The sequence below is a fragment of the Hakea prostrata genome, chromosome 7 (assembly GCF_041222555.1).
Source record: "Hakea prostrata isolate BN-2017 chromosome 7, UWA_Hpros_2, whole genome shotgun sequence".
Lineage (NCBI taxonomy): Eukaryota > Viridiplantae > Streptophyta > Magnoliopsida > Proteales > Proteaceae > Hakea > Hakea prostrata.
In genome coordinates this window covers 70,630,138-70,734,067 of record NC_142606.1, presented here as the reverse complement: position 1 = coordinate 70,734,067, position 103,930 = coordinate 70,630,138, and the positions used below count along the sequence as shown (strand labels likewise).

Below are 103,930 nucleotides of genomic sequence, written 5' to 3'. Positions count from 1 at the left end.
TTCTTTAATGAATGAAGTACTGGCTTACCAAAAAAAATAAAAAATAAAAGTGAGACTTATATTTTACATTTTTTTACAAAATCTATTTATTTTATTTTCCTCTTACTCTTATTGGAATTCACATGTTTATTTTTTCCACCTCACTAATGTAAATAACAACAGTTTATCTTATTCTTTGTCACCCCACTATTAGAAATAACAGTGGTTCATTTTACTTTTTCCACCCCACTACTACTCCAAACAGCAACATTTTTTTAATTTTTAATTTTTATATACTTTCCAAAACACAAAAAAGCTTTCTTTTTTTTTTTTTTTCTTCTCTTTTGGGTTAAAAAAAAGAAAAAATAATGAATCCGTCTGCGTCTCAGCGATTGCTATCAAATGAAGAAGCAATAACGAAATGGCTTAATTCTCTTTGTTTTTCCGTGTAAACAGAAAATGTCACACGATAGACACGGTTCGTCTGCAACCATTAGCCCGGAGGAAAATAGTTTGTAAGTCTCTGTCTTTTTCGTTTTTCTCTTGATCAATTGCTCCATCAATTCCCTTTTAGAGCTCAAAATTCGTAACCGGTACTTAAAACTCAATTTATTATCTTTTGAAGCCGTCTGGATTTATTCTGGAAGAACTGCGGAATTTGATCTTTGGTGATTTGTGAATTTCTGCACCACTTGTTCGCTTTTTTACATTTAAGCTACATTTTCCTGTTATCCTTTCTCCGGGTGCGATCTTTGTTGCAGCACAGTTACATTTCAGCCATGAAGTTGCGTGTTAGAAGAAACAGCAACTCTTAAGCCACATTTTCCTGTTTATCTTTCCGCTATAATGATTGTTTGATTGATCATTGCGTCTGAAAATTGTTGGTACATATGCCCCAAGTTGTTGCATTGGTTACTGATGAAGTGATGAGAATCTTTGTTTAGGTTTATTGATATAGTGCATGAAGCTCCTTTATATGGTCATAGGAAGCCTACAAGAATCATTGGGAGTATTTTATACTGGGTCTCTGTCTTTTTAATTTTTCACTTGATCAGTTGGTCCATCAATTCCCTTATTGAGCTCAAAATTGTAATGGATACTTAAAACTCATGTTATAGATCTATATTATTATCTCTTACAGCCGTCTAGATTTATTTTCAAAGAACTGTGGAGTTTGATTTTGGTGATGTGTTAATTTATGCATCACTTGTTCGCTTTTTTCAACATTGTGATTCTTTACATTAAGCTACATTTTCCTCTTATCTTCCCTCCTGGGTCTTATCTTTGTTGCATCACAGTTTGCATTTAAGCCATGAAGTTGCATGTTAGAAGAAACGGCAACTCTGATACTACATTTTCCTGTTATCTTTCCACTATAATGATAGTTTGATTCATTTCATCTGAAAATTTTGCTTTGTTGCATTGGTTACTGAAAAACTGATGAGAATCTTTGTTACCCTAGGTTCGTTGATATACTGCATGAAGCTCCTTTATATGGTCATAGGAAGCCTACAAGAATCCTTGGGAGTATTTTATACTGCGTTTTATTGGCAAGTACAAGTTGTTGTTTGAGAAACTACAATTTTTTGTGTGTCATTCATTCATCTCCAGTCCTTGTATTTCATTTTGATAGATATGTCAGATATTAGTTATTTTATTTGATTTTTGATTTGAAGGAAAAAATTAATTACTGACTTTTTCTTCTATCTCCAGTCAGGTTATGCTATCATTGCCATAGCAGCTCCATGGATATTTATCCCCATACGAAGATTGATTCCGTCATTGCTTTGCAGTTGCAATGCTCTTCTTTTGATAATTACAGGTTATTTTCTGGACCTTTGTATTTAGCATTCTTTTTGTTCTTGCATGTGGTTTAATTGCTCAAGGAAAAATCTACTCAGTTATATGGTTCTGTTCCATCATAGGTTTGTTTTTTGGGTGTCCGTGTTGTCTCCTATGTAAAATTTGTTGTTCCCATTTGTTCTGTGGAAAGCACAATCGAGAAAAACAAATTCCAGGAAGACTGGTCAAAATTAAATATGTTGTTCCTTTTATGGTTTTTTTTTCCTGAAATGACTATTTTGACTTTCCAAAAGTAAGAAATTTTGGTGAAAATCCTTTATACAAGGAGATTTTAACCCTGTGAAAACAGTAACTTTCCCATGAAATCTTCATTTTCCCAAAATGAGACATGCTGGCCACTAGAGCAACCCTCTTCATATCTTTGAATTAACCTAGGTTGTCCCCCCTTTGGTTCCCCCATTGTTCCTGTGAGACACCAACCACGCCACATTCCTTTCTCTGATCATAAACCCCTTGTTCCCTTTCTTTGTCTTTCATCCCTCACCAAGCAACGGATGAGCCCAATGGAGAGGTTGAGTAAATATTCACCCTTGGTGGTCGAGCTAATCGTAGACCACTTGCTATTGGTGGTCAAGAGACAGAATATTTCATGTTATCTTGACTTTGCCAAACCCTATTAATTTGGCACGGTAGATTTTTTGCCGATTGCAAGGTGACGCTCGCTATGATTTTGTTGTGAGCCCTATCTCTGCAACTTTTGGACCTGGCTTTCTGACACATGATAATTGGCTTTAGTACTTAGATATTACAAGGCCCCTAAGAACTAGGTAACACTATTATCTAACAAGAATACCATAAATAGTCACCTCAAGGTCTTAACCTCTAAATGTCAAAGGGATTCTAACCCGAAAGATGTGCTTCCATAGGTTTGAGGTATTGTGCCATATAATCTTAAGAAAAGTATTGGCATGGATTCAAGTCATGCACACATGTACTCTACTTTCTATATGTTTATTGTAGGGAGTCCATATGGTTAAATCTGTGCTTGAAATTTCCTTTCTTTATTAACTTTCATTTTTTATTTCTTTTCAGCTGTATTTCGGCAGCCCCCCCCCCCCCCACAAAAAAAAAAGAAAAAAAGAAGAAGCTGTCATTTGTGGGTATTGCATAACTTAGTTGTTACATTCACCTAGGGGGTCCTTTGTTTTGGATTATTATTTTCTCAGCATGGACATAAAAATTTCTTGCCATGTCTGAGCTAAAATATTTTTTGATAATTTTGTATTGTCTTATGGCAGCAACCTATGGCATACTTCTGATTCAAAAGTCACAGAATTGCTGCTGATTATATAAATTGTCTTATCCAGTTAAACGAAGTTGGCTATATGAATTGCATTTTGCTCTACTTAAATTCGTTCTTTCTTTAATCTGGAGCCATTTGCATCTTCTCTTGCCACTCATATGCATTCTTTTTCAGCATCTCATTTCTTCTTTTAATTCCTTTAATTCATCATGTCTATCTTTTTCATTTTAAATGACCTGTGTACTACATGTCCAGACTATCTCAAACCATTTTCCCTCAAGCTAACACTTGTTGGTGCCACTCATAATTTACCTCATTTATGCTATCAGTAGTGGTCAGAGTTTTTATTAATTAATTAGCAAACAAATACAATGGGGTCCCTATTGGGCAAACTAAGAGATTTAGTACCACAAATAGCTTCTGTGTGATTCTATGAGCATAACTTCTTTGTTGATTTATAATGCCTTCCACCCACTAAGTGGGGCTGCTGCTATTGGGTGAAATTTGTTCTTAGTATTATTCATGTTTGATTATGATTTCAGGCATCTTTCAACAGTATCTTGTGTACCAAGTCCAGAAAGTGCGCTTGCAGGTAATTTCCATTGCCTTATTCAACAACAACATGCTGGAGCTTCTCTCATTAAGACCAAAAAGGCAAACTTGCTGTTCCAAAACATGCGGTGGAGAATTCTAGGAACAACACCTTTTTAGATTGGATTAAATTCTCCAGCGAATTTTTTTTTGGGCTTATTGACTTTCATGACCAACATTGAATAGCACAATGCAAGTTAATAAGATATTGTGTATAATGAAAGATGACAATCTTCACATTGTAGTGCGGAGTGTATTAAGAAATCCTAAGATGTATTCTGGTGCACGCTGTATTAACCCTGAACTGGTTCATCATTTGGCAAACAATTCTGGTTTGGCTATTCAAGTCTAGGACTACATTAACTTTACAAAGGAGCATCCTACAGTAGGAATAGCAATAAGTTGCATCAGATTGTAGAAATAGGAACAAATCAGAATTAGTAACTTGGTGAATAAGAACCAAACGAGCCAAATGAATTTCACCAAACGTCAACTGAGTGGAGGTGCTGTGGAAGGAATCTAATGCTTCAAAAATCAGCTAGTTCTGATGGCTTTTAGTTGTGATATGGAGAAGGCTTGATGCTAGAAATCAACATTCAAAATAGAAGGTTACTGATTCTGAGATGGAGATCAATTAAATTCACCCTACTTCAATCCAACTTGACTGGTTTCAGCCATATTTCGGTAATGCCACGAGTTTCGACATCAATAGCCATATAAATTCACTTAACCCTATCAGAATTTGAGGAAATCTGGCTCAAAACTAGGAGAAACACTTCTTTTTGCCAATATATAGAAGTACTTATTTCAATCAAAACTTGAGGGAAGCTGGCTTAAAGCTGAGATAGGCACTTATTTATGCCAGATATCATTTAAGGTCTGATTTAGTATTAATTAAATTTCAATTTTGAGTTGGTTTCATGAAAATAATGTATTTATTGGTCAAGTAATTAAAATGTTGCTTCAATTTGAAATATTTCAACAATTAAAATTCCGTTAGCCAGTCCTTACAGATAAAGCTGGATATGGTAATAGAAAGATTTGATGACCTCTACATCTTAGATGAGATGTCATTACAGTTTCGAATAAAGTACTCGTTAAAGAGCAATCTATGCCAAGATTTTCAACCTTGCATTGGTATTGAAAATTTAATGGGGAATCTTAAAAAGGGTTTGAAGAACATCTCCTTCCAGAAAGAATTCCTTTTCCAGATTAGTCGAATTCATAATTCAATAGCAAAAGAAATATAGAGAAATCACAAAGGGTGTCTGGGTTCAACTCACCTGATGTAGCCTCAGATGAATGAGGCCAGGTACAAGATCTCTTAAGAGAATCAACTCAAATGGGTTCACGAAATGGTTTTTTTGAATTCTGGTATGGGTTTATGGGGGGATTTTTGTGATAAGGGCTATACTTCAAAGAAATCAATGGTAAAGGATGTAGCTAGTCTATGTGAAAGCTCCTATTAATCTCATATGGGGTGGCTAGGTTTGGTTTTAAGGGGAAAAGTTTAGGTTTCAAAGGGTTTGAGGCCAAGGGTTAGTTTGTGTGAGATGTGGGATGAATTCTTTGAGATGGGGAACTTGAGTCCATAGGTGTTAGAATGGGCTAAAACTTGGAGGAAATGTGGGCACTGATATAGGGATATGTCCTCCAGGCTTGACAGGTTTGGTTTAAATGGAAGTTATTGGGTTTCTTGTATTAGGGGGTCTCAGGAGTATGAAAATTCAAGAAAATATTTATTTCGTGAAATTGGCTACTCAGAGTGGGTCAATTAGAAGGTCACTTCAGTTGGTGGTTGATCTGCCTAAAGTTTTGGACACACTTGATGGTTGGATTGGGGTAGAAATTTGGGTGTCTTACGTAGTCCAAATTCAAATAAATAAAAGAAAAGATGATATGAGAAGGGCAATTGGGTTCTGGCTGCTCGAGACCTAGATGGGGAAGCTTCGTCTGATTTGTGGAGGAGATGGAATGGATTGTGTGGGGTTGAAATTCACAGAAAATGACTGAATGAGGGAGCCTTGCTTGACTTCACAAAAAACCTTTTGTCAAACACCTTGGTGATACCTTACCAAAGGTTGAGAACAGTAAAGAGACAGTAGAACTGGGCAGCAAAGTTGAAATTTCATATAGTTTTTAAGGGTGTTTAATCTTCCCTCAAGGGGGTATAAATAGGCTACAGCTTCACAACTTGTGGAATACTGAAGGAGTTTCTAAAAGAAAAGAACTTAAATACATATTAGACCTAGGACTTCTTATAGATTTGGGACTTGAACACATAAAACTGAAATTAAAAAATAATAAAAAGACTATTCTGTCCTTGTAACCTAAGTTGCACAGAGTTTACATAGTTCGATCATTTTTTTAATTAACTAAACTTATTTTTGTCCCTAACATAGATACTGTACTTTTAGACCACAGAATTGGCTCATGGCCATGTAAACCTATGGTACAAAGTGCCAATACCCACATCAATCAACCCTGGGTTGATTTCAAGGGAGAAAAGTCCAATTTGATGCTGGTTTTGTATCATCACCTACTGAATTTTTCATGTGGATTGCCAAAATTTTGTGTTCTGGGCCCCTCTTGGGAGATGATCAGAGGACCTTCCATTACTGGAGGAAAAAGGAGCTCCATGATACATTGACAGCTCTCTAGAGCAAAATTGCCCACTGAATCCCAGCAATTTAGATTCTAGAATTGAAAACTAAAAGTGACCCAGATTGTTATGCAAGTACCTAGCCCTGCTGAGCAGCAGAGTGAGGCATATCCATGTTTCTGAAAATTCCGTTACTGGTTGTTCCTCGTTTATTAGTAAAATCAGAAAATGTGGAGATGTAGATATATCCTCCCCACGGGGCCTTAGTTATGGTTGCGTCAGACATCCTGTTATCAAATTACATGTTGAATATTGAACCAGAAGAAAGGGAAATTGGGTAAAGCTCACCAACTTTTGAGAATTTTCATAGAGTAGCTTCACATCCATGGACATTGATGTGAAACCTGCTGGGTAGACTTCTAAACCAGAGGATGAAGAAAGACATAAGGGAAGTGGTGGTGGGGTTGTTGAAGTGGTAGTGGTAGGGTAGTGGTTGAAAATAAAGAAAGGAGGGACTGAAATGGTGGTGCATCGCAGTTTTTATGTTTGATAAATAAATATTATTTGGGGTAATTTGGTAGATAAATTCTATTAGTTAACGCAGATAAAAGATTAGGGACTGATTGACATGAAATACTATACAGTTTAATTTGGTGAAAACCACAAGCATTATTTTTGAGGTTTTGTGTGTGTGTGTGTGTGTATGCGTGGAAGTAGTTGATGCATTGTGTTTTGATATTGAAATAGGGTGTACGGAGAAAATCAAATAAAAAACAACCATTTCTGGGCCTTGAAACCACTACCTCGAATTGACTGAAAAAACTCCCTGGTTTCCACATTGGTTTTTTGGCTGGTTGAGTCTGGGTTTTTGAATCTTGAATCAATCTGGCTGGCAGTTTGGTAGACGAAGAATAGTTTAATGAAGAGCAGGATGCATCCTCAAGACCAGGGGAGGAGCCATGATCCAGTATTTTGGGGGGGGGGGGCAATGACAGTCCGGATTATTTTGTCATATTTGGATGTGGGTCCACAAATATTAAAAATACAGGTAAATTATTGATAATGACATTTTTACCCTTACCAAATATAGGTAAATTAAAGCATGACGATCATTAACCCCAAAAAAAATAAAAATGATATAGAATAACTCTTTATTTTTGATGAATGTTTTCTTTCAAGAAAAAAAATCTTACAAAATCAACATTACAGGAAAAAAATGCACATGATTTCAACAGTAAAGGCTACATGCAAACCAAACGAATGTGAGATACTCCATTCATAATATAAAGTAAAATAAAAAAATAACAGAAAAATTCGAGAAAGAGATACAATATAAAATCAAATAAAAAGAATAATGAAAAAAAAAGAGGAAGAGAGAGAAAAAAATCATAAATTCAGAAAGAGGGAGAATACCTGATTGTGGAGAAGATATAGGAATGAACTCTTAAAGTTGAGCTTTTTCAAGTTTTCCCTGAGCATGTGAAGGAAGAGAGAAAAAATCGGAAAGGAAAGAGGAGAGAATAAATAGGAAATATAGAGGAGAGAATAAATAGGAAGGAACTTTAGGGATTGAGGAGTTAGTTTCTAATGGAATTTCAACTGCTTCTTCCTCAAAAATAGGATTTTAATTTTAAATTATGGAGAATGACCTAATACCCATCATCTTAACATTTAAAAACTATATCCAACATTTTTTTTGTTGTTGGGGGGGGGGGGGGCAAATGATGATATTTCACATGTCGGAAGAGGAAAAAAGAAAAAAGAAAATTTTAAAAAAATTGGTTGGGAAGGGGGGTGCATAGGTCCACCCCTGCTCAAGACTCCCTGAATATGATCACAAAAGGGGTAACAGGTTGCTGAATTCTGGAGTTTTCTAAGTGCAGCAGCTTTTGATGGAGAAAGTGAGCATAGGAGCTTTAGGCACTCAGCTGTTGCTGTAACCGAAAGCAGCAGTATTTGTTGTTGATCAAGGTTGTCATCAGGTGTTTACTGGTATGGCAGGTTAGCAGCAGTAGCGGTACGCTCCCTTATAGAACCAGCAGGCAAGGCATTGACTGTAAGTAGAAGAAAATAAATAGATGGGAATTGGGTTTTGGTTCTCTTAGTGCTGCATCCTCTCACCCGGACAGTAGTAATGCTGAAGCAATATTCTAAGGGTGTCAATCAGTATGGTAATTCGGTATGGTATACCGTACCGAAATTCAATACCGAAAACCAAAATAAATATGGTACGATATGAAAAAGGGTATTTGCAAAAACGGTGCTGTATGGTTTCGGTCCGAAGTTTGTGCGAAAAAATGGTGTAAATACAATACATGGTATGGTATAATTTTGGTACAAAAGAACCCATTCTTCTCCATGTCTTGTCCTCCACCAGTAATCACCTTCCGAATCAACCCCTAAGCCATTGGATTCCTCGTTGTTGTGAATTAAGGTTAGAGCAAAAACCAGGTAAAACTTGGGAGATGAGTCCACAATATTAATCCCAAAAACAGATGCAAAAAAACCATAATTGTTGAGGTGGAATGAATATGTTCTTAATCCCTCAGACAATTATCTTGCAAAATACACCAGAGTCGAAGAAAAATGGAAGAAAATAACCAGAAGACTGAAATGATTGACCATAATAAGACAAAGAAGACCAAGTTAGTCACTGATATACATCAATGGATGAAACTGAAGATGAATATACCCGTTGGCTAATTGCAACTGGTAGTAGGGAGGAATGGATGATGGTGGGAATCGATGCTATCAATCTGGTGCTTCTGCTTCGGCCACCAAAGACAAAGAGTCGAAGAGAGTCAAGAGACGAAGGCAAAGTCACAAAGAAATAGGGTAAAACTTAGCGAATACAAAGTCATAGAGAAATAGGGTAAAACTTAGCCTTAGAGCTTGTAAGTTTTAACTGAGAAATTACAGAAATAACCCTAATTTGGTATAGTATTTGGTTTTGTTATGGTAGATACCGTCGGTACAGTTTTAGTACATACTGACGGTATGGTATTTGAAACGATACTGTATCGTACAGAATTGCTAAATTAAGTTTCAATGCATATCATACCAAATTTTGAACGGTGCAATTTGGTATAGTTTAAAATGGCTCGGTTTTGGTATCAGTAAATGGTTTCGGTACATAATTGACACCCTTAGTTCAGGCTTTGAAAAGTAGGTTTAAGTTCCTATGTTTAATTTGCCTCCCTTCTTTTGTAAAAATAGCATTGTCTATTACTTACAAGGCAAGCAATTCCTGCCTATAAATGTTTACAAGCTCTTAAGTTGCCCCCTAATGATGTATGTTCATAAATAGAATATTGTAAGGGTGTCAATTGTGTACTGAAACCATGCCGTTTAAACTGTACCGAACCTCACCGTTCAAAATTTGGTATGGTATGTACCGAAACTGAATTTAGCAATTCGGTATGGTAAGGTATGTATTGAAACCGTACCGAATTACCGTATCGACAATGTGTACCATAACAAAACCGAATACTGTACAAAATTGGGGTTATTTCTGTAATTTTCCAGTAAAAACTTATAAGACTTAAGGCTAAGTTTTACCCTATTTCTTTGTGACTTCGTCTTTGTCTTTTGACTCTCTTCGACTCTTCTTCTTTGGTGATTAAAGTAGAAGCACCAAATTGATAGTATCAATTCCCACCATCATCCATTCTTGTCAACTACCAGTTGCAATTAGCCAGCAGGTATATTTGTTTTCGTCTGTTTGGCTTTTCGTCTTCGATTTCAACTACTAATGTATATCAGTGACTAACTTGGTCTTCTTCCTTTTGGTCTAGTCAATCATTTTAGTCTTCTAATTATTTTCTTCCATTTTTCTTCAATTCTAGTTTCGTATCTTACAGGAAAATTGTCAGAGGGGTTGAAAACATATTCATTCCACCTCAATAGGTATGGTTTCTGTGCATCTGTTTTTGGGTTTGATATTTGTGGATTCATCTCCCAAGTTCTACTTGCTTTCTACTCTGACCTTAATTGATCGACAATGATGAATCCAACAACTAAAGGGCTGATTCGGGAGGCGATCACCTATGGAGGACGAGACATGGAAAAGAATGGGTTCTTTCTTACTGAAATTATACCGTACCATATGCTGTATTTCGCGCACAGATTTCGTACAAGAACATACTGTACCGTTTTTGCAAATATCATTTTCATAGCGTATTGTATAAATTTGGTATGGTACGTTTTCGGTATTGAAATTTGGTACGGTACTGATACTGTACCAAATTCTGATTCTGTACTAATAGACACCCTTAATCTGAATTTAGAAATTAAACTGAGCTACGATTGCTTAACAGATAACCACAAAATATCTAAGAGAATAATCTAAAATAGAAACAAAATGGAACTTTTAAAACCCCCGATACAATCTTGTCCTGGGTCCAACAAGTTCCCCTGGTATTATTCCCAGCTGGGCAAACAAGGGGTTGTGACACTTTTCACATGAACAATGTTTTGGCATTTTGGTTAAGCCTCAACTCAACAGCAAGGTGTCTAATGCTTCCCTTAAAACTTTCTTTCGTGAATCCACATGTGAAGTCTGTCTGTGTCACTCATGTATCCATATGTATTGTTTTTTAGGCACCATTCATTTTGAACCTATAGCCCGATCTGCTTTTGTTCAGACTAAACTCAAATTCTGCTGTCTTCATCTTTGTGTGGCCAAAACCCAAGTAGTTGGTAACTTGGGTTTAAGCTTAGAGCTTGAGCATCTGAAGGATAATAACAGGCTAATGTAGCTACTCTTGTTTATAACTGGTTCTTCCATGTGTTTTTATTACAAATTTTGTGTTGAAAAATGTGAATTTTAATATCTTTCTGTAGTAAAGGCTTTTCTTTTGTGTGGTGGTTGCCAAATATTTTATCCTTTGGTACAAACTCTTGTTTATCTTCTAGTTGTTGAAAATTGAAGCAAGTAATAAGTGAACCTTGGTTGAGTTTTGTGAATTTAAGCATGAAATGTGCATTTTTTACATGTAGGGTTACTACATTTTCAGCCAGAAGTTGAAGCACATTGTTCGTCTTCCTTTTGCCACAGTTTCTTATGGTGAGTTATTTTTTGTACTGTTCCGTGGTCCTTACTTAGACAACTCATTATTGCAAGCATGGGTTGATGGTATCAAACTTTTACAGGTGCAAATAGTAGAATTAAACTAACATGGAAGTCAGATATGTGGAAAGAGATTCAAGATTTGGGAGGATATTTTGGACATTAATTATGTTTTCAAATTTTCACACTTTCTTATTGAATATTTAAGCATTTACTGAAAGGAAAAGAACATTGAAGAAATCAGGATCAGTAATCACTGTTGAGCTATAGTTAATCTAGGTATCAATCACAATTGTTCTACAAAGGAATAGGCCACCATGCAGCTATACATGATCTAATATATTACCTGTTTAGCTAGGTCTTTAACTATAGTAGTAGTTGAGTCTGCTTGTAATTGGGTAGACATCCAGTGAAGTGATAGGCCAAGTTTCTCTGATGTTGCGTGATAAATCCAAGGGCTCTTAGGTGGTCTGGTAACTTCCAAGGACTCCTTAAATCTTTCTGATCCTTCCAATGAACAAATGACGAAACATGAAGAACTATAAATCTGCTCAGAAGTGTGATGAAACTCGAATGAGGAGAAAGGAAGAAGGCCCATCAAGCCAGCTAGGCCATTAGTATCGGAGCCAGCCTTTTGGGTGGAGTTTAGTACAGTTGCACGACTAACTTCCAGGTCATTAAGTCAGCAAGCTAGAGTCTTCTAACCTATTTTGAATTTATCTAGTTGCAATTTTGAGAAGTTATTAGATACTATTTATATTACAGTTATTTTTGTTGGAGGATGTAGTGCAGACCTTGTAGGTGATCTGCTATGGCGGGCTTCAAAGAGAAATGGTAGATGACTAGGAAGAAAATGGGGAAGGGAAAACTTAGCAACACTCTCCTACCTCCTTATTCTTTGCCATGTCTTAAAACTAGCTTTTTATTCCTAATGGCACCCCCCCCCCCCCCCCCCCCCCCCCCCCCCCCCCCCCCCCCCACAAAAGGGAAGGAAAACACACACTCTTGTAAGCTTCAACAGCGGCAAACTTCAATAATCTCACTTCAAAATTGAGTACCTGCTACAGTAACCAGATTAAATAGGCTGTAAGCCTTGCAATCTTGTATAAGATAGAAACTAGCTAGAATGGAAATAACTTTAAACAGGAACTAGCAATAATAGTCTATGCTTTTGAGAGAAGGAAACTACCTAAGAGACTAGATAATCTGCCCACAAATCCACAATATGGTTAACAAAATATTACAAATCCAGCTGTTCCCAGACCAGAAAACTGGTTTAGGAGCAGTCCTTTGTTTGGGTTTCCAAAGTAGGTCATGCTGGTCCAGCCAGGCTAAGGCTACTGCACCAGTGTGCCACAATAGCGTGGGTTGGTAGTGGGTTTTATTTCTCATCTGTACCTTTTCCTGTTACAGTTAGGTTTCAGCTTCTTATTGTGAGTGGGTTTTAGGCTTTAGCTAGGTTAGAGGTGTTAAGAGTCGTATTGCCTAATGAAGAATTTGTGTTTCTATTATTCTGATCAACCATAACATAGGGAAGACTTCATATTTCTGATCTAATCAATGGATTCCTGTCATGCTTATACTTTTGCAGAAGATTGGATCTGATTAGATTCTTTGAATCCATTGAAGAGCAGTTCCTCTACTGCATTCAATACCTTGTTTAGGGTAAGATTGGTGTTGGTTTTCCATGGATAGATTTTCCTATCAGCTCAGCACATCACGGTCGTTTGTTTTGGGATCTTATTTCTCCTTTTCAAGTGCATTGTCTGATCTGTTGAAGCTTGGACTTTAACCCCAAATTTTATATAAAATTTGACCTAGGGTGATATGCCCCAATTTTGGAGCTTCTTAAAGAACAAGCTATAATTATTCTCTTGGGTTTCAAAAACCTATGACTGGTCTTTAAAGGATCAGTTGCATTTCTACTCCTGATGATATTTTTTTCCTGTTGTATTAGTGATTAGTTATTTTATTGATATCCTGGTTGATCCTTAATCACCAATGGACGATGTTCAAGTTCAAATTACTAGTTTACTACTATGAAACTTTGTGGAGTTCCGAAATGCCTCTTATTTTTATTTTATTTGTATTTTATTAAAAGAAATGAACCCTTCTCACATGTATTAGATCTAATTCTGAAGCTTATGGAATGAGTTGAGTCTAGCACCTTAACCTATCCCATACTAGGCTGGCCCAATCTAGCGACCATACACCAGAGTGGGCCCCATTAAGCACATTATGGAATGTTGAATAACATCAATGTTGGTCTACATTTACAAACATTACTTATTGATTAGGTTTATATTTTGGCTAATCGTGCAAAATATATGGACTGCAATCTATTGAGATAATTTTTATGTAGACATGATATCCAAGAGAAGATAATGTTTTGATTCTTTAATTTGGACCTGTTTATTTGACTAGGAACTGCTGCAATGCTATTGGTCATGGTGTGGGAACCCCAAATCAATATCCTTTCTATTTCTACAGTGCTGAGGTAGTTAGTGCATTTTGTTATTTCTGAGTTCTCAATTATTATAGATTTTCATATTATATGCACCATACATTTGCTTTGAGCCTTAATTGAATTGTTCATTTTGTTGTTACTTTTGACGTCTTATTATTTCATTATTTATTTTCTAGACGCTCAAATTCCAGAAACAGCTAGAACAATGACTACTTACCTTATTCCAACTGAATGGGATTGGCTTATTGTAGGACAAGATTGAAGGCTTATCCTAGCCTAAAAGAGGGTCTGAAATCAGCAAGTAGGTTTAGAAATTCTGTCAATATATTGTACTGTATTAGGTCTGCTGGACAGAGTAGAGTTTACAAGAAGGGACAATTTTAGAAAGTTGAAAGTGTGATACAACTTAGGATGAAGGAGGGGAATAAAGGTATTTAGATGTAGGCTGAAATGGGTTAGGACTCTAATTGAAGAAAGTAATGAGAAACTAATAACACAAAGCAACACCTTGGCTTTACACTGCAAGGTGGATCCCTTGGACCAAAGACCACCTATCTTGATTAAACATAAGGGAATTCCACAGGAACAAGGTTCAAATGGCAACTTCAAGTTTCATCATGGGTGAGGTTATGAACCCTCTCAAGTAAGTTCCTTTACACAGTCACTCTAAAGACAAAAAACAATCAACTTACAACCAGCTAATCAACTCTTGACAAAGTAAAGCTTGTTTTGACCATGGAGTTATTTTCACATTACACTCCTTTTATTGACTTTGGGATGTGTGAACTAGACCAGTGCTTAAGCTTAGCCTATAAGACCATAACATATGGGCTTATTCTGCATCAACTCTCCCCAGCTAGGAAAAGTTCATCCTCAAATTTGATAGTGATGTAGAGGAAAGAACATGTGAGTAGCAGCTCTTTCTGACCATTCTCAAACAGAACTTGTAATGTAGACTTGTTAGGGATAAAATCTTCAACCCTGGGAGTCTTCTCTTAAGGTAGTGAGGTGAAATCACTAACCAAATAGGCTTTCCAATAGGATTAGCATCATGGGTGGTGACAACTCCATGTGCTTGGTTCTGAAAATCTTCTTTAATAATGACATCAGCAGTACTATTTCTTTAGTCATATTTTTAGAGCTTCTTTAGCACAATCATCAGCTTTAGTAACCTTCTCTTTGAAGATATGGAACACAAGCTCTACCTCTTCAAGAGCATCAACATGAATGTCGATTTTTGTGGTGTGGTCTCCACCATCACTTCATCTTCCATTGTTTCAGCTTTACCTACTTTGATCACTTCGAAGTTCAAAGTAACCTAGTCAAAGGGTGAGTCTCCTTGGGATAATGCTTTGTAATGGAATTGTTTACAACTTGCAACCCAGGGTCTGGCTTAGCTCTTCCAGGACCCTCTTTAATAAGAACTAGTACAGATTAGGGTTTGGGTTAGGGAGGGAGAGGCTTTGCTGTTCAGCAGTTCAGATCTAATGTGTGTGCTGTTCTGCAGTTTCAGATCCAGGTTTCAGTGTTTTAGAGGGTTTTAGGAGGTCTGAATTGTCTTGAACTTAGGGTTTCAGAGGTTCCAATATTCTGCAGAATTTTCTCAAGGAAGATGAATTGCATAATTTTAGAGGTGGTAGGACTTTAGGGTTTAGATGGTCCAATCAGGCTGAAGCTGAGAGGGTAGGTTACTAGGGTTAAGGGGAAGGGTACTCCTAAAGTTTGGGCTAGATCTAACGGTTAAATTGCTGTAGATCTGACCTCAAATTTTGGGTCCAGAACCGAAATTTCTGGAAAAATAAAATAAACTTGCGGGTGGCCTAAAAGAAGACGGAGGGGATTAGGAAAGGCTGTGATGGGTGGTGGGGATTGTCTGCTTACTGGCTGAAGGCTGGAACTAGTGCTTGAAGGCTGAGATTGCTGGAATTACTGAACTGAAGTTGAGAGCTTGAGGAAGATGAAGATGCTGCTGGATATCCTGAAATTCTGAGAATTACTCTCCAGCCCAGGCCACAAGGGTTTCTTTCCCCACGGCCCAAGCCTCTGTTTAACTCGAATAATCCAATCTACCTTGTTCAGAAATAATGAGGCTATTTATAGCCAATTACAAGACAATTTGACTCAAATTGGGATTCCCTATCTAATAGGAAACCAACAACTTCCAATGCTTACAGACACTTACTAAATTTGGATTCACTAGAACCCAACTTTAGGAGATAAGAGAATAACCCTGAATAAAACAAACTCTAAAGATTAGATCCCCTTTCTAGATAAGGAATCTTATCCACATAGCTAACTCAACATAATTTTTAAAGGACTATAACTCTCAAACAACTGACTCGAATAGAAAAATAAAAGTAGAGACTTGATCCTTGGATTGAGGGGATTCCATCAAGCCCCATATTCAGCCCTAAAAGGGGAATGGGTTAATGACCAAAATGTTCTGGTCTATTCACCAGCCTTAAGTGCCTTTTTTGGGTCTGGTTTTTGACCCATTGTTAGGGCGGCCAACCCTGGTTACATCAACTTGTGCTTAAGCTCTTTACAAGTACTAGGTTCATGCCTTCTAACTTTAAGCCTCTCTTCATGGACCATCCACCATTTTCTAGCACAATCAGCCAATTGCAAGTAAACAAACCGAAGCTTCCTACACTCGGTTGTTCCATACCAATCAAAATATTCATCTATAGAATCTGGCTAATCAAGGATTAAGTATGGATGTGGCAGTCCATCAAAGTCTTGGGCCTCACCTTCTCTGTAGTAACATTAGAATTTTCCAATGGACCTGTATTCATGAACCATTGAGTATACTTGTCTTTATCATTGGTGTGGCATAAGGGCAGGAACTCTGGCCTCCATTGTTGAGAGCGTCGTATCCATATGCTTATGGTTCTCAGTGACGTGGCTGCCTCAACTGTTTAGGCATCTCCATCATTGCGGCCATATGAACCGGTTTTGGAGTTCTTGAAGTATCCTCTGAGGTAGCTCTGATATCAAATAATATAGGACAAGAATGAGGCTCAACCTGTCCTAAGATCTGAAATGAAGGAAAATGTTAAGGAATGTTGCTGTTATACTGTAGGGTTGCTAAACAGATTAGTGATTACAGGAAGAGGCAGGTTTAGGAAGATGAAAGTGTAAGACAACTTAAGATGATGGAGGGGAATAAAGGCATGTAGAAATAAGTGTAGCTGAAATGTGGTTAAGGTCGATGAGTGGAAAAACTAAGAAACACATTAGAGGTGATTTAAGGGTGGCTTGATAACTGACATTCTTTTTTTTTTTTTTAAAGGTAAATTTGATAAATGGCAAGTTGACAGAGTAGCATGAAGGATAGAAGCTAGTGAATGCACCAGTAAGGAGCTAGAGTTTGCAGGTTATAGGAGCTAAAGATTGTGGGCCCAAGATTCCTGTGGGAGCCACAAAAGATATGGATACCTTAACTGTACATGTGGCTTTAAACAGGATCGAATCATGAAACAGGATTCATGTAGCTGACTTTATTAAACTGGGGAAGAAGGCTTAGTGGAGCTGGGTATTAAATGCACTTTTATTAGGTTTGCAACTCATGAATTGATTTTGATTATCTTTTGAACTATTTTTAGTTATTCCTGGGGGTTGTATTGAATAACTGTAGGCACACCACTTAGACTCTTTTATCTTTTGCTTATATTGTGATTGAAATCTTGTTTCTTAGGTGGCTAAACATCTTTTTTCTTTTGGCTGATGGCATGCTGCCTTATTTGTCTACGCAACAGGATTATAATGTTTGTTGAAGTTGTATGTGCTGGATCTTTTATAAGTATCTATATCGGTGAGTTTGCATTGTTTATACTTGGTCTACACATTGGGCCGCCTTTAATTGTACTTTTTTGTAGTTGAAATTAAATGAGCTGTTTTCTGTTCTATGTTAGTGTTTTTGTAGATTGTTATTCTATTTATATCTCCTGATGAAGTGGATCTGCCCTGTTGGTGTAGTTCGTATCATAGTTATCAAGCACCTACATGTCCAGGCTGATTTATGAGGACCTAAGTTGTTACTACCTTATTGTACGGCTCCTTGTGTTGCGTTGGCTTAACTGTTATCCATCTAGGTTTTGACACCTATATATCTCGTTTTATGCCAAACATCTTTAAAGTTTACTTAAGAAATTATTTATATATAAGCAATTACCTCCTCTCTTTTTTCCTAATAATTTAGCTTTGTATGAATAAACAGAATAGGTAGTCTCCTAAAACCCAGTAAAGACATGAAAGGATGAGACACACAGGTGAAAACCTCCCAATTACATTCTATACTAAACACATAATTCTTCATTCTTAATAAGTGAAATTATGACCTAGAGGTGGGCGTGAATAGGTCATATTGATCCCAATACAAAATACATCGCAGAGTAGATAACTCCTCCTGTGAGAGACCAACATCTGTAGAGGGTGTTGTGGAAACTGTCTTAGAAATATGAGCTTTCGGTTTTCCTCTTTTTTGTGCTCTTTTTTGGTCAAAATCAGCAGGCTTCCCATGGAGTTTCCAACAATTGGCCTTGGTATGATATGGTTTATGATAGTGCTCACACTTGACAATCTCCTTAGCCAGATCAGATTTAGTGTGAACAGATTGTAAGGCTGATTTTTCCACAATAGGAGTATAAAGCATGGCTAATCGACGACTTTCCTCACACTGAACAAGAGCATAAGACTGTTCTAGTGTAGGAAAGGGAGAACGACTTAAGACTTGTACTCTGATCTGATCGTACTCCACGTTCAAACCTGCCAAGAAGTCATATACTCAAATCTTATCAATGTACTTATACGTCGCCACATCATCTGGATTAGTGGGGTGATAATCCCCATAATGATCCAACTCTTGCTAAAGAGATCGCAACTCAGCATAATAGTGGGCCACAGTCAATTCCTTTTGGGTAGTCTTATGAAGCTTCTTTCGTAGCTCATAAACCTGTGCATCATTCCCCAACGAAAGAGGATGAAGAGTGGGATAATGTTCGGATCTAGTGGGAGTAGTAGTACCATCGGTGGTTGCCATGTTGACAGAATTGTCTGCAGTTTTTCAGTCTTCACCCCTTCAAAGTAACTGAAATGTCGCAGAATGCAACAGTCAAACCAAAAAAATTATAAATACCCCCTATCCTTTTTTTCTTTTTTTTTTCTTCTTTTTCAGTAATGACAATTATGTCCCTGAAAAATCTGAATTTGCAAATAAATCTCAGAACTTATACAAATTTACATATAAGTCCCTGCAATGCAAATTTACCAAAATAACCCTCAAACATCTATTTTGTTTGGGCTAATCGAAGTGATCAAATGAAGAATCGATCCTCAATCGCAGGCTTAAGAAGAACAACCCCAATCGAAGAACCTCAATCGCAGAATCCCAATCGAAGAACCTCAATCTCAGGCTTTAGATGAAGAACCAGGCTTCAGAATCGCAGGCTTCAGATGAAGAATAAGAGAAATCGGCAAAAAAAATGTTGCAGGAGCAGCGGTATTGCAGCTATAGTGCAGGCTTCTTCTTCTCTTCTTCTTTCCCTTTTTTTTTTTCTGTTCTTGGTGTTGTCGATTTGAATGCAGCAGTATTGAATATCAGCCAGAGAGGGCGATGAGTTTTGATGGTTACTCGATTGGTTTGAAGAACTGCTAGAAAAAAAACGATGGGTTTCGATCATTTTCTACGACATCGATTGGTTTGAAGAACTGCTTGAAAAAAAACGATGGGTTTCGATCCTTTTCTACGACAGAGACAGCAAAAGAGGCGAGGAGGGAAGTTCGACACTCTTCTCTTTTTTTCTTAATTCTCTAATCGAGATTAGGCTCTGATGCCATGTTGAGAAATATGAAATTGGTAGAATGGCTTATTGATCAATGATCTCAAGCCCTCTATTTATAATTAAGTGGAAAGTATACTATTACAAGGAGTAGAATTTTATATGAATACAAACTCTAATTTAACTCTTATACAAACTCTTATTAGACTCCTAATAGAATCCAACAGTAAGATATAATGTGATACCAAAATCTCAAAAAGAAAAAAGAAAAAGAGAATATACACATAGCCACACATCTTTTAAAAACATCTCTGTCCAAAAATCATACAGAACCTGTCCAGAAATGATATCATCATATCCAAGTCCAAAATATGTCTCACATAAAATATCATGTTGGGGGAAAAAATGCAGGCTGCTCCACTGCCTAAAAAGATGTCTCACATAAAATATCACTGATGCTGGAGAAGGTCATAAATCTGCTGCACTGTTCCCTTAAGTTCCATAAGCTCCCTAGGGATAGTAGTCTGATGATATGAGAGATCAGTATGAATGGTGCCAACATCTTTCTCCACCTGATCAACGTGGGATGTGAGTGGATTAGGAGGTGCTACCTGCTGCAAGCTACCACCCAACTCAAAATGTCTCTCAAAGTCTAGTGCTGGAATCTCTGCATCTTCATCCTGTGAAGGAGTGAAACAGCAGAAGCGATAAAATCAGGAGTAGGATTCCTTTGTCAAATAATGATGTTGGGCCTCGGACTGTCTGAGAGTGCTAAAACTAAAACCAAGACAGTGAGGTTAGTTGAATTTCCTCTCTACTGAGATCTATCCCAGAGCTTGTGAACAGACAAGTAAGAATACGTCTGTATGGAAGATGGATATTTGTGTTGGGGGCAATGGATTTTGGTGGTTTAGGAAAGCCCAGCATATGGTTCATGATGATTTAGGGAAGATGAATTGGGTCGCCCTGAGCAATGTGAAAGATAAGAAATTACTGGAAGTAATGGATTTCACTGATTGATCCTCCTTAATCTTTGCTACTGGAACCAACTCAGATAGAATTTCGTCAGTTTTTAGTTCTCCTCCACAGTGTGGTTTACCAACCAGAAAAGAAGCCATCTCAGTCTAGTTAAGAATTTGGGAGCATCAGAGTTCCTGTGTAGATTGTAAGGATTACACCTATACCAAGGATCTCAGCCAAAGTCCACTGACTAAACTGGATGGGATTATCTTTAACTATACTGCTAAAAGTCCAGACTTCTTGAGATGAGCTATGAGTCAAATTGATGTAAAATAATTTGGCAAGAAGATGATTGCAAGGATAGTCAAGGTTTAACATGGTGTCCCACTCATATCTTAGAAAATAGTTGGGGATTCCTCTTTCTGCAAAAACAATGAGGTCAACTGTCCTACTTTGTGCAATCTTCCTAGTGGAGTAGGACTTGTTCCAAACTTTCCTTAAGTTACTGTCAGCAAACTGGAACTTGGAATTCTTTGATTTTTGACAGAATCAGAGTGGGTTTGAGACTGAGAGGAGTCATCCTCTTCCTCAGAATGATCTGGAGATGGTTTGGAGGAGGTGTAATAGCTCTTTGAAGACGGCTAGGTCGTCTATTTTTTTGGCCCAGTTTGGGTTTGAAACTTTGTATAGATTCTATTCTTTCTTGGCTGTTTGAAGTTTGAACACAACAGCACTTAATCGTATCTTCTAGAAATAAAGTCTAAATACAAGTTTGACTTTGGAACATAGGCTGTAGATGCTATGATTCTAAAATATCCAATTGTACACATGTTTTAATAATATAAAGCAATCAAAGCATAATACTTTCTCAAACTGATTTAGCATATTAGAATAAAAATGCAACTAGATAAAAGATAATAAGTATCTTATCTTAACACAGCACTATGTTGTAAAACTTGTATATGCTGACTTGACCTCCACTTTGTAGTCTTATAATTGATATCTGATAGTGCAAATGGCAAAGAAACAAGTGACCAAAGGCCCATAGAGAACCCATCCATGATCCAAGATATGGTTTTTCTATACCTACTAGGGCATTTTGACTGCATCATAATATATGATTAAAAGCAACCTATTTATTAGATTTCAACTTGAACATGATTTATGTAAGAAATTTTAACTGGAAAATGAGAAATGCTCATTGTCAAAACTTTTATCCCCCTCCCCACACAACAGGCCTTATCCCAACTAAATCAGGTTGGCTTTGGATCCTTGCCTTCTAATGAGATCTAATTAAGGCCATACTAGATGCAAGGCCTAACCATACATATCTTTTCTCGAAACTTCTCATGAGGTTATCTTTGGTCCACCTTTAGCTCTTTTAGTTCCTTCAATCTGGACTCACTCATCTGTGTGAGGGCATTTAAAGGCCTCGATGGACGTGGTAGTGCCACCTCAAACTACTTTCTTCTAGCTTATCACTTGATAGAGCTACTCCTAAATTGCTCTAATATGGTTTTTTTTTCCTTACTTTATCCCTTCTATTTTTGTCACTCATCCATCTCAACATCCTCATTTTTGCGACACTGAGTTTACCTATATGATGGTTCTTAATAGTCCAACACGTTGTACCATACATCACAGCTGGTCATACGATGGCCCTATAAAATTATGCTTTGAGTTTTAAAGGAATGCATTGATTGAACAAAACTGCAAACACACCTCTCTGCTTCATCCATCTTATTTTAATTATTTGGCAATATCACCATCTTTATTTATTATTGCCAAGGTATTTTGGATAATTGCTTTGTGGAATCTTTGTCTCATGAAGTTGTAAAACCTCATTATCTGTCCAACCATGCTCATAGTTACACATTAGATGTTCCTCTTATTTCTACTTAGTTTAAAATCTTTCACTCCAAAGTTGATCTCCATATAATAACTTGGCATTAACCCTTGCTTGTGTCTCATCGACCGAAATAATATCATCAGCAAAAAACATGCACAGAAAAACCTCATCTTTACTGTCTCAATTTAAATCATCCATGTGGAGTGCAAATGAATAAGGTCTTGAGCTAATCATTGATGACTTGATGTAACCCAATTGTAATTGGCAATTCATCCCCCCTTCCATCGTCCCCACACTTGTCGTTGAAGCATTGTATGTGTGTGTCAACATATTTACTTGAAACATTTCCCTTCTCTAATACTTGCTAAATTAACTCTCTAAAGACTTTACAATATAGACTTTTCATGGGTCAATGAACTCCATATGAAGATCCTTTCTTTCAATCTCTATGCCTTTGCATAAGTCTCCTATTAAAGTGCTTACTTTGTAGTTTGTAGATCTTCCTGGTTATTGTAATAGTGGTTTCTTGTCTCAGATGGATTTTAATTGCCCTCTCTTTTTTTTGGGGTCAAGAATTACCCTCTCCCGTAAATTCGTAGTATGACTTATCAGTTTTATGTCTCTATAGTTATTGTAGCCCTAAGTATCTCCTTTATTTTGTAAATTGGTACCACGATGCTTCTCCATTCATCTAATATTGTAATTCTCCATGTATATTTATGTATGAGAATTGGTGCCATGGTGAATGGTGTGGTCTTCCGAAACCAACACTAGAAGTATCAAGTATGTTCATTTTGTAGGCTCGAGAAATAAACTTCCCATCTCTTCTTGATGTCCTCATTCCATACTTGTACTTTTATCCTCTCACACCCAAAACTAAAACACTGGAAAATGCTAGCATTTCAGTTGTGCAATGAGTTTGGTTCTTCCTAATAGAACTTATAGAAAGTAGTGTCCCATTTAACTGAGGTAGTGGTAATTGATTTGGAACAATGATTTCTTTACTTCGTAGGGTTTAAAAAACTTAAAGTTAGTTAGGACGTACAATGAGGTTATGTGATACATGATATGGTGTGGCTAGCTTTGGATCAATGTACTAAATCTCGGTCATCTTGAGCCTACTGAGATGGAACATTTACTGAAATGAAATTTAGTCAATTGACAGAATTTCAATGAAATTTCAGTATTTTGGTTTGAAAATTCTGAAAGAATTTCAAGGGGTTGTAATTATAAATCATAATTTGTAACTTGTAAATTGTAATTGAGATTTGACTACTTCTCAATATTTGTTCTTGCATCTTAATGAAAGTCTTAATGTTCTTCTGTATTTCCATGTTTACATTTGTGAAAATACATGATCTAGTTTCATCCGCATGCAGCCTGGTATGTGCAAATCTAGAATACCATTTTGTGGTAGGTTTTAGTCAAAAATAACATTGCTATTGTGTTTATTGGCCCAAAATTAGGCTGTACACAAAAAAGAAGACACAGAAACCACCTAAAACCTACCGAAACATGGTACAATGGTGTACCATGTTTAGCCAAAATCTCAATGCCTCTGTGTCTTGAGCTGGTCTGGACAAGACGGGATTTTAAACTTTGCTTGACCACCTACTTTGGCAAGAACTTCAATGATGAGAGAGTCTCATTCTTTAATGTTCTACTTGTTTGGAAATCCAAGTTGTTACACTTGTATGTTAGAATTAGCCCCAAAAATTTCCTTCTATTGCTATGACAAATATATTTACTGTTTCTTCAAATATCTCACATGCATATGTTGGTGTATGCAGGGAATGTACATCAGTACAACTCATTGAACTCTCAACCTGACGTTTTGAAGTCGTTATATTCTGCACTTGAACCATCAAGCTCTTTGGAAGAATTAAGGTATGGTTTTTGTTCCCCTTATATCAAATTTAGTCTCTTTTTTCCAATAAAAGTACAATAATTGCCGAAACTAATCACTGATGAGGGCTTATCATTTTAGCTATTGTTTGGGTAGACTTCATTGATCACTTTCTACAGTGTCCTATCGTACCTTTTTTTCGTGTTCTCTCCACTCTTGTTTTTTGGCAAATAAACAGCGTGTTTTGAACTCAATTTGAAAAGGTTTTGAAGTTAAAGACATTATGAATTGAGGATGGATGTTTGACTGGATAAGTGAAAATTACCATTTATTTCCTGTAAATCCATTTACTTGGCTTTGGTGATAAGTTAACCAAAAACAAGAAGTTACTATTACCTTCTGTCTTGTTCAAACAGGTATCATGATGGTGGCCGACTCTCTGATCAGCAAATGGCTTTGTTGCAGTATCAGCGGGAAAATCTTCATTACTTGAGTGAGGAGGTATCTATTTTGATCAAAAACAAAATTTTATTTTGCTGTACCATACCTACATCATTTATTCTGGTACCCACTTATAATTAAATTGGCCAAGAGGAGAGTTGTGTTGTGGGTTATGTATACATACCAATTTGATTAACATCTAGCACTGCTGGAAAAGTTTCCGAGATAGTTGTTCTAATTGATTGCAAACCATGTCTCTTCAGATTCTTCGGTTACAAGAATGCTTGAGCAAATATGAGCGCTCTGATGATGGAAGCACGCCCCAGGTAATCTTCCTGATAACAGAAAGTGGCCCTTTATGTATTGAACCCTTCAAAATTTGTAGGCCAGGTTATTAAATGAGCTCAAGTAGACATGTTACACTGGGGTGCTGTCAAAGTGTCAATTGAACCCAAGATATGAAAAAAAGAGTCATGAAACCCTAGTCGGGTTCATTATTGGCATATTGAAGCAGATAGTTCACAATTTTCATTGTATAGATAACACAATTTTCATTGTATAGATACTGGAAAAGGACAGTGTTTGGCATGCCTTCTGTTGACTTAACAAGTGTGCAATGGCTAAGTGTGAAAGAAATGATGGCAGTCCTAAAATATATAGAACAATCCAGGTCCTGAAAATTATGTAAACCAAATAGAGAATGCATAAGGAATTAATTTGAAAGGAAGAAAATAATTCTGGAAATTATGAGAAGAGATAAAATAGAACTAGGAATGACGAGTCCGGGGCCTGTGAATAATATGGGAAACAAGATTAGAATGGACTCAGCATATACTTCTCACACGATAAAAGCTGCACCACTAGTAGAGATACTCATCTGCAAAGAAAAATCTAAACGAGACAACTGGTCAAGCTGGAGTTTTAGTGAAGGTTCAGACCTATGGATTAACCAAATTAAACAGCCATGATGATGTCCAGGAAATCAAATTATACTTGATTAACTCCACTGGGCAAAAGTTGCAGGCCCTGTCCAGGTTTCAGAGTTGGATCTCTCCGCCGGAAGAGTGTTAGGAGTTGGAATTCAATGAATTATCTAGACTCTAGAGATATGCATCTTGATGGTTGGACCCAAATCTCACCTGGAACCATAATGATCCAAGGGACTTCTAACAATCCTTCCTTCAACCCAGTTTGCAGTGAAGAGCAGTAATAAAGAAAGAAGCAGTGAAGAATCAAAGAACATGAGGAGAAAATGCTAGGAAGGAGCCAATCTGAGAAGAGAAAAGAGGAAGGAGGAATTATTCTGCAATAACTACTCACAGCAGCACAGAGAAATGAAAATATTTTATTGAAAATCCAATCTCAAATCTGAATAGTTTGATGATTACACTAGAAGATATAAAGACTCAAAACTAACCCCTAATATGCGTAAACTCTGAAAGTGACTGTTGAATATACTTTAGACTCTAACATGGACTTGGAAATTGAAAAACAAGTCTAAATGCAACTAAGACTCTTAGCTCCTATTTGCTATTAATTATAATAGGATAAAGACATTTATTTTTTTATTTTTTATTTTTAAATAAGAGGTACTTTTATCTCCCAATTATCCTTGTGCTGTGTCACAGTAACCATAATGTGTGATGGATGGGCCGGTCCGACAAGAAAGTCTATCGTCAATTTTATGGTATATTGTGATGGCAAGATGATTTTATTGCAATATCAATTTAAAGAAGTCAAGGATCACATGCATATCTACAGGCTCTTGAAGGATGAGGTGGAAGAGATGGGGGTGAATAATGTTGTGCAGATTGTCACAGATAATGGTAGCAATTTCAAGAAGGCTGGTGAGTTGATGATGAGTAACAACAGATACAGCCTGCTTTGGACTCCATGTGTTGTCCACTGCATTGTTCTTTTGTTGAAGGATATTAGGAGGATCAAGATAGTGCAGGATGTAGTTGAGAAGGCAAGGCAGGTCACAAACTTTATTTACAACCATAGTTACACCCAAAACATGTTGACGGAGAAATGCGGAGGAGACCTAGCGTGACTCGGCATCACTAGATTTGCTACAAACTACATTGCTTTGAGAAGTACTAAGAACAAGAATTCTGAACTAAGATTGATGTTTGCATATGAAGATTGGTTTCAGTGGAGAGGGTCTAACACTCAGGGTGGTTGGTAGGCACAGGCTACCATTTGATTAGATGACTTTTGGAGACAGTTGGGGCATGTAGTAAAGTTGATGGACCCAATTCTAAGAGTCCTACATATGGTTGACTCTTCTATGAAGGGGCCCACTATGCCTCATTTGCATGCTGGCATTGAAGTGATGAGGCTGTTTGTACCATAAATCCAAGAGGCAGCAGGACATTCCTAAAGATCATTGATGAGCGATGGACTGCCCATCTTATGCACTCTCTATATAAAGTTGGTAAGTATTGATCATAACCTATATCTAATTATGAAATTTTAAATGCAACTTACTATCTTAACCTCAAGTACCAATATGGTAAAAGACTAGGGTTATGTACAATTTTGATACAAGAGATGAAGTGGTTGTGAAGTTGGAATCAGATCCCATGCTGCAATCCATTAATAACACTGAGGTGAGATGTAGGACTTGTGAGCCATGGTAAAAACACAGAGAAAGACAGATTGAGAGGATGAAGATGAAAGAAAAGAAAGTGCAGAAAATAGGGGAGAGAAGAAGAAGACGATTGGAATTGAAAGGAGCCCTCAATTGATGTGAGGAAATCCACAACATTACTTCTATATTTTTGATAAGGTTCTAAACATACAATCGATCTCAAAAAGGAAAGAAGAATCCAAAAATGTGGACTCAAATATCACCACATCCTTATATATATATATATATATATATATATATATATATATATATATATATATATATAAATGAGTAGAGTTAAAGGACCCTATCTGATAAAGTCAAGGGAAATAGGCTATGACAGTCAAGGACTGGGTAAAGGCCTCAGCAGAGCCGTGAAGGGCAGTAAGTGTAAGCCCCGTTGTGCCGGCAAGGTTGCAGAGGTGCCAGATGAGTCTTGTTAATTCAAGCCTCTCTTGACCTAAAGAGACAAAGACCATTGATTTGGTTGGGTTATTCCTCGAAAATTTTAAATTCACACATGATGCTGCATATCATTTTAGTATTGCATCCAACCATGTAGATCTCAAAAAGAGTTGAAATCTGGTTGAGAGTAAACAGAAATGCATTCCTTGGCCCAAAAGGAAATGCAGAAAGCATCCCTGCTTTGCAGTGCAACTTCCAGAGCGGGCTTGGCCATAAGTCTCGGTTGGCTCAATGTGAGTATGCGGGAGCCCTGTAGGCCTTGTGTTTTGCATCTGTTTATTTCAGATATACTGGTTAAAATACTCTGAGAGCATTAGGCATATTTTGCATCTCTTCAGATTCTTAAAAATCTAGATTACATAAATCATAAGATTGAAGATTATAGAAAAATAATCTTAAACCTTGATTTATCAAAGATTCCTTCTAAGAATGAAATAAGAGAATTAATCCACCAACTAAGATTAAGAGAACCTAAAGATATAGAAAGGCAAACTTTAGCAAATCTAGAAAAACTAGAAGCTGAAGCCCAAAAAATGAGCCTCCAAAGGCAGCAAGAATCTGAAGAGTTCAGGAAGAGAATGTCTCTGATAGATACAAAAATAGATAACCTTGAAAAGCTAACCAAAAGATTATTTGGAATATGAGTCTTTCTTCCAGCATAGACTATATGAGAGTTAAAGAAAGATTGAAAGAATTTTATTGGGGAGACCTACCTGAAGAAAATGTAGGTATAACCAAATTCAAAGGAGTAGGGGTTCTAGATACAGTTATCATAGTTCAAAATAACATTGAACTAGAAATGCTAAAGATCATCATAGAAAAACTTGATAGGATAGAATCCAAGATTAGTCAACCAGGTACTGTTTCAAGTGCTGAAATTGAAAACTTAAATGCATCCTTGGACAGATTAAGAGTTATTGAAAATGGTAAAAAACCTAAAGGTGGCTTTATTAAGTATTCTCAAGATAAAACTTTCAGATTTGGTCCATATTTCTCAAAATGAGTATTAGACCATTCACTGGAAGGTCCAATTCTGTAACCAGATCAGGTGGATATGAATCAAGTGGATCAAACGATTCTGAGTCTACCATAGGAAGAATCTTCAGGAGATTTAGGCCTTCTAGTAGTCAAAATCTTGTACTAGAAGAAATAATAGATATAGATCAAAATATTGAAAGCTTTAGAAATAACAGATTAAGTTTATTAAAACCAGAAGAGTTGTATGCACGTAATGGTTTTCTCAAGGATACTGACTTAGTAAGAGCTTATCAAGAACATCCTATGAACGTCACAGGAAGACATATAGGAGTGATCCAGGTCTTGTCAGATGAAACCTTGGGAAAGTTGAGATTGCACAAAAAGATGAATCTGTTACACCTTGGTGTTATCGTAATAGGCATTAAGGGACTAACAAGAAAAAATTTGGGCACAAAAGTTTTAGTAGCCCTGACAGATGATGGGTGGCAAAATCCCACAGAATCTATCATAGCAGTTACTGAAGTAGATATGAATAACAATATAGGATTGTTCTATATTGCCCCAGATTTTATGAAAGATATAAAAGATGCCCGTCAAATAAGACTAAAAATTATGACCAAAGGCTATGAAAGTTATGTTGGACATAACCTTTTGGTTTGTGTAGGATTTATGGGAAAAACCTTTAATAATTCTACAATTAAGTTTAATGTCCAGATAGACGATGTTATCCAAGGAATAGCATCAAAACATATAGCTTTACAAAAACCAGCCATAATTGATCCAATAAAATTGGCAGGATTAGAATGGGATGTTACACAACTCATCCACCAGAAGGATAACAAGGTAATCACTCCAACGGAGAATACCTTATACCAAGATTCACAAGGAAATACTTTACATAGGTTCCATAATTACTTGGAAACCCAACAAAGGGTATCCACAGATATAAGAGATGAAGATAGTAACATCATCAGATCAGAATTTGAGTAAAGATTAGATGAACAGAAAAACAACGAAACTATGTGAGATAAGAGAAAGAGCTATAAAAAGAGGAGATGAAAGGATGAGATTAATGGCTGAAGAAGTCCTCAAAGGAAGGGGAATTATATTTGAACAAGAAAGATATAATGAAGCTGCAAAATTAGATGATGAATCTTTTGAAAAGGATGAAATACGATCCGTTTCTGAATCGGTTCCTGAGTCTACAAACTCTAGTATCAAAATCAGAATGAATAGGCAAGAAGTGGACATGAACCAGATTCCATCAGATTTGGAAGACATCGGAGAAGAATTAGATAAGGATAACCATATAGGGATGAACCTACAGGGTGCTCCATATGATCCTAATAGACCTTATGGACCAAATAATTCAGATATGAGATTTGGAGATAGACCCAGGCTAAAGATAAAAAAATTGGATTATGATCTCGAAAAAATAGGATCAGGAGATATAATTAGGCCCCGAGGAAGAGAAATGCTTGTAGAACCTCCAATTAGATTAGGATTAGATTCCATCACAGGAACAGGAAGGTTACTAAACCTAGGACATCATGATCCTCAAAGATGGGACAGTGTCATAGATGTTTGGAAGCAGAATTTCATTAACGAATTCTTTAAAGAAACTCGTAAAGAAGTAAAGAAACACTTTCCACCATGGTATGCAATTCTAATCTAATTGGAGGTTCTATAGCTTTAAAGAAACACTTTCCACCATGTAGAAGAACAAAATGGAGATCTCACAAGCAATTGCTCTGATACCATAAGATTTATATGTATTCCAGAAGGTTTAAAGTTTGCTGGATCGAACTATGCAAACCTATACTAAGATGCAAAATATGCCTAATGCTCTTAGAGTATTTTAACCAGTATATCTGAAATAAATAGATGTAAAACACAAGGCCTACAGGGCTCCCGCATACTCACATCGAGCCAACCGAGACTTATGGCCAAGCCCGCTTTGGAAATTGCACTGCAAAGTAGCGATGCTTTTTACATTTCCTTTTGGGCCAAGGAATGCATTTCTGTTTACTCTCAACCAGATTTCAACTCTTTTTGAGATCTACATGGTTGGATGCAATACTAAAATGATATGCAGCATCATGTGTGAATTTAAAATTTTCGAGGAGTAACCCAACCAAATCAATGGTCTTTGTCTCTTTAGGTCAAGAGAGGCTTGAATTAACAGACTCATCTGGCACCTCTGCAACCTTGCCGGCACAACGGGGCTTACACTTACTGCCCTTCACGGCTCTGCTGAGGCCTTTACCCAGTCCTTGACTGTCATAGCCTATTCCCTTGACTTTATCAGATAGGGTCCTTTAACTCTACTCATTCTTTAAGATTTAAACAGACTTTCAGACCGTTAGGCACCTCACCGACTATTCCATGGGGTTATAAACAGTTCATCGGAACTTCGAATAATTCTTAGAATTATTTAACATCAGCTTTCGTAACAGTCTTTCACCAATACTAGACAGCACTCTGGAGTTGGGTCTCTTTCAACCTGTACTCAACTGCGCATACATCTAGTTTCGGTTATTACTGAAACTACTCATCTGGGATTATTAATGGAATATGCATATGCTCCTACATGTATGCAGTGGTGGCCGTCACCAAGAACAGAGGCACGACTGTAGGCATGTTCCACGGTTATCCACCTCGAATATGCATGCAGATGACATGAAATACATAATTACTTCACTACTACAAGCCCATATCTTAAAAGAATAAAGAAAAGAGACTTACAGAAGAAGACTCAGTCTTCCTACGCTTGGACCTTCTCAAGATTAGTGCAATATTGAAGAAACTTTTATTACAAACATAAGGTTATTTCTTTACAGAGCTTCTTCTCTTACAAACTTCTTCTCTCTTACTTGCTTACTTCTTTTCTTACTTCCTACTATGTTTCTTACATAAAACCATCGTTCCTTATATAGGGAACGGAATCCAAACCTTATACAAAACAACTTAATAAAAGATAAAAGCAAAAGGAAATCTTATTCTGGACGAATGATTCGTCCAGACAGATATGTTATCCTTTTTCTACATTGTGTGACGTCAGCAGCATCTTTGCGTTAGCATTGCGTCAACAGCATCTTTTAGACAATAATTGTCCCAACTTCGAATCCATCTGAGGCGAGCTCAATGACTTCCCTTATGGTATGGTTAAACCTGTTAGGTTCATCTTCTATTACATCCATAATACGGGCACGAGCTATTCTTTTTGTCCTTGTAGACATTCTATCTTCATGGCGTTTCTCATATTTTTTGAGGAAACAATTGACCTTCTTGTGTTTCTTGAACTTTCGTCCAATTATCTGACCATATTTATTTACCTATCTTGGTAGGAACAAATCTCCAAATTCCGGGGAAATAAAAATTCTTCGGGATCTTCTAGTGTATATATCTCTTCTGGAGGATCTCCTACGAGTCATCTGATTTGGATGAACTTGGTCCACCATCTTCCGTTGCCACGAGTTCTTTAAGCTTCACCATCATCTCATCAACTGCTCTGACATACTGTTGGATGGGTGATTCAAGAACTTCAACAATTTGTTTGTCTGAAGAGGATTTATCTTTAGAGGCTTCATTTGTCTTTTTCTCATGTTTGTTGACGAATGAAGTAAAGATCTCAAATTCATTCATGCCTAAGAGATCTTTGGCACGAAGTAAATGGGCTGTTAAATCTTCTTTTTCACTCTCAAGCTTGCGATTTGCAAGCCTTAAGCTATTAACTTCTTCAACAAGGCGTAATGCAGACACCCTATTTATCTCACATTTTTCAGTAAGATCTTGGATTTCCATCTTTGTGACAGAACACTCATCACATGCCATAAGTGCTCCTTTGAAATCTTTCTGATCGACTTTCTCGATCTTTAGATCTTTGTAGAAATTGATACCAAGAGTTTTCCTGGCATCTTTCAGAGCTTCAGAAAGATCAACATAGCCTTTGTACAAAGGCTTGTCGAAATTTTTGATACAAGTAGTGACATCTAACCATTGTGTATAAATTCCAGGAAGTTTTCCTTTAAACACAACGTAGTATCTGTAACTTGATTTTGACTTGGAGTAAGCCATATTCATCTGGTAGTTTAAGCAATTCATGACTGAACTGAAATAGTCATGTTTGCTTTTATCTGTTGGATCATGGATACTCTGGTGATGAGAAATCCATAGATTATCTAAGATTGTTTTATCTTGTTCTTCAACTTCAAGCAAAGCCTTGAACTGAAATCTTTCATCGATGGTATAGAGGTATCTTTGACCATACATAATCTTTTTAGGTACGTGCTTCTTTTTCAAGTTAGCACTTCCCTTATGTGGGACTTTATCTTTGCTGCTTTGGGAATTAACCACTGAAGCAATAATCTCTTCAATAGAAGTATCTTTCGACTGGGATTTAGCCGTATCTTTGAGATCTTTGGGCTGAGAATCAGCCATATCTAATTCCTGCAAATCATTTTCCAAATAAGGATCTAGATAATCCATCTGCAAGGAAATTATCCTTACCATTAATATGTTCAAAAGTAATATCAAAACCTTTGTTAATAATGGTATCTCTAAAAATCAACCATCTTATTTGGGAAATCTTTTTTTCATTTAAATTTTTATAGAACTTGACTATAGCTTGGCAGTCAGTTATGACAAGAATCTTTTTGTTTTGAAGAAAAAGTTCAAAGGCTTCTAATCCTTTGATAACAGATTCAACTTCAAAATCTATTGCAACTAAAATTTTGTTCTGGTGTAAACCAGAAGCATATCTGCAGATTTCTTCACTGGATTTAGGGGATTACTCATTTGGTCTGATTTTGAGTATAGCTCCCCATCCTTCTTGTGAACCATCTGTTTCAACAATGTGATAGTAATTATCTTTCGGATATCTCATGGGTTTAATAGTGGAGATCAATTGTTTATTCTTTGAACTAACTTAATATCTTGCTGATTAAATCTTTTTTCAGCCTTCGGGGAAGTCTTGGCATAGAGAGGGCCTAAGATTTTTCCCAAATCTTTTATAAAATTTCTAGCCTGATTGACTAGACCAACAAAAGATTTAATCTGGGTTGTTCCTTCGAGAATATCTGGGAATTCCAAGATTTTTCTCGAAATATGATCTTGTAAGGATATCAGATCTTTTCCTAAGACAAGTCCTAAAAAATTATTCTGTTCTTTAGCTATTTCTAATTTCCTTTTAGAGACAACTAATCCATGTTTAGCAAATAATTCAAAGGCTGTGAGCAGATGCTCAACATGTTTCTCATTTTTACTAAAGACTAGAATGTCATCTATATAGACTGCAATAAATTCTCTATAATTTAGAAATATCTGATCCATTCTGCGTTGGAATACAGAAGAAGCATTCTTTAGTCCAAAGGGCATTACATTCCATTCGTAATGTCCTCTGCTTGTTGTGAAAGCAGTCCATGGAATCGAATCTTTGTGGACTTTGATCTGGTGGAATCCAGATTTAAGATCGAACTTGCTAATATCTTTGCTCTATCTATTAGTGAGACAAGGAAATCTCTCCTGGGGATGTTGTATGCATCATCCTCAGTATTGTCATTCAATCTTTTGTAGTTTATCACCATTCTACTTTTTCCTCTCTTCTTTTCTGACTCTTTAATTACTATAAAAGCAACTGATCTGTGAGGGCTGTTAGAATCTTGTACTAATCCAAGTTCTTTAAGTTCCTTAAGGTGCATATCAAATTCTTCATCATCTTTAGAATTGTACTTAGGGTTTCCTGTAACAATTCTCATATATTGGTTCTTAATTTTTAGCTCAATTATTGGCTTATCTATATGCCAGTATTCTAATGGGTTTTTATCTTGTATAATCTTTGATGTTTCTAATATTTCTAAAACTTTCTGTATCGTGAGCTCATGGAAATTAGATTCAAATCTTCTAAAATCTATGTAATCTTGGTCTATCTCATAACAAGAATCAAACTCATATTCTTCTTCAAGTAATTCTTGTTCTATTCTAAATTCGAAAATTTCATCTTCCTCTATGTCTGAAGCAATTTTACAAGAACCAGGGATTTTGCATTTACAGTTGGGATGTAAATGTAAAGGGACAGGTTTTACCTTATCCACCACGGTTCGCTCGTAAGTCTGAGGGTCTGAATAAGGCAAAGTAGGAATCATAATACTCTGCCTATTGATCTGAACATAGTGCTTGTTAATTTGGAGAGCACCATGGAAACTTAAGATAAAGTTAAGTCCTATCAAGAGGTTGTCCCATGGAGTGGGTCTTGGACAGACTTGGCCCATCTGAAACCATTGGCTTTGTCCGCAAATGGTTTTGAAACTAATCAACGGGTTTTTCAACATTTTATCTGTGGTATGGGGTATGCCATCTATTCCTCTACTAATAATAGGAGGAATATCTACAAGAAATTGAGGTTCATCGAACCATTTGGGGTTCAGGGTACTTACTGTACACCCTGTATCTATTATTCCGGTTAAGGAAACTATCTTAGTTCCAACTCTAACTTGGCATTCTACTTCTATTGATTTTAGATTTTCTTTTGTTTGACAAAGAGGGATCTGTATTTCACTAGGAATCTGTGCTGAAGTGCTTGGTTGATTAGTAGAACCAAAACCTCCTCTTCGTATAACCTCAAGTCCGATACCATAATTAGGTATAATTATTGCCCTGGCAATCTTTTCACCTTCAGTGACAGCTATTTCCTTATCACTATGGTTCATCATACAAATCTTTATAGGGTCTGTATAATTCGCATCTAAAACTCCTCCAAGAATTTGAACTCCTTGCGAGGCATAGGAAGATCTATCCTTAATTATCATGCCAAATTTATTACTTATGGTGTAAGTAACAAATGTGTCAATGATAGTTATCTTATGTGGCTCAAGAATACAATCATATGGGATGCATATGTCATATCCTAAACTATACTTTGTAGATTTTCTGGGGTGTAATGCGACCTCAGAAAACCATCGTATATCTGGATCTGGATCGTTATCAATTTTGGCATTGATAATTGCTAATTCATCCTATATCAATTCTAATTTTGTAGAATCTCTTTTTTCTTGTAATTCTGGAATAGTAATTCTATTTTCCCTTTCTTCAATAAGAATTACAGAATTATCTATACAAAATTTGCATCTTTCGTCAAGGCAGTTTCTGCATTGGTATCTTAAATCTAATCCAGGGTATTTTTTACAACCTGAACAAGCTACGTGATATCTACCACCTTTATGTTTCCAAAGATGCTTATCCTTTTCACATTGTATCTTGTTCATTTGAATATGTAAATCTGTGGGATTAACTAGTTGGTTAATCAAATCTGGATATGGTTCAATATCTTCTTTCATGGGTATCAGGTATTTCTACTGATACAACACTATAAACGGATTCTTGGTCTGACATCTCTTAATCTACAGCAATTAAGCATTCATTGGTATTTTGTACTACCATTGCTCTCTTGCTATCTGTATTAACTAACTTAGGACATTCTTTGACCAAATGTCTAGTATCTCCGTAATTGTAACATGCTAGTCTGGTTTTATAATTTCTATTGGGATTATATCTTCTTGCATGTCTTAGGGGATCTAGAAAAGGTTTTCTTCTGTTAGATCTTCTCAAATACCAATTTCTTTTATCTTGGTAATATCTCCTTTTAGGTTTTTCATAATAACCTATTTGTGGTCTCCTAGGAGCTTGGATGTATCTGGGTTTTCTTCTAGGTTTGCTATCTTGATTTCTTTCACCAAATGCTTGAGTGGTGAAGATGTCTTTACAGAATCCAAAGTCTGTACTTTGAAACTGTCTTTGTATCTGTATGAAAGTACATTCCTCCACGAGCTTTGTAATAATATGTGTAATTCTGATACATACATTATCTTTAGCTGGCTCATTATCTACTGGAGTCCAACTATCTTTAATTTTTGTTCCAAGGGGTCCTGGTAGTTTTTTGAATAACTTATCCATTATCTCTTTAGTAAAAATATTACCACTTATACTCGTGTAGTAGTAATACAACTTAAGAAATGGCTTTATATATCTATAGCTTTGGAGGCTTAACTGTTCAAGGTTAGTTAAAGCCATAGCTTGAATATTGGTTTGTGCACTATTGGGATCTTGTCCTGTACACATCATGTGGATGTAACTTGTAAAACTATAAGGGTTTACTCCCAGGATTACAAGTCCAGTAAATACTTGTGGGTATTCACTCTTAAATCTTTCCCAATTAGCTTTCATGGATTCTCCCAAAAAGGTTTCCAAATATCTATACATCTCTTTTGCTGTCCAATTACGAGTCTCTTTAAATAATTCGTTAATGACATTCTGCTTCCAAACATCTATGACACTGTCCCATCTTTGAGGATCATGATGTCCTAGGTTTAGTAACCTTCCTGTTCCTGTGATGGAATCTAATCCTAATCTAATTGGAGGTTCTACAGGCATTTCTCTTCCTCGGGCCTAATTATATCTCGTGATCCTATTTTTTCGAGATCATAATCCAATTTTTCTATCTTTAGCCTGGGTCTATTTCCAAATCTCATATCTGAATTATCTGGTCCATAAGGTCTATTAGAATTATTTAAAAATATACCACCATTAAGATTACCTACAGATAAAGATTATAGAATTTTGGATGGATGTAAAGAAGGATGGGGAGCCGTTTTTAAAATAAAACCATCTAAATACCACCCAAAAATTACAGAACAAATATGTAGATATAATTCAGGTAAATTCTCTATCAAAGTACTAACGTTAGTCGAATATGAAGTAGAAGCTCTTATAAAGGTACTAGAATCAATGTAAATATTTCTTACAAATAAGACTATTCACAATAAGAACTAACTACAAGGCCATCGTAAAAGCATCTAAAAATTATAATGAAAGGAAATTCCAACATAGAAGATGGGTCATACTTATAACTTAGAATAGATACAGGACAAGCCAAATTCACCTCTAAAGATAGTGATGTGTTTAGAATGCATATGGGGGAACTTATAAAATATAAATTGATAGGACAATCAAATTCTAGACATTCTAGTGCAACATTTATAGTTAACAAACATGCTGAACAAATTAGAGGAAAACCTAGAATGATCATAAACTATAAGAGATTAAATGACAATACATACGAAGATGCTTATAAAATTCCAGATAGAGATTTGAGATTTTCGCTTAAGGGTTTTGGGTGAGAGTTCTTGTAATGTCGTTTTGGCAATTGCTTGTGAGATCTCCATTTTGTTCTTTTGTATGGTGGAAAGTGTTTCTTCTTCGCTCGTGGACGTAGCTCTCTACATTGATGTGTGAACCACATTAAATCTCTGTGTTTTTGCTTTTGTTTCTATTTTCAATTCGTGATTTCTTGGTGTTTGTTTTAACAATTAGGAATAGACAAGGTTTGACTTCCTAATCTTCTGAAAGAGTGTCATGTTGGGCTAAGAGATGGGTGGTAACTCTCACCATCACAGGCCAAAGAGGAACTATGCTGGCATTCTAAACCTGATGTTTAGCTGTTTAAATCCAGGTGCCTTTGGATGCCTTACTTTTATTTTTTGGTGCCTAATTCCCCACCAGGACCAGATCTGCACAGATGGGAAAAGTCAGGCCCGAGGACTGCAGAGTACAACAATATGCCTGCTCATTAGGAATGAGTGGTGACCTTAGATAACCTGCTTCTTACATAAAAAATGATGGGAGTTCCCAATACGCTGTATAGATCTAGAGCTGGTGGGCCCTAGATAATGTGCTTTCTTTACCACCAAAATCCTTCCCAACCTATTACCACACCTATGAATCCAGTTTGTGGAAGGATACTAACCCTTGTGGTATTAGGTTGTGTGATAATAAAATTTGAGGTAAACAACCTACACAGATGCCTACGCAGATCTGTTCTAGTGGTTGAAACCAACACCTCTTAGTGAAGAGGTCGGGGGTTCGACTCTCGCTGAGGCATATTAATATCCCCATCCCCCGGCTTAATAAAGCCCCTTTGTACCCAAAAAAAAAAAAGAAGAAGTTGCCAGCTGAAGAGTCTCATTCTTGACTCTGGTGGCTGCTCAATTTAAACCTGAAGAGTCTCATTGTTGCCAGCTTTACTGTTAAAAACAAATAAAAGAAGAATGACAACAAAAGGGAGACAAAGCCGGCATACACACACACACACAGTTACATGCACACATGTTTTATAGGCCGTGTAGTTCTGGGTTGTCCATGGAGAAGCAGGGGTATTTGTTGGCCACAAGCTTTACATCGGTCTTCTGGTTACTCTTGCATTGCATTCCCTCACCATGCCCTTGACAAGTCATCTTTTCAATCTTGAATCTGAACTGGTATTTCATTTTATATTCTATCATCCATTGGCAGAATATGAAAACAAACAGTACTGTGTGGGGTTTCTGTAGGTTGATCTTGTCCATCTTTTAGCAGCTCGTGATCAAGAATTACGTGCCTTATCTGCTGAGGTAACGCCTAATGACCCCATTTGGATTGTTTACTTATGCTATTCCTATCCTTTGATTTTCTTTTGAACTATTGTCGTTGAAAACCATTCTACAGATATTACAGGTCAACTGGTCTTGTTTTTTGTCTTTTCTTTTTTTCTCCCCTGTACTGAAAATTCTTTGATAATCCACACTGTAGCTAAGAACAACTCATGCTGGCAATTTTATTAACCAATAAGTTATTATCAAATGAAGAATATTTGGACTTTACATCAGTAGCAGAACCAGGTCTTTGATGATGTGTATCATCCTTCTTTATATTTGGGTACCCATCCTCATAGGATTCCCTGGCACCATTCACTTGACCTTATTCATTTTGGCACAGTATCGTTTATGACGAGAATTTCCTTGCTGATTGCTCATATTTTATGCTTGCATATGGCTCCTGGCTTGTGTTACATGTATGTCATGATAGTCCTGGCTAATGCCTTACAGATTGGAGCCTAGGGATTTACAGTTTGAAATACCAAACTTCTCAAGGATATTGCAAATCATGGGGGTCTGCATTCCAGTTTCATGTAACATCAAAATGCCATTATCAAGTTTGGTCGTGGGCAAAACTCTTTAGCAAGATGGCTACCATAGTGAAATTTGTTCTTGTGCGGTGTGACTTAGCTTCTGCTCTGATTTCACCTTCACCTTCTAATTAATAATTATAAGATGAAGTTTCAGTAAGCTGTCAACCCATGACTGGAGTGAGTTGGCCATTCTTTGCACAGTTGCTCATGTATTTTTTTCCCTCACCCCCCAATTCCCAAAAAATAAAGAAACAAATAAATAAGAGAGAGAGTTACAAAAAACAAAGAAAACGAAAAACAAAAAAGGTGTAAGTAGGTCATTGTCTCAATTTGCTCTTAAGCCATATGTACTTGCCTTGATCTAACTCTTCTGGGAGAATATTGAGCAAAGTTTAAGACTGCAGATGAACCAACTTCAGTCAGAGCTACGCCTTGCCCGCAATTTGATTGCTGAGCGTGATTCTGAGATCCAGCGGATCCGCACGACCAATAATCAGGTATTCTTCGAAATATCGGTGCCTGATGCTATATAATATAGCTTCAATCTAAATTTGTTATGCCCGTGTTGGATTACTTTGCAGATGCTTTTGTAGCTAACAATCTTCCCTTTTGTTTATAGTTCTGGTTTTAGTATTAATTATTAAAGGTGTGTTTTCTTCTGTTGGGGGTAAATCTGCTTTGAACAGTATGTTGAAGAGAATGAAAGACTGAGAGCTATATTAGGGGAATGGAGTGCTCGTGCTGCAAAGGTGAATAATTGATTAGTTAATTCTGTTATTCAATGTTACTGGAACATATCTCTATCTGTTTGTTTGTGTCACCTTCTTCTAACCAGATAGTAAAGCTAATATACTTGTAAATGAATGAATCGAAGCTTGAACGGGCTTTGGAGACAGAAAGGATCTCAAATTTAGAACTGCAAAAGAAGATCTCGAAGCTGAGAAACCAGCCGGCAGAATCAACTAAAGACCACGATACCTGATTGCTGACATCTGACCGTCGAGACGATGTTATCATTGCCTCCGTACAATTCTCTTATGTTCCCTCTCTTTCTTATTTCTTTCCATTTTTTCCCTCACTTACATAGAGCAGTAGTATATTAAATGTACAGTTAGCTTTTGGTTGTAGGTGCATTTTCCTGTAAGAAATCACTTAACTGAAGGCCTGATGGAAACATTTTCCCTTTAATCTGTTCTATTTGTTGGACTCGAACTCTAATCCTTTTTCTGCTAAATTAGCTTTTACTTGAATGGATTATGAATGAAAGGGAAGCAGCGGGGACCAGGATGCTCACACCATTCCATATATTATTTGGGACTGTATTGGTGAAATTAGGGTCTATTTGGTTATATTTGGTTATTTGAGTCTGGAGATTTCAAATCTATGGAGTCATAATTCTTAAAATTAACTGTTTGATTAGCCTGAATCTTTGAAATGAAATCTGTAGATTCATCCTGAAAAAACATTTATGGAATCATGGTTCAAATATTTAGCGCTTTTATAGTAGGGGTAAAATCTTTGGATTTCACTTCATACCCATAAATCTATAGATTCACGTTTTTAGTGTAAAAATGTGAATTCTTAGATTTTATGAATTCAGATATTTACACGACTAAACAGTATAGATCTACCATTTGTGAATTTAGAGATTTGAAATATCTGGATTCATGTAACCAAATAGGTTCTAAATCAAAAGCATTTTGGAATATTGCGAAAAGTTTTTCTGGAAGAGATTCTCTGAGCTGCTAGGCAAGGATGCTATATGGGGAGTCCGGATCACCTTTCCTGACGCTTTATGACTACAAAAATACGAGAAGCCACAGGAGATATTGTGGGTCTCACTTCTAATTATTCTTTTTAATATAATTTTTTTTCGTGGCTCTCTTATTTCTGTGGTCATAAAGTGTCAGTCGTGCTTCCCGCCAAGGGTTGTGACTCAAATTCCTATATTGGTACCATTTTTCTTCCTTACATAAATTGTGATTGCGCTTAGTGCCTCTATCAAATTATTCCATAGCATCTTCACTGCACGGCTTGCTCAGAGAATCCTAGTTCAAAATTGACGTCCTGGTTTCAGACGTGGATTGCACCACTGAAACTGTAGACTTGTCATGTAAACTAAGACACTAAAAAAGTGGAATTTGCTATTACATATTTCTTAGATTCTTCACTGCATCATTAAGTGGTCGAGCTTCAGTGTTGCGCATTAACAGTGAACCCGATGGTCGAGATTTCGATCTTGACCATCCACTTCGGTTTATAAACACACTGAAATGAACGGTCAAGATCAAAATCACAGTCGAGATTTCAATCTCGACCGTCGGCTTCACATGCTGTGCATTAAATGCGCAGCATTGAAGTCCGGGCGGTCGGCAATAGCGTCGGACCAAATGATACGTTCCTACATTCAAGCTTGTTTAACAGAACGGGAATAAAGGGTGGAGGACAGAAATTAGAACAGATCAACAGAGGAGTTAGGATTTAGAGTCTGGATCACCTCTCTGTATACTGCTCTCCCGATGTTTTTCAACTATAAAAATAAGATGGGTTAATGGGTTCCACATTAGAATTTTTTTTAATATTTATTCAGGTATGGGTCTCATTTCATTTCTGTGGTAAAAAAAGCAGGGGTTGGTGATCTTGTAACAATCTAAACCATTTCCTACCCAATGAAAATGAAAATGCTCCATCTCATATTCCCTCACTTTTCTTACCACGCACACCGTGTCCCTTATTTTATAGAGCATAATCAGCAAGGAATGCTGGCTGTTTAAGTGCTCTGGTATGCTAGCCAACCTGTTGGGTGGTGATCCTGCCACTCATTTTAAAACATCTTTTCAATTTTGATTATGTTTCTTTTGAAACCTTAGGAAACCTCAAGGGAGAAGTCCTACTTATGTTCTGATAAATGTCTTTAAAATGGCAATTTGCCTTGATGGTCAACCATTTTTCATTCAGATGGACCGTGGATTTATTGCATTCATACTTCAAAAGGCAAAAAATCATTTAAGACAGAATAATAAATGTGCCACACATTACAAATTCTGATCCAATTAACATGACACATAAGTCAAACAGTTTGTGTTTTTACCTAAAACGAAAACAAAACATATAATCCAATGATATTTTCTGTGCTGACTATATGGCTATGCCAGAGAGACTTGAAATGCTATTCCCATTTCGGGTTAAATCTATTGATTTCCCTCATATGTTTTAGTTTTTTTCTTTAGCTTCCCAAGACGGCAACCTTCAACCTTCCAATGCTTGCTTCTGTGCTGTATTTATTTCTTGTCATTTGAATCCACTGAGCGCTTTAAACCAATGGAATCCCATTCTTTTTTGTCATTTGCACCCCATCTAAGCAAATCTTTTGACATGCAGCCAGCCATGAAAATTTCAACAACAGCTGTCCAAACCCATCTAATTTCATGGTCTTGGTTTCCTAATCATGCTCACAAATTAGCAGTGCATCTATTTGGACCAGTGACCACCAATCATTTCTAGGATATCCAACAATCACAGCACTAAAATTATCTCAAACTGTCATGAAAATTTTGTTAATGCCCCTTTGTTCCCAAGCTCATGCTGTGGTTTTCATTTTCATTGTGTGTCAATAGGAAGTACCCTAAATCACATTGGAGTAGTCATTGTTGCCTCAGGCCTAAGTCTTCCCCAACAAAAAAACTATCACAACCTACGGACCGCAATACAACTCAAAATTTTCTAAATGTGGCAATAAAATTAACAAGAAAAATTTAACCTGGTAGATTATTACCCCTGAAAATTTGAAAAGAAGCTAATGGGGCTTACAAGAAGTGACTACACCCCCAAGGATTGGAACATCTAGATTTTCCGGACTATGAGCATATATAATTACCCCCAACCCCCAGAAACTATAGTGGAGTTACATTGGTGGTTTCGTCTAGAAAGAGACAACCAAACACCTGATTGAAAAAATCCTGACCTTTGACAATGTCGCCATTTCCAACAATTGCTTTTGTATCATACTTGCATGCTCTTGTGCAGTCAGGACAGTAGGTGACCTACATATTTCCACAAACAGGATATTTTCAGAAAGTTCCTTGGAGAATATTCTACTGTAGCATCATAAGTCACTAGAAAATAATAATAAACATGAACTAGGTAAAGTCAATATAGAAATTTTACAAAACCCATTAAAAGTTTTGATGTTCAAGGACACAAAGCCATACAAGAGTCTTAGCCTAAATAACACATCAAATGGAACTCATCTATGGGAGTTGCATCAAGCAGCTGTCTGTTAAATAAAACAAGACAGGAGTTTTCAACATACAGAGAGAAGAATATGAAAAGACAAAAAGACAAATGAGCACCAGATGGTTAATTGTAATGTGAAGCATACAATTTGACAGCCTGCAACTAATGGACCCAGCTGCAATTACAAACAGCATTGTGGAGAATTGAAGAATGGAGCATGCAACGTGAACATAAAAGTATTAGGTTTGGCCACCAAATGCGATAGAGATGCATCCAATTCAACCTAATAAAACAGTACATCTCAAAGTAAAATATTTTAATTACTAAAAATGGTGAATCAAAAGGTTGTTGCAGTGAATATAACCTGTATCGGTAGGGTTTAGAGGAGATTAGACCTCACACGACACAATTGAACCCAAAGGAGTAAAATGAAACACCCCCCCCCCAAAAAAGAAAGAAAAAAGAAAAATTAGAAGCGGGAAGAATAAATGACTTACCTCCAGTAACTTTGGCTGGAAAGAGCAATCAAGCATAACATCCACCCCATAAATGGCCCTACATCTTGAGCCACACATTTCGGGATGCACTATTACAGCTGCTTCAAACACAGAACGAATCATTGCTTGTATTCTATGGTGTATATCCATCCATTTAACTGCAAGACACATCACGTATAAATGAGATCTAAATCAAGGAAAACCCTCCCCATTGGAATGTATTGAGGACATGCACAAATTAATCCTAAAAGAGTACAGAAAAGAAAAGTATTAGAAGCTAAAATGGAAGCTCTTGGTACCTTGATGTTCCTTCTCAAACTCCATTACGAAATCTGGTGTGTTCATGTGATTTAATTTCCCAATATAGTTCTGGAAACCAATGATGACAGAAGAATAAACAGACAATTGAATAGAATAGAGAAATTCTTCTAAGAGAAGCGAACTAGTTAATCAAGTTCTCTTTGATCCAAGTTTCTAGTTGAATCCTACCTTCACAAGCAAAGTTTGTTTATAGTAAAATAAACTAATCCTCAGAGGCTGAATTAGAACTTACCATGACAGTGAAATGAGTTTCATACTCAAAAAGACTGCGTTTATCTAAAGAATACGAATTATTTGCTAATCTTGCCTGCAAATAAATTCAGGAAAGAAATAAAAGAGTTATGAGGGAGGAAAAAGAAAAAAGACAAATATTTCATCTGCTGCAAAATCACATGCTCTAAAGAGTCCATAACTCCCTACAGCCCCCATCCAACCCCACCCTCGCCACAAAATCATCCCCTACCCTCCCCCGCCCCAAATTAAAAAAAAGAAAGAAAAGAAGGCCCAAGTAAAAATTTCTTACAAGAATTGCATAAATAGATTATTAACATACCCAGAAAACATCAGAGAGGAATATCTCCAAAGGATTCATACTACGGACCAAGACTATGTAACGTAGGTCAAATTTCTTGCCTCTGAACAGTGCAGGATGCTCTATATACTTTTGGCAGATTTTTGGACCAGTTTCCATAAGTCTTATTATAGCAGATAAATCACCCGTAACAGTAGTATCAATGGTTCGGGCCATATTCCACGGTTTCAAAATCCAAAGACTGTCAAGCCCATCTCTTTCACGTACATAATGGTCTCCAATTAGTGCAGAAAGATGTGATTCCAGATTATAAGTAGGTTGAAACCACTCTGGAGATCCATATGCCTGTTGGAAAAAGAAGTACCAAGAATTAGCTCCCATTTTAATTTTTTGTTCTGATAAATAACAGTCATTCATGCAGGATTCAGAAGGTACAATAATGAGAGAGAGAGAGGGGGGGGGGGGTCAAGAAGATCAGATCTCCAGCCATACACCAGGGTTGGGTAAAGAATAAAGACAGATTACTATCATCCAATATATATATGCCCACAACCTGATAAGGAGCAGCAGACACCCCACCGGGGTTGGGGGGGAGGATCCCTGCTCCCAAACCAATTTCAGGGTGTTGCTGGAATTTGGAATCACCTTCATTCACCATTCTACCAAAACAGAAAACATTCATTCACTATTGAGTTAGTTATATGACAATCCCAACACAATTACAAACCAATATTTCAGGTAGTCGCTTACCAAGTCTTGCAACTGCAGTTCAGAATGAGGTGAAAATAGAACTTGGTTGACCTTAAAGAATGTCATAGACCAAATCTGGGTAGTACAAATTGCTGGGTAAGGCTGCATAGGAAATCCCCCCCCCCCCGGACTTTGCTTGTGTGCAAGCCTTCCGCACTGGGCTCGCCCTTTTTGTTTTATTTTTATGTTATCTTTTAGAGAAAAATGCATGCAAAGACTTCTTCAAAAAGGATTATCTGCTCAGTAAGGATGTCAATTAGTTAAGGATCTGGGGATTTGATCCGGTTCGGTTCTGAGTGGTAAAAGTGAGACCCAGATCTGGTCCCATTGTGATCTGGTTGCAATGCAGCTCTTGTGTTCAGTTCTTACATGATTACCTTCATTGGTTACCATATCTAATTTAAATTCGAATATGCCACTTAGCTCTTGTTCAATTGTGATATCCACGAGACAAGATAAAACAAAAAATGTAGATCCATAGATAATTTTCTTTTGGTGAAATATTACCAATCTTGATTCACATTAGACAGGTCTTGATTCTTGAATCCACAACAAACAATTAATATCGTAATACTAAATTCAAGAAGGAATATGAAATTTTTTTGATGAAGTAAAAGAACAAGTACCGATGAAGTTAAATATAGTGAAAATAAGAATTCAATGTCTACAATTCTTGTGTTTAGCGGGGGCGGGGGAGATTCTAAGGTATAGGAGACTGAGCCAATAGGGACATAGAATCTCAATTCTAAAGAGTTCAAAAGAAAATGTAATCTTAATGAAGAAAGGGAAATGGCTATAGAAAGAAATAATTCAAGTGCTTCAAATTTAGAGTGGGTATTTGGTCAGGAACTTGTCAGATTCCCGGTCCTTTGGCTAGATATGGATTAAAGCTATTTCTAGATCCAATACCTAATCAAATAAAATTCGGTCTGGAATGGTCCAGGGTACTGATCCAGATCCAGACTCAGGATTGGTTCTTGGTTGCTCATTGACATCCTTATGCTATAAGGTGTAGACCAGGTGCCTATGTACCAAATGCATGGTTATCAAGGAGACAAGGCGATAGAGGGCAAGAAAAACCAAGGTGACACCAAGTCGCCTTGACACAAAGATGGGCCTAGGCGCCTAGGCAGAAGCTTTGACAACCATGACCAAATGTACTGTCACAATTTTAAGATCCAGACCAACCAAAAGGTTTATCCACTCCCCAGATGCCTAAGTTGACACTAGAAGAGAATCAAAATAGAGCATGCCTCTCCCAGCTTCAAGATAACTTAAGCAACCACTTATGACTGCTTTATTTATATAAATTATAAATCATAATCCCAAGGATACAACATATATAACTCAAAGTGACAATTTCCTAACCTTTTGAACAGTCTCTGCTAAATGATGTTTCATGACAAGGCAAGCTTCAAAAGGAAATTGATTAATGTATTGATCATCTGTTACTCCAGCAACTTTTTTAACTTCATCATCCATCTGCATACTTGTCCAAATGATATCAGCATCTTTTGGATCAGTTGCTGCTTAAACAAATCCAAAGCAAAAAGTCAAACTAAACTCCCCCATATAAAATGATAACAAATCAAAATATCTATGCAGCTATACAGAAAGAGCACCAGAAATTTAACTTATTAAGGAGGAAATAAGTATGATAGGACTTATCCCAATGAGAATAAAAAAAGACGAAAGAAAAACCTAAGAAATAGACTATGCCTTTCTTCACAGCTTCAAAAAAATATGCATCAAAGGGTTGAGATTGAAGTAAAGTAAAACTAGTAGATAAGCATTAGGAAGCAGCAAAATGTCGATAAAACCGCCCAATCAACCATATACCCTTGGTATGTTAAGTAAAAAATGCCCTTCATTATGGTCTGTTTGTGCCTCTTAGACATCAAAATTGGTTACTTGAATTTTGGTGGTGCATTGAAGTTTAAACAAGTCTAGCACAGCAATCCATTTTGCAGTAGAACCAACAGTCCCAAATTCTATAGAATGGACCATACTATCTCAAGTATTCAAGTTGGTTAATGGTCGACCTATTTATTCTGGTTATATAAATAGGACTTAACATAAAAGCAGCAGCTATGCTCTGATATAAATCAAAATATGTGTTATTGGCCTGTGGTAGATTAGTTGTTTATGGTTGTTGAACACACAATGCAGATGGCAGAGTCGCTGTACTGATTGTTATTGACATCAGAAGACTCAGAACAATGCATGTGTCTTGTTATTGTCAACACAATGCATCTTGGTGCATTACTGTATAGAGGCAGTGTACAGTAGTATTTCAATTCAGTCACAACGGTCAGGTTAGTCCAGATAGCATTCTGCATGAGTTGGAAGACTTCCAAGTTTCTAATACAGTGAAAGTGTTCCCAGACTATTTGCAGAAATACCTCTAAGATCATTACTACACAGTGTCCCATAAGCATAGCTTGAGTTGGTACGGAAATGGGATCTCCAATAGCTCAAGACAAGATGATCAAGGTTGAAGCCAAAGCCTATTAATGAAGCAAATTCAATAAAAGTATACTAAAAAATAAAAATAAAAAAAACACTAAACTAAACTGGTATCATAGAGAAGCGGCCACAAACTAGAGTCTAGACCAATTTGAAGGATCATTCGATGTAGTTGAAATAACTGAATTTTGGGTTGTCCAATCGTGTAGCGGAAATTCAAGCCAAGCAGCTAGGAAGAAATGTAAAGAATGAGAATTGTTAAAACTAGCACATTGGAAGATCAATTGGCCAAAATCCAGCAGTTCTTATTGTGTTCACACTTCACAGCAAGGAAAAAGATCTCAGTGCCAACAATGTCTTTGATCCATTGAGAAAGCAAGATACACTTGAGTTGAATTATTCCCAACACCAATGCTTCTAATAATATTCTAAACTTCTACATTCCGTTACCCTGACTTCTTTTCTTTTTCTATTTTCATACTCCTCAGAATACCCGAAGTTCCAACTAGATCTATGCCAATATAACCATTAAGACAATCCCAAGCTTTAGGGATCATCCCTATATATAATTACTTAAGTTTTCTCCAAGTCCACCCTATACCAATAACTTTTCATTCCACATCTTAAAACACTACCCCATCCATCTATATACTCCACTACTCTAAAATCTCTTCTAGCACAGTGGTGGCAGCCTCCTCTATAGAGGCAGTAAGTCCAAGGAGGCCATGTGTTCGAACCTCTGCCCCTACCACACCTTCCCCTTCCCCCCGCCCTCAAGGCCTGTGGGCCCCCAATCACTGACTGGTTGACAAACCCCCCCCCCCCCAAAAAAAAAAAAAAAAAAAAAAGGGGAAACACTATGTTCTTATGTATCCAATTAAAATTTCCAAAATCTTATAATCGTAATCCCTTACCTTTTGAGTTAAGATCTTCGAAAGTTGATCCCAGTTGAACCTCTTCAATTTAGGGCTGCATCAAGAAGTGTATGACCTGGACTATTGATTGCAACTGAAGACCAGTATTAAGGATATCTTAAGCCAAGTACGACCGTTATCCTGTACATACAGGCAACTTGCCAAAGCATGTATATCTATGTCTGTTTACCTACTATTTATTTATGCATGTTGGATATTGGAGTTCTTTATTGCAAGAAAGGAATAAACATTTGGAATAGACTTTGAGTCAGGCTGGGATGTGTACGACGAGGTGTGATCCTCTATGTAGTTAGTGAGGGTCTCCAAAAGTGATTAAGACTACGAGTTTGAGCGATGGTTTTCTACGTTGTGATCATCAGCTCTTGGCAGCATTATGTTCATCAGCTCTAGGCAAAGTCTCTGACTGTGATTGTGATCAACTGTGCCTGGTTGGGGTGCCAACCAGTGATTTTAAGTGTTGGGGACACCAACAAGTGAACTGGAAGGTGAACTGTTTGAGGAAGAAGTTCTGAGTACACTGATTAACCCCCCCCCCCCCCACACACACACAAAAAGTTGTCCACCTGGGAACAACAGCAGTTAGTGAAGATAGGGTAAGTGTTCATGATATAGGCTAGTTTTGTCAGTAGTTTATTATTCGTTTAATTGTTATTGTGGCTCCTCTTGCAAGTAGCCATTGAGTCTTGCTCTGGTTCCTCATATAAATAGGCATAGACTCTTAGCAGGATTACCACTAAGAATATAATTGCTATCTTATAAACAGAATCTCAGAGTACGAAGATAAATAGATAAACGTTCAGCATATCCTCTCCCCATAGTTATTCCTCTTTAGCAATTGTAGGTACAGGTTTCAGGTCCCGGTTTCATTGCAATATGCAATAGGTCAAACTACCTATTAGAGCGAACTACTTATACAGCAACAACACAAAATCCTGGAAGGCTGGTTTCTTTAAGGTCACAAAAAATGTGACGATGCCCTATGCAAACTCACCGCAACATATTTTGGCATCAGAACTGACCATAAAAACGCACCATACATCTACAATCATATCATTTCAAGCCAATAATTTGATTGATCAATGGAATGGTAAATTGCTGGTCATATTAACAGCAACAGAGACTAAATAATATATGCAATATTTTACATGAAACTATGAAAACAAATTTTAGCATGAATATACTACAAAAATAGACATCACTTACCAAACTAGGATGGCAATCCTACAAGTAAAGAAAGCGAACAAATAATATATATCTATGTGAATGTATTGTTGGAAGTATGACTGAGGATTCCTAATCTGAATAGGATTCCCCTTTAAATCCTCTATTTTAATTATATTTCATTATCTAATATTTTCTATATTGGTTTCCTATTTGGTGTTAGTATGATTTCCTAATAAGTCTAAGATTAGTTTATCTACTTGTTTTTTGTATTTTTTTTTCCTTACTCGGAGTGGGATTTACTCAAATTGTAACTGTAAATACACATTGGGACCTATGAATGAAAAAAATACCTTCTAAGCTATAATTTCTTAAATTCCAGCATGGTATCAAAGCCTTCTTGAGATTGTTGTTTTGAGAGTTGTTTAAGTTTCCAGTTTGAAGAATTCGGCTCTAGTTCAATGAATAAGATGAACTAGGGTCCCCATGAAAGTTTAATACGGGGAAACTGTATATGTTTTTCTTGGTCTTCGTCCGTAATAAGTATTTTCAGTTTTTCTTTGTTAATCGATATGATTTTTGTGGGTGGTGAACTTCTTCCCGCTCTTGTGTTATCGTAGTCTTGTTTCTTTGGAAGTTCCGTCTATTAGCATATGGGTAATTCTAGTTTTTCTTTTTCTCACTCCTTTTTTGCTAAGTCTATTGTTCGTTGGTGTTGAGTGAAGACGTTTATTTTCTGTTAGTTCTCTTTAGGTTTTAGTTGTTTCCGGTGTCAAATCCATAATTTTTCGTAATTTCTACAATCACCTCCTAATTCGGTTGTGGGGGAAACAAAAAAGAGAAGAAAAAAAATGGTGCAAGAGAGAGAGTTAGTTGGACCTTTTAGATTTTATTCTTCTTTCCTAGATTTGTTGTATTGTGCTTCCGTTTCATTTGGGTTAAATCCAATCAATTTTCTTCTTGTTTGAGTGTCTTTCTTGATATCTATGCATAACTTGATCTCCATTTGGAGATTTGCCCTTATCTTGGCAAATTTCCCCTTTGGAGACCTAACATTGCTGCAAATCTGAAGTTTTATTTGTTATTGTTGTGCAAAACTTGATCCCTCTTACCCTTGGAGATTTTCCCTTTACGTTGACAATCTTCCACTTTGGAGATCTAACATTGTTGTAGATTTGGTGTCTAACCTATGCAATACCTGTTCTCAATTACCTTTGGAGATTGTCCCTTATCTAGACAAAATTTTCCTTTAGAGATCTAATATTGCAACAGATCCAAAGTTTCATTTTTCCTGTTGTATCCTAGTAGTTGTTATCCCCAAACAATATTTTTTTCCCTTAAATTTGCACAGAAATTGGTCTTCTCGATATTTGAAATTTTTACCCTTTGCATTTGACATTGTTCCTTGGAGACCTAAAGTTGCAACATAGATGAGGACAAAGCAAGCAAAATTGACAGCCATTTTATCAAAGAAAAATTGGAAAACAATCATTAAATAGTGAAATATAAAGATCCACTTGCAAATATTTACCGGGACAGATGTTTCATCATATTTTGACCAACTTGAGCATGTATGATATTCATGCCTCAACATGAGGGTGAGTGTTCGAAGTATGACTAAGATTTCCTAATTGGAAAAGGATTCCCCTTTAAATCCTCTATTTTAATTAAATTTTATTATCTTATATTTTCTATATTGGTTCCTATTTAGTGTTAGATTGGTTTCCTAATAAGTCTAAGATTAATTTATCTACTTGTTTTTTGTATTCTTTTTTTACGAAAGTAGGATTTACTCAAATTGTAACTATAAATACCCCATTGGGACCTATGAATGAAAAAAAAAAAAACTTTATGAGCAATAATTTCTTTAAAATTCAAACACATGGACACAGATTTTAGCATAAATATACTATGAAAACAGACAGGACATAGTAGCACAATAACTGATTGGGGCGGCAGGGGGGGGGGGATGAAGAACATTAAATCATCAAATTTAATCAATTTAGGAGTTTCATTTCAATGTGCTAATAAAATAGAAAGCAGCACCAATAACTGGACATGAGGGACATGAGAACTATTAAACCATATCTTCCAGAGTTATGCTAAACTAACAACATACTGAGTGAGAATTCAGGGCGTGTCAAAAATTCCTCCACGTGAGGAATATCAGTGTAGACACGTAAAGCCTGGCCTTCGCTTCGAAGTAGACTACTAGATTTGGAAGCTTCAATGCAAGAAGAGGCAGAAGTTCTTGGGAATAGCTCCTTCCAGTATTTCTCATACTCCTGAAGAATAAAATCAGGCCAACCATTAGAGAAAACAGTAAAAGTCAGTTTAATAACAGGAGAAACTCATTTCATCACCTTTACAAAATAATTTTTGGGGGTGTGGAACCAAGCTGTGAGCCTAGCAGATCGCTGCTTGTCCTCTCCAATACCAAACAAGTAATCACGAGTACACTCATCACCTTTATAAATGCTCTGGGTTGGCCATAGAATAGAAAAGCTGGAAATATTACATGCAAAGTAAGAACTATATATCTCAAGTTATGAAGGATGAAAATACAGGTTTTTGCAGAACAGACTGGAGAATCATTACAACAGAAGAACAGAGAGAGGAGGAAGGGGAAGAAAAAAGAGATTGCACCAACACATAATATTGCCCCCAGAACCCATATATTCTCTGAAATACTTGTACAATTATCCTGTTGTCAGGGGCAGTTTGCGCTAGTGCTAGGGATCTTTCCCCCCCTTTTTCTTTCCTATTTCGAGTAGGAAGCTAATCCTAGAATTCTACCTTGAATTCTTCTTGTTTTCCACTTTGCTTCTCAGACTTGTGTTTCCTTTTCCTTCTCAGAGTTATTCTTCCTACTGATTGCAAACTGTAAATACCACAGGCTGCTAATAAAACACAACTTTAAAAGGGCGTACCCAGTGCCGAAGCTCCCACACTGTGGGGTCTGGGGAAGGGACTTTCTAGGCAGCCTTACCCCTGCTTTTTGCAGAGAGGCTGATTCGAACCCGCGACCTCCAGCGCACAATGGAGAGACTCCACCATTGCGCCAGGCCCGCCCGCCCTTCTAATAAAACACAACTTTCTGAGAAACAATTTCTTAATGCACAACACAGTATCAGAGCCTTGGCCTCAATATCTGATCCTTTCTCCTACAGTGGCTTGGGTTTAACCATGGTAGTGAACGAGTGACTACCCTACTCAAACTCCAATTGCAGCAGGCTGATTACTCTTCTCCAACTCCAGTCACAGGCTGGTTCCTTCGATTTTTGCAGCTCACTGGTTCTTTCCAATCCTCTTGAAGATTGGTTATAGAATTTGTATTGCAGAAAATAAACCAGGTAAGTTGCAGTTCTTTTTATCAGAAACATCCGTGTAGCAGCCTCTGTTTTACTTCAGTTTAGAGGCAGCACTAAGGGGAGTTTGATGGACCAGTTACTGCCCTTCCTCTTCGCATCTTCATGATTTGAGAAGATGAAAAAATTCAGACCAGATTCTGCCCTGAAACTGTTCTCAATACCTGAAGATTCTGCTCAAATTTTTTGGAGCAATCTTCCCCATTGGAGACCTAACTTCACGGCAAATCTGAAACCCTGTTCTCAGCTGCATCCCAAGCGGCGGTGGATGCAGTTCATCAGTAGACACAAGTAGAAGATTTGTTTTACAATCCTTTTTATCAATGACTGTGTTCTGATCTGTATTCCAATAACAGTTCAGATTTTTGCCCAAAGCCCTTAAGATTGTGTATTGGCCCAAATATTTTACCAATATACTACTGGTTTAGGTACCCTAAATCTGGTTTAGTAAATTTGTAGACCAAGCTTAAGATCAGAGACAGCTAAAACAGCAGAAAACACCCACTACCTCTGGAAAATCTGATAAAATGACTACCAGCATCTTATAGTCCCTCACTTACAATCCTAGATGGATCAAATACATAATGTGGTCAAGATTTGCTACTTTACCATCACTGGCCAAAGACTTGTAGGCCATATTACAGGCACTACTGTGAACAACAAGAACCCCTGGTCCACTTTAGGATCAGTTGCTCGCACATGACTCTCAGGTGATGGCCTTCTTAATTCAGTTTGTGAAACCCGAGCTACATCAAACCTTTTTCCTGTTGCACACTGTTGTTAGGATTTGGACTTCTGCCCAACAGATCGATGGTAAAGTTGGAAACAAGACTCAAATTTATGAACTATGCAAGGAAGTCCATGACACAGAACAAAGGGAGATGTCACTCTGTCAATATTATAATGCTCTCAGCGCACTAGCACAGAAGATTGACCAATATAACACCTTTCAGCCAACCAGTGCAAATGATACTGCAGCCCTATTGTAATCTAGTTGGGACTCAAGTGTACAATATCTTGGCTGGTTTCAATGTGGAATATGATTCCAGTTGGCTTCAAATTCTCAGCCAGGATCCCTTTGCTACTCTAGAGGAATCATACACCTTCGTATATATTGAAGAGTGTCACCTAAGCTACACTTCCTCCCTTTGCAGTTAATAGGCCGGCCTCCAGACTCAGACTGAGGCTAGTACAGAAGCCCCTAAAGATGCTATCAAGTGCAAATACTGTGGTAAGCCATGGCATACCAAAGCAAATTGTTGGAAATTGCACAAGAAGCCTGCAAATTTTGAAGCCAAAAGAAAGGCTGGTTTCGGAAACAAACAGCGGAAAGATTTTGGCCAATCAAACTGACGTCGGTCTTGCTCGTTCTACTGACACAGTCTCCAGGCTCTCTACTGACGGATTGCAAGATCGCTGTAATTTACTACAAGCTGTGCCCACTAGTTCCACTTCATCTGTATCTGCCTATGAAACCTGTCATCATCAGGTCCACTCAAGTATTTCTCCCCTGACCTTTTTATGCCATGACAATATTTGATACCTAGATTATAAATTATAGGTCTACAAATCATATGACTGGTTCTTCCCCTCAGTTCCATTAATATATCCCTCTTTCTGGAAAAGATACAGTCGTGTGACAAATGGAACTTTTTCCTCTATTTCTGGGAAAGGGTCCATTCGCTGTTCCCAACCCTTACCTTATCTTCAGTCTTGCACATTCCCTCCCTTTCTACCTATTATCTATTAGTAGACTTACTTGGGTTTAAATTGCAAATTTACTTTTTTTTCATTCCCATCGTATTGTATAGGATCTAGTGACAGAGAGGATGACTGGACTTGGTAAGGTGCAAAATGGTCTCTATTTACTCAACAGTTTGCCTCCCCCTGCAGCTCAACATCTTCACTAACACTATAGATCATTCAACCATATCAGATCTTCAGCTTCTCTATCAAGACTTAATCACCCTCTTGTCAAGACATTAACTTCTTCTTTTCCAAATTTATGTCAGCATTGTACAACAACAACAACAATAAGCCTTGTCCCAACTAAATGGGGTCGGCCATGGATTTGCCCCCCACGTTCGGGCCTGCTGATACGGCCTAGCTATCTATCCTTTCTCCCACTTCTCCTGGTTATCTTGGTTACCCTGCTCTTCTAGTTCCTTATGTCAGCATTGTATTAAGAGTAAATTGCGCTGGCACCCCAAAATGGAGGCCTTAAAGCACTGACACTCCACTTTATGTTTAAAAAGCACAGAGACCCCAAAATTGGATTTTTATTGTATATATTTGTCAAATTTGTCATTGAAAACCTTTTAGACACTGTTTATTATAAAGATATTTTTGAAAATAAATAGTGATTTAACTATTTTTAGTAAAAATTTTGACAAATATATCCAATAAAAATTCAATTTTTGGGTCTCTGTGCTTTTTAAACATAAACTGGGTGTCAGTGCTTTAATGCCTCTATTTTGGGATGTTCGTGCAATTTGCTCTTGTATTAAAGATGAGTTACAATGTGAGACATATAGTGTTTCTAAACAAACTTGCTCTAGTTATTCTCCTTCTAATAATAGGAGTAACTTTCTATTTGAATTAATTCATTATGATGTATGAGGTCCCAATTGTTGTTTCTCTATTTCTGGTCATCAATGGCTTGTTACATTTATCGACTTTCAGACTGGTGTCACTGGAAGTACTTAATGTGCCAAGAGAGTGAAGTCTTTCAATGATTTCAACTATTTTATGAGATAATCCAGACCCAGTTCAATGGCAAGATCAAGAATTCCACATTGACAATGGTAAAGAATAAATTGAGCACACTTAATGGCATTCTTCATCAGACCAGCTGTGTTGACACTCCTTCTCCCTTATTTGAGTCACCGGGAAAAAAGGTAGACACCTATTGGAGGTTGCTCATGTTCTCATGTCTGCTCGTTATATCCCTCACAATATTAGAGTGATGTTGTCCTCATCATTACCTATTTGGTTAATAGTATGCCTTCCCACATACTTTGGAGCTGTCCTTGGTACAAACCCCTTATTGGTTCCCCCTAAAGTGTGTGTTTGTTATGTTCACTCTCATGGCAAGCTTGATCCACGGAGTTTCAGCTATATTTTTGTGGGTTATTCTCCTTCCTAGAAAGGCTACTGCTGCTACCATCCTCCATCACACAAGTTCTTCGAATCTATGGACGTCATCTTTCATAAGTCATTATCCTACTTTATATCGACACCTCTTCAGGGGGAGAGTACTTATGATGAAGATGTGTCTATTCCTGATTTTACTGGCTTAAATATTTATCTAACAATCTCAAGTGAAATGCAGCAGCCACCCACAGAGGAACCAGAAAGACTAAGCGAGGAAAAGCAGCAACCTCAGCAGCCTTAGCCATCTATATACTAAGTGAGGGGAGCAGCAGCGTCAGCTGTCTATACTAAGTGAGCGTGAGCAACAGTCTCCAGCTAAAGGTCCTTCAAAGACATATGTTTGCACATTTTGCAAATATCAATAAAAAGAAAACTACTGCCAGTAGCTTACTATTACAAGAATCCTCTTCAAAACCAGAGTCTGGTTCTCCACGTTCATGTAGAATTAAAGACATATTTAAGGAAGAAAAATCCCATTGGGTTAGGCCCATTAACGGCCTAAAACTATCACTTGAATCAGCCCATGGCTTTCATGGGCTAGGACTGTTTTAGTGGGTTAAAGTTACCCCACATATGTTGAACTTCATAGTTTATACCTAAGCCCAAGTCTAGGTTTTGAAAAGTCAATAAAAGGGGCTATGGTTTGAAAATAAAAGAACTCATTGTCAAAGGAGTTTTCCTTTGTCAAAGAGTTAGGTAGTGGTTGAGTTATTAATAGGTAGGTGGTGTTAGCTAGTGGTTGGATGTTACCATTAATGTTTATGTCTCTTTAGAATGCTATATAAAGAGACTTATGTAAGAGGTGAACAGACAACTCATGAATTGAAATCAAATTGCTTGCTAGCATTCCTCCTCTTTGGAGAACCCTTGTGTTTGATCAAGATAGGTTGGTGTTTGATCCAATCGATCCACCTTGCGGTGTGAAGCCCGGGTGTTACATGTTACATTGTTATTGTCACTTTCTTCTAGGGGTGCAAGTTTGGCCTTAGCGGCCCTGACCCGCCCTAAGCCCGAATAGGGCTTGGGCTAAAGATTTTGGCCCTAAGGGAGGGTTAGGGCCACAATATTATGGCCCTAAACTAAGGCTAAGGGCGGGCCTGGGATTACTCTTTGGCCCACCCAGCCCATCCCGCCTCGTCTTTGATTTTGGCCCTGATTCTGGCCCTGATTTTGACCCTGATATTAGCCTTAATCTTGGCCTTGATTTAGGCCCATGATTTTGGCCCTGATTTGAGTTTGGACCCTCCATCCATATGGTGAGGAATTAATTATAATCCACATGGGTGAATATTTGACACGTGTCAAACATGATCATGTTTTGTAAAAAATTAATAAAAATAAATTATATATTCATTACCAATGTAGTAAGCATCCGCTTGATTTTGGCCCGATCCTGACCCTAATTTTGGCTTTAGTTTTAATGTTAATTTGACCCTGATCATGTATTAGATTTTTGCCCCAATCTTCACATTAACATTGATATAACTATAAGTGTCAACTTTGACCTTCAGTCATTTTTATCATATTAGACCATGAGTTCACTTTTTATATTATTTTTAAGATAATTTTTATTTTTCGAACCAAGTAATTTTTAGTTACAAAAAATCATTGAATTTTTTTTTTTTTGGGGACTAAGGCGAGATAATATATTGTAAATAATAAAAGCAAATATATAGAGAATTAATATCTAACAAATCTAGACCCCAACTTCTCATCATAAATATTGACATCTTTCTTTTGCCTCCAATGTGTTATTTCAGAAGAAGGGGAAAAAATTATTAAAAACAGATAGCTATGTTTGTAACTAAAATATAATTTTCTTTAACTACGAAAAAAATATCAATACTAAATTATCATTAATTTACTTGTTAACAAAGTTTTGAATATGATTTTTTTTGTAAAATAAGGATATCAATGGAAGGGGTTTTCAATTTCCATCACCAAAGTAATGGGAGAGGTTTTCAATTTCCATCGTCAAAGCAATGAGAGACTTTCAGAGATCAATATGGAATTATGGAGTATGAATTTATTTATGTTTAAGGCAACATTATCAACTTATTGATTATTTTATCATTTTGTATGAGCTTGAATCATCTTATATTTCTATGAATTTTATTTTTAGTTTACTTATGATACTTTTATTATTATTATTATTATATATTTTTGAGCAAATTGCACTAGCACCCCAAAATGGAGGCCTTAAAGCGCTGACACTCCACTTTATGTTTCAAAAGCACAAAAACCTCAAAATTGGATTTTTGTTGGATATAATTGTCAAATTTATCATTGAAAACCTTTCAGATAGTGTTTATTTTCGGAATATTTTTTAAAATAAATAGTGATTTAACTGTTTTCAGTGATAAATTTGACAAATATATTCGACGAAAATAAACATAAAGGGGGTGTCAATGCTTTAAGGCCTCTATTTTGGGGTGCCAGTGCAATTTGCTCTATATTTTTTATGAATTTACATTTGATATTTTAGGTCAAAGGATAGGACCAATTAAGACTTGGGCCAAGATAGGGTTAATCAAGGTCAGGGACAAGGCTAATCAAGGTCAGGGCCAATTAGGGCCAGGGACAGGCCAATCAGGGCTAATCAGGGTCAGGGTCAATTAGGGCCAGGGACAGGGCTAAACAGGGCCAATCAGGGTCGAGCCAGTTAGGGCCAATCAGGGCCAGGGCCAGGGCCAATCAGGGCCAACCCATCCCGACCTGGCCCAATTATGGCCAATTAGGGCAGGAATTGGCTTGGCTTGGCCCTGTAAGGCTTAGGGTCGGGGACAATAATCCTTGGCCCCTGAACTAGGGTCAGGGTGGGAATGGGCTCAAATTAGAACATATAGGGCTGGGCTTGGGATTGCAAAAGCCCGACCCAGCCCGGCCCAGTTGCAGCCCTACTTTCTTCATTATAGTTTTGCCCCTATTTGAAGATCTATTCAGCCCATTTTGTTATATGCTATTATCCTTCTAATATCATTCTAGTTTCAGCCCTCTTTCCCATCTAAACTCTATTTCACCTTATGTCCATCAAATCTGAAACTGATTCCTGTGAAAGGTCCTATTTGGCTACTGTTTTGATCAATCAAATACAGTACTACATTACACGTGCTTCGCCATCCGGTAAGGAATTTTCTATTAAGGAACCTGTAGCCCTTCAAAAGGGTGTTACGACATGCACTTACCCCATATTTCATGTTGTCTCTCTTTCAACTTCCTTTCATAGTTTTGTGTCTTCTCTTTCCTCTATATCAATCCCACAAAAGTGGCCGGAAGCTTGTGCAAATCCTAAGGGTAGCAGTGGCTGGGAGATATGAAAGCACCAAACAGGAATGGAAGTTGGGACCTAGTTGTTCTTCTGCCAGCTAAGTCGCAGCCTTGCAGGTGGGTGTTTATAGTGAAATAAAATAGTGATGGATCTGAGATCAATACAACGCCAGACTGGCTTCCAAAGGATTCACTCAAACCTTCTGAATCCACATTTAGGAGACTTTTGACCCAATTGCAAAATTGAACATAGTCAGAGTATTACTTACATGTGCTGTAAACTTGGGATGGAATCTACAACTACTAGTCATGAATAAATGCCTTCCTACATGGGGAATTGAAGCAAAAAACTACATGAAGATACAACCTGGTTTTTTTATGACAAAACCAAGGGGAAGTGTGCAAACTCCGACATGCATTCTATTGGCTGAAGCAGTCACCTCGAGCATGCTTTGGAAGATTCCACAAGGTTATGGTGTCAGTGGGATAAAAACAAAGTAATGCTGGGTTGCTGACCACACCGTATTTATTAAAAGGATGGGTCAAAAGGTAACCCTTCTAATTGTCTATTGATGATATAGTCGTGACAGGCAATTATGGAGATGAAATTGTAAAACTGAAAATTTCCTAAGTCATACAGAATAAAAGATCAAGGAAAGTTAAGGTACTTTCTAGGGATGGAAGTTGCTTGTTCTGCTAGAGGTATATTTATGTCCCAAAGGAAGTATGTCCTAGACTTGTTATCAGAAACAAGCTTACTGGGTTGTCATCCAAATTAATCCTGTGCAATTTACTAGTCGACTGAAAAACAGAAAGGGAGGGAACCTATCGATAAAAGCCCTTATCAACAACTTGTGGGAAAACTAATCTACCTATCTCATATTCAACATGACATTGCTGCAGCAGTTAGTACGCTTAGTCTGTTGACTCTGTTCATGCATGATCCGCATCCCAATTACATTTACATGTTTGATGTTCTTTGTACTCTTCATTAACTGAAGTCAGCTCCAAGCAAGGGAATTCACCTATCCCCACATGATCATCTCCCTTTTCAGCCTACACTGATGCAGACTGGGGAGGATCACATGAGTGAAAGTCCACCTCAAGAAATTATACTTTTGTCGACGGAAATCTAATCACTTGGCGTAGCAAGAAACAGAATGTTGTGTGAGATCTGAAGTTGAAGCAAAAATTTCAGTATATGCCTCAAAAGGATTTCTAAGCTGTTATGAGTCTTATGACCATGTGGTCTACTTAAAGACCTTGATGTGCAAGTTTCTCTTTCTATGATGCTCTATTGTGACAACAAAGCCCATCATCCAATACAATATGAGGAGAAAACATGTGAAGACTGGAGATTGACAAACATTTCATCTAAGAAAAGTTGTAAAGCAGCATAATCTGTATGCTATTTGTGAAGTTTGAAGTTTGAGAATCAAATAACAGATGTCTTCACTAAAGGATTATCTGGACATATATTCAATCCTAATTTGAGCAAGTGGGGCATGCTGATATCCATCCCCAAGTTGGGGGGGAGGGGGGTTGTCAGGAGCAGTTTAGGGCAGACCTTACCTCTTTGGGGATTGCACTAGCGCAAGACCTCAAGAGGGGTTTTTCCCACCCTTTTCTTTCATGTTTGGAGTAGGAATCTAACCCTACAGTTCAACCTAGATTTTTTACCCCCTCAGACTTGTATTTCCTTTTCCTTCTCAGAGCATTTCTTCCCACAGATTGTAAACTATAAATACCCCATTAGGGGATATGAATAAAGCACAATTTTCTGAGAAATAATTTCTTAACACAACCATATCCCAACAAAAAACAACTAATGGCATTAATAGAAGCATCATTTCCTATGCTTACACACTGAAATGCAGCTGAATGTGCATGTAGTGAGATGCCAGCATTCTCATAGTCTAAAATCTTCAAGATCAGGAAATATCTAAACATGCTCAAGTCTTATGTTTACTTTTAATTACGTGCAACTAGAATGAGGGATCTCCAAACCAAAAGTACTTTAGGTCCTCAACTGCATAAAATTCTAGCAGACATATGGAACCTATAATGACTATTCATAAAAGGAAATACATGGTTAATTCTTAGTGCATCCACAGCATATAGAAATCTACTCAAAAATTTTGTTACTCCCAACGAAGCATAGCAAAGAATGATAACAACAGTACCTCACAGCTGATGCAAATTTGCCCTCTGGCATGAAGAGAAAAGGAGAAACCCTGAAGTTTGGCTTGTCACTATGCCTCAAAGCTGAACCTAGCTCATCCATCACATACCTACAACGCACTCAGAACAGATCATTAACCAATCAATCAGCAGATCTATGATAGTCATGAAATCAACTAATGCAAAGGCATATTTAACATTGTGCTTCATGGAATTTTGGTAAACTAAGATATTTTGAGCTTGATGAGGACTCATCTTTGAGTTAAAAAGCAATTGAAATGGGTCAAACATGTTACTAACAATTTAATAAGGTAATCCCAGTGCACAAGAGGTGATACACACAATAATCTCACAGGAAAATCATGTCCTTCATTTTGAGGATGTCACAGCTGAAAGCTTTTCTTTCAAACAATTGGTGAAAATATTTCAAGAGATGTTGGACATCTTGGCATGATCAAGAACTAGAAGAATGTTCTAAGAGATTAACCAACGTCGTATGTGAGGGAACGGTTGCTAGCTAATAAATTGATCGCATTATTGGAGAAATGAATGAGAGCATGAGGTGCATGAAAACTGGGGAGAGACAATTGAATTTAAAAATGACCATGATTCAGCACAGAATGGCCAAATGTAATTTTAATGGATGGTTAACTGTCAACATATGACATTAAGCAAGGGAATACCTTCTATATTTGGTTTTTTAGATATCATAGCTACAAAAAGAATAAGAGCTAGGGGGACATCAGTTATTTCAAGTTTTTCTGAAGTGAACAGAATTAATCCAGGTAAGACTCTCAATTGGAATCACTTGTTAAAGACGAAAACAACAATGGAATGACAGTGTGGAGATGAGTTGAGCAACTTCAGGTAAACCTGACTAGGAGACAACAAAAAGCTACCCATTCCACTAGCACCTCCTAAATATCTAGAGAATTGAAAATTCTCAATAGAATTTGAATTGAGTTAGTAATGTGGAGATGTGCTTGCAAATCACCAGAGTATTAAAGGTAGCACACCTAGATGGAGCTTGCTTGTCCAGCATGGCGAAACTATCTGGGTACCTACATCCTATCACAGCCAAGATCAATTGATTTTAGCACACATGACGAGTGACCAGAATTCTAATGCATATTAGCAATTGACTGTCATGTTCTCAGACCACCTAAAACAAGGTTGTATGCTACTCACATAGGAAGATCAAAATGAAAGGAGCATCTTTTACCATGATAAGGAAACAATAAGAAAATAATTCGCAAGCAAATTATGTAATATTATATTTGGACTCCTTTCTTAACCAATGAGTGTAACTACTGTGCCTGCAAGACTCCCAAATGTGCTGGTAATTGCTAAACAACATTAACAAGGCAATGGTGTTCATTATTGTAATATTTACCCATCCAACACCACTTTGTGAAATGACTGATATCAAGTACTATCTTTTAATAAGCATCTTTGTTTCATGGAAAAACCTGTAACAAATAAAAGGATTGATTGCTAGCAGCTACAAATGGTGACCACTGATTAATTTTCTTGATGGGAGAATTTTTCTTCCTTCACCCATGGAATGCCAAGTTTTCAAGTTTCAAAGCCATCCCTCAGAGCATCACAGGTTTAAAATTAAAAATAAAAAAATAACATAAGAATTTTAAACCAGCTTGGATTTAACAATCCAAATCATAGCAACTAGGACAAAGTTGTTATAACTAAAAGTTTACACGTAAAATGACGTTATATGAGGTATAATGCATACCAAACAGAAGTTTCATCAATCTTTTCCTCATCTGCAAGTCTATATGTCATTAAGTATAACCACATTGCACCAATAACACGATCAGTAAAAGGTTCATCAGATTTCCATTCAGGAAGACGTGGTTGCAGCTTTGAATCAATCACGTGCTTTCCAGCTTCTACAATTGTCAATACCTCAACATCATTCAGTAAAGAAAGATGAGGAAGAGATTCAAGAATTTGTAATGCACTGCCCCCAAGTGGACCAGGAATATCAACCTGCAAGATAATTAAAATAACGAAGTTTCTTTATCATCCCTGTCAATTTTGTTCTGGAAACAAATCTAAAACAAGAAGGTTACTTGACATATACACACCTCCAACTCTCGTAGACAAGAAAATTCTTTCAAGAGTTTCAACAAGTCTTCAGCAGAATTCTGCTCTAAAGGATTTCCACGGAGATTCAAATATGACAGACACGGCATTTTGGTGGCAGAGAATGACTAATTAAACCAAAAGGAGAAGAATTCAGTACACCAAATGAAGAAAGGTTCAGCACTACTACATCTAAGAGGTGTCATACTGACAATGCAAATCAGAGCAGATGGAAATTTATGATCATTGAATATTTGGCACAGAAAATGGACCAGAAGTTGCTATCCGTGGATAATTGAGCAAAAAGAAACTATACAACAACACAGATTCCTAGATCATTTATTGTATACGGTATTAAATGCTCAATATGAAACTGTCAAAAATAATAAGAGAATAATTACATAAGACATGAGGAGTCAGAAAACATCGCAAAGTAGTCATTCACACCTTATCAAGTAAATTGTGAATACATCTATTTGACAAGTCAAGTGATGTCACAGCCTCCAGTGGATTGGTTGAGTTATCGAGATTGCCTGGTCTCTCCTTCCCATATAGCCCACCACAAAAACCAAATGCCCATTCTCCAAAATTACTGGTGAAACATGAATTGTAAATTTCCAAGCTTGGAACTCCTTTAAGGATTGCATCCTCCATCTGATCACCACTGGAGACAACAACATATAAATTACATTCTTAATGGAATACTAGTATTATTAGTATGAAATCAAGATTATTCCTAACTGGATGGTAAATATCACCAAGATGCTAGTATGTAGAGCATATTCTATCAGACTAAAATGTCCATCAAAACTGAAACTGGATCTTTTTTTTTTTTCTTTTCATGCAGCTTACATAAAGCCTATAGTACCCCCCAAATGTGGGAGCCTTCGTTCCTATCAATTATTATTAAGTTTCAACTCTTACCAGCTATACAGCTAATATTGCTTCATCAACAAATGCAAGCATTACTGGTCGGCTTTGGCCTACTATTTTATGTTGGCATCAAATTAAAAGTCTACATAGCTGTGAGAACAGCCACACATATTAGCATGTGGAGCTGAAACTTCCTATTCAGCTCAGAAAGGAGATCTCATTTGCATAACTAAACCAAAAGGAATATCTATAGATTCTATACAAAAAGTAATTTTCATGATTGGCTAAACACAATCACACGAAAAATTACCAGTTTTTGAGTACAGGATTGTCATTTAACCAAAGAGCTCTCAAATTTTTAAATCTCGTCACTTCCTGCACAACTGTTGATGCATCCTGGAGCCTGTTCCCACACAGGCTAAGTGCAAGCAGATTCTGATGAAGCAAAAGCAATGAAGGAGATAAGGTATATAAACATTTCAAAACATTTTTCTTGTAAGGCATGATAAAATAAGGAGCCAGCATCAACCAAACTATTAGATTATCACAGACCTTTTCAAGAAGGGATTAAAATAACTGTAAAAGAAGGGTGTACCCAGGACACAAAGGTTCCCACTATTGCAGCGTCTGAGGAGGGTCAAAATGTATGTAGCCTTATCCCCTACTTTTGCAGGGAGGCTGTTTTCATTCCCACTTGGTCACAACCAGTGTTTAAAGAATAGGTCTCTATTGTACAGCATCAGCCGGTACACATCAGATTGCATGCCTGTGATACTATATGGGCTGATATGTCTCTGAATTTTGGTTTTCCCATCTCATCTATCACGTCTCTCAATATATCAGTTGATACACACCGAGACGATATGTGATATACAAAACATTTCTTCTTTGAATAAAGTAATTCAATATAATTTTAAATAAAATGAAACAGTACGATACATATTGAGCGATACAACTTGAAACAATACAATATGATGATACTTCTCTTTCTGAAATTTTACAAACTTTATATTTTATATCAATACATATAAACAGTATCAGTGTGTATCCAACCGACCAATACATATTGATCACTGTTCAAATTTTGGTGGAAAAAGGTTGAAATTTTGTCCCTAGCAAAAATCGAGACAAAACCTCCTGTGCAAAATAAATGTAGCATATCTTGGTCCATCTCAGTCAAAATTTTGACCGACATGTGCCATCTCTACCGTACCAAAGCACTCCGGTTCATTTCAGTCCACTTTACACATTAAAAGCCCACGTTTTGATACCTGCAGATCTCATGTCAACTCTCATCTGCAGATTTTGCCAAGTTCTGCCATTTGTTGGTTTTTTTGCTTATTTATTCTCATTTCCCCATAAATCAGAGTATTACCTTGTCAACAAACATCTTCCTTGCTGGTTCTTTGGGGATTGAACACAGCTTGAAGTTAGGTATGTACATTCATCACAAATTTTTATTCTTGATAGTTGATGACCTTAAAACATGCCTGTTTTTAAATCAATAAATGTTTTAATATAGGAGCTTGATCTATGAATGTGTGTTGCTAATTTTATTTTTTTGGAGGGCTCTAGTATTTTTTTTTTCAATTTTCTGGTTTTAAATATTAGTTTCTATATTATGTCGTTTGGAGGGAAAAAAATTAGTATGTAAACAAGATAGATGAGTTTAACACATGTAAGACACCATCAGTTGATCTACGCCTTAATGGTGTCGAATTTATTTTTCTGTTCTTAATTATCTATTGAAATTATCTAAAAATCATTAAATATTTGTTGTGAAATTGAAAGAAAAAAATAAACCAATTATTTTCTGTTTAAAAGTTAAAAATAGTGGAATATTAGTACAGGTATGTATTTAATTGTTCGAGAAGTTTATTATGATAACATTTATGTTTTTTAATTAAATTTAGTTAATAATGTAATTAATAAATAATATTATGATTATAAAAAATGGCTTCAAAAAAAACCAAGAGTTTCTAAACTTAGGGAGTTAATTTAGTATATGCTTTCTTTTTTTTTAGGGCTTATTACTAGAGTTTTAGTAATGCTTCTTAAGATACTTAGTGTGTAATTCTTATATGAGGTTGCTCAGGTGCTCCTTTTTAAAAGACGGTGATCTTGTCTAGTTGCATAGGAGGCCACTGACTACAGAAAAGAAGAGGTCTAAGTGTAATGCAAGAAACAAATTAGAGTTAGTGAGGCCACTAGATTAAAGTGCCATCTAGCCATAGGGGATAAGAATGTCACGGGATGTCCAGAAATTCCAGAAGAGATACAAGTAGCAATGGCACAACATCTTAAGGGTGGAAAGTAAAGAGGAAGAACGAGAGGGCACAGACGATGGGAGTTCGAGGATCCATGATTAGATGACCTATTGGATCTACGAGAGCAAGACTATGATGAGGAGGAACCAGGTGAGTATGGGATTTCACAATCAACAACGGTAGAACAAATGAGAAGAACCATTATGATGAGCAAAGAGCAACGGAGGCTGGATAACATGAGAAGATTGCAAATGGCCAAGGGAGCAAGTTCATCTAGACAACCTGGGTATGATCCAAAGTATGAGAGGGAAGAAGAGGGGGAGACATTCCACTGAGGAGGACCCAAAGTGTGAGGCCCTTAGAGCCAAATCCCATCCCAGTCCCACTGCCTCCATAGTCCCGAGCTTCATCTAGAGCACCCCCTAATCAAAAACCCCAGATATTGAGATTCTTTGCACAGATCCTGCCCTTTTCAAGAAGCCAAAGAACAAACAAAGAAGTTAAAGCATATTTGGCACAATGTGAAGGAGAAAGAGAGGATTGCTTTCTCAAAATAGGCTTTCTACCACAGCATTCCTGCAAATGCAACCTAGGGGCCATACAATAGCATCATGTTTGATGAGACTCGTAGGGCTAGGACTTGAGTGAAGGGGTCAACTCCTTATGAGATCCTCAATGTCTATCTTCCATGTCATAAGGAAGATTTAAGACATATTGGTGTGAACACAAAGACCCCTTGACCCAAATCTAATTGGGGCACCCAGGATGGTTCCAAGAAACCACCCCAAGCTAGACAAACCCCTTTTGAGAGGCATTTTGGGCATTTTAACCCTTATTTTATTTATGAAATTATTTTCCAGAATTTTCGTTGAGTCCAGCTTGCTAATTTGAGTTAGGTTTGGCCTTGTTTAGAAGAGTTTCAGTTTGAATTAAAGTTGTTTTTAATGAGTCCCAAGTTAGTTTTGATAAGATAAGATTCCTTATCTTATCTTTTAGGAAGTTGCTTTACTGTTAAGAGTCCAGTCCAAGATGCAACGGCAAACTTATTTGCTAAGGAAAAATTGAGTCAAAGTATATCTTTTTAGGCTATAAATAGCCCTTCATGCAATATTATTTTCAGTTTTGATGACTAAAAAAATTGACTGAGGACCAGGGTCTCCTTGTTGGGTAGGCCTTGGTTGAGTGAAATTGTTCTAGTTCTTCATCCTCTTCATCAATCCTGCAAAGTACAAGCATCATCAAAGCCTTTGAGCACTCAAACACAGCCTCCAAGTAAGTACAGCAGCATTCCCTACCCCTCCCCTGCCTTCCCCTTGTCCACAGCCCCTTTCCCACCATCCTTTCTCACCCGCAGGCATCCCCCACCGTTCCCTTGTTCTGCGCAACACTCCCCCACCCGTCTTTGCTGCTGCACTTCAACAGCAGGTTTCCCCCACCCCTACGGTTCCCTTAGTCATTCCCCCTCAGCTCTACGACCTTCCCAGCCCTTTCCCCACTCCCTCTAGCACCTGCAGGCCCCCCTCCCCCTCCTCCTTCATGCCTCATTCCCAGCTCCTTTCAAGACTCTTTCTCCCCCATTAGGATAGCATGAACCCTAGGAACAACCCCACTGCTATTTTCTTCGAATCGGTCCTTCAACCCTAACTTTAGAAAACATGCACTTCATCTTTTACATTGAAATTCTGCAGAAATCTGATTTTGTTAAGTTCTGTTCAATTGGATCACACTCTCGTTGAAAGGACAGCAATAGAAGTCATTTCTAGACAGCAGAATCAGCAAGGAAAAGCCTTTGGTAAATGATATTCTGAGAGTAGATATGCTAACTCATAAGGAACTTCATCAAAAAATCCTGCTTTGGTTAACTTCATTTGAAGATTCTAATATAAACAAAAAATGTACAAAATGTGCTTAAGTATCTAACATGTTCTGAATTACATACCGGAAATTTTACAGATAAATCCAATGACAACAGCATAGCATCATCAACGTGAAGCTCCTCCAGCTCTAGCCACATTACTGCATCAATTCCTTTTTCTTGGGCTTGACAAATTTCCTTGTGCAGCATTTCTGTAACATTGCTGGTAGAAGTCTCATTCAAACCATCAGGTTCAAGGTCCGCATCTTCAGTATCTGAAGTCAAATCACTATCCACACACATCAATGAAGCCATCCTTTGAGCTAACCCTGGAATGTCCTGCAGCTGTACGCATTCAAGGTTTTTTAGAATTTTATATCATATCAAGGGAAGGCAGGTCACATATTCTATATCTCACTTTTTGTCAATGCAATGTAATCATGCTATGTAATAGTAAGTACCCCAATGACTAGAATTCTGTGTCTAGATGCTAAATCAAGTTCAGATTCAAGAAGTAGTAGCTTCAGCGGAATCATGGGAACTCATTAGACTTGTTATCCAAAGGTGGCAATTCCATAGCTCAGTGACCAGAGCTTATGATAAACTAGAGTTCAATTGAATCTAGGATGCGATAAGCAACCCAAAATGTCCAGCTCTATCACATTTGTCTTTAGGTTCATTCATGGAAGTTTACAAGCTGGAACAAGGACTCGTCCAAAAGGAATTTCTGTTTCTTCTCCATACTATTTGCTACCCCTGGCCTAACCTATGCATGTTCTTGCCAGAACCACCCCATTTGCGCTAGTAAGTTTAAACTGAATGTGCCGGTAAAGTTTTTCTCTGTTCATACCATTTTGATCCTGTCCTTCTATCACTTCTTGTTGCACAAACCAACATATAGAAATATTCAGTTTGATTTAGGTCACCGGCGATTGATGAGTGAAATCTCTTTTCATTGAAGTCATTAAAATTTGATGACCAAAGTCTTTATTGGTTTAAACCATATGATGGGATGTCAAGAAATATCATATAGTTATAATTGAACAATAACTGTTTCTGGGCCAGGAGAGATGAGCTTTCCAAATAAATTTACAACACTGGCTAACATCTTGTCTATCACCGTCGATTAGTAACCAGTAATCTAGTGTTCTTAGGAACACTGATTCCAAAACAGAATTGTGAGCATACAAATGCATAAAAATTGGACTAGCTTAGATGAGAATCTTGAATTAACTACTGAGTTGATTCATGAACAAGAATCTCACAAGTGGGACAAAATATATGGCAGTATGGTAGATTAGTAAACTATGATGGATATGAGGTGGTGAAACTTGATGAGAGGTAGATTTCACAATATAAGTAATTTAGGCATTTAGGGTAGATCATAATAAAGAACGTGATATAGATGATCATGTCTCATAGAGAATCAAAATAGGATCCCAGCTGTTATATGATCGATTCCTCTAAGACTTTCCTAAACCTTAAAGGAATTTCATAGGACAGTTATAGGACGGCCTATGGTGAAGAATTATGAGTTGTTTAGAAGCATCATATAAATGATCCATGAGAATGTTAAGAAAGCTGTGTAGGAAAACCAGGAAGGAACGATCATGTGGGTAATCTGACTCTAATAATCGAACTAGAAGCAAGGATGAAGAAGGAGACCAGCAGAGAGAAGAGAACTCCCTGCAATTCTGGACAGTCTTCACTGAACCGCAGGCATTTATTTATAGCTGCAATTATAATAGATCAGGACAGAATAATCTGTCCACTGAAATAGAAAGACAGATTATAAAAAAGGAAAGAATATTCTGTCTGACATTCTGTCAAAAAAAAATAGAAAGTCAAAAAAGCAGATTATGCAAAAACAGCAACTACAGCACAAACAGTTCAGATCTCCCGAACCAGAACTCAATCCAAGGCAGAAACGACAGCTATTGCAAGTCACAATACTCCCCCTCAAGGTGGAGCATACAAATCTCCCATGCACAGCTTGGGAAAAATAGAACCATGGTACAAGATCTCACGAGGTCTCAGGCGAGACCCCCGAAATACCATAACTCGACTGAGATTTTGGTCGACTCGAATCTCGGTCCAGTTACTAGTTTAAAATCCCACATTTCGAGTGAGAAAGGTCGAGCTCTCGACTTGTCTTGCCTTCTCTCACCGACAGCTTCCCAAGTTCATTTTTTACAAGATTTTTTGCCTCCTCTCGTCGACAGCTTCCTTAAGCCACAACAGCTATTTATGGGCCCAAGCCCAAACTGTAATGGAAATCCTAAAGCCTAGAGTGATATAAGGCCTCTACAGGCCCGGAAGCAGGACCCCCGTCTACGACAGGGGTCAGTTGTCAGCAATAGAATTAAAGCATGAACCACACCCAACACTTCTATTTTGAACCTATGATTTATATTGAACTGATGATGGTTGTATCATTGTATTATCGAGAATCAAGGACGTGATGTTTTATTGTACTTATATGGATGGAATCTGTTGCTATTTAAGTTATTTGATATACCTTATCACTTGCTTTTCATTTATGTCTCTAATGGTTCTATATTTCATGTATTATAACCTTGCATATTCCTTCCTGCAGCATTATGATTTCAAACTTAAGAGTCAAGTTAGAACTCATACTTAGGTTTGTTTTTTCACAAATCTAAGGCCACCAGTATGTTCAAAAGGCCTAAAATAGTATATATACCAAGTTTGAGCCTAACCTGACCCTTAAAACCCCGACATGGGCCCTTAAGTTCACTTGAGTCGGCAAGAAAAAAAATACTTGATCTCGAGCAAGATCTCACTTTTTCTCAAGGGCAAGATTGCCCTCGAGAGGGAGATCTGGTACCATGAATATAATGAAAAATAGTATAAAATAAGGCCTTAGTGTGAGCTAGCTAATAAGCAGATGACACAAAGGTGTCAACATAATTTTCTTCTTAATAGCATCACGAACAAAATGGCAATCCACCTATATATTTGTTCTCTCATAAAAAACAGGGCAAAAGCAATATAAGCGGCAGATTGATTATCAAAAACATCTTCAAAGAAGAAGAAATCAGAATCCTCATCTCCTCCAATAAGGAACAAAGCCACATCAACTCTGCAGCTGCATGAGACATAGCTCTATTATTAACTTCAATGTTAGACCAAACAATGATAGATTGCTTTTTACTTCTCCAAGTCACAAGCTTCCCTCCAAGAAATGTCTAGTAACCTATAGTAGATCGACAGTCAACTATAGACCCTGCCCAATCAGCATCAAAGAAAGCAACCAAATCTATACTCCAATTGGGATGATAAATAAGACCTTTACTTAATCACTCTTGAGAGACCAATCACTCTCATTACGGCATCCCAATGGGCTCTCTTAGGAGAATGCATAAACTAGCTCAACACTCCTACAAAATAAGAGGTATCAAGACATGTAACTATGAGATATATAAGTTTTCCAACTAGACTTCTATAACGATGAACATCATCCAAAAATTCACCATCATCTAGTCCAAATTTTAACAAAGGTCCATAAGAATGTCAACAGGTTTGGAGGCAAGCAATCTAGTCTCAGTCAAAAGGTCCAAAACATACTTCCACTATGAGAAACTAATTCCTTTTTCACTGCAGATTACTTCAACTCTAAGAAAGTATTATAGGTTACCCAAGTCTCTAGTCTAGAACCATTACCGTAGCTGTGCCTTAACTATATTAATGACATAACATCATTTTTTTTTTTTAAATTATGTCATCAACATGCATAGTCAATTAGTCATAACAACTATATTGCTACCCTACCGTCGAACAAAAATGGAATGGTCAAAATTACACTGAACGAACCTATATGACTCCATCGACTCCATCGTATTGCCAAATTTCTCAAACCAAGCCTACAAAGACTATTTGAGACTATAACTTGCTTTACATCACTTGCAAAATGAGTACGGTCCTCCCCTTGAGCAACATACCCAAGGGGTTGCTCCATATAAACTTCCTCATGGAGGTCACCATACAAAAGCATTCTTGATATCAACTGAATGGAATCTAGTCGTGATTTACAATCAGAGAAATTAGAACTCGAACAAAGTTTAGCCTAGCAACAAGAAAGAAAGTCTCAAAACAGTCAACACCATAAGTCTGTATCAGTAGCATGATGCACATTAGTGAAGGAAGTGGACACCATGGTTAAGCTTTGGCAAGATTTTGCCAAAATTTTAATTTTTAAAAAAGCTTAGTTAAAATGTTCCTAGAAACCGAAAAGTCTTGCGTTTTAGTAGGTCTTGTTTTCCCCTCCACACTCCACATTCATATTTTATTTCTAAATATAAATAATCTATATCTTCTCACTCTAATCCTTCTCTCCCACCCTCAGTGTGTTTTTTTTTTTAATTTCTCTCTTTATATTTATTTTTTTTTCCCCCCCCCCCCAAAAAAGAATAATAAAAAAAAAAAAAAAAAACAACCAACAAAAAAAAAAAAATAAATTTTCATTCACCACAACCCCCATTTTAAAAAAAAAAAAAAAAAAACAGCGTGATCCTTTTTTTTTTAGAAGAGAAAAAAACACACCTTTTTGTTTAATTATATTTGAAAAGAATAGTAATGGGGAAGAAGGATGGAACCACATTTTTTGTGGAGTCTCATAATCTTTGAAACTCCTCAAAGTAACTTTTCTATATATAGGCTAATTTACAAGTCTATTCTATATAGGAGCATAAATCTATTTCAATTGGTATAAAACTCTTAATTCCTACAACCCTTTCCTATCGAGATTAGCCAAGTACTAACTCTCGATGGATCAATCCCTTCCTAAATTGCCCTTTTCTAACACTCCCCCTCAGCTGGAGCATATATATTACTCATCCCACTTGTTACAAATATAGGTAACCCTTGTATTCCCTAGAGCTTTGGTGAACAAATCTCAAGTTGTTCTCCAGTCCTCACATGCTTGGGGGATATTATGCCTTGCAGTAACTTCTCACGAACAAAGTGGCAATCTACTTCAATATGCTTGGTACGTTCATGAAAGACTGGATTTGATGCTATATGAACCCACTTGATTATCACACCATAACTTCATTGGTGTGTCATCAATAATTCCTAATTCTGGAGTAATTGTTTTATCCATACCATCTCGCATGTTACCTGTGCCATAGCACGATACTCAGATTCTGCGCTTGATCTTGCTACCACAGTTTGTTTCTTACTCTTCCATGATACAAGATTTCCTCCAATGAATGTGCGTAGCTCGTAGTCGATCTTCTATCAATAGGTATCCAGCCCAATCAGCATCGAGAGAATCTTTCTACATTTCTATGTCCATGATTAGTGTAAAAAGCCCGTGTCCTGGTGCTTTCTTAAGATACCTCAGAATTCGTATAACGCATCCCGAGTGTGATGTTCGTGGCAACAAAATTGACTCACAACACCGACGGAAAGGCAATTCGAGTCTAGTCACGATCGATAATTCAGCTTCCCAACAAGCCTTCTGTACTTCTCTGGATCATCAAGAAGGGTTCCATCTTCTGGCATTAACTTTAAGTTACATTCCATGGGAGTGTCTATAGGTTTTGATCCCAACATTCCTGTTTCAGAAAGCAAATCCAGTACACACTTCCGTTGAGATAAGAAGATGCCCTTTGTTGATTGGGCAACTTCAACTCCTAGAAAATACTTTAACTTGCCCAAGTCTTTGGTCTGAAATTTCTCTTGTAAGTAGGTCTTTAACCTATCAATTCCTGAAGTGTCATCTCCTGTAATGACAATATCATCAACATAAACTACAAGAAAGATCTTGCCTGCATCAGAGTTTTTAAAGAATACAGAGTGATCACTTTCACAACGAGTCATCCCAAATTCTATTACAACAGTAGTAAAGCGTCCAAACCATGCTCGAGGTGGTCGCTTGAGACCATATAATGATTTGCGGAGGCGACAAACCTTATTCTTCTCCCCCTGAGCAACAAACCCAAGTGGTTGCTCCATATACACTTCTTCATGTAGATCTCCATGAAGAAAGGCATTCTTCACATCCAAGCAAACAAGGGCCACTTGTATGTAGCGAGAGAGATTAAAATACGGATGGAAGTAAGCTTGCAACAGCAAAAAGTATCAACATAATCTATGCCATAAACTTGAGCATAGCCCTTGGCAACGAGACGAGCTTTCAGGCGAGCTAACGAACCATCAGGATTAACTTCCACAGTGAATATCCACCTACAACCAATAGCTGTCTTTCCTGAGGGTAAAGGCACAAGATCCCAAGTTTGATTGTCTTCTAAGGCTTGTAATTCTTCGTTCATTGCACTGACCCACTCAGGATTAGACAAGGCTTCAAAACATTCTTAGGAATAGGATAATTCTCGATAGTAGATAAAGCATAGAGAACCCAAGTGATAAATTAGAATATGAAATAAAGTTAGAGATGGGATACTGAACACAAGAGCAGTACCCTTCCGAAGAGCATGGGAATATCAAGGTCAGATTTGGCGGAACGTCCGCGGATCACGCAAGTCGCACAGTAGAGACCGTAGGTGCGAGGGGGCTGTGGTTTTGGCCGGCGCATGTACACTTTGGTGATGTCCCGAGGTGGAGGGGAAGAACTGTCCCTGTGGAGACACACTTTGAAAAATACATAGATCATCATTTAGGTCGGTTAAACTATGAGATTCGGTGGAAAAAGAGTTGACTCAAAAATGACACATCTCAGTAACAAAATATCTTCGTAAGTCGAAGAATAACAACGATATCCCTTTTGAGTGCAGATACCCCACAAAAATACACTTAAGTGCACGTGGATCAAGTTTAGAGATCCCCGGGCGATGATTACAATGTAACACACACAACCAAATACGCATGAGGTAAAGTAAATAAGGAGATGAAGGAAATAAGAGAAATAGAATGCCACCTTTTAAGGCAGATGAAGGCATCCTATTAATAAGATAACAAGCATTAAACTGCATCAGCCCAAAGATTTAGGAACCTTCATCTCAAATAAGAAGAACGGGTGACCTCCAATAAGTGTCTATTTTTCCTTTCGCAACCCCATTTTGTTGAGGAGTATCAACACGAAGATTGGTGAAGAATCCCATTAAAGCCATAAATTTACAAAACGGATCAGAAATATTCTTTGGCATTATCACTACGAAAATACGAATAGGAACACCAAATTATACGAATTTCAATAACAAAATTGCAAAATATGTCAAATAATTCTGAACAATTTTTCATTAAATAAACCAATGACTCTTGAAAAATCATCCACAAATGTAACAAAGTATCTCGAACCAAGTAGAACTAACAGACTCCCCACACATCGAATAACTAAGAAAGGGTGGTCTGATCTGGTTTTATACGAGAAAACTCACACGATGAAGTTTTCCAAATTGACAAACTCACAATCCAACTTTGAAAGAGAATAAAACTTTTATCTACCAATTTTGGGTTTCGAAGGATGCCCCAACCACAATGTATTTATGGGGGATGGAAATACTAGAACAAGCGATGAGGATCTCTTCTCAATAGATACAACCCCCGACATCGCCTCTACCAAGTATCTTCTTCGTCGTAAGATCCTGAAATAAATAATACCGAAAGAATTTCACCAAACAGTTATTACGGAAGTAAATTTTTGAACAGATAATATTAAATGGCAAATTAGGTACGTAACAGTAGGGTAATGGATGGAGTGAGTTGAATGTACCCACTCCTTTAACATTGATATAAACCATCACAATGTAACCAAAGAGGATGATGGAACAAAAAAAAATATACCTTCCCTCATATGATCAGCTCCTAATCAATGATCCATGGGTGAGATGTGGTTAAAGGCAACTAGTAGCATTACTTCAACAAGTCACCTGATTGTGGTTGAGTGGCCTACCAGTGAACAATATAATCTTCCTCTCATCTTTACAATCTTAACCTCGGATGAACTTTAGTAGTTGTAGCCTGATTCATGATAATTGCATTCCCTGTGTGGGCTTCCCGTGAAGCTTCCAACAATATCGTTGAATATGTCCCGGACGACCACAATGATGACAAGTCTTAACTTGTCCTGGATTGTCGATAGAGTTGTGTGAACCTGGATATTTCCAAGTATTATTTCCTCGAGTTCGTCCTATATTTTGTCCACCAAGGACCCGTCCTCCGAGGTGCCTCGAGAAACCGTTGCCAAAGCTGAATTTTCGTAGAGTTATTGGTACTCTCCCTTGCAACACGAAGAACTCTTGAAAATGTGTCGGCTAACGTGGGTACATGATCACTACCAAGAATCCGTGCTCTAGCGCCTCAAACTCCTTTCCAAGACCTCCCAAGAAACCCATAACGCTAATTGCTCTCTTTGATTTTGCATAGTTTTGACATCGGAGGAGATAGGTAGAATAGAGTTTAGTTCTTCATACATTCTTTTAAAATCTGCAAAATATTGGGTAATATCTCTACCTTTTCTATCTACTCGATAAAATTCCTGGGACAATTCGTAGATTCTAGCCGATTATTCGACGAATACAACACATTCAAATACTCCCATAATTCCTTCACAGTTTGTAAGTGAGTCACCAAATCTATAATGTTATCCGCCAAGGAATTAAACATCTGCCAAAGTATTCGTGCATCAACAATTGCCCAAGCATCATCATCTATGGGTCAGTCTTAGTCAAATGATCTATCCGTCCCGTCCGAAGAACAATTTTAACTATAGCCCTCCATTGGTGGAAATTTGATCCACCCTCCAATTTCTTCTCAGTTAACCGATGAGAGGATGAAGAAATAATTTCAGTCATAGTATTTTTATTTGAAGTTTCTCCCATATCAAACAATTTTAAAATCAAATCCCATAAATTAGAATCGAATCATCGACCGAATCGAAACCGATCAAAGAACCGAATCGGGATTATTCCGCAGTTAATCCCGTTGATTAATCTCATAAACATAAATAAACCAATTTAAAATCAAACCAAACCGGAAAACTTGAATCAACTTAAAATCAAACCAAACCGAAAACTTATCTCGGTCTTTCAACTCGATCGAAGTCTCCTTAAATCACCGAAACTCAAGTCCAAACAAGAAACCAGATCGCAGTCTTTCAACACGATCGATCACTCTTGAAGTCTCCTTAAAACCACCAAAACTCAAGACCAAGCAGAGAACAGTCGCGCTTTCTTCTTGAAGTCTCAGTCTCAACACATGATCGATCTCTCTCACTCTTTAACAATCGTCGCAGCTTTCTTTCTCGAAGTCGAAGTCTCGAAATCTCAACACAATCGATGCTTTTCTCCTAAGAAGCGGAACCGACACCAGCGACAATTGCTTCTTATCGATTGCTTCTTCTCCTATGAAGCAAGTGCCCACCAGCAACAATTACTTCTTCTCCTAAGAAGCGAACAAAAAGGAACCAGCTATCGATTGCTTCTTCTCCGTACAATTTCTTTCCTTCCTATAGAATCGAAAGGAATAAGAGGACCTACTGCTCTGATACCATGTTATTTTGAGAAAGAATAAGGTGAGGAATGGGGGAGAGGAGAGGATGGAAGCCACGATTTTGTTGTGGAGTCTCATGAATCTTGTGAGAACTCCTCGAACTTTTCTATATATAGGCTAATTTACGTCTATTCTATATAGGAAAGCATAAACCTATTTCAATTGGTATAAAACTCTTAATTCCTACAACCCTTTCCTATCGAGAGTTGTGTTAGCGCAGTACTAACTCCGTGGTCTCCCTTCCTAAATTGCCCTTTTCTATTAGAACTTACAAACCACCAATGACCGGAAATAGGATTACAATTTACGACTCAGAACCCGTATATTAGAATGAACTAAATCAACGGGTTGATCACTTCTTTTATCAGAGGGAGAACAAACAGCACGTGTTTGTTTAGCATAAATACGTGCTCCATGGAAAAATTAATCTTTATTAAGATGTTTGACTAAAATGGGGAAAACGGAAAAAAGGGTTTTAACTGGAGAATGTCCAAGCCTCTGATGGAAGGGGAACATATGAGGAGATGGAGTGAATCTGTGGTGTTGGTGAAGAGGTTGCAGCAATAAGAGGAGCTACACTGTCAAGTAGAGAGTCTAGAGACCCTTCTGCACCTTACCATGTCCAGTCGTCCTCCCTGTCACCAGATCATGTACAACACAGTGAGAAGGGGGGAAAAGATAACTTTGAAGCTTCGACCTTTAGTAAGATTAGTAATAAAAGGAGATTAGAAAAAAAAAATGAGGGAATTTGCAAAATAGAAGATGGGATTAAGGTGGGAGAGGAGCAAATAGTCCCTTACTTAAAGAGAGGGATCCATTTGCCATGTGGATTGTGTTTTTTTCCTTCAAAAATGGGTATACTGCTGGAATTGAGTGGGCGAACCACTCATCTGATCCGTAGCCCTAGAACTTATAATCCAGGAGGTGGATACAGTCAAAGCACAAAGAAGGTAGCTCAAAAATACCTGAATGGGGTTGATAATTACCAGAAGTAGCTAAGGCAGTTTTAGAAGTAGTGGTAGTGGGGACAGCTTGTAGTAGCCCACAAAGAGCTTGCATGTCCTCATTGGAGAGCTTCGAGAGCATTGTCAGCTTCAGTGGAAGTTGTGGAGTCAGCTTCAGTTTGATTGGCATGAATCTTTTCCCTATTCTATCCACGAGCAGCCTTTCTTTTTGCTTCAAAGTCTATGGGTTTCCATGCAGTTACAAATACTTTTCTTTTATACAACATGGTTTACCACAATGTTCACATTTGATAACTTCCTTTAGTGTCTCTTTCCTATTTCCAGTTTGGATCTAAAGAGCTGACCTATCAGGTGTAGAAGAAGGGATCATTACATCAGCATTACATCAATCTTGATGGAGAATTTGAAGCCAAATGGGGTCATATTCAACATTATGTCTTGCTATTACATCACATACTCAAATCTCATCATGGTGCTTGCATAGGTTGCATCAGTGTTGTCATTGTCAATCTTCTGCCATGCACCAACAGCATTATAGTCTTGAGAGAGTGTCTTATCTATTTGTTTTATCTCATGAACTTGTCTACGAAACTCATAGACCTGACCTATGTACAACTTCCCCATGAGTCTTCTGTGCAGCAGTTGAAATACTAGCAGCAGAGTCCAATAGAAGGAAGGTTTAACGTACCTCCGGTCTCATGGATCTAACCAGGAATGCTATTACCAGAGAATCATATGCAAGACATCAATCTTGTGTTGGTCTAGGGTGGGTTTTATGGCTTTACAGCAGTTCCTGTAATATGTCCTAGTAATCCTCTGCCGGTGATGGTAATGTAGACAGACATTGACCACATTAAGTAATTTGACCCGTCCAGGATTTAAGAAGAGAAACAGTCTACCAAAAAAAGAAGAGAAACAAGAGGCTGGTAATCAGTCTTATCTGGGTTTTCAGTTTGCCCCCAGTTTGCAGTAGATATAAGGTTTGTGGTTGTAGTTGATTCTAATGTACTCATCTTTTCCCTAATTTTAATGTAGCAAACCCTATTGAGCTATTCAGGTAACAATTTTAAGATACAAACCCAACTGAGTTATTTGAAAGGAAGAAGAAGAAGACGAAGAAGAAGAGATGCATCTAACCTGGTTTTACAGCCTGCAATGGAGATTCTTCAATGGAGGGACAGCTTGTGATGATCTAACCTGGTTTCAAACCCTGTGACAGCAATTCTTCAATGAAGGGATAGCTTGCAATGAAGATCTTTGATGTTTCTTGTGATAGACAGCTAGCAGTTGGGGCAGGAGTTACCAGGAAGGTTTGTGATGGGGAAGGAACCAATCAGTGACAAATTTAAGTTTGTTTTCTTTCTGCAATTGAGACTTTGGATGATTTGTTCACAGTTTTTCACTCAATAATAGAAGAGAGAATAGATTTGGAGCCCTAGCTCTAATACTATGTAGAAAACAGAGAAAATCCACCCCACCCCCCCAGATGATTTCATTCTTTCACTCTAATAAGGTTTTATAAATTTACAACACAGAGTTTAGTACTACTTAGAGAGGGAACAGGAGTACAAATCAGATCAAGAAAAAACAGAAGCAAAATAAAGAGTCCTAACAGGATAAAGAGAGGGGAGTCCTATTTCAATTAGGACTCTTACCAAATACTTGCTAGCGCTGGTCTGGTTGAAGTCCCTCATGACAGATTCAAATGGGAAAAGCTAAAGGATCCAAAGGCAGACCCAAAATGGTTCTACTAGAAATTCTAAGAAAGAAGTTATGTGCCTAATGTGGTCCACTCTAGTGTTTGAAGACTAGGTTGGGCTGCCTTGTATGAATTAGGTTAAATGGATTGATTTGATGCATTTGATTACCTCTTGAACTTTAGGCATACCAATGAAGTACCTGACATTTAGTATCAAAGTCAACCACCGTATCAAGGGTTCAAGTAACGGAAAGGGCTATCTAAGAGAGGATTACCTAGAATAAAGTAGCAACTGTAAAAGAAAAGCAACCTCCCATCAAGAAAAAAGTGAAGCCACTCTGAAAGGGCTGCCTACCGGTAGAGTGAAAGCCACCAAAGACAATGACTACAAAACCTTGGTGGTTTTTATTTATCTAGTATGACCAGCACTTATGCACAGGCACTAGATTGAGTCAACTTGGTATGGGATAGGTTAAAAAGGCTTGATTTGACATATTCGATCGCTCTAAGCTTTAGGTGTATTGTTTAAGTACCTAACAGAAACATGCATAAGTTAATGATGCAGATCTAGCCCCTATGTGGGCTTGTTTACCAAGGAATAAGCATAGGTCGGATTATGTCGGGATTGGGCCTTTTGTTCAAGGGGGCAGTTGATAATGGACCTCTCCCCTATGGGCCTAAAACATATCTACCAAGGTGGTACACAAACTTAGCCTATTTATTTAATTAATTTGTTTTTAATTAGGTTAATTCTAGAGGTAATGTGAATATCACATGTTTTTAATGACTCAATTAGGTTGAGGTGCTTAGTGATCAAGAGGTTAGAAACTCCTTTTTCAAAAAGAAAGAATTGGAGTAAAAAGTTATTTTTGGACAACTGGTAGTCAGGTTACTTTGACTTTTGAGTTTGTAAGGCTGATAAAGCAACCATAAATAACCCCATTCTGTGACAAATCGAAAAGATACGAGTATTGATTATTAATTCCAAAAAAAAGTATTGACTATTACTAGCTGATAGACTTGAGAATTGATTATTACTAGTTGACAAGGAGCTTTTACCACCATTTTTTGTGTCTCCATCATGGGAACCTAATCTGGTGGGTCATATCCAGGTTGCCTTACTGTGTAACTCAAGGGGGCCTCCACACAACTCATATCCAAGTTGTTGTAACTAGATCAGGCAAGCGGCAAGTTATATAGTAATATCCAGATCTCCTCCTTTTCCATCTTCTTCTTTCACCCTCCCTACTTCATCTTTGGATACACTAGTATAATAAATCCTACCCACAGCCTAAATATACCACTGGGATCCATCAACTCCCTTATTTTGCAAGAATCTGCCAAAGCCAAAACTAACCGTTAAAACCTACTGAAATTTTGATAGAATTTTCTCCTACCCCTACTAGAGACTCAATACCGTATTCAAATCCATCCGCTCGGCCAATTACCTGAAATTTCCCTTTTACACTTCAGTTCTATTCTGACCAACAATAACAACCCCCATACTTCTAACCCGGGATCCGTATTGTAGGTCCAAGAATCCGAAGGTCTAGCCGGGTCAAATTTGTGGAGTGTCCGGATAGAAGTCCATGATCCATACCCTGAAACCCATGGATCTGGATTCTCTTGTTGAAGAGCTTGTCTTGCTTGGTTTTTGGACTTCTGGAAGGCAAGTGATGTCTGGAGATGTCCGGATTGAAGGTAAGACCTCCCCCATGTGTTCATTAGGGTTAGGTTGTACTTGGACATCAACCCTTTAAGCAAAGCACCCTTTTATAGCAATATACTAAGGGGCGGTTGCTAATGGCGGTTGATTAGACCAAGCGACGCCCCAAGCGACCGCCTAGTCCTGGTTGCGGGGTTTTGCCCTATTTTGCCCCCAAACTTCTATAAATAGCAACCCTCGTTTATTTTACGAATATTATTTTCGGGATTGCTGTTTTTTGTGGTTAGCCGGCTGTGGAGACATGCTGGAAGGTGATCTGAAGCGCGGTTAGTGTTCCAGAAGGTTCTACTGTCTTTTCTAGCTGATCTGGTTGAGGTAAGTGATTCCCTGTTCACTCATACTCTACCTTTAGCTATGATTAAAATAGATTAGTTTTCCTCTTTGGTTGTTCATGATCCTTTTATTACAGTACCTACCTTTTTAATGATCTTGGTGAGATTAGATCCGAAAACGAAACCCTACTTTCGTGAAAAGGGTTGATCTAATCAAGAGGGAGGATTATGGATAACCAAATTGATGTCAATTGTTAGGTTTTGTATTACCCTTGGTTGTGGGAGTGTTAGATTTGAAATTCGGACTATGATCATTCAAATTTCATATTGAAATCGGATGATCGAAGCCTTAAGTTTCGGATCTGAAACTCACTATTTTTGGGGCGGTCACTAGTGGCGGACGCTCAGACAAAGCGACCGGCTGGTTTCTAGTGAGCTTGCAACTTTTGGATTTGGTCCGATTTGATTTATTCGACTTACATATTAATATAACCCTGTTTATAGGTGTCCTCTGTTTCCAATAAAAGTCTTACAATTGTTTATGATTTGCAATTCAAACGAATCCTACTTATTTACAGGTAAGGACATACAATCCTATCTTTATATAATGACTTGAACATGCTAGTCCAGTGTCTATCAATACTATTCTTTCAATTCATATACTGTTGTAACCTTGTTTAGCATGCTGACCTTATTATATGCTTGTTGTTTGTGTTGTCTTTACATATACTTTATCATCTATGAATGTGGTATGACTACTGTGATGATTGATGGTTTGTGGTTCTGATGGAAAGGGTATTCCATTGGGATATCTTGGCTTGAGATATCAGAGGGTTGTGGTATGGGACACATGCCTGTTGATGTCTCCAGCACTGTCATAACTATTGGATGACATACCCAGGTAGAGTCTAGAGTTGCATGGCTAGGTACACCACATGCTACTACCCTTTCGGTAGGAGAATTGAAGCCGGATGACCCATGACGACAGTGATGTGACTCTGGTCCACTGTTGGTCATACAATGTTAGGGTTGCATATGTTAGATTAGGCTCATGGACGTCCAAGGAGCAGACAGGGTGTCGTGAGGAGCCATGAGAGCATTTTGCCCCAACAATATTTGGATGACCATAGGGTTATGGAATGGAATCCAATAACGGTAGCCAGTCCATGAGGGTTCTCACTCCTAGGTTGTGAAGGATACTAAACCGAGTTGGTTGGTGCCATAGGGGATGTATCTAGACTTCATGTAGTATGTTATCATTATGACTTGCATTGGATTAGAAACCCCGACATGCGCCAGTACTCATGTCAATGGTCATGGTGAGAGAGTGTTGACTTAACCCCAACCATGGTTTGAGAGCCAAGTGTGGACTTTCCATTTTACCCACGATCCCTACAAAGGTAACCAGTCCTTGCCGGATCAGAGTAACTAGACCTACCCAGAGGAGGGCTGATGTTATATCTTAAAGCATGTCAACTGTTAGAGACTTGCACAGTTAGATCTTAGCGGTATTCATACTTTGCATTCATACATATCATATATGCATTTTCTGATGGTTTGACATACGAATGGGAATCATTGTTGTTCTTACTGAGTTCTCCAGAACTCATTCCATTATTTGTCTATGTTTTATTAGCCTGTACAGATGGAGGATTACGCCGGAAGATGGATTGGTTTCCCATGAAGGAGCCTTCTCGTATGAAGAAGATGTGGCACCGGCAATGGGAAATGGAGATAGCCTATGTGCGGGAGCTCTGTGAGTGCATGGAGTGCGCTTATAGCACCCATTGATGGGCGTAGGAGACAGGTTGTCAGCCAATTTGCCTATCGTATGGAGAACAACTGGAGGACCCCCATTCTTGAAATACATGAGAAACATTATCTAGCTTTAGAGAAATAAACTAGAAAGAAAATCATTTAATTCTTTTAGATTGCTTCCGCTGAACTCATATTCTTTTTTATCATTTATTTCTTTCTTTGATTATTTTATTAAAGTATTTGGACTCCTGTAATCCTTTTATTTAATTATTGAACTTATTCTTGCTCATGATTGTCTTTACTTGCGTTTATTATTATTGATAGATTAAAACCGTGGATCCTGTGACGGATCACTCCCACGGGTTGTTGAGGCGGGTAACCGAGACTAGCGGGTGGGGTGTGACAGAGGTGGTATCAAAGCCATGGTTTTACGAAGTCAATAATAGTTAATACTTAATACAAGTGTTAGATGAGCAATCTGAGTCATAGATCCAAAAATGACTCAAAAGAACTAGAGTGAATAATAGGGAAATCTTTCGTTAGAAACAAACTAAGAAAGTAAGTGAATTTTCTTTTGCATAATTTACTATAAGTCAAGTGAAACATATTCTCACATTATAAATATCAAGAAAGTGCATAAGAGACAATAATAAAAATGCAACAAGCATAAATGAACTTCATTAATAAGAAAAAGCTTTACATAATTTGGAGCGTGCTCTACGCTTTACAAAAAGATAGGGAATAAACATGTGCTGAATAAAAACTACAATAAACATATCTAAACCCTAAAGTCAGTCTGTACTGAATCAAAAAGGACAAAAAGCCTAAGTCTAACTACTGATATGGTGGTGGTGGTGGTGGTGGTAGCCTCATCTGGCGGAGAACGTCAAGGCACTTTGCTATCTGGCCCCTCATCTCTACCTGCCCCTGCTCGTACTGGTCCATCCGAGTAAACAAACCCCTAGCCCAAGGTGGTGCGACCTTTGAAGTATCCTAAGTCTCGGATGTACCCCCTACCTCGAACTGAGAAGGTGGTGGTGAGTCTACATGAACTGCATCATCAACCTCTACATCCATGTCCTCCGGCTCGCTCTAGCATATCTGGTGAATTTGGTCCGCCCAGTAAGTGCATCTGAGCGACCAATCTGTAACCGATCGTACCGCCGTGACTGACCTGAATAGCCTCCTCTCCCTCGAAGTCAACCCCGAAGTGCTCAAAGATCCGTGTCAGAAGTCGTCCATATCCAAGGTTTGCTCCCCTCGGATGTGTCACTCGATAGATCATGGCATTCTGAATGATGTATGTCAAGTTTATCTGATAGCGGGTGTACACGGAGAAGGTCATCAGGGCCTGCATGAGTGAAATCTCACTCTGGTGTCCTGCCTTAGGCAGCAGGTTCCGTGCGATGATCTGTGAGATGATCCGGCATGAGGGATGCAGCTTAGTCACCGACTCTACCCCGCTGCACTCCCCTATGCAAATGCTCGAGTAGATGAGAGCCCTCTCCTACCAGAAGATGACATCATCTGACTCTGTCCTCGGCTCGAACCATCTCCTGTCGCTGTGGATATAAGGAACGTCAAGGATGTGAGCCAGCTCCTCAATGGTGAAGCGTATGTCTGTAGTCTTCACCCGGCTCTCTATGACGAGCCTAGTGTCGTGCTCTCCCACTGGCTCTCTGTGGAAGGTCAGGTTGCTGTAGAATAACATGACTAGTTTCGGATAGGCGGACTCATTCAAGAACAGTGTACCTCTCCAACCCACTGTTGCAAACCTGTCCTCTATCTGGAACTGCTCTAGCTCTGAAGTCACCACCGGTCTTCCTAGCTCAATCTAGTGATGACTAAAGTGGCCGAAGTACAGCTCTTGTGCCTCTGGAGATCTGAAGTAGTCTGGATGGACTGGGTCATGTGCGTCACCCCAACCATGACCTCGGCCACAAATAGGTACTCTCCTACCTCCGCGGGCAGCCATCTAATGTGAAAACTCTGTTTTTGGTTAAAAAAAGGAAGCAAAATGAGAGTTAGGACATGTCCATTAATTACCTACAAGAGTAAAAATGCATAATGAACAGTAGATCTATGCCTAGACATTTTTTGGGTAATAAAAGGAATGTTTTGCACCAAAGAAAACCTATAAATAGAAGCACATTGTAGTTTCTCACATGCAAACCATAGAAATGAAGGGTTTTGTGAGAAGATTACCTGAGTAGCGTGTATAGATCGCGTGGGAAGTAGATCCGAAGCCAACGGAGTCTCTAAAATACTTTCCTTAGCCTAAGCACGAAATCCCCAGAGCCCAAACACTGTTTTGAGAAGTGTAGAAGTGAAATGGGACCCAAAACCGTATTTGAAGCCTTTCTGTCGCGCGAATTTTGGGGCGGTCGCTTGTGGCGGTCGATTGACTCAAGCGACCGGCTTGAGCAACCGGCCGAGTTATTGTTGCCCAGATTTTTGGATTTTGGCCCTGTTTTGATTCTTTTTAGATTTTGTGCTTAATGCTGCCTCTAGTTTATGAGTGTTGGCCTTGTTGTGGTACATGTTTGGTTTAAAGAATCTTTTTCGGACTTGATCTTACAGCATTGCTAATTTCTTGGAGTTCTTTTCGCAGAAGGGTTCAGTTAAGGAATCGAGTTGTAGCTAATGGTCAAGAAGGTGAAGTTGGTGACGAAGATCAGGCTCGTGTTGAGGTTCCTACTGGAAGCACGGGAACTGAAGTCCCGAGTGTTGAAATTCCTCCTGGTGGAAACCCTACTCCTCCAGATCCACCGCAAGTAGTCTCTATTCAGGATGTGATGAACATTCTGGGAAACATGTTGCATCAACAGTCAAATTAGTTCACTGCTATGGTGCAAGGTTTCGCGACTACTCAGCAGAATGCCCAAGTAGCTCTTAATCCTCTTGGAGTTGGTACTTCTGCAGCTGGTGCTTTTGTGGACGGTTTTGCCCCTGGACCTCATGCAAAATTGATGGAGCATTTCCTGAAGCTCTTGATCCCTACTTTCATTGGTATTTCGTCGGATACGTTGTTTCCTAATAAGTGGATCCGAGAGATGGAAAAAGCTTTTCGCAACCTCCGTTGTAATGAAGCTCAAAAGATTCTATGCAAGAAAAAGACTGCAGCATGAAGCTGATGCGTGGTGGAATGCTACCAGACCTATTTTGGAAGCTTCGCACCCGGTTCTAACTTGGGAAATTTTCAAAGAAGCCTTTTGCAAGAATTACTTTCCTGAGTTTGTGAGAGATGCTAAAGAAGCTAAATTCATGGCACTCACACAGGGACCTAGTATTGTTCTGGAGTACCGGAAGAAGTTTGAAGAGTTGTTCTTCTTTGCCCCTACAGCGTTTAAAGGTGATAGTGAAAAGGCAAAGAAATTCTTCAAAGGTTTGAGGCCGTCTCTGAAGACTTATTTGGCGATTCATCCGATTGTGGACTATGCTAAATGCGAAGAAAGTGGAATATAATGAAAGAGAGAATTATCAGCTCCAGCGATCTATTGCGAACCGGAACCATTTGGTGGACCGTAACCGGAGATTCTCTAGGCCTGCTCCATACTCTACACCTTCATTTCAGCCTAGAGGAGCTAGTCCCAGCTTTAGCTCTGCATCGAGTTATGGTTCTAGCAGTGGACCGGTGCGTCCTGTTGCAGGAAGTCAGGGTACTGGACCAATATATCTAACCCCCGTCCAGTGGTTAATAACCAGAGACCTGCATTTCCTTCTTCAGCCGCTCCTATTGGTGGTAGGGATTTGACTTGCTTTAACTATGGGAAAGCGGGTCATTATTCCCGTAACTTCACTCAAAAGCCGAATCCTCAGATGTCAGCTATGAAGTCTACTTCAAATGTTTCTTCTGGGAAAGTGTTCAGCGTTACCGGTGTAGAATCTGAGACAGATCACGATGTTGTGACAGGTATTATTCCAATATCATCCACCTCTGCTTTTGTATTATTTGATACTGGTGCATCTCATTCATTCATTGCATCTTCATTTGTGAGTCGTATCCCTGTTACACTTGTAAAGTTGGAAAGATGAATAGTTATTAGTACTCCTACCAGATCTGTTGTTAGATTAGATGAAGTGGTTGAGTCTTGTCCAGTTGATATTGCTGGTAGAATCTTAGAAGCTCGGTTGATCAAGTTGGATATGTCTGATTTTGATGTGATACTTGGAATGGATTGGTTGTCTAAGTATGGTGCAATTATCCTTTGTTCTGAAAGGAAAGTACTGTTTCATCCCAAGGATGATCGTCCGTTTGAGTATCAAGGTAATCAAGGGAAGTTGAGCAAGAAGATTGTGGCTGCGACTGTTAAAGTCAGGCAATGGACCAAAGATGTTGGACTTCTTTCCTCTTCTATGGATGTTTCGAAAGGTGTGAAACAGTTGTCTGATATTGACGTTGTCAGGGACTTTCCTGATGTTTTTCCTAATTATTTGTCTGGTTTGCCCCTAGAGAGGGAGTTAGAGTTTTCAATTGACCTAATTCTTGGAGCAGCCCCTGTTTTGAAAGCTCCGTATCGGATGGCTCCGTCTGAGTTGATAGAACTTCAGACCCAGTTGAATGATTTGACAAGCAAAGGGTTTATCCAACCTAGTGTTTCGCCTTGGGGAGCCCCGGTGTTGTTCGTGAAGAAGGACGGTAGTATGCGGATGTGCATAGACTATCGGGAATTGAACAAGTTGACGATCAAGAATAAATATCCTCTTCCTAGGATCGATGACTTGTTTGATCAGTTGAAAGGTGCCGCTATTTTCTCAAAGATCGATCTGAGATCTGGGTATCATCAGTTGAGAGTGAAGTCCAGTGATGTCTGCAGAACTGCATTTAGGACTAGATATGGGCATTACAAATTCCGAGTCATGCCTTTTGGTCTTACTAATGCACCGGCAACATTCATGGATCTGATGAACCAAGTATTTCAAGATGTCTTGGACAAATTTATCATTGTATTCATTCATGACATTCTGATTTATTCAAAGAGCGAGGAAGAGCATGTTGAGCACTTGAGTTTTGCCCTGCAGCGTTTGAGAGAGAAGAAGTTGTTTGCCAAGTTCAGTAAATGTGACTTTTGGTTACCTAAAGTTATGTTCTTAGGTCACATTGTTTCTGCTGATAGTATTAAGGTTGACCCTACGAAGGTTCAAGCTGTAGCCGATTGGGACCGACCTAACTCAGTCACCGAGATTCGAAGTTTTCTTGGTATGGCGGGATATTATAGGCGCTTTATTGAGAATTTCTCTAGACTATCAACTCCTATGACAAAGCTTACCAGAAAATGAATCAAGTTTGAGTGGAACGAAGCCTGTGAAAAGAGTTTTCAAGAACTCAAGAAGAGGTTGACTAACGCTCCGGTGTTTGACAATACCAGATGACTCTGGAGGTTTGACAGTTTATACCGATGCCTCTAAAGTTGGTTTGGGTTGCATTCTGATGCAGCATGGGAAGGTTGTAGCTTATGCTTCTAGGCAGTTGAAGAACTACGAACATAACTATCCTACTCATGATTTGGAATTGGCAGTTGTGGTGTTTGCTTTGAAGATCTGGCGTCACTATCTTTATGGTGAAAAGATATCGATTTTTACTGACCACAAGAGTCTCAAGTATTTCTTTACTCAAAAGGAGTTGAATATGAGACAACGAAAATGACTAGAATTGGTGAAGGACTATGATTGTGATATTCAGTATCATCCAGGAAATGCTAATGTGGTTGCTGATGCTTTGAGTAGAAAGAGTAATCGAGAATGTGTAGATCTGGCATCTCTTAGTAAGCCCTTATTGTTCTCTATTGTCAGATTTGGACTTAAGATTTTGTCAGAAGGTTCCAATGCTATTTCGGTAGCTGTGTCAGTTCGACCGAGTTTGAGGGACTCAATTGTTGCTCTGTAGTCGACTGATCCGGAATTAAAGAAGAAGATTGACCTGATCACTTCGAAGACTAAGGAAGTAGAAGATTTCTCCCTAGCCTTTGATGGTGCTCTTGTTTTCAGAGATAGAATTTGTGTTCTGCTGTAGAAGACCTTAAAAAGAAATCTTGACTGATGCTCATCAGTCCATCTTTACTATTCACCCCTGAAGTGTAAAGATGTACCATGATATGAAAGGGTATTTTTGGTGGTCTGGCATGAAGAATGATGTGGAAGACTTCATTGCTAAGTGTGGGACTTGTCAACGTGTGAAAGTTGTCCGGCAGCCTTCGTTTGGCATTATGCATCCTCTTCCAGTACCTAGTTGGAAGTGCTATGGATTTTGTCACACGTCTACCCCGAACTAGCAAAGGGAATGACTCGGTGTGGGTGGTAGTGGACCGACTAACCAAATCGGCTCACTTCATTCCGATGAAGATCACCTATACTATGGATAAGTTGGCCCGACTCTATGTTGATAATGTGGTGAGACTGCATGGTGTTCCTGTTAGTATTGTGTCGGATAGACACCCGAGGTTCACCTCGCGTTTCTGGAATAGTCTGCAGAAAGCCCTGGGTACTCAGCTGAATTTGAGTACTGCTCATTATCCTCAAACCGATGGACAATCGGAAAAGACCATACAAATTTTGGAAGATATGCTTCGAGCGTGCGTCATTGATATGAGTGGTAACTGGGATGATCACCTAGCCTTGGTGGAGTTTGCTTACAATAACAGTTATCAGTCTTCTATCGGAATGGCCCCGTTTAAAGATTTGTATGGAAAGACTTGTAGAACTCATCTGTAATTGGGATGAAGTTGGGGAAAGGCGTGTTTTTTGCCCTAATCTAATTGAAACCACCGGTACCATGGTGGATATGATTAGAGAAAGTGATCAAAACAGCCCAGTCTCGATAGAAGTCTTATGCAGATAAAAGAAGATCAGACCTTAAGTTTCAAGTTCGTGAGCGTGCGTTTTTGAAAGTTTCGCCGATGAAGGGAGTCATGCGTTTTAATATCAAATGAAAGCTCAGCCCTAGGTATATTGATCCCTTTAATATTATTAAGAAGGTTGGACCAATAGCTTATCGGTTGGCTCTGCCTCCGTCTCTTGCTCGTGTGCATGATGTTTTCCATGTATCTATGCTAAGGCAATGCTTAGCAAGCGCAGAGCAGTTGTTCCAACATGAACCGGAAGGTTTGAGTGCGGATTTCACATATGATGAAGAACCGGCTGAAATTTTGGACCGGAAGGATAAGCAATTAAGAAACCGGTCTATACCTTTGGTGAAGATCAGATGGAAGAATCATTCATTTGAGGAAGCATATTGGGAAAAAGAAGATGAGATGCAGATCAAGTACCCTCATCTTTTAAGACTTACAGATACGTTATAATTTCGGAGACGAAATTTCTTTTAAGGAGGGAGGGATGTAACAACCCCTGTATTTCTAACCCGGGATCCATATTGTAGGTCAGAGAACCCGAAGGTCTAGCCGGGTCAATTTGTGGAGTGTCCGGATAGAAGTCCATGATCCATACCCTGAACCCATGGATCTAGATTCTCTTGTTGAATAGCCTGCCTTGCTTGGTTTTTGGACTTGTAGAAGGCAAGTGATGTCTGGAGATGTCCGGATTGAAGGTAAGACCACCCCCACGTGTTCATTAGGGTTAGGTTGTACTTGGACATCAACCCCCTGAGCAAAGCACCCTTGTATAGCAATATACTAGGGGGCGGTTGCTAGTGGTGGTTAATTAGACCAAGCAACCGCCCCAAGCGACCGCCTGGTCCTGGTTGCGGGGTTTTGCCCTATTTTGCCCCCAGACTTCTATAAATAGCAACCCTCGTTTATTTTACGAATATTATATTCAGGATTTCTGTTTTTAGTGGTTAGGCGACTGTGGAGACGTGCTGGAAGGTGATCTGAAGTGCGGTTAGTGTTCCAGAAGGTTCTACTGTCTTTTCTAGCTGATCTGGTTGAGGTAAGTGATTCCCTGTTCACTCATACTCTACCTTTAGCTATGATTAAAATAGATTAGTTTTCCTCTTTGGTTGTTCATGATCCTTTTATTACAGTACCTACCTTTTTAATGATCTTGGTGAGATCAGATCCGAAAGCGAAACCCGGCTTTCGTGAAAAGGGTTGATCTAATCAAGAGGGAGGATTCTAGATAACCAAATTGATGTCAATTGTTAGGTTTCATATTACCCTTGGTTGTCGGAGTGTTAGATTTGAAATTCGAACTATGATCATTCAAAATTCGGATTGAAATCGGATGATTAGAAGCCTGAGTTTTGGATCTGAAACTCACTATTTTTTGGGCGGTCGCTCAGACCAAGCGACCGGCTGGTTTCTAGTGAGCTTGCAACTTTTGGATTTGATTCATTCGACTTACATATTAATATAACCCTGTTTATAGGTGTCCTTTGTTTCCAATAAAAGTCTTACAATTGTTTATGATTTGCAATTCAAACGAATCCTACTTATTTACAGGTAAGGACATACAATCCTATCTTTATATAATGACTTAAACATGCTAGTCCAGTGTCTATCAATACTATTCTTTCAATTCATATACTGTTGTAACCTTGTTTAGCATGTTGACCTTATTATATGCTTGTTGTTTGTGTTTTCTTTACATATACTTTATCATCTATGAATGTGGTATGACTGCTGTGATGATTGATGGTTTGTGGTTCTGATGGAAAGGGTATTCCATTGGGATATCTTGGCTTGAGATATTAGAGGGCTGTGGTATGGGACACATGCCTGTTGATGTCTCCAGCACTGTCATAACTACTGGATGACATACCCAGGTAGAGTCTAGAGTTGCATGGCTAGGTGCACCACATGCTACTACCCTTTCGGTAGGAGAATTGAAGCCGGATGACCCATGACGACAGTGATGTGACTCTGGTCCACTGTTGGTCATACAATGGTAGGGTTGCATATGTTAGGTTGGGCTCATGGACGTCCAAGGAGCAAACAGGGTGTTGTTAAGAGTCATAAGAGCATTCCGCCCCAACAATATGTGGATGACCATAGGGTTATGGAATGGAGTCCAATAACGGTAGCCAGTCCGTGAGGGTTCTCATTCCTAGGTTGCGAAGGATACTGAACCGATTTGGTTGGTGCCATAGGGGATGTATCTAGACTTCATGTAGTATGTTACCATTATGACTTGCATTGGATTAGAAACCCCGACATGCGCTAGTACTCATACCAATGGTCGTGGTGAGAGAGTGTTGACTTAACCCCAACCATGGTTTAAGAGCCAAGTGTGGACTTTCCATTTTACCCAGGATCCCTACAAAGGTAACCAGTCCTTGCCGGATCAGAGTAACTAGACCTACCCAGAGGAGGGCTGATGTTATATCTTAAAGCATGTCAACTGTTAGAGACTTGCACAGTTAGATCTTAGCGGTATTCATACTTTGCATTCATACATATCACATATGCATTTTCTGATGGTTTGACATATGAATGGGAATCATTGTTGTTCTTACTGAGTTCTCCAAAACTCATTCCTTTATTTGTCTATGTTTTATTAGCCTGTACAGATGGAGGATTACGCCGGAAGATGGATTGGTTTCCCATGAAGGAGCCTTCTCATATGAAGAAGATGTGGCACCGGCAATGGGAAATGGAGATAGCCTATGCGGGAGCTCCTGTGAGTGCATGGAGTGCGCTTATAGCACCCATTGATGAGCGTAGGAAACAGGTTGCCAGCCAATTTGCCTATCGTATGGAGAAGAACTGGAGGACCCCTTTTCTTGAAATACATGAGAAACATTATCTAGCTTTAGAGAAAGAAACTGGAAAGAAAATCATTTAATTCTTTTAGATTGCTTCCGCTGAACTCATATTCTTTTTTATCATTTATTTCTTTCCTTGATTACTTTATTGGAGTATTTGGACTCCTATAATCCTTTTATTTAATTATTGAACTTATTCTTGCTCATGATTGTCTTTACTTGCGTTTATATTATTGATAGACTAAAACCGTGGATCCTGTGACGGATCACTCCCACGGGTTGTCGGGTGGGTAACCAAGACCGGCGGGTGGGGTGTGACACCAACCCTACAGCACTGTCTTAATTTGAGATATTGGCATTGGCACTCATCTTAATTAAGGCCACATCATTTAGGCTGTCTATCAAGTATGACCTTTAAGATAGCTCCTTGGAGAGTAAGTATCCATGAAGCCAACCCCATTTAGTTGGGATAAGGCTGAAATGCTGAATTGTTGTTGCTACATGGTCCGACACCTATGATACCCTTACCAAAGCAATTAGGCATTATAGGTTTTGATGTACCAACAGTTCATGTCTCCTTACTTGGGACACTAGATTTAATGTGCGTGACCATGATCAATAGATACACCTGACAAGGAAATCCACTGGAATTGAGTAGAATATCTGAGAGAGAGATTATATAGAAAGCCATTTCCCAACTTAACAGGGTTGGCTACATTGATCCAAACAAAACAAAATAGTAAAAACAAGAGGTCAAAACATTAAGGCAAAAGAAGACGTGGGGGAGAAGACCAATGGGAAAATAAAAATGGAAAATGACAACCGAAAAATAGAGAGAGAAAAAAATATTGAAAGGTGAAAATAGAAGGAATAAAGCCCAGCAAGTAAGGAGAATCTGAGCTACACGTGTCTGCTACATGAATCCTTTCCTCAAATAGAATCTACGGAAGCTTCTTCTTGGAACAAGAACTAGACTGAATGTTCTTCCTCACAAGTTCACCTATGATACCATATTATTGTCAAGTCATATCTCAATTTGAAAAAAATAAAAAGTCCAGTGCTGAGGCATGCTTCATAAATTTTTTACAAAAGATTATAAAATATTAGCATGAATTTATTTTATATATGTTTTGGAAAGTTTTTAGAAGCAGAATTGCAGCCCAGGATCTCTGTGCATGGAATTGCAGCAAACCAAGGTGGCATAGTAACATTTTCCATGCCCAAAGGTCTGTCATTTGATAAAGTGACTAAAGTGAAATTAACTACTACACTGGTGAGAGATACTTAGGAGTTGCTTATGAGTAATTATCAATAATTGGAAAAGGGTGGCATAAGGGACTTATATATCTTTGGTTGATTATCCCAATGGGATCCTACCTTTTCCCTAATTTTAGTGACCTAGGATTGTATTTAGCAGTTTTTTCTTGATAGGAAATAGGGGGAAATTAGTAACCCAAAACCAAGGTAACCAGTTGGGAAACCCAATTGTTAGGATTTACTAATTAAGAGAATAAGTGAATAAAAAGGACAGCAGCCAAAAATCAAGGCATCTGTCGCACTGTTGCGCTCTTGTATACTTCCGTTGGAGGCATTGCATCTGTGGTGCTCAATGCAACATTTCTGCCTTTCCATGAAATTGAATTTTTTATATTATATCACATGAAGGCCGAACCTAGGTTTAAAAAAACACAGAGTACTAAAATTCTATTATTTTGATGCATTTCCAATGTACCTAATAGTTAAAACTCTGAAGAGATACAATAGAATGAAACAAACTTCAGTAAGAATGTGGTAACAATGGAGGTAAAATAATAATATTAACCAAAAAGTAGGAAATCCGGTACCATGGCCACAACACCAGTGAACAGGATATTTATTTGGTTACCAATAAGCAAAACATTCATAAATGTTGTCGAAATAGAGATGTTGAAGCCAGTGGGTTGCTCGCTTTGATTTGTACCCCACCCCCTCACAATGTCTGATATAGAACTGGTGCTAGACCAAACCAGCTTCAAACAGACAGACTGGACCAGGCCAAATCAGCCTAGCTAGTCTTCTAGAGGGACCAAAAAAGATGCCAAAACACTGTTCACATGGAAAATAAGGTGGACAGTGTCACAACCCTTTTGGGGCCCAGAAGGAATACTATTCCAAGATTTTGTGGGGCCCAAGAGTAAATCATGTGAAGATCTTTTATGAAGACTGAAGACTAAAGACTAAAGACCTTTTTAGAAGTAGATAAATATGTTATTTCATTAGTTTCTGATTCTCTTAGTCACTAAAATCAGAATTATGAAGTTACTATTGTTGTTGAGAATCTTAGCTGAATAACTCACCTATATATATACACACACGATTTTTACAAATTGCTAAGTTGAAGCTCTGCTTACTTTCTTGTCTCTTACTTTAAAGATAAGAAGGGTGAGGACCCTTCTATTAAGAGCTAAACATCTAGGGCTCCATGAGCGGAGCTCCCTTAGGCTGCCCCCCCTCATTTTCGAAAATTTCTGTGTGCGAAATATCAGCAGTTGCCCCCCCCCCCCAACTGTAGAAAATTTCTAATGATGAAGACAATGGGTAGCAAGGTCATTGTGTTTTTGTGGCTTTTCACTTGTTCTTGTTTTTGTAAGAAACTAATATTGATTTTTAATTAATACGTGATAATTATTTTTTTAATATTGGTAAACATTTTGTAATCATTATTCGGCCCCTCCCCATGCTAAATCCTGACTCCAGACCTGGGGAAATCTTGCTAATGAGAGTTAAATCTACCTATCCCTATTTTATATTCTCTTGTCCTTTTTTTCTCTCTTTTTTTATTTCTAATCCTTGATTTGTGGGAATAACTAGGGCTAATTCATCTTTGATCTTAGGTTTACATTAATGTCTCTGTTGTTGACATAAATGCCTTCACATTTCACACATATCAAATCAAATATATAAAACTGCATTCATGAAACTTCAATAAGCAAAACATTCATAAATGTTGTTGAGGCCAGTCAGTTGCAGCATTTGATTCCCCACCCCCACCCCCACCCCCTTTTTAATGCTCAAGCTGCAATACTTTTGAAGGAAGACTATGAGATAAAGATAAACACATCCACATTTCACACATATCATCAATCAAATATATCAAAGTGGCATTAACAGGAATGACATGACAAAATGCGAATTGGAGGTACTAAAAAGGCATATATAAATCAGAAGACGGAACTAATTGGATTGCAAGAAGAGGCTATATGAGTTCTTAATTACTTCCCTCGACTGGAATGAAAGCTGATGCCAACCATTTGGAAACTTACGAAAAAATTCAGTTTAAGTATGAAAGAATCAGAACTAATTCTAGGAAGATTAGTAAGCATTCTTCAAACAAAGATGCAACCTTGTCTTCCCTATTTCTTAGTTGGCAACAGTAATTACGAACTTCAGGAATCAATACTCTTTCTCCAGCATAGAGACACATAATATCGAACAAAATTCCATTCACTTCGTTCAATTAAATAAATAGGTTCCTAGAAGGGACCTGTTTACGAGCATCGGCGAGGCGAAATGTCCAGGCGTGGTCAATAAGGAAGAGCTGAGACTCCTTCTCCATGAAATCCGAAGCGAGGACGAGTTGTCTCTGTCTACCATTCTCACAAAGCTCGACCTGAAAGAAGTCTCCACTATCGAAGGTCTCTGAAGAGAGCTTCTGAAATAGCTGACGATGCAGAGATGGAGGAATGCCTGAAGCTTCCAGGAGCAGACCGTGCACTTTAACGAAGTCCTCGAAATCTCTGATTCTAGCAGAAGCCATGTTCATTTCCTTCTCTAGCTCTAGTGAAGTTCCTCTGAAACAAGCGGCGAACCAGTGAAACACAGTTTAAATTTTACGCACGCAAAGAGACACGTTGGCCGATCACGCTTGGGGGATTGGAATTTAGGGATGGTTCGAGTGTTTACCATTTTTCATTTTTTCCCTTCTTCTTCTTCTTTCTTTCTTTTTTTTTTATTTATTTTTTTTATACAATGGGGTTTTATTGAGCAGGGTATGGGTGTCAATTTATAGTCCGAACCGTTAAAACCGAACCGCACCAGTCCGTTATAGCCCAAACCGACCCGAACAGAACCATAATGGGCCGTAAATGGGCTGAAGGTTGTGGAGCCCGCACCAACCCGAAACCGAACCGCAACCCGTTATAACCCGTTTTGTAATTTTACATTAAATAGTATTTGAATCATTATATTACCATTAGGTAGTTGGTATAGACAATTAAAAAAATTAATCATGAATTCAAAGATTAAATAGTCATTTTACAACTTAATATTTAGGTTCTTGATTTCTATATAATTGGTGAGTTTTTTTTTAATGGAAATTAATCAATAACAACGTTGTTTTCCATATAATTTTCGCTTTTGTTGTAGGATGTTCAATTGTTTCATTTTGTTTTTTTTCTTACACACCATAAACCATTAGTCAACCCGAATCTAAACCGTTAGCCCAAACCGTTAGTTAGCGTGAACCCAAACCGCACCAAACCGAAATCGGCCCGAAATCATTATTTTGTTAATGGACCGTGTTTTGGGCTAGGTGTTTTTCAGCCCGAAATCGTTAGGGCCAACCCGAAATAACTCCAAACCGCACCATTGACACCCCTAAGCCAGGGGATGGGAATATTAATATGCCTCGGCAAAAGTCGAACCCACGACCTAGAACAGTTCTGTATTGACTAGTTCGAATGTTTACCACCAATATTAGTTTTAAGTAAGTTTGGCTAAGGATCAGTCCATATGGCTAGTATGTGTTCAATAATCTGGTCCAATAGATCTAAATTGTATTTTAGGTGTTATTTAACTTATTTTAGTAGGATTGATTTGAATTAATATCGGAGCAAAAATGTGGATAAGAAATGAAGTTTAGTTTTTATAAAAATCAAGATATTATATTTAGAGTTTTCATGCCTCCATGCTCCATATCAAAAAATAATAATAAAATTTGAGATTATTTTTTATTTTTTTGAAATTCTATGTCTTAAATTGATAAGACAGATATATAAAAAGATATTTATCAAATAATTCATTAAATCCGTATGGGTAATTAATATGTTTATTTAAAAATTATGGGTATAACCACCAAACATTTGATTTTTGTCTGTATACAATGTTTTGATGAAAGCTCACTGTATGCAATCAAGTTATCGCTAAATCACACTTATCAAACCAAAAGAGTTTCAATGGGGGTTCTGCCTGCATTAGTGAAACTCTCTAGACCAAAACTCAATTCTACTTCTAGTGGTGTTGGTGCTGCCCTGAACAGCAGATACAGCACCTTTAAGATCTCATCTATTTTACTAGGATATCTAGATTTGCTAGGTTTCTACCCATTTCTAATGTCTTCACTCTTCAAGGAAGACAACGCCATTTACACAAGAAGCTCCCATAGCGTCTTCAACTCATGCCCCATAGGTGATGCATTTAGGTGCTCCATCATCTTTGTTTACCATCACTAAAAAATGATCTATTCCTCTTCGGCTTCATTTATAGTATTAGTCCCAGTCAAAGACTCCATCTTGATTAAATTTCCAAAAGAGTTTGAATGGGTCCTTTTTTTTTTTTTTTCTCTAGACCATAACTAATTTGATTGTGAGTAGTGTGTTCAATTAGGATTGGGTGGTCTGGTGGGTGCCCTGAACGGCAGATACAACACCTTTAAGATCTCATCTATTTGACTAGGATATCTAGATTTGCTAGGTTTCTACCCATTTCAAATCTATGTCGTTCTAATTTATAAAATTAGATGTTTGGTTGTGCAATGAAACTCCCATAGCGTCTTCATCCCAAGCCCCTATTTGGTCGACGTGCATTTTGTGAAGTGTGCCATAACTAATGCTTTTTTCTAAATCTTCGGATTTCACCCCTTCTATAAATCTTAGCTTCACGTTTCTAGGTCAAATACTCCAATTTGATTGAATTGTCCAAAAATCTACTTCGAATTTTACAACCCGGGTATAATTCTTTTTTTTTTTTTTTTTAGATTTCAAATCTTGTGGGTATGTGTGTTTCAAATTCAGGATTCTCTTAGACTTTTGATTCTTCTTCGTCTCGATGAAACCCGTCATTCTAAGAATTTGAGTCTCTAACTCGACTCAAATCACGACCTTTGAGAGTCCTCCCATTGCCTGAACAAATTGAGAAAGCCATCTGTTGTGTCGATCTGCTGGCGACCAGCAAATGAGGTGGCACCATCTCTGCAACTTCAATTCTATCGTTGATCTCTTTAGAATCCGAGCAATCCTCTAACGAATTATTATTATTATTATTATAAGTACTTGTGTTTGTCTTGTAGGGGAGGGTAACTGGAAGGGAATGACACGACTTGCCCTTTTTCATCTTCTTGTTCTGAAATTGATTAAAATATTAGAATATTGTTGAGAAGCAGAAGCAACAAAAGAATCGCTTGTACTCTGCAACGATTGATGTTCTCATCTTGAAAAACACTGCAATAATGCTCCGATCTTTGCTTTGGTTCCTGCTTGATTTCTTTGGCCAAAGCACATCTGATTAATAGGGTTTTTTAATATCCATTTTCATTATCATTTTCTAAAAATTCTACATTTTTACATACCAAACTTATTTTATATTCCATAATTTATTCTTGACTGAGTCACCAAACCATTTTTCATTTTTTACTAAAAATGGATTCTTGTACTCATTTCTTGTAAATAGCCATAATAGAGAATGAAAATTGATACAAAAAATAACCTAAATTGAAGTAGTTATGGAGAAGAAAATTGTCCCATACATTGATGCTTTCAAGGCTTTGATTCAAGAAGAGGGTGCAAAGCGGGAGAAGTAGGAAAGTGTTAAGAAATCTATACCTTATAGCAACGAAATAAGCAAGAAGATACAATCAAAATGTAAGACACAGGGATTTTTCTTGGTTTGGTCTTAAAGACCTACGTCCAAAGATGAGTATAGAGACTCAACAAGTTTTGGACTAATCAAATATCAAAGAAGGTTATAGACCTAGTTGCTACCCAAGTATACTCACAAGACATGAACCAAGAGAAAGACAACACAAATTGGAACAACCACACCTGGTAATCAACATACAATATCTCTTCTCTTTAAGGCCACCAAATCCAGTATATGTAACTCCCGCACTTATTAGCTCTTTCTAAGCTTCATCACTTAGGATAGGTTAAGTCTTATGTATTTGTTAGAGGGTCTAGTGTATCATCTCTAAGAAGAAATGAGATCCCATATGTTACTTGAGAACCCTAAGGGCTTGGGCCCAAAAGCTTACATATGAAACACCTAAAAGACTCTCTCTCTCTTACACACAAATCATAATCTCATATCGTCGATTTCCCTACATAGTGAAAATACTATAAAGACCTTAAACACATTCAACAAAAGAGATTCGGTTGGTCGATGCTCACTAGTGTTGATCTTGGTTGTGTGATTGGCTCTCATGGTGGTTTAATCAACTCTTGCCCGCTTGAGGCGTGAAGGTGCCCAAACCGGATACTCTTGGTTGTCGCGTTTGAAGGCTAAAGGTTGAACCTCGGTTCATCTATGATTTGGGCTGTAGTTGTTCCTAGTCTTGATTGATTACCTTTCTTGTCCATGTATCCAGTTCTATCCCAAGATCATAGGGCTGTAATCCTGTTTTGCTATTTGATGATTGCATAAGCTTGATGAGTGCTCAACTCATCCTTGGACGTAGGTCTTAGGACCTAAAATCAAATAAATTTAAATGTAAAGACAAGAAAACCCCCAAGTATCCATTTGTTTTCCTTTTTGTTTTCTTTCTGGAATATGCTAACAACTTTCTTGATGTTAAGCCTTCTCCATTTAGGATAGAATTTGCTTACCACACCAAAACCAGCAGTAACTCCCATTTGAAAAGCTCTTAATGTTTCATCAAGATCACACTTGTACAAGCGTCCCCCAGAAGGAACAATAACGAGAGACAACCCACTAAAATTCACCATGATGCAGAACCAACTCTAAATCATTCTATACAGTTTAGAGAATGTTTGAATGAAAAAATATCTGGTTTTAAACACCCAAGGCCCAAAAGAAAACATATATAAAACACCTAAAAGACTTTATTACTCTCACACACAAATACATAAGACTCTCATATAGTCATATCCCTTACATTTGTGAAAATACCATAAAGACCCTAAACACATTACAACAGAAAGAGCCCGAAACCGTGATTTTCTTAGATCGGACTAATGTCATTAGTAATTCAATCAACCGAAAGCCTTGGAAAGTAAGAAATCAAATAAAATTGTAAAGAGTATCATCATCATGCCAATTACATAAATATGAAAGTTTCAATTCAAATAAACTTGACAGAGTATTGCAGAATCAAACTGCTTGATGATAATCATAATTACATGCTCTGATAGCAGCATATCAAAACAAGACTTTGAAGAACATAAAATCATCAACTTGAATCAGTTTTGTACGTTGTGAACAAACCTGCAGTCGTCATCCATCATCTTGGCATACTACTTAACAGTGTTGTGGAGTAGGCATGGACCAAATGCTCTATGGTAGAACCTAACTGCATCACTTGGAGTTGCTATAGGAAGAACAATCTTCATGTGGATGTAAGGATCTGAAGCTTCAGAAGTGTTAGGAGTCGAATTCATCA

At 37.9% G+C, this 103,930-nt stretch overlaps 2 protein-coding genes across 3 annotated transcripts; one reads left to right on the top strand and one right to left on the bottom strand.

Annotated features, from left to right (window-relative positions):
* Positions 1 to 330: 330 nt before the first annotated feature.
* Positions 331 to 41,093, top strand: LOC149011932 (protein FIP1-like). 2 transcript variants are annotated; one of them, XM_089163975.1, is made up of 14 exons: positions 331 to 494; positions 1,442 to 1,529; positions 1,693 to 1,801; positions 3,628 to 3,677; positions 11,277 to 11,343; positions 13,771 to 13,843; positions 17,572 to 17,627; positions 24,193 to 24,289; positions 24,665 to 24,749; positions 24,953 to 25,015; positions 39,147 to 39,206; positions 40,168 to 40,260; positions 40,450 to 40,512; positions 40,638 to 41,093. In XM_089163975.1, exons 1-14 carry the CDS (start codon positions 439 to 441, stop codon positions 40,743 to 40,745), a joined length of 1,068 nt encoding a protein of 355 aa, XP_089020101.1. In that variant the 5' UTR covers positions 331 to 438; the 3' UTR covers positions 40,746 to 41,093. The 2 variants fall into 2 exon arrangements, with proteins under 2 accessions (XP_089020101.1, XP_089020102.1); XM_089163976.1 differs by lacking the exon at positions 40,638 to 41,093 and having other exon boundaries at positions 40,161 to 40,260.
* Positions 41,094 to 42,469: 1,376 nt separating this feature from the next.
* LOC149011931 (tubulin-tyrosine ligase) lies at positions 42,470 to 99,243 on the bottom strand. Its single transcript, XM_089161246.1, has 15 exons — positions 98,804 to 99,243; positions 69,813 to 70,073; positions 65,917 to 66,041; positions 65,181 to 65,397; positions 64,736 to 64,861; positions 64,381 to 64,637; positions 62,633 to 62,740; positions 53,025 to 53,166; positions 52,781 to 52,946; positions 47,468 to 47,625; positions 45,371 to 45,694; positions 45,050 to 45,124; positions 44,796 to 44,865; positions 44,497 to 44,654; positions 42,470 to 43,806 (listed from the first exon to the last, which is right to left on the bottom strand). The coding sequence occupies exons 1-15, from the start codon at positions 99,080 to 99,082 to the stop codon at positions 43,657 to 43,659; spliced, it is 2,616 nt and encodes an 871-aa protein (XP_089017372.1). The 5' UTR covers positions 99,083 to 99,243; the 3' UTR covers positions 42,470 to 43,656.
* Between the last annotated feature and the right edge of the window lie 4,687 nt (positions 99,244 to 103,930).

Coding starts and splice junctions, on each gene's coding strand:
- LOC149011932 (XM_089163975.1), top strand. CDS start 439: ATGTCACACGATAGACACGGTTCGTCTGCAACCATTAGCCCGGAGGAA. Junction 17,628..24,192: donor TTTTATAAGTATCTATATCG/GTGAGTTTGCAT, acceptor TGGTGTATGCAG/GGAATGTACATCAGTACAAC. Junction 24,750..24,952: donor TTCATTACTTGAGTGAGGAG/GTATCTATTTTG, acceptor ATGTCTCTTCAG/ATTCTTCGGTTACAAGAATG.
- LOC149011931 (XM_089161246.1), bottom strand. CDS start 99,082: ATGAACATGGCTTCTGCTAGAATCAGAGATTTCGAGGACTTCGTTAAA. Junction 45,695..47,467: donor TAGCAGAGACTGTTCAAAAG/GTTAGGAAATTG, acceptor TTTTTCCAACAG/GCATATGGATCTCCAGAGTG. Junction 43,807..44,496: donor TCCAGCCAAAGTTACTGGAG/GTAAGTCATTTA, acceptor GGAAATATGTAG/GTCACCTACTGTCCTGACTG.